General features: G+C 45.6%; 3 protein-coding genes and 1 pseudogene across 10 annotated transcripts; 1 reads left to right on the top strand and 3 right to left on the bottom strand.

The window, feature by feature from the left end:
- Positions 1-73341: 73341 nt before the first annotated feature.
- Positions 73342-105338, bottom strand: AOC1 (amine oxidase, copper containing 1). 2 transcript variants are annotated; one of them, XM_025378153.1, is made up of 7 exons: positions 105186-105338; positions 102753-102896; positions 82497-82572; positions 76594-78179; positions 75585-75870; positions 73993-74125; positions 73342-73683 (listed from the first exon to the last, which is right to left on the bottom strand). In XM_025378153.1, exons 4-7 carry the CDS (start codon positions 78173-78175, stop codon positions 73417-73419), a joined length of 2268 nt encoding a protein of 755 aa, XP_025233938.1. In that variant the 5' UTR covers positions 78176-78179; positions 82497-82572; positions 102753-102896; positions 105186-105338; the 3' UTR covers positions 73342-73416. The 2 variants fall into 2 exon arrangements, with proteins under 2 accessions (XP_025233938.1, XP_025233937.1); XM_025378152.1 differs by lacking the exons at positions 82497-82572; positions 102753-102896; positions 105186-105338 and adding an exon at positions 82140-82221.
- Positions 105339-113461: 8123 nt separating this feature from the next.
- On the bottom strand, positions 113462-113992 carry LOC112620847 (annotated as a pseudogene). Its single transcript, XR_003118605.1, has one exon. The product of XR_003118605.1 is annotated as a U6 snRNA-associated Sm-like protein LSm3 pseudogene (transcript).
- Positions 113993-123441: 9449 nt separating this feature from the next.
- Positions 123442-126968, bottom strand: TMEM176A (transmembrane protein 176A). The gene is made up of 6 exons (XM_025380157.1): positions 126758-126968; positions 126214-126324; positions 125098-125154; positions 124725-124934; positions 124085-124195; positions 123442-123731 (listed from the first exon to the last, which is right to left on the bottom strand). The coding sequence occupies exons 1-6, from the start codon at positions 126929-126931 to the stop codon at positions 123696-123698; spliced, it is 699 nt and encodes a 232-aa protein (XP_025235942.1). The 5' UTR covers positions 126932-126968; the 3' UTR covers positions 123442-123695.
- A 781-nt stretch (positions 126969-127749) lies between these two features.
- Positions 127750-137401, top strand: TMEM176B (transmembrane protein 176B). Of its 6 annotated transcripts, XM_025380154.1 has the most exons (9): positions 127939-128174; positions 128857-128864; positions 129296-129350; positions 131925-132133; positions 134617-134727; positions 135087-135143; positions 135375-135596; positions 136508-136627; positions 137064-137401. In XM_025380154.1, the coding sequence occupies exons 4-9, from the start codon at positions 131930-131932 to the stop codon at positions 137154-137156; spliced, it is 807 nt and encodes a 268-aa protein (XP_025235939.1). In that variant the 5' UTR covers positions 127939-128174; positions 128857-128864; positions 129296-129350; positions 131925-131929; the 3' UTR covers positions 137157-137401. The 6 variants fall into 6 exon arrangements, with proteins under 6 accessions (XP_025235937.1, XP_025235939.1, XP_025235940.1 ...); XM_025380155.1 differs by lacking the exon at positions 128857-128864; XM_025380153.1 differs by lacking the exon at positions 129296-129350 and having other exon boundaries at positions 127945-128174.
- The last annotated feature ends 4516 nt before the right edge of the window (positions 137402-141917 follow it).

Genomic DNA, 141917 nt, shown 5'->3' with positions numbered 1-141917 from the left:
TTTTGTAGAATGAATGTTGGTGCCTGTCCGTGGCTGCCCCAGTCTGGAGGCTTGTGGGCCCCCTCCTGTTCTCATGCTCTGGGATACCTCCGAGGTGGAGCTGGGGATACTTTTTTTGCAGGGGGGTTTACTCTCAGTTTCCAGTTTCCAGGTGGCCTCTGAGTGGAGGGCTCCAGCTCACCGTCTTCTGGGTGGCTGTTCATTTGTCCTTCGATGGTCAAGGCTGAGGGAGGTTACACTGAGGGCTTTACAGTTCCAGATTCAGGTCTGTGGGATCTACCTTTTCCCCTGGTGGTGGACAGTCTTCTGGAAACTGAAACCTGGTTGAACTTGCTTTTCAGTGAGAGCTTATACTGCTGTAGGAAGAGGTATTTCCTTGTAGGAGTCCTGGCAGCTTGACAACACAAGGACCATAAGAGGACACATGTGGTGTGTTAGTTTCTCTCAAGTGCTCAATGATGTCGAAATAAATGGAAAATGCAGGGCCTTCCAAAGTGACTGTTTTGAGATATTTTAAGATAATTGTATATCATTAAAGAGTGGTTAGTGTGAAAATTGATTTAGTAAAAGATTAAATAGTAACCATTTTCTTAAAGCTGCATATATACATGGTATTAAGCAATAAAAACTCAATTTAAGGCTGGATGCGGTGGCTAACGCCTGTAATCCCAGCACTTTTGGGGGCCCGAGGCAGGTGCACTGCTTGAGATTAGGAGTTGGAGACCAACCTGGGCAACATGGCAAAACCCTGTCTCTACAAAAACATACAAAATTTAGCCAGCATGATGGCACGCACCTGTAGTCCCAGCTACTCGGAGGCTGAAGTGGGAGCCTGGGAGGCGGAGGCAGAGGTTTCAGTGAGCTGAGATCGCACCACTGCACTCTAGACTGGGCAACAGAGCCAGAACCTGTCTCAAAAACACCCAACCCTCCCACCCCCAAAATTCGGTTTATCTTGATCTTCTTATTACAGTAGCATTTTAAAGAAGGTGCTTCTTAATCACTTTGAATTACTAAACATCCAAGTACAATTCAAGTTTTTTTTCGGTGGTTGTTAACTTTTGTCTTCCAAAAAAAAAAAAAAAAAAAAAGAGAATGCATTCTGAGGCATTTGTTTAAATAATCAGCTTCATTATTTTATATTAATAATCACACCTTATAAGTGAGTTGGAAGTCTGCAAGAGACATTGCTAAGAAACCAGAGTAGAAGAATTTAGCATGATCCTCTTACCATTATTTTAAAATTAGCAATAGCATAAGGTCTGGCTGCAAAAGACTTAGATGCTAACTGGCAAGAAAATCAGTCATTAGGGAAACAGTCTGGAGAGGGCTCTCACAGCAACACAACCATATGTGACAGCTCCGCTTCCCCTTTCTGCTCTACCAGGTGATGGCAGCCAGATAATCAGTTGGAACTTGCTGATTAGGGACACCAGGAAGGTCAAATCAGGGTGGTCTCCTGGTCTTAAGCAGCCCAGGTGGAATGGTAGTCTTAGCAGAGGGGCTTTAGTTAATGTCAAGTTGCCTTGGGTGCCCTGGGATTATGACTCTTCCGCTGGGAAGTTTGGCTTTCTGTGGGGCTCTAAGTGACCTTAGGGAAGACTTATTCTCGGGCTGGAGAAAGGAGCTTGGAGGAATGAGGATTAGGTAACATGGCAATGAGTGAAGGGACTCAGCTGTCCTCCATCCTCTGGCCCTGGGGGAGCTTTTTCTTTCAGATACTGAGAAATGGGTTGAGCCCATGTGCCTAGTGCCACCCCATGCCTCTGGGGATGCCTGAGGGGCAGGGGCGAGGCTTATGTTCTGAGTTAAGGCACCTGAGACATTGGAGTCAGCAGGCACTGGCTCCTAAGCATGCAGCTGGTTCCTGTGCCTGGGAGGATTGCTTTAGCTCAGGAGTTCAAGACTAGCCTGGGAAACAGGTTCTTAAAAAAATTTTAAAAATTAGCTGGGCATTGTGGCATGTGCCTGTAATCCCAGCTACTTGGGAGGCGAAGGCAGGAGGATTCCTTGAGCTTAGAAAGTTGAGGCTGCAGTGAGCCATGATTGCCCCACTGCACTCCAGCCTGGGCAACAGAGCAAAATACTCTGTCTCCAACAAGAAAAAAAAAGTGGAGGGCCGTTGTGAGCACTGGGAAAGTTACCTCACGATACAGGCTAGAAAACAACTTAAAAGATGATCCCAGACCTTCAAGCCCTAAGTTCTTGGCCACCCTGTCAGTGCCATCCTCACTGGTGACCTTTTTCCTAGTCCTCCCACAGCCATTGGGATGCTATTCAGATGCATCTGATGAACCCCAGGGAGGAATTAAAACATGGCCCTGGAAGGGAGGAGTGGCTGCAGTATGACTTCTGTTTTGGTTAGCAAGCAGTTTTTCCATAATAATCATTAGCGATCATAATGAGGCATCACGTTGCAGAGATGGGGAGCTGGCGAGGAGGAGAGGAAGCTGCAAAGGAACCGCGCTGAACGGGAGGCACAGAACCTCCTGGGAGAGCAGAGCATGGTGCAGATCTGAGGGTTGGGCTGGGCTCGACTCAGCGGCTCCTGTCATGGTGCCCTCAAAGGCAGTCCCGAGGGGCACAGGAAGTGGTGCGTGATCATAGGCTGAGCTGTTCGGCTCAGGGCTCACAAAGCCGAGGTCTTAGGAATATCCCTTCCTGAGCCAATTAGCTTCCCACTTGCCGAGGCAGCTGCTGCAGCTCTAGCCCAGCCTATCCTCTTGTAACCTCAGGCATCAGGTGAAGGATCAGTGTTTGGAGGGGACAGCAAGTGCCATTGCTGATTAGAGACTCAAGTCACACTGGACATGACTGAGGAGGTGTTGGGGCACAGCGTTGCTTGCTGAGGACAAACTCCTCGAAGTTTCCTGCTAACTTTTCACCAACTGGTAAACGTTGAATGTTCTGGGTAACTGCCAAATTTGTGGTTCAGAAATGGAAAAAGTGCAGAAAAGCTGAAAGTGACTTTAGCGAAGAGGCAGCTCCTTTGGCTGAAGTGCTTGGTGGGTTGGATGTAACTGAGGCAGCAGGACAGACACGCCTCTCTCCTCAGCATCCCTGGTGAGTGGCATCTCCTTGGCCCTTGGCCTTGGGTTAGCCCCGCAGCTGTATCCCGTGCTGGTGAGACTCCTGTCCAGGTGGCCTCACTCTAGCAGAGCAAACTGGGCCTTTGGGTGCTCACCATGCCCGGGATCCCCTGTGGAGACTTTATACCCCAACCCAGGGCAGGAGAGCTTTCACTTAACATGTTTTCCTTGAGCCCCACCTAGAGTCACAGAAAGTCACCAAAAGTCCTGAGAGAGCACAGTCCACCTCGTTGTTTTTCAGTGGAGGAGAATGAGGCTCAAAGTTGCTCAAAGCAGGAGTGTCCAGAGCAGCACGGCCCCTCACTTCCTGTCCTGCTGCAGGCTGCGTGGGATGCAACCGCACCCTTCAGCAGCTCATAATTTAGCTGGGACCACATAAGAGAAATAAAAGAAAATGACTATGGCTTCACTTTTATGAAGTGCCCAACAGAGCTGCTTTTATTCCTATTCAAGTCCTCCTCATTCTCTAAGACCTGGCTCCCTGCAGCCCTCTCCATAAAGCCTCTCCAGGAACCCTTGTCAGTCTACAGCAACCCTCTGTGGCATTGCATGACATGCAATGCCACTGTCCTGTAACTTTTTTTTTTTTGATGGAGTTTTGCTCTTTTTACCCAGACTGGAGTGCAATGGCACGATCTCATTGCAACCTCTGCCTCCTGGGTTCAAGCGATTCTCCTGCCTCAGCCTCCTGAGTAGCTGGGATTACAGGCATGCGGGACTATGCCCAGATAATTTTGTATTTTTATAGAGAGGCGGGGTTTCACCATGTTGGCCAGGCTAGTCACGAACTCCCGACCTCGGGTGATCCACCCCCGCCTTGGCCTCCCAAAGTGCTGGGACTACAGGTGTAAGCCACCACGCCTGGCCCTGTAACAATTTTTTAAAATTAATTTATTTTTTTTAAGAGACAAGGTCTCCCTCTGTTGCCCAGGCTGGAGTGTAGTGGTGCGACTATGGCTCACTGCAGCCTCAACCTCCTGAGCTCAAGTGATCCTCCTGCTGTAGCTTCCTGAGCAGCTGAGACCATAGGCGTGTGCCACCACACCTGGATAGCTGAAAAACAAAAATTGGTAGAGATGCAGGTTTTGCTCTCTTGCCCAGGCTGGTCTCGAACTCGACCTCAAGCAAACTTCCGCCTCCGCCTTCCAAAGTGCTGGGATTACAGGCAAGGGCCACCGCGCCTGGTTCTGGTAATGATTCTTAGTTGTAAGAACCATGTGTTGTCAATAGAGCTGGATTTGGGAACACCTCTTTAGTAGGACTGATACTGAATATGGATAATGGTGCTGAGAAGACGCTCTTCTCAATAATAACATGTGCCCACTGCCTGACTTCTTGTCTGAGCAGAGGCATGTTTTTGCAGCCCTATCCACAGAGGGGTTCCCAATGGGGCTTCCATGGAGGTGGCTAGGAGGCCAGCTGTCTAAAAGGTGGGGGAAAGAGCTGACTGCCTGTGTTTTCCCTTATTCAGCTTCCCCAGTTTTCTTTCTTTTTCTTTTTTTTCTTTTTTGAGACAGGGCCTTACTCTGTCATCTAGGCTGGAGTGCAGTGGCGTGATCATAGCTCACTGCAGCCTCGAACTCCTGGGCTCAGGTGATTCTCCCGCCTCGCCCAAGTAGCTGGGATGACAGAAGCAAATCACTGTCCCTGGCTTGTTTTCTGAATTACTGCTTTCCTTCCTGGCTGTGGGGTGCCACCTGACTTGTGGAGAGGAGACTCAGTGTCCTGCTCCTCACTCCACCCTGTGTTAGTCAAGGAGAGCTCGTTATTTGGGGGTGCTCGCTTTCTTGGAGGGCTCACCTCTCTGTGATGGTGCCACTTCTTGGACTCCTTTCTTCTCATAAGGAAGTTGGAAGCTGCCACATGTAAGACCAGGGCCACGTGTGAACTATAGCTTGGGAGTTAGGTAAATTCAATTCAGAAGCAGTTTCCCCTTAGAGCTACCTATGTGTGGCTACCTGGTTACCTGAGATTCTGACCTCACCTATGTCCCATGGCCAGATGGTGGGCTCCAGGATGACTCTCAAAGGACTGAACTTTCAGGCTGGGCGCAGTAGGTCACGCCTTTAATCCTAGCACTTTGGGAGGCTGAGGCGGGTAGATCACCCGAGGTCAGGAGTTCGAGACCAACCTGGCGAACATGGTGAAACCCCATCTCTACTAAAAATCCAAAAGTTAGCCAGGCATGTTGGCGGGCGCTGGTAGTCCCAGCTCCTCAGGAGGCTAAGGCAGGAGAATTGCTTGAACCTGGGAGGTGGAGGTTGCAGTGGGCTGAGATCATACCACTGCACTCTAGACTGGGTGACAGAGGGAGACTCCATCTCAAAACAACAACAACAACAACAACAAAAACCCAAAGGACTGAACTTTCAGTTCTTACTGCAAAGCCTGCAGGGGCAGAGTTTTCCGGACTGGAAGGATGTCCACTCTTTGCTCACAGCCTGACTTTGATATTGTATTCTCTGTGGTCTAAGGAACTTACCAGTGTAGTCTCATATCATAGTAAACCTGTTATTGAGTTGTTTTCATTTTCAGAAATCATGAAGGGACACATTTGACCCACATAGAGGAGAAATCCACAAACGAGACTCTGAGACTGGCAGGGTCCCAGTTGCCTGCTAAGTTCTCAGGGCCAGGCTGATGAAAATTCAACTTCATTCATTCATTGATGCATGATAGCAATGGTGCAGTTGTGAATGGAGGTCGCTCCTTATAAACTGGCTCTGGAGGATGGGGAAGAGACTTGGTTCTTGGAGATGCAGCCGTGAGAGCTTCTGGGAATGATATGGAGGGAATAACAGTTTCTTGACACCAGCACCTGGAGGAGTGTGAGGGGCCAGGATGGACTCTGGATAGACCAGTCACCATACCCAGCACAACCAGCACAACCAGATAGCCATGTGCTCCTGGGCCAGAGGGAGACAGAGGGACACTGTGCTGTGGCCCAGATGTAAATGATGGATTTGCTCTTTTTATATTTATTTTATTTTATTTTTTGAGACAGAGTCTCACTCTGTTGCCCAGCCTGGAGTGCAGTGGGGCGATCTCAGCTCATTGTAACCTCCGTCTCCTGGGTTAAAGTGATTCTCTGCTTCAGCCCTCCTGAGTAGCTGGGATTATAGGCATCCACCTCCATGCCCGGCTAATTTTTGTATTTTTTAGTAGAAATGGGGTTTCACCATGTTGGCCAGGCTGCTCTAGAACTCCTGACCTCAAGCAATCCTCCTGCCTCTGCCTCCCAAAGTGTTGGGATTATAGGCGTGAGCCACCATGCCCTGCCAGATCTTTTTGTATTTTAAAGTGAAATTTAAAAGCACAGGTTAAGGGTTAAAATTATGAAACAGACCTGCTATAAACCAAGTTATTTTGGGGATAAATTTTCCTGGTTGCTGTTGTGGAGAAGGTGGAATGTTTCACCTTTGGTGAAATAAACTAGAAATGTGCTGTTAGTCTTGTCTACCTAACACGACTATAAATTCTTTGCAGCCAGGGCTGAGATTGCGGTGATGAAGTGAGGGTCTGTTTGAGGAAGTCTGTCTCTAGAGGTGTGCACGAAGGACCAGCAGCAGAGTGGCACTGCCCAAAGGTGTCTTCATGAACATCCCCCTCCCTGAGGATTGGAAATAGAAACCTGGGGTTTTAATTCTGTCCATTTTTGTCATTGTCACAGAGCTCAGTGAAAGCTGACTGGCTAATTGAAAATATCTTGAGAAAACTTACCAAGCGATAGATCACTGGAAGCTGGGAGGGGCACAGGATCAGGTGCTGGGGAGCTGAGAACGGCAGACTGGGAGGCTCTTGAGAGCACAGGGCTCCATCTGTTTACCACACAGAGCAGGAGATGGAGCTCCGGAGGGAGTAAGTGGCTTGCCCAAGGCCGTAGAAATAGAGGCAGGGCCAGGTTTATGACACAGTTGTGGCCCCTCAATTCCACAAATGCGGAACTATGATGCTCCCAACCCTTGGAACATAGCTTTGTAAAACTCATATTTTTCTTTTCTTTTTCTTTTTTTTTTTGAGCTAGGGTCTCCCTCTGACAGCCAGGCTGGAGTGCAGTGACATGATCATAGCTCACTGCAGCCTCAATCTTCCTTGGCTCAAGTGATCCTCGCAACTCAGCCTCCTGAGTTGCTGGAACTACAGGTGAGCACCACTATACCTGGTTAATTTTTTTTTTTTTTGTATTTTGTAGAGTCAGGGATTCACCATATTGCCTAGGCTGGTCTTGAACTCCTGGGCTCAAGTAATCCACCTGCCTCAGCCTCCCAAAGTACTGGGATTACAGGTGTGAGCCACTGTGCCTGGCCTGGCCTGTTCTTGGGTGCAAAGGTATCTGATGCGCTGGGCGGCCTGTGCGTGGGGTTCTTTCTCCAGGGTTGGAGGGGGATGGTGTGGAGCCCTTCAGCTGCTCCCATCCATTTCCCCAGAAGGTGTTATGCCTTTGAGAAGAGGGAAACAGTGGAATCTGCTTCAATCAATATTTATTTGGATAATCAGCATCTGGCTGGAGCTCCCAGGCCCTCGCCCTACCCATCTCTCCACTTCTCTGGCTCCCAGTCATAGGCCGGAACCTCAAGGGAGGGCGAGGACAGTCTCAGATCAGAAGGAACAGGGCCAGGCTGTCTTGTCCTGCTCTTATGTCCAGGTGGGCATGTCTTTCTTCCAGTCCACGGTTTTCAGTCAGGGGTGATGTTGGCCAGTCTGGTCTTGAACTCTTAGCCTTACGTGATCCACTCTCCTCGGCCTCCCAAAGTGCTAGGATTACAGGCATGAGCCACCCCACCTGGCACACTTTTGAGTCTTTAAGGGTATCCTGGGAGAGATGAGGCCCAGTGGTGAGAGGGAGAAGGATCCAGAGACGTCCATGGCCTATGAAGACATGCAGACAGCAAGGAATTATTTTTTGGTGGGAAATGGCCAGTGAATATTTAGGAAAATTGATGTTCGATATTTAGTGTTAGGTTGCCTCCCCCCAGTGGTTCTGTTACCCTCCTAGTCCTCAGTAAACGCTTGTCACACACACTGTTGTATGTTAGTGGTGCTTGGGGCAGTAGAGGAGGGGACATTTCCTGGAGGACACAGCTACACACTGAGCAGAGGCAGGATAGAGGGAGGTGGGCAGGAGCTGGCCGCACCCCCACATGGCTGCAGTCTGCTCCCAGCATGGGTGATGCTAGGACATTCCCTTGGCCTCCAAATATGCTAGTGAAGGTGACTTTAAAAATTTTTTATTTAATTATTTATTTATTTAATTATTTATTTCTGAGACGGAGTCTTGCTCTGTTACCCAGGCTGGAGTGCAGTGGCGTGATCTTTACTCATTGCAACCTCTGCCTCCTGGGTTCAAGCGATTCTCCTGCCTCAGCCTCCCGAGTAGCCAGGATTATAAGTGTGTGCCACCACGCCCAGCTAATTTTTGTGTTTTTAGTAGAGATGGGGTTTCACCATGTTGGCCAAGCTGGTCCCGAACGTCTGACCTCAAGTAATCCACCTGCCTTGGCTTCCCAAAGTGCTGGGATTATAGATGTGAGCCACTGTGCCCAGTCCCACTCCAAAAATTTTTAAATTTTAATTTTTTAAAACTTACTTTAGGTTCAAGGGTACATGTACAGGTTGGTTATGCGGGTAAATTGCATGTCACGGGGGTTTGCTGTACAGGTTATTTTGTTACCCAGGTAATAAGCATAATGCCTGAGAGGTAGTTTTTGGTTTGCACCCTCCTCCCATGGAAGGTGACTTTTTTTTTTTTTTTTTCGAGACAGAGTTTTGCTGTGTCACCCAGCTGGAGTGCAATGGCATGATCTCGGCTCACTGCAACCTCCGCCTCTCGGGTTCAAGCGATTCTCCTGCCTCAGCCTGCTGAGTAGCTGGGATTACAGGTGCCCGCCACCATGCCCGGGCAACTTTTGTATTTTTAGTAGAGATGGGGTTTCACCATTTTGGTTAGGCTGGTCTCGAACTGCTGACCTCAGGTGATCCACCTGCCTCAGTCTCTGAAGGTGCTGGGATTACAAACGTGAGCCACGGTGCCTGGCCAGAAGGTGACTTTTTAAGGGGTTTGCTGCGAGGAGTGGGGCAGACAGGCCAATCTCCATATCATATGTCTGGGCCCTCCCCACAGTAGACACATGGGTTACGTATATCATCACAACTTTTGTGACCACAGCTGCTCATTGCCTGCCCCAATATCCATTATTCTTTTCCTCTTCAGTAGTGGAACCTCCAATGTTGAGCTCATCCCATGGCTTCCCAGAATAAAGAACATTCACCAGCCCCCTTTGCAGCTTGGTGTTGCCCTGTGATTAAGCCTGGGCCAGCAGGATGGGAGTGAAAGTGCCATATGTAACTTTCGGGAAGTGCTCTTTAAGGGAGGAGAGTTTCTCCTTCACCTCTCCTCCTCCTCCCTGCTGACTGAAGCGTGAGGTGTCACTCTCAAGACGGATGAGCCACATGGAGAAAAGCTCCCAGGTCTTTAACAATGGAAGAGCTTCCATACTGTGCTGACCGCCCAGCTGCTGCCCGCCGGCCTGAGGCAGTCAAGAGAGGTAGGAAGAGGGGTGTATGGGACCAGCCACACTGCCTCCCTTCTCCAGCACTCTTTTCTCTGCCCTGAGCAGAGGAAGGCAAAAGGGACTCTTTCTGGGTCTGTGGATTAATCACAAGCCACTGGCATTCATAGGATGCTTGGGACTAATTCCAGAGCTTATTCATGGCTGTTCTGCCCTGAATTCATGGCCATTAGCCCCTCTTCCCTCAGCTTCTGGCAATCCCATACCAATCTTTCTTTGCATAAGCTTCTTATCAGCTCTACACCTGTTACAGCTGCTGGTCATCTGGTGTCATGATGTATCAGCCAGTGTGCAGTCATAAAAGCAGACATTACTCCAGATATTTCAAAGAGAATTTAGTGCAGGGACTATTGGAAACATGGGCTACACATGTGGAAGAAGAGCTGTCACAGTGAACAGGAGGAAAAGGTGATGCCAATAGGTCAGGAAGCTGCCACTGCCCCTCGGAGAGAGCCCACGACACACACTCACTGCTGCTGCTGGAGAGCTGCCGAATGCGACCGCTCTTGTGGTCCCCACGAAACCACCAGCGCTGCTAAAAGCCACAGTAGCCTGCTGCAGTTGTGGCAGAAGCTTAGTGGCTCCTCTCCTCTCCTCTTCTCTCCTCTCCTCTCCTCCTCCCTCCCTCTCTCTCTCTCTCTCCCTCTGTCTCTCTCTGTTTCTCTCCTCTCCTCTCCTTTCCTCTCGTCTCCTTTCCTCTCCTCTCCTTTCCTCTCCTCTCCTCTTCTCTCCTCTCCTCCCTCCCCCTCTCTCTCTTTCTGTCTCTCTCTCCATCTCTCTGTCTCTCTCCTCTCCTCTCCTCTTCTCTCCTCTCCTCCCTCCCTCCCTTTCTCTCTCTCTCTCTGTCTCTCTCCTCTCCTCTCCTCTTCTCTCCTCTCCTCCCTCCCTCCCTCCTTCCCTCTCTCTCTCTCTCTCTCTCTCCCCCCCCTCTTTCCTCTCCTCTCCTGTCATTGATTCTCATTGGTGAAACTCAGCCAGAGCCAGTTGGTGAGGGAGTCTGAAATGTAATTTTTACAATTCAGAGGGAAGTATGGAAAGGAGTGCAGGTGTCAGGGCTAAAGGCCAATAATTGGCTCATGGAGGAAAGTGCTCAGCTTTCCAGGTGAGCCTCACCCCTTGCATTTTTTCATTTTTGAATTAAAATGTGTTTTTACTGAGGAAAATTTAAAATATATGCAAAAGCACTAAGAACAGTCTAATAATCCTTTAGGTATCTATCACATAACTTTAACAATGATCAATTCATATCCAATCTTGTTTCCTCACACCCTCCACTCGCCAACACCAGATTATTTTGATGCAAATCCCAAGCACCATATAATTTCATCTGTAAATATTTCAGTTTTTCTAAAAGATGAGGACTCAAAAAATATATAGCCACAATAGTTTACCACATCTAAGGTAGAGTAATTCCCTGATATCATCAAATATCCCGTTAGCAATCAAACTTCAGTTGTTTCATGTATCTATATCTCTGTATACGTATATATACACATATACATATATTTTATAGAGACAGGGCCTTGCTATGTTGCCCAGGTTGGACTTGAACTTGTGGGCTCAAGTGATCCTCCTGCCTCATCCTCCCAAGTAGCTGAGAATACAGGCATGCACCACTGCATCCAGTTTCATATATTTTTGAAATAGTTTTCTTTATTTGAACCAGAAACCAAATAAGATCCATACATTGTAACGAGTAGATATGACTCTTAAGTACCTTTAATCTATGGGGTCCTTCCTGCATATTTTTCTTTGTGTTTTGTTTTGATTGAAGAATCTAGGTTGTTCATGCCTCAGAGTTTTCTACAATCTGAATTTTGCTGATTGTATCCTCATGATGTGGCTCAACGTTACAGGGGACCAACAGGTCTTGGTTTTACCCGCTGCTAAAACCAAGCAAGTCCTGAGCAAACCGGAATGGTTGGTCACTCTGCATTTTTCTCTGTCACCTGTATTTCTCGTAAGTTGGTACTTAAACCTAGAGCCTTTATCACACCCAGGCTTCAATTTTTGGCAAGATAACCCTAGTTAGTGGTGTGTTATTCCAACAAGGGACACAGAAATAGCTGGCTGCCTCTCTTTTTGTGATTTTAGCAGCTATAAACGATGGTTGCTTAAAATCTATTAATTCATTACAGGTTGCAAAATAGTGATGTTCTAATTCTATCTTCCTTTTTCATTTATTAGCTGGAATTCTCTTATAGTGAGAAATGAACTCTCAGCAATTCTTTGGTTACCCAGAAGTAAAGTTCATAGAGTAAAGGCAACATAAACAAGCAGTTCATTCCCTTTATTTGCTGCCTTTCAAGATATGGTTCCCTGACATCTCCCCAAAGTGAAGAATGAGTTTCCTCTAGCGGCATTATAAACTCATAGGCTGGAAAAAGAACACAATGTATTTCAATCCTTCGTAGTTATTATCCTTATTGATCTCACATGTTTCCATCTTTGGCCAGAGGGAACTTATATTCAGGTTGCTTCCTGAGTTATTTTGACATGACCCTAGTAGGTTTTTCTTTTTCTCCAAACACAGCTTTATTGAGGTGTAATTGACAATCAAAGGATTGCACATATTTAATGTGTATAATCTAATGAGTTCGGACATATGCAAATGCCCCTGATACCATGTCCACAATCAGGGTGAAAGATCCAAAACCTCCCAGAGTTTCCTTGTGGGCCCTTGGGTGTGTTAAGAATACTTAGCATGCAATCTTGATAGCTTCCTTGTTTTATGATATTACAAGATGTTCCAAACCAAATCATTTTGTACATTTCCTGTCCTGATCTTGGGAATAGCCATTTCTCCTATGAGTCTTGGTTCTTTTTAATAGGAACTATATTTATAGCTAGGAGTTCTCATTACTACTAGACTGGTCTAGGTGCTTTCAATGGCTGTAGCTAGGAAATAAGCATTCCTTTTAAGACATTATATATGTGTTCATGCTGTTATCACTAATTCTAATTCACAATGACAGAGTTTTAATTTAACCTAATTGATCTTACATCTTTATCCCCTTTTTCCCACACTGAAAATCCTGACTCTTAATGGCACCAATATCATTACTCATTGGCTTTATCTCACAACAAACACACTTGCAATAGTCTCAGAACAGTAATACCAACCACCACAACTAAGACCATGGTGACTGGAAATCTCTCTGTGATGTTTTTGAAGTTCTTTTTGTCCTTAATATATCCCACTAGGGATGTATAGTGAAATTACTGTGTTTAAGTTGGTTGGAATAATTCCTTCTTGCATGGTTATGTTCTGTAATTATGGTTCATTTGTGTAATTTCCCTTTTCATTTTTAGGACTTGCTTTTTAAGCTTAATTCTAAAGTTGAATCTACAAAGCAAAGTATATTCAAAGAAGTCTCGTTTCTATGCCTGTCTACTCCACTCCTCTCCCATAGATAACCGTTAAGGTATTTTTGTTTGTCCTTTCAGCATTTTTTTTTTTTTTTTTTTTTTTGAGGCGGAGTCTCGCTCTGTCACCCAGGCTAGACTGCAGTGGCCGGATGTCGGCTCACTGCAAGCTCCGCCTCCCGGGTTTACGCCATTCTCCTGCCTCAGCCTCCCGAGTAGCTGGGACTACAGGAGCCCGCCACCTCGCCCGGCTAGTTTTTTGTATATTTTTTAGTAGAGACGGGGTTTCACTGTGTTAGCCAGGATGGTCTCGATCTCCTGACCTCATGATCCGCCCGTCTCGGCCTCCCAAAGTGCTGGGATTACAGGCTTGAGCCACCGCGCCCGGCCTTCAGCATTTTTAAAAATAAGCAAGTGTATGTATGTATGCCTCTAGTTTCCCTACTTGTGTTTTTTAGATGAATGAAAGTGTCCATACGTACTTTTTTCTTTCTTGCTTGATCCACTTAGTATCTGGAGAGGAGTCCACATCAGTAAGAAGAGATGCGTCTCATTCCCTCACAGCTGTGTAGTATGTCATCATTTGGATATTGCTGACGCAAACGGTCCCCTGGTGGTTGCCATTTGTTTCCAGTTCTTTGTTGTTATTACAAAATTCGCTACAATACATAGCCTTGTGCATACATCTTTTCATATTTTTGCTAGTATATCTTTGGGAGGAATTCCAAAATTTGCTGAGTCAAAGGTTAATGCATATGTAATTTTGTAAGATATTGCTAACGTTCCCACCAGCAATGTGGGACTACTTCTTTCTTTAACCTCGCCAACAGACTATGCTGTCACACTTTTGGATCTTTGCCCAGTTTGATAGATGAGAAATGGTATCTGTGTCTTTTTAATTTGTATGTTTCCATCACAGGTTGAATTCCCTGGGAGCAGACTCTGAGACAGAGACTGGAAGGAGGGAGAAGAGGGAGGACTGGGTAGAGGGACAAGTCGGTCTGTGACTCAACCTCAGCAGAGAGCCCAGCTGAGCCCACAGTGACCTCTAGGACTGGCAGGACCCTTCAGAGATGCTGTGTAGGAATGACGGGCCTGGCTGTTCTATCCCTGTGTTAATCCATCACTGAGTGTGGGCTGCTCTGGAAGGAGGTGTGACCTTTGGTGAGGCAGTTTTTTTCCTGCCAAGGCAAATCCATGGGAGGGCTGACAGCAGAGGGCCATCCTCTGGTGGCACTTTCCATAGACAGGGATTATGACATTCATTTCAGAAGGACAATCTGGGGGGCACATCACAGCATCCACCCTCATTGCTTAGTTTGTCTGTAATATCTTCTTTAATGATTTTGTTTTCTACAGGCTATCTATCTATCTATTTATTTATCATCTATCTATTTAATCTATCTATGTATCTATGTATCTATCATCTATCAATTATCTACCTATCATCTATCAATCACCTATCTATCTCTATTATCTATCTATGTATCTATGTATCTATCTATCTATCATCTAGCAATCATCCATCTATCATCTATCAATTATCTTTGTATCTATCAATCAATCAATCATCCATCTATCTCTGTCATCTCTCTCATCTATGTCATCTCATCTATCTATCTATCTATCTATCTATCTATCTATCTATCTATCTATCTATATCTATCTAGTTGATTTGTCTTGGATTGAGACAGGTGTGTTAAATATTCTTGTTTTTTTTTAAAAACAACATGTTTCTGTATATTTCTCCTGTCATCTCTTATATTTTCTGCTTCATGACAGTTGTTGCTAAGCCACTGCCATGAGACACTAAGTGGTACTTACTGTCAGATCTCCAGCATGATTGCAGACTTGGGGATTCTGTAGCCTCCTTCTGTGTCTCGTTTAATGCTGTCTCGTCTGAATCCTACCTTGTTGAATATCAAGATGGTGACTCATAATTTCTTTTAATTTTTATTTGCCTATTATATCTTTTGATTATATTGAACATTTTGAGACCTTTTCATTTTTAAACTTTTGCAATCTCTTTGTATTAGTATTGCCTCTGATACATAGTATAATATTGGATTTTTCTTTTTAGCCAATATGGATACCTTTTTCTTCTAACAGCTGAGTTAAGCCCCATTATATTGATTGATCTGATCTGTGTGTTTGACCTCAGTTGTCACATTGTTTTATTATATATATCATTGTATACACATATCTGTATCTATATTGATATATCAATGTGATCAATTTTATTAGCTTTCTTTTGGTGTTTAGAAGGTTTGAATTTTTGTTCTAAAGAATACCTTTATTCTAATACCTTTATATGACACTTTTAGCTTCCTAGTTTTTGTTATTTTCAATTAGTTCCCTACTTTGAGCAACATTAAAATTGGTTAGTAACATCTTCTCCCTCCCTTGTCTCCTCCAGCATATATTCTGAAGCAATACTCTTTGACTTTCTGTTTCTACCTATAAGGCAACCAGCAAGCTTGTTTTACTTTTTATCTACTTTCCCCACTCTCTCCCCTGTTTTCTTTTTCTCAAGGGATGAGGTCTCTCTCTGTCATCCAGGCTGGAGTGCAGTTGTGTGATCAGAACTCACTGTGGCCTCGAACTCTTGGGTTTATGTGATCCTCCTGCCTCAGCCTCCTGAGTAGCTGGGGCCACAGGTGCCACCACCATGCTGGACTCCCCCCCAGATTTTTGACTGCTGTAATCTATCTACAATGTCAGAACACAGCTATCACCTTCTACATGACTGCCCTTATAATTATCGTTTCATCTTGGCACTGAACTTGCAGCCAGTCTTTGTATGAATGGCTTTCCAGTCATTTGTGTTGTCTGAAGCTTGTTCTTCAGTGGATTTTTCAGTAAAAGTGCATGAGAGTGACACTCCCTGAGTTCTCGAACATTTGCAGACATAACTAAGATCTGTCTATAGCCTTTCCACTTAAAGGTTGTCTTGGCTCACATTGTCTTTCCTTGAGTACCTAAAATATTTTACTCCACTGTCTTCTGATATAAAGCATGGCCATTGAAAAATCTAAATGCAATCTATTCTTTCCTCCACTTCCTTCCATAAGTAACTTGGTCTGTTAAACTGGACATCCAAAGATTTTTCTCTTTTCAAAGTGTGATAGTCCCACTAGCATATGTCTCAGTTGGCAGTCCTGTGACGACTTTCCTAATTGTACAGTATGCTTCCATATCCAATACAGTATGCAGTTTTAAGTATCTTTATTTCAGGAAAATTCTAAGTTTAGTTTTCCATATTATTCTGTTCTGTGGCTTTTGTTTTCTTCTTGGGGATTTTTATTATATGAATACTTCATCTTCTTAGTCCACCTCCTGTTACTTTCTCTTGTATTCTTTTCATTGCCTTATTCATACGCTTTAACTAAAACGTTTTTCTTTTTCATCCTTTATTTCATTTAAGACATTATCCACTATGTCTATTTGCACCGACAGTTCTTCTAATTTAGACTTCATTTCTAAAATAATTTTTATTTCACATCTGAGTTTCTTTTCTCTTTTCATACTATTGTTTTATTTCCTTATTTTGGAGCTTTTCTACTTCTGACTCATGATGGTCTTCATAGCATCCATCACTTTGTGTATTTTTGTTCATTTTGAAATATGAAGGGCCAGTCTTTCTTTGTGCTTTGGCTGAGTCATTCTGGTTGGTGAGCCTTCATTGTCTGTAGGACATTATTTGGCTCCTCATCCCTTTTTTCTCAAATTAGCTTAGAATGATATTTATGTGAAATTATTTCCCACTGCTCATGCTTAAGAAAATGAATTTTCTGTACTTTTAGGGAAGAAGGTTGGGCTAGGATAACTGTTTTTGGACTTTATGACTCTAGAGTCTGGCTTCTGTTCTTTCACTCGGGGTTAGAAGATACAAACCCCACATTCTGAGCACTCTCTCTCCTCTGATCTCCTCCTTCACTTTAAACTGGACGTTGTCTTCTCTTTGTCCCCACTGGCCCCAACCCAATCAATTCACATTCTTTTCTGGGCAGTTTTTCCCCAGTGCGGGATTTGGACTCAGAAGGGAGTTGTGGTGTGTCCGTGTGCCGGTTTCCCAGGGTCCAGGTCACTCCAGCACCGTTCCATCTTACTGAGTCCCCTTGTTCTCACCTCTGACTCGGCACCTACACACCCCCCGCCCGGTGTTGGCGGGGCCTGCAGGGAGTCCCTGGACACGCACCAGATGGGCTGTGCTGTGATGATCCCCGGGCCCAGCAGAGGCCCAGCTGTTTTTCCTGCTCTTCCTCCTTCCTGCACAACTGTTTACGTCACGCTGCTCTTGAAGCTCTCAGCAGTTTGCCTGGACACATTCATATTTTGGGTTTGTGAGTTTGTGGGGACACCTTGTCACCCAGATTTGTTGTGGATATTCTCCGCAGATCTACAACAGGGAAAGTTTTCAGGAAGGGTTCTGGTTTTGCTATTCTGGCTCTGTTCTCTTTTATGTGGCGATGTGGGGATATATATATATATACACACTTTTTTTTCTTTTTCTTTTTAGAGACAGGGTCTCACTCTGTTGCCCAGGCTGGAGTGCAGTGGTGCCATCGTAGCTCACTGCAGCCTCAAACTCCTGGGCTCAGACAATCTTCCTGCTTCAGCCTCCAAAGTAGCTGGGACTATAGGTGTGAGCCACCATGCCCAGCATTGATTTGAGGATATTAAACAAATAAGCAGCTGTGGGCCATTAATATCCATATCTGTTCCTGTTTATTAATTGAAATTATTAAGACATTTTACGTGTAATATATACATGGTGATGTTAATGAAATGCTCGTTAACTACTGTATCTTATGTGCTGGAAATGTTGTATTTAGGGCAATGTGTCCAAAGGGCACCGACTGAGCAAACATAATAAGGATTTCAGGGTTGCATTAAGTTTTCTAGGGCTGCTATAACAAACCGCCGCAAACCTGGTAGTTTTAATTGGCAGAAATGGACCTTCTGGCAGCTCTGGAAGACAGGAGTTGGAAGTGTTGGCAGGCTGTGCTCCCTCTGAAGGGTCCAGGGAGGAGTCTTCTCGCCTCTCCCAGCTTCTGGTGGTTGCCAGCAATTCTTGGCATCTTGATGACATCTGCAAAGGCCTTATTTCTAGAGAAAGCCACGTCCACAGGGACCAGGTGGACATGGATTTTGGGAGACACGATTTAACTCAGCACAGGGGTCTTAGGTTAGGTAATTATACAGTAGGGGGACTTCCTAGATAAAGAGAAACAAATATGTTCCAGAAAAAGACTCAGGAGACCTAGACCCAGCTCTTCCAACCTCTGGCATCAGCAAGATGACCACTGAATCACTATTAATGAGTTTCTTTTTAGAAGCCTGAAACCCTCCTGTAGGCTGAGAAGGAAACGAGTCAGAATAGGTGCCAAGAGCTATAAATTTTCTCTGTCTGGGGTCATTATTCCATTGCCTACAGGCACATACTTGGCAGCTCAAAGCAAATCAGTCACATTCACCAGTCCAGGTGGATGCATCGGTTATTTAATTAATTGGATGTACATGGTTCAGGGTCCTAGCTCTTGATGGGCGCCTGCCAAATTCTTGGCAGTCTAGAAATATCCCAAGGGAACTTTTCTGACTTATAAATAGAATTGTAATAATTACACATGCCACCCTTGTTCTACCTCCAAGCCTACATCTCATCAGTGTATTTTAACAACAACAACAACAACGACGGCAATGACAATGAACAACAGCAGCAACCCTGTTCCAACTCACCATATCTGGACAGTGTTTAACGTCTTTAGAACATTACTAGCTGCTTCACAGTGAATATGGAACAGTCTCTTAGCTAGTTGGCATGGTCCTATGCATGATTAATATGCTCTTTGTCTTTTTGTATCATTTTTAAAAGATTTGAGGAGCTTCTCCAGGAACTTGAATTCTACTGGACACACACTGAGGTAGTGATATTGACACCCAAGGTAGGATAGAGTTGGCTGTTTATTCCCCAAAGATCACAGTTATCCAGTCTGTTGCACACTGTCCTCCACCATTCTCAACAACTTTCTATTCATTCTCCACTAATGTCATACCAACTTCTCACTAGCCTAGCGAGTCAGCCTCCCAATTTCGTATTACCAACTGGTCATGTCTCAACCGAGGGCCATTGTCCTCAGCAAGGCCTTTTACCTTTATGTGGAGCATCCTCTTGGGACTTAATGAATAGCGATTTGAATCATTTTTGCACTTGCATCTATCCCTGCATGCATCTTTCTATTTCTGCATATCTTTTCATACGTCCTTCTCTCCTGCTGGCCTTCTCTTTAATTCTCCTTTTCCTCTGGTAATGAGATCTGTCTAGTCTACTATCCTTCTATTCCTTTCTCTAACAGGGGTATCAAGCAGACTTGACTTGCAGACAATAGAACCAACTCTAGCTGTTTAAGTCAGAAAAGGATTTAATACAGAGAATTAAGTGCCTATAAAATTGTTGCCAAATTGGAAGACTGTTTCTAGACCCACTCTCAGAACACCACCAAGGAACTGGCAAGGGAACTGCTCCCTTTCCCATCAACCAGGAAGTGGGCACCAGAATCACCCACTAGCTGCAATCCAGGATCAGGAAGCCATGGCTATGCTTGTTCCTCCCCAAACACAATACCATTCATTGCAATCTGCAGGCAAAAATGTTGTCACAATTGTCGGTGGAAAATGGACGCCTACCATACTGCTGCCTCTTTTCCTACTTAACTCGGTTTTTGAGATCTAGTCTATGGGCATGCACAATTTACCTGGAAGAATGGATGGGCTGGAGTGAAGCTCAACAGTAATTCATGGGCAATGGAAAATATTTGGCCAGAGACTCAGAGGCTTGGCAGGGACACAGATGGATGACTGGTGATAGAACAACCTGAGGACGAGGGAGGTGGGTGGACCCTGAACACGTGAGGATATTTGTGTCCCATGTGAATACTCACTTCAGAAGAGGCTCTCAGTAAACGCAACCCACTCTGGACATTGGTCAGTCTCCTCTGCTTCCCCCTCCCCTCCGCTTCCCCCAGCCATCCCAGTGATCTCTCAATGGGCCCATGTACAAAATGCCTGTGGCAGCAGAGACAGAGGCCCAGATTTGGGCTCAATGCTGTGGATTTTCCCTCACCATGTCGAATCTGCATCCTGCTAGCACTAAGTGCTCAGCTTCTTCTTTTTTTTTTTTTTTTTGAGATGGAGTGTCCCTCTGTTGCCCAGGCGGGAGTGCAATGGCATGATCTTGGCTCACTGCAACCTCAGCCTCCTGGGTTCTAAGCAATTCTCCTGCCTCAGCCTCCCGAGTAGCTGGGACTACAAGCGTGCACCATTATGCCCGGCTAATTTTGTATTTTTAGTAGAGACAGATTTTCACCATGTTGGCCAGGCTGGTCTCGAACTCCTGACCTCAGGTGATCTGCCCACCTTGGCCTCCCAAAGTGCTGGGATTACAGGCGTGAGCCACTGCACCTGGCCTCAGCTTCTTAATAAGTGTCTTCTTGACCATGAGAGAGACACTGGAGGGACATTTGCAGGATTCCACTGTCTGGCAATGTCCTCAGATCACCTGAAGTGCTGGCCTGATGGAGGGAATGGACTGTTGGAGATGCATTCCGGGCATGGGCCTGCTCATGTCACAAGGCCCAGGCTGTCGCTCTCCTCTGTTGTTTTCCCAGCTCCCTAAAATTTTCACTCTCCAGTGTGTCCTATGAACCATTGTTCTTCTGGTGATAAAGTTCAAGGTCAACTCATTTCTTCCCCTCACTCTACCTCCGTATTAACTGAAGCCTTGCTCTCTGTCTTCTGAACACATTTTTATTAGACAACACACGTTATGTTGGAAGTTGCAGAAACCCAACTCCAACTAGCTTATGCTAAAAGGGAATCTGTTGGCTGCTATAACAGAAAAGGGCAGGACCTTACTAGTTTTAGGTTTGGCTGGATTTACATGCTCAACTGATGCCCTTAGAGCTCAGTTTGTCTCCAACTTTGGCTCTGCTTTACTCTTGTTGGGTTCATTCTCTGGCAGTATCTTTCTGTGGCTTTAAGAAAGTGACTGGCAGCTCCAGGTTGTGATCTTTACAAATGCAGCTCTCATGAGGAAAGCCCTGTCTCTCTTAAATAGAAATAACCAGACTGGATGCTGAGGCTCACACCTTTAATCCCAACATTTTGGGAGGCCGAGGTGGGAGCATTGCTTGAGCCTAGGCATTTGAGACCAGCCTAGGCAACATAAAGAGACCCCATCTTTACCCCCACTCCACCCAAAAGAAGAATTAGCTGGGTGTGGTGGCATATGCCTATAGTCCCAGCTACTCAGGAGGCTGAGTTTAGAGGATCACTTGAGCCCAGGAGTTTTTGAGGCTGCAGTGAGCTATGATAGTGCCACTGTACTCTAGCCTGGGTGACAGACTGAGACCCTGTCTCTAAAGAAAAAGAAATAAAATTAATCAGCATCATCAAATGGAAAATTGGCCCTGATTGGGTCATGTGCCCATCCTTCTTGAATTAATCTAGGATGTGCCATGTGATTCTTCCTTTGTGGGGTAGTTGAACCATGCGAAGCTGTGTGAGGGGCAATTTCCAAAAGGAAGGAGAGCTGGGCCGCTGGAGCATAGCAGAGCCCACTGTGATTCTGCGTTTCCTGCCCCTGCCATTTATGCCACAAGTGCGTTTCCTCTTCTTCCTTTAGCCTGAACCTGCACTTCTAGCTGCTCATGTCCTATTTCTTGCTGGTGAGTGTACCCATATTTTCATACTTGATTCACTCAGACAACCACCATCTAGGTTGAGAAATCGAACTCACCTGCCCTCTAGAAGCTCCTGTGTGATGCTTCCTGATCATAATCTGTCTGTGAAAGACAAAACAAAAATACCTTTAGAAAGTAATAGCAGGAAACTAGAAGCACTAAATCTAAAGGAAAACATTAGTTCATATGACTACACTAAAATGAAGAATTACTGTTTATCAAGAGACATCTTTAGGGAGTACCCAAACGAATTACCACAGTGACGAGGACATGTCACAAGGATACAGGAGCCAGCCCGAACGAGCTTCCAGTGGCCAAAGCTGGAACAATTTGAGCAGCAAAGTAAATAACAACAGTACTGAATTACAAACTAAAGAATAAAATAAATGAGTACAAACCGATATAAATGCATGATTGAGTATGTAAATAAAATGGGAAGAAGGGATAAGTCTTCCATACAGAAGAATTCTGAAGTAGGTAGACACTCCTCCCTCCAGAAATATGAGTTTCAGCATGAGCTAGACTTAGGGACTTGCTTCCAAAGAATGGAATGTGGAAAGGCGAGAAGAGTCACATTACAGTGGGAAAGCCTTAACCAAATGCTCAAAGCTAATATTCCTCATGATGAGCCATGCTGAGATCACGTGCCCTAGATATGAAGTGAGGAGAAGGGTGCCTCTCCTCTGTGGTTCACCTCTAAACACATATGCCCAGTCTAATCGTCCAAAGACACCAGACAAGCCCAAAATGAGGGACATTCTACAAAATACTTAATCTTCAAGTGTCAAGATCCTAAAAAAGGACTAAGAAACTGTCACACTTGGGAGGAGGAAATTGAAGGAGACATGACAATGAAGTGAAATGTGGTGTCCGGGATTGGATTCCGAAACAGAAAAAGGACGTGAATGGAAAGAGTCGTGTAGAGTGAAGGGTGTTTCGTTTAATTAACAGTATTGCACCACTGTTAATTCCTCAATGTTGACAAAGGTACTGTGGTAACTTAAGATGTTAACATTAGGAGAAGTTGGGTGAAGGCTATATGGAACTCTCTGCATTATCTTTGCAAATTTTCTGTAAATCTAAAATTATTCCAAAATAGAAGTTTATTAAAAGCACATCTGTCTGACCAGGCGCGGTGGCTCATGTCTGTAATCCCAGCACTTTGCAGGCTGAGACAGGCAGATCACTTGAGATCAGGAGTTTGAGACCAGCCTGGCCAACATGGGGAAACCCTATCTCTACTAAAAATACAAAAATTAGCTGGGTGAGGTGGCGCATGCCTGTAATCCCAGCTGCTCCGGAGGCTGAGACAGGAGAATCACTTGAACCCGGGAGGCGGAGGTCGCAGTGAGCCGAGATCACACGGCTGCACTCTAGCCTGGGCGACAAAGTGAGACTCTGCCTAAAACAAAACAAAACAAAACAAAACAAAACAAAACAAAGCAAAACAAAACATCTGTAAGAGAAAAAAAGCTGAGTCACAGAGGGGAAGAAGATATGTGCAGTGCACATAACCTACAAAAGACTCCTATTCAGAATGTACAGAGTCCTTACAAATCAATATGAAAAAGGCACTGGAATCAATAGAAAAATGAGTAAAAGAACAGAACAAGCAGAATAGGAAAGCCAAATGGCCAAGAAACATGACAAAGTGCCTTGTCTCATTAGGGAACTGTGCGTGAGTTATTTTTAAAAATATTTGTTTTGTGGCTGCATTTCTTCTTCGCGCATTCCAATTTTGTGGGAGTTGGAGCTCCTCTGCCTTCCTTCATAGCTGTCACTTTCTCTCTGTTTGCCTTTCGTTTCTCTTGCCCGTCTAATCCGTTTCCCCCTTCTGGGTTCCGAAGTACTTTCTCGTGCTGCTTCCAGTTTTGTCTTCATTTTTGTGATGATTTAAATTTTGATTCTACTCTTTCCTGGGTTTTGCCAGCTTTCTTTTCATATCCTTCTGTTTTCTCACCATCTCTTTCTCGAGCTGTTGCTTCATTAAGTTTAAAAAATTCATGGCAAAATATTTGGATATGCTTTTCATCTGTTCATTGCAACACATTTTTGACAAGTGTTTTTTATCTGCCATTTTTCTCTCATTTTTAGGCTATAATATTTTTGTATAGATTGTGTATAGATCTAAATATTATCCTTCTTTGAGGCAGACAAGTTTTTCTTGGACCAGATATTTGCAGGAGGTTCGTAAGAGGTAGGGGCCGGAGCCATTCTAGGCTGGCACAAATGAACCTGTGAATTATATATTTATTTTAAAAAACAGAATTTAACTTACTCTTTTCTCCACTCGGCAGGGCTAGGAAGGCGAGGAGCTGTCTGTAATGCAAAGTCTTTCCTCTGCTGTTGCCATAAGGTGTGTGTTACTTTCATATTTGTAGTAACAAACACTGCAAACTTAAAACAATGCACATTTGGCTTAAAATAACACAATTTTATATCTTACAGTTCTATAGATCCAAAAGGGGTTATAGTGGGCAAAATGGGTTATGACCCCTTTTGGAGTTCCAGAACTGTAAGATATAAAATGGTGTCAGGATGTTTACAGGGCTCTGTTCCTTCTGGTGGCTCTAGGGGAGAATCCACTTCCTTGTCTTTTTCAGTGTCTGGAGGTCACCTGCATCCCTTAGCTTATGGCCTGGCCCTCCATCTTCAAAGGCATAAACACAGCATCTCCAGGTCTCTCTGTCTTGGACATTCCTGCCTCTCATAAGAACCCCTGTGATTACACTGGGCCCACCTGGAAAATCCAGGCTAATCTCAGCATCTCAAGATCCTTCATTTAATCATACCTGCGAAGTCCCTTTTGGCAAGTAAAGTCGTGTGTTCACAGGTTTTGGGGGTTATAATGAGGACATCTTGGCAGGGGCACTCTTCTGCTACCTCAGGGGTCACAGTCTGGATTAGGATGCTTATTATATGTGTCCTTGGGTCAATGCCTGAGGAAGGGAGGAGGGGAAGCAGGAATGGGCAGAGGCAGTTGTTAGGCTGGGATGCAGCCTGACAGCCTCTGCTCACCCATGAGGAGGTCCGGGACCGAAAGGAACAAGAGAGTTGTCCTGGGTTGGGCAGATGTGGTGGACTTTGATACTTCTGCTTCCATCAGTCTTTGGATATGGGTTGAACACAGGCTGGTGTGACCTGGATGAACAGTGGTCCTCATCTGAAGAAGCCCTGGCAAGGCTGACAGCTCAAGGCTGTCCCTGACGGCACTTGCAGAAGGTGGGACAGGTCCTTTCTCAAAGCGGGGTTTGAGTGGCGCATCTCCGTGGGTCCCCTTCCCTGGGACAGACTGCTTCCTACAAAGAGGGCTCATCAGTGTGACTGCACCTTCACCTGCCTCTGCTTCTCAGAATCCGATTTGGTTTCAGGAGGCCCCCTGGGGTCTGCCTCCACTGTTGGAAGTGAGGAGTCCCAGGTTTTCTCTGCAGGTTGTACCCTCATTCTCTTGAGCCGCCACTGCCAAGACCTCTCTCCTCTCATCTTGCATGCGCAGTCTTCACTCCATTTAGAGAGGATATTGTTCAGAGACTTATCTGTCTCCTAGCTTCGTCAAGTATGGCCACTGTGTTTTGGTTTTCCTTTCTGCTCCATGGTCCAGGGCAATTTCCAAGAAGGTAAGGGTCCAGGGCAATTTCCAAAAGCCATCTCACACCATAGGATCCAAACTGCTCTCTCCCCTTCTTGGAGAATCACCTTCTCTCCTCTCTAGGAGGACAGGAGGCACTGTGACCTGTGCTCTCTCCTGCACCCCACCCTCTGCCACTCCACTTCAAAGGCACACCATCCTTGCAATGCACAGTCCCAAAAATCCATGTGGCTGGTGCCCTCTGGGACTTGCCCCCTCTCCTGGATGATCCTGACTTCTCGTCACTCCATTCTTGGGGCACACACATCATGGTGAGCATAACTTGTAGGCTCCCTCCATCTCCACCTCGCTGTAGACATACCTGAACTCCATCCTGTCTTGGCCTTAGCTGCATGAGGCTTCTGAGACCCCAGACTTCGCATTTCCCCACTGGTCAGCACTTCCTGCATCTTGATCCTGTCCCTCACCTCCCTGATCAGCGTTCTCAGGTTCAGGTGTCCTTCCCTCCCTGATTGACCCAGTTCATCCCCCTGGTGTTGCTACACTTGAGCCCTCATAACTTTTCAGCTACTTCATGAAATTCTAGCACTTGGACTTTAAAATGGGACTTACATGTCCTCTAGGTCAACTTGTGTTTGTGGGAAACAGCCTCCAGCTTTCTGTGTGGTGAGCAAGGGGCCCGGGCGTGCATGGCCTGGGCCTGGGTGCGAGGTCATGTTTTCTCTGGCTGGAGGATGCTCCTTCAGCTCTCTCTTGGCTGATGGGATTGCAGAGTGGACAGGAGTGAGGTATAGAGGAGAGCTTTGAACATATAAAGAAGTTCTTTTGAGTTGAGTTCTCTAGACAGGGTTTAGGGGAGGAAAAAGAATCCTCAGCCAACAGAATCAATTTGGGACTGTCCTCTTTGAAGAAAGGGAGTTAGCATAGAGAGGGGGAAACATTTGCCTTGGAGTTGGACTGACCTGGGTTCAAATGTGAGTTCCAACATGTGCTGGTTGTGTGACTTCAGAGCCATTGCTTAAAGGACCTCATTTATTGCACCTGTAAAGTGGTAATCACAGGATCTCCCCATGTGTGGTTATGCAATATAAAGGATATGTGAAAAGCTTGGCAAGTGTTTAGTTAGGTTAAGCCATGCTCATTGCTGTAGTAAGCCAACTCCAAAACCTCAGAGGCTTAACCATGGTTTATTTCGCATTAGGGCAAGGTCCCAGGCAGCGCTCCTCCATGCTGTGACAGGGGTCGAGTGGCTTACATCCTGTGGCTCTGTCCTCTCAGCAGGCCGCCTCTGTAGTGGCTGCCACGTGGAGAATGGCTGCCATGTGGAGACAGAAGAGACACACCAGCTTGGAGCTTTGCTTGGAGCCAGTTTCATGGCCCCACTGAAATGCACGGGAGGCCAGGAAACACGAGGGCGACTGATGGGCTGACTCACGTATCTTAGTTCTTTACTACATAAACATGACAGCATTTTGCCATTTTCCTTTGAATGAGAACCCCATAACAATTCCTTTATCTAATCCCACGGTGGCTTCAGATGTCCCATTAGAAAAAGGGGTTCACACTTTCACACTCAGGCCCAGACTGGGACCAGGAATGTGATGGTGAGGCCGGCAGTAAGGACATTTTTAAAAAAGATGTCTAAATTTGTCAGAAGGAGAAAGGAAACCAAAAAAAGATGGGAGAAATTTAAAACTCTGGGGGAATAAACCTGGACCGGTGGTGAATGCACTTACCTTCCTGCTGGAATGTTCCTTTGAATCCATGCAAAATGAAAATCCCCTGTACCACAGCCCAGATGGATGGACCCCAGTCCAGGAACAGAGCATGCTTGACTTCATTGGACAGTGCCTGTTGTAGGCAAAATCTGTCTTCTAGTGCCTTCCATCTGTTGGTCCTGCTTCTCCTTCCAGCTGCTCCATAAGCCCAGCCCCTGACAATGACTCAGATATGTTAGGCAAATGCTGGGGTCCCCTCAACCTTTTCTTATCTGGGCAAAACAACCCTTAACACTGCAGCCACTCCTGGGAGGGTAGAATTTTGAGATGCTGGCAAGACACAGGAAGACAGCCCTCACTGGCCCAACATCGCTGGCTTCATGAGTCTGCAGAGCTTAACCCTTGGCTGCCCCTGTAGGGACAAAAGAAAGGCCCCCAGGAGAGCTTGGTTACTAGCATTAAAGCAAATGGCAGGAGACAGAGTGCCTTCTAAGGCAAAGGTAAATCAGAGGTGTCTTTAATAAAGCTAAATAAATAAGGCTAGCAGAGGAAGGGTGACTTGGGGATAGACACCCCACAAAATGGGGAGTTCGAGAGATGAGTGTTGACAGTGTCTGCCCAGCACTGTCTGGGGGATGTGGAATTTGAGTGTCATGAGCATCCAGGCTGCTGGAGCGCTGACCTCTCGGGCAGGGAATGTTGTCAGGCTGCGTCATAGCATGGGGGAGATGCCCTCCAATGTTAGCACCTGCCATGAACCTGATTTCATGTTCACAGGCAATGTTTAGTTTAACAATTTTACATCCTAGTTCCCTGATCCTGAGAAGGAGAGTGTTCTGGTGGGAAGGTCATTCCGGTGGTTGGAGTGGGAACAAATCCACTGGGCCCTGCTTCATCTATCAGTCTATATTGCAGGCAGGAACCATTCTCTGCTAGAATGATTCCCCGCGGGGGCTTTGCACCACTGACAGTTACCACTGTTATCTATTTTCCATTCTTCCCTGTTAGTAGAATCCATGTGCCAGCTAAAATACTCACCCTGCAGACCCTCCTGAAGCTCAGGGGAGAGCTGTCTGCCGTAGTTCTGGCCAATGCCACGTAGGCGGAAGTTTATAGAGAGTGTGTCCTTTTTCAGGATAACAAAGGTAGAGCCTTACTGGAAAAAACATTTTTGCCCTTCCCATTTCTTTCTACCTAGAACATGATTGTGAGGCCTGGAAGTGCAGCAGCGATTTTGTGACAGTGAAGACAAAAGCCACACTCAAGGATGTCAGAGAAAGAAGAGAGAGAGGGGCTCTGGCTCCTTGGTGACATCCATGAGAAGCTGCCCCAGCCCTGACTTGCCTTGCTGTGGACATTGTAGAAAATAAGCCCCTGTCTGTTTAAGCCAGAGTTGGTGGTGGTCTTCACTGATGCAGGTACCAAGCAGAGTTTCTGGGCTAGCAAAGCTGAGACAAGATCCTATAATGTAGTTAGTGCACAAGGTGACGTGTCTGCGAGGTCCTTGGGGGTCTTCCCCTCGGATACTTCTCAGTGTTTTTCTGATCATAAATATAATTCACATACTTAGTGAAAATTCAAATGAAACAGTGAATTTTAAAGAATAAAGAAACAAATTTCCTTAAGCCTACCACACAGGGATAACCATTGTTTACACAGTAGTGAATGTCCTCAGAGATATCTGTAGGTCTAGTCTATATAGATAATGCATTTTAAAAAACATAAATAGGATTGCATTTTGAAACTTGCTATTCACTCAACAGTGTATTGTGAACCTCTTTCTCGTGATTTTGATAAGAAAATCCATTCTGAATGTTGTCTGATTGAAAAAATATCTCTATTATTAATGTTAGCTCTTTTCATACTTAAATACTATTATTTAATCTATTATACTATAATTTAGCTGATCGATTCTCAGTGGGTACTGAATTTCTGGTATTACGTGTAGAGCTGCTGTGCAGGGTCTTGAGAGAATGTCCTTGAGAACTTCCTGATCGCCTCTCGGGGAGCATCTCCGGGAGTGGGTTTGCTGGCTCAGAGGGCTGCAGGCATGAGGGTCTCTCACTCCCTGGCCTGCGCTGCTTCCCGCTGTGAGGTCCCTGCTTCTGCATTGTGGGATGTTTCTGGAGATGGTCCCGGCTTTGCTGACTTCTTCTATATGTCTGCACTCTCTGGTTCAAAAGGACCCTGAGACAGCTCAGCAGTAGTTTAATCACTGCCATTGCCCTGACACATGCCCCGTGACAGCTATTCCAATTCCCATCCCACTTCTTAAGCCCCCAGTCCTACCTTTCTGGAACCAATCTCAGGAAGATTTCCTTCTTTGAAGATCCAAATTAGGCTAAATTTGAGCTCAGTGTAAAAGGCACTCTGCAAAAGGTTTAGCTTTCTAAGAAAAGCACTAGTCAGAATGCATTTTCTTTACAAAATCCTTTTATTTTCCAATAGAAAGGGTACTGAGTGGGTGCCGAGACACCACCTCCAGTGCATTCAGCCTCTCTTTTTGCAGGGTGCTCTCTGTACAGTGAGCTCGTCTGTATCCAGCTCTCCACATCCTCCTCCTCCCAACTCAGGGGAAAGTTGGTCATCCACAGGGACTCTGTGGCTGTAACCCAGTCCCGCTTTCCTCCTCCAAGGTGAGCTGCACCCCTTCTTTTTGCCCAAGTTGATTGACAGTGATCACAATGGATCTCAGTGTCCTTGTCCTCATTAGGGGAATTGCAAGCTGGCTCCCTCTGTCTTGTAACAGAAATATTGTACAGTAGCCAGCACGCAACCTTTTCTAATGAAACAATGTAAGACATGAGGCTGAAGAACATTCTGTGCCCATTGTATTCACTTGTTATATTAATAAAATGCACTAAGTATATCATGCCATCAGGCTATCCTAGGCCTTGGAGTACCAGTCTATTTAGCAGCGATGGTTTTCAAAATCAGCACATGCACAGGTGGAGGAAGTGTTGTAATTAGCAAATAGGCAGGGGCCATCCCCCAGCCTGCCACTTCTGCAGGGTGCTTCAAGTGTCCCTGGCAGGTCAACCCTTTCTTCCTTTCCTCCTGGATAAGAGGAAAGGGAGATTAGATTCTAAATCTCTGGTTCCTGGCACTTTGTCCCTTCAAATATGTTAATTATTCAGTTTCTCTGAGTAATGAAGAAGCTCCCTCCATGAGTGTCCCCTTTACCGTGAGAAGCTTGCCCTGGGCTCCCTCCCGATTCTCACCAGATTTCCTGACAGTAATTTCCTGACACACAACCCTCTCTGCTTCTCACATGTGTGCTCTTTCATGAGCAGCCTGGCTCAGCTCCTGCACTGTCTTGAAAACACACCATTGACCGCCCCCCTCGACCTGGAATCTGTGTTCTCTCCAGCCTTCGACATCTTCCATTGCCCCCTCCTCCAGCTCCCTGAGTGCAGTCAGTGCCCGCCTGACTTGCAAGACGACTTCCATTCCCTTCCTCTTCTCTGCTCCGACCATTCTTCCCGGTCGCCTTTGTTGGCTTCTTTTTTTTTTTTTTTTTTTTTGAGACGGAGTCTTGCTCTGCCGCCCAGGCTGGAGTACAGTGGCCGGATCTCAGCTCACTGCAAGCTCCGCCTCCCGGGTTTACGCCATTCTCCTGCCTCAGCCTCCCGAGTAGCTGGGACTACAGGCGCCTGCCACCTCGCCCGGCTAGTTTTTTGTATTTTTAGTAGAGACGGGGTTTCACCGTGTTAGCCAGGATGGTCTCGATCTCCTGACCTCGTGATCCGCCCATCTCGGCCTCCCAAAGTGCTGGAATTACAGACTTGAGCCACCGTTTCTCCTCCTGTAAAGGGCTGATGGCCCCCAAGGTTTCCTCTGTGCCTTGAGCTCATTCCTGTCTACATCTAGTTTGAAGAGCTCAGGCACGTGCACAACTTCCTAAGACATCTGTGGGAGGATAGCTCCCAGGCCCGTGTGTGTGGCAGGCTGTGCATGTCTCTGTGTGTGCATGTGCATATGTGTGTGCACATAGCAGGATGTGTGTGTGCATGTGTGTGTGTGTGTTGAATTTTCCGATGAGTGGGAGTGATGTAACTTTCTCTCTGTTCCAGCTATACTGGCCTCCTCACGGGTCCAAAAACAAGGCGAGCCTTCTCTCACCTCTGCCCCTTTTTCTGCAGAAATGCTCTTTCTCCAGGCGTCCTCATGACTCTCTCCTCATCCCTTCTGGTCTCTGCTCCAAGGGCACCTTGTGGAAGACTTCCTGACCCACTCATATAAAATAGCGACCTCATCTGCTGACCTTTAAAATGTTTCTCCATAGCCCGTACCACCACTTGACGTCTCCTTCAAACACACACACACACACACACACACACACACAAAAAAAAAAAATTTATTTCTTTATTGTCTGTCTCCACAAACTTAGAAGCTCCTACTGAAAAAAGATTTGTCTCCCCAGAAGGCATACAGCAAATATTTGTGAATAAGTGAATTCTCATTAACGCCTGGTAGGAGCAGATCTGTTGAGAAGGTTATTAGCTGCAGAATTCCCTCTTCTCAGTTTAGGAAGAAAAGGATTGATTCGGGGTTTGTGGTAGATCATAGGATCTTGGAGCTTGTGGAAGAAACAGACTCAAGAATGAGCTTCCAAGAATGACTTCCCGGATGATACCGCAGACCAGCCCCTTGCCTCTGCCTCAGTGAGGAATTTCTAGAGCAGGAAGCCCCATCAGCCACCAGCTTCAACAGTGCACAGCTTCTGCTACTGTCTACAATGGGACCTCTGCACTTTCCCTCTTCCCCACATAACTCAGGTCTAAATCTAAGTGTTGTGGTGCCATATGTGGTTAGTGGAATCTAAATCCCATGTCCATCATGTCTGTTCCCTAACAATAAGTGAGGCTTGACAATGTGGGCTCCTCCCCACCCTCCAGTGTTAGGAAGGCAATGTTCACATGGGGAAGAGGTGTTCAAAACATTTTGGGGACTGGGCGTGATAGCTCACGCCCATAATCCCAGCACTTTGGGAGGCTGAGGCAGGTGGATCACTTGAGGCCAGGAGTTTGAGACCAGCCTGGTCAACATGGCAAAACCCCATCTCTACGGAAAAACACAAAAATTAGCCGGGTATGGTGGTGCATACTCATAGTCCCAGCTACTCGGGAGGCTGAGGTGGGGGATCACTTGAGCCCAGGAGGCAGAGGTTGTAGTGAGCCAAGATGGTACTACTACACTCCAGCCTGAGTGACAGAGTGAGACCCTGTCTCCAAAAAAAAAAAAAAAAAAGATTTTGGGAAGGCTGGGGCATAGTGACTCATGCCTGTAATCCCAGCACTTTGGGAGGCCGATGCTGGAGGATCACTTGAGCCCAGGAGTTCAAGACCAGTCTGGGAAACACAGTGAAACCCTGTCTCTACAAAAAATAAATTAGCTGGGTGTGGTGGCACCTGCCTCTACTCCCAGCTACTTGGGAGGCAGAGGTGGGAGGATCGCTTGAGCCCAGGAGGTCGAGACTGCAGTGAGCTATGACTGCACCACTGCGTTCCAACCTGAGCGACAGAGAGAGATCCTGTCTCAAAAAAAAGACAAAAGATTTTGGGAGCCATGAATGACAGATGCCAATTATATATACTTTCCTAGGTTTTCCATTCTGATGGGATTAAATGTCTCTGTCACTAATTTTAATTTTCTATTAGCTTTCCTTTCTTTTATGTTCTGTTAATGCTTAGGCAGTTTTTTAAAAAACAGAGACGAGGTCTCACTATGTTGCCCAGGTTGGTCTTGAACTCCTGAGCTCAAGTGATTCTCTTTCTTTGACCTCCCAAAGTGCTAGGATTACAGGCATGAGCCACAGTGCCTGGCCATTAATGTTTAGTCAGTTTTGGACATTGCAAATTCCTTTTTCTAATCAGGCTTCCATATGTTAGTTTTGTCTATGGTATTCTTTATTGATTGATTGATTGAGACAGGATCCTGCTCCGTCGCCCAGGCTGGAGCACAGTGGCACGAACATGGCTCGCTGCAGCCTCAACTTCCTGGGCTCCAGTGATCCTCCCAGACTCTCTCCAGTAGTTGGGACCACAGGCATGCGCCACCATGCCAGGCTAATTTTTGTATTTTTGGTAGAGACAGGGTTTTGCAATGTTGCCCAGGTCATCTCAAACTCCTGAGCTCAAACAATCTAACCACCTTGGCCCCACAAAGTGCTGGAGTTACAGGTGTGAACCACTGACCTGGCCTTGTCTACAGTATCCCTTAAATAGAAATTCTTTTTGCCCCTGAATGGCCATAATAAGTTAATTTTTTACCTACGGTAGGTCCTTTGGAGTGCTGAGTTGTATTAATTAGATTTTTTTAAAAAATAAATTTTATTGTGTATATTTAAGGCATACAACAAGATGTTATGAGAGCTATGTAGATGGTAAAATAATTACTGTAGTGAAGCAGAGTAACATATCCATCATCTTATATCAGCACTCATTTTTTTCTGGCAAGAGTAGTTACAATATACTCATTTAGCAAAAATTCTCAATATGATACACTATTAGTAACCAAAGTCTTCAGGTCTGGATCTTTAGATTTTTCCATCCTACATATCTGCTATTTTGTGTCCTTTGACTCACATCTCCCCATTTCTTCCTCCCACCTTCCCCCTGGTAACCACTGTTTTATTCTCTATCTCTGTATATTTGCCTTTCTTTCTTTTTTTCTTTTTTAAGATTCCACATATAAGTGAGATCATATGATATTTGTCTTTCTGTATCTGGCTTATTTCAGTTAGCATAATGTCCTCCAGCTCTGTCTACGTTGTGCCAAATGGCAGGATCTCCTTTATAAAGCCTAATTAATATTCCACTGTGTATACATACCACAGTTTCTTTATCCATTTGTCCATTGACAGACATCTAGGCTGTTTCTGTATCTTGGCTATTGTGAATGATGCTGCAATGAACTTGGGAGTGCAGATATCTTTATGAGGTGATGATTTCATTTTCTTTGGGTATATGGCCAGTAATGGGATTGCTGGATTATAGGGTAATTTTATTTTAAATTTTTTGAGGAACTTCTATATTGTTTATTATAATGGCTAAATGAGCTTATATTCTCACCAATAGTGTACAAGGAAGGTTCCCCTTTCTCCACACCAACACCAACACTTGTAATCTCTTGTCTTTTTGGTAATGGTCACCTTAACAGATGTGAGGTGGTATCTCATAGTGGTTTTGATTTGCATTTCCCTGATCATTAGTGATGTTGGGCATCTTTTCATACATCTGTTGACCATTTTTATGTCTTCTTTGGAGAAAGGTCTATTCAGGTTCTTTGCCCATTTTTAAATTGGATTGTTTGTTGTTTTTGCTATTGAGTTGTATGTGTTTTTAAAAGGTATTTTGGATATTAACTCCTTATTAGATATGTGGCTTACGAATATTTTTCCCTGATTTGTTGGTTGCCTTTTTTTGTTGTTGTTGTTGTTGATTGTTTGCTTTGCTGCGCAGAAGCTTTTTAGTTTGATGTAGTCCCATTGATTTATTTTTGCTTTTGTGGCCTGAGTTTTTGGTGTGGTATCCAAAAAGTCATCGCCAGGGCCAATGTCAAAAACTTTTTCCCGTTTGTTTTCTTCTGGGAGTTTTATGGTTTCAGATCTTACGCTTAAGATCTTTTATCCATTTTGAGTTGAATTTTGTGTATGGTGTAAGATAAGGGTCCAGTTTCATTCATTTGCATTTGGAAATCCAGTTTTGAATATAAATTCTTAATTTTTATATAGTGAAAACATCAAGTTTTGCCTTATAGTTTGTGCCTTTTAGGTCTTTCTTATGAAAGCTTCCCTGAATCTAACCCCAGGTATTAAATATATGATTGTAATTTTTTCTATAGGCTTTACAATTATATCTTTCGGAGTAAGATCTTTAATTCAACAGGAACCCACCTCTGCATATGGGTGTGGTGGGAATCCAACACCGTCCACCCCCTTTTAAGAAGTTAGTTTTCTCAACAATCATTTGCTACACATGTTCTTCTTTCTACACTGACTTGTGGTGACTTCTCTGCCATAAACCAAGTTTTTGCACACATGTGGGTCTGTATCCAAGTTCTCTATTTTGGTTTATGATGCCAGCACTTTACCTTCTTATTACTATGATTTTTGGGTTATCTTCCTTCTGGTGAGATACATTCTTCTTGGCTCATCTGGGATCTGTGGAAGGGTGAGTAAAAGCAAATCTTTCTGTCCTTTTCTTTGGAGTCCCCAAGCTCCACAGTAGTCAAAATGAAAGAAAAATACTGGGCCTCTGACAGCCAGTTAAAAGAGACTAACGCGGCTGCTGGACTTAAGACACAGAGGATGGCCAGAAGATGAAGAGGGCAGAGACATGATGGGACAGGACGACCAGCTGCAGAGAGGAGTACCCTCTCTGCTGAGAGCTGCAGAGATGACCAGTGTGCAGACAGGAGCTACCCTGTCTGCTAAGAGCTTCAGAGACCTGCAGAGACCTCTGAATGACTTGCCTGCAGACAGGGGCCATCCTCTCCAGGCCTCCTCTGCTGACAGCTGAACACTCAACGGAGGACCTGCCTATAGAAAGGAGCTACCCACTCCTCTGAACTGTTCTAACACTAAATAAAACTCTTCTTCTTTACCCACCACTTGTCTGTGTACCTCAGTCTTCCTGGACACAGGACAAGAACTCGGGCAAAGGTGCCGTGGCCACAGAGGTTTTCAGTCAGAAAAATCGACACCCCAGATATCCTGTAACATCTTTTAAAAAATTACAATAGTAATTTCAGAACTTTTATTCTTCCTTTTAAATTTATTGCATTCCTAAAAAAGGACAGTTGGAATTTGATTAGGACAACAATTGTGGTAATAGTTGGGTAGAATTGATACTTTTATATTAAGTTGTCCAATCCAACAACATAGATTATTCTATTTATTTTGATCCTCTTTTATCTCCTTTATTAGAGGGTAAAAATTTCCTTTACAGAGGACTAGTGTATTTTTTTTTCAGGCATTTTATAGCTTGTGTTGCTATTATGAAAGGTATCCTGTTTTCTTATATGTATATATGTCTTATTTTCTCCTATATATTATAGGTGGTTATTGTGGTGCAGAGAAAGTGTTATTGATCTTTGTAAGTTGACCTTACATCCATCTAGCAGCCCTGTTATTAGTTTTAATAATTAGTTGAAATTTCTATGTAAATTTTCATGTAGTCCACAAATAACATTTTAATCTTTTTCCTCCTTCCAACTTCTACACCTCCCATTTCTTTTTCTTGTTTTATAACATTGGCCCTGACTCTGGCTCTTCGTTACATAGTAGCAATGCTAACAGGCACCTTATCTTCTTGACAATCTAAATGGGGATGTTTCTAAGGTTTCTCCATTGGATGTGATATTTGCTGGGGGTTTTGGTATGTGGTCTTTAAAAGTTGAGGTGATTCTATTCAAATTCCAGTTTTCTGAATTACTCTTTGGCTGTTTGCCATGAAGGGCTGCCTGTCGCCCATACTCTTGGCCCACAGAGCACAGTCAGGCTTCTGCCAGGCCAGCACATGCACCTCCATGACTTACAGGCTGGTGGCTTACGAACAGGATGTCACTCCTCCCGGGAAGCGTCCTTCACCACTGTCCTGGAGGGAGATAGCTCTGCCCAGGTGGAGGAGAGTGGTGACGCCCTCCTGTGACACTCAGACACCCCATGTCCACCTGTGACCTGTGGTACACAGGCGGGAGGGGTCACTGAGAGAAACGACATTGGCTGTGAAACAAGGTGACTTGGCCTCAAAGTTGGGACCTGCCACGTACTAGCTGTGTGACTGTGAACAATTTATTCAACCACTCTAAACCTCAGCTTCCACATTTGTAAAATGGGGAATCTAACTGTCCTTGGGGAAGCCACGTGGTAGTTTGTTAAATAAAATAGCCAGCGAAAAGTATTTAGCAGAGTAGTAACTGTCCACTATCGTATTAGTAATCCATAAACGAATATCATTAACACATTACAAGCAGGGTAAATGCTCTTGATAAGAAGTTAAGCAAAAGCTTCTTGATAAGAAGTTAAGCAAAAGTTAAGTCGACATTTGTTTTAAAATTTGCATAAGTAAAAGACTGAGGAGAAATAGATTGAAATGGGGGATGGTAGGTGATTTTTAACAGTCTCCTTTATATTTTTATGTGTTTTCAAATTTTTCTATAGTGAGCACATGATTACCTCATAAATCTCTGAAACATGTTTTATGGAAACAGAAAGTCCATTGTGACTCAGCAGTGCCAAGGCTGCCAAGAGAGCTGGCTGCAGCCCAGCCGCTTCAATGGAAACAGCGCCCGCACCTGGAGGTCCTGGGCCTGCCGCCCTGGGCCCTGGCTGGAGCCTAGCTACACCAGCAGTTTGTTTAGCTCTGGGCATAGGTAGCCATGGAGACCCTGAGTGCCACGGTGGAACAAGAATGTGGCGAGTGTGCGAAGGCCACAAAATCTACAGGACAAGAGGGCTGAGAAAGCCAGGAGGGGTGACGTGGGATGGGAAGAAGCAGGGAGCCCCCTGCCTGGTAGGGGAAGGGGGGTGGCAGAGAGAGGCTAGAAGAAAGAGGGACAGAGACAGAGAAAGAAAGAGAGAGAGAGATGGAGAGAGAGATGGAGAGAGAGATGGAGAGAGAGGAGGAGGTGAAGGAGAAGGAGGAGGAGGAGGAGGGAGTCCCAGTGTGAGGAGGGGCTTCTGCTGTGGCCCTCTGACCTCAGGGCCCATCTATTGCTTTCCCTGTGCCTGGCCCCAGCATGTTCTGGGCACTGCCCTCTCTGCTCCACCACAGTGTTCCTACAGGTCCGTCCATTGCCCCATGGTCCATGGTCCTGGGCCCTGAGATAGCTTTCTGGGGAGTCTGCAGACTGGCCTGGGAATAGAGACTCTCTCTCAGGCTGCAGGGCCTGCAGTGTCCTCAAAGGCCATGGCCCTCCAAGTGGAAAAAGGTGAGAATGAAATCAACCAGTTCAGGCGTGAGCGCCCGGCCAGCTCCTCCCAGAGGCAGGTGTCTGCCCTTCTCCAGGGTCTGGTTGTTGAACATTCCTTCACTGGGCTCGACTCCCAGGCATCTTGGCAAAATCATCTCCTTTTTCTTTTTTTTTTTTTTTTTTGAGGCGGAGTCTCGCTCTGTCACCCAGGCTGGAGTGCAGTGGCCGGATCTCAGCTCACTGCAAGCTCCGCCTCCCGGGTTCACGCCATTCTCTGGCCTCAGCCTCCCGAGTAGCTGGGACTACAGGCGCCCGCCACCTCGCCCGGCTAGTTTTTTTTTTGTATTTCTTAATAGAGACGGGGTTTCACCGTGTTAGCCAGGATGGTCTCGATCTGCTGACCTCGTGATCCGCCCGTCTCGGCCTCCCTCTCCTTTTTCTTGATCTTGTTCAAGTTGAAGTTTTATCACTCGCAACCAAAAAGGTCCTGAGTAACACAAAATCACTGGTATCAGTGGGAAAGGGGGGCCTGAAGGAGAGGCTCCATGAGAGGGTGGCCTGGGAAAGATATTGTAAAGGTGTGGCTCCTGGGGGTGGGGGTGGGTGGTGGGGCCCCAGCTGCTGGTGCTGGGTGCGCACATGCTCTGTCTCTCTGTCTCTCTCTGAGTCTCTGTGTCTCTCGCTCTGAGTTTTTGTCTCTGTCTCATTTTCTCAGCTGAGTGGAGACGTTGGCCCCCTTTCCCAAGCTCCCTATTTTGCCCTGTCTCCTTCACTGTCTGTTGCTGACCCGCTGCTAATATGCTCTGCCCCGGCAGCCTCCCCACCCTGCAGCCCACCTGTTCCTGTCCATCCACGACCACTCCTACAGGCTCAGGAACAAGCTGGGCTTTGACACATGCCCTCGACTCCTACTCCCTCGGTAACGTTTCCCAGCCGCACCCCGCAGTCCAGCTGTCCCACCTGGGTCCCAGTTTGGAGGGTGGCAGTGTATCTGTGCCCAAGCTTGAAGCCCCCTCCTTCCTTAGGTGTGCCCTGGATTCTCTGAGCTCTGGTGCTTTAACCTCTGGGGTCCTTCCTGGATGTGCCTCTTCTTTCAAAGCCTCCTACCTTGGCCCTGATTTAGACTCCTATCATCTCTTGTATGAAGATTTTCTGTCTCCTGCATGATTTCTCTGTTCTTATTCCTCCCTAATCCATCCCCCCCACCCTGCTGTCATCATGGCAAGCTCACGGATCTCTTCGTGCCATTGCCATGCAGGGAGCCCTGCCAAGGCCCCACCAGCTGTGCAGTAAACCCCAAGGTTGGGCCCTCTCCAGGCTCAGCCGGGCAGCTGCCCACCTGCCACATTTTACTCTAGGCACCCTGGACTATTACAGCTCCCGGCACAGAATGCAGTGATGCTTCTCAACTGTGTGCCTTGATCAAGCTGTCACCCTTGGTCGGAACGCCCCCTCCACAGCTCCCCAAGCCTGGCTCACTCTGATGCATTGGACCTCTGCCAGACCCTCCCCTCGCCATACCCCAGAGAGGTAACCTCTGCATTGACACCACGATTTCTAGTTACTTTCTCACGAATCAGTGCTTCCCACTAAGCAGCAGGGGCCTTGAGGGCATGGGGCCTCTGATTTCACCTCTTTGTAGTGTAGTCCAGACATTCAATACACAGGGACTCAGGCCTCACGAAGCAAGAAGGGGATGGGCCGAGGCTGCCTGGGCCGGGCGCCGGGGGCTGTAAGGGTGTATGCAGTGCATGTGCAGTGTGGCTAGGGAAGGCGCTCAAGTTTGCTCTGCAGAGGCTTGGCTGCAGCAGCAGCCCTTTGATCCCCGAGTTACAGACCTTGTCCTGGGCCAGTTCTTCCTGCTCTGAAGCTGGGGGCAGGGACAATATCACAGAGTAAGGCCAGAGTGGACTCTAGAAACGTGTCTCTAAACTAGGAGACTCCTCCATCCCACCCAGAGTCCAGGAGCAGGCTAGGGTCCCCTCCATCCAGAAAGAAGGTGCCCTCCCCCCAGCAACTGGAAACATCAGAGTCAACTGGAAAACCAGGTTTACCAAGGGCCTGCTCTGTTCCAGATCCCAGAGGTGCAGGTTCTGGAGGTGTAAAAATGAGCCAGGGGGTTTCAACCCAGCAAAGCAGAGAGGCAAGTGAGGCCAGGGGTGAGAGCAGCTGGGTAAGCACAAGGAAGAGGCCCCAGGTACCCGCAAGTGCTCCATGGCACAGAGCCTGGGTTCTGACCGGAGAGAGAGACAGAGTAAGTGCAAGTGCATAAGGGCATGAGGTGATTCCCGACTGTGACAGTGAGGGCAGAAGACAGGGCTGTGGGGGCTGGGTCCCCGTGGAGAAAGTCTCTTTGGGAAGTGACATTTGAACTGGATGCACTGGGTAAAAGGCCAGGAGAGGCAGACACAGAGGAATCAGAAGATGCAAGGCCCTGAGGTGGAAATAAGTTTTGGTGTGGCTGGAAACGGGGATGTCATAATTTTGTAATGTTGCCCAGGCCAGGTGCAGTGGCTCACACCTGTCACTCCAGTGCCTTGGGAGGCCGAGGCAGGAGGATCACTGAGCCCAGGAGTTTGAGACCAGCCTGGGCAAGATAGTGAGACCCATACTCTAAAAAAAAAATTAGCCAGGCATAGTGGTGCACATCTGTAGTCCCAGCTATTTAGGAGGCTGAGGTGGGAGGATTGCTTGAGCCCAGGAGTTCAAGGCTGCAGGAGTGAACTGTGATTGCACCACTGCACTCCATCCTGGAAGACAGAGAGAGACTCTGTCTCTAAAATAATAATCATAATAACAAACAGCTCTCAAACTCAGTGCATCATGACAACCAGTGTTAATTACTTTCATACTCACAGGTCTCAGATGACTGTAATTTGGCTGATCCAGGATAGGTGTGGCTGGATGGCCCTGCCCTAGGCTGTAGGTAGCCTGGGTTTGACGCGAGTTCAGGTGGTTGCACCGAGTTCATCCTGGGGCATAGCTGAGGCTCTCTGGAGGAAGCTCTTCTTACCCTGGACTTCAGGAGTGCAAACAAGGAGCCAAGCCATGAGAGCGCATGGAGTACTTCTGCTAGTTCCACCCTCCAACATCTCCAGGGCCAAAACATGTCAGGTGGTCAAGTCCAACATCAATGAGCAAGGAAGTCTGTACGGGAGAAGGTGAGTATTAGCTGAATAGTAATAACCCAGACTCTCATCCGCCACCTCAGAGAGGAGCTGTGAGGACGGAGGGAGTCACTGCCTGGTTTGTGCACACGGTGAACGCTTACCCCATGCTGACTGATATGTGGAGGATGTAGCTTACCCCATGCTAATTGAAACGTGGAGGATGTAGCTTACCCCACGCTAACTGATACGTGGAGGATGTAGGGATGGGTCAGATTCTCAAGGTCTTGATAAATCACGTTGAAAATTTTGGGAGCCATGGAGGCTTAAATCAGAAGGGTTACAGGGTTTGATTTGGTTTTTAGAGCAACCCCTCTGGAAGCCACGTTGAGGTTGGTCTGATGGAGGCGAGACTGGGGTCTCAGGGTGATGAGCAGTAAGTCATCATGGGGAAGGAAAGAAGGAATGAATTCAGGAAACGCTGGGAAGGTGGAACCCAGGGGTAGATGGCAGAGAGGTTGTGTGGAGGGAAGCGGTGCCTAGGCTCTCGGTTCTTGGCTTGGGTCAAAGGATACGATGATAGACCTTGGGCTGGGGAGCACAGGAGGAAGGGCTGACCTGTGTGGGGTAGAGGAGGTGATGAACCGGCTTAGAGATGTGGAGTATGAGGTTCTTACAGGACAATTAGGTAGAGGCACAGGTCTTGGAGTGTAAGAGAAGAATCTGGACATGGGACATATATTTGGGAGTCAAATCAGTTAAGGGGCAGGCAGGAAGCAGACCCCAGTTATTGAGGTTTCCAGGAATGAAAAATATGCCGGGTTGGCACAGAGAAACTCCAGTGGCACATATTAACATGTGGCCGATGTCGCCGTGAGACAGCCATCCTCACATTCTTCTTCCAAACTAAAGCCTGAAATTGCGTGGGGGTAGCAAAGCCCAGCAAAAGAGCCTGGCCTCCAGCCTCCACGGCTAAGGCTTGGCCAATGAGTTGTAAGAAGAAGTGATGTCTGTGAATTCCGGCAAAGCACAGTGAAGGTGGCCATACCCTTCTCTGTCCCCTACTCCATCCTACTGCCTGACTTGGATGAGATGGCTGGAGCTCTGGCAGTCACCGTGGACTAGGAGGCTGGGGGCCACATCCCAGGTGGAGGCCGTGAGGAGGAAGGAGGCTGCATGCCCTGGGCCTTCGTGGGGCCCCTATGCCACTCAGGACCGTGTTTACAGAGAAACACGACTGTCTCTTGTTGAAGCCGCTGTGAACACACTTTTCTGTTCCATTCAGCTGAACTAGGTTCACAGGAAACCACTGTGAGTTTGCAGTTCTTGGTCAAGCCTCACCCCGGGGCCATTCCAGCCTCTGTTTTCTCCGCGGGATTGATAAGAGGCAGCCATGCCCGGTCCAGTCGCCGCGAGGTGTTGTGCGCCACCTGGTGGTCGCGTGGCAGACAGCAGTCCTCCAAGCGAGACAGCACCAGCAGCTAAAATGCAGCAGTCTGCACCTCAACCCCAGCCCATCTTTTAGCCAATGACAAGCCAAGTGCCCCAGAGTCCTGCATGGCAGTGGACGCTGACAAGAACTCCAGGAATTTCAGATTGCATGGAGCTTCTCGGCTCAGGCGTGTTTTCGGAATCAACTGGGGGCAGTTTCCAAGTAGCCGGCTGGTGGTCCCTGCTCCTCCTCGCCCAGGTAGCGAACTTCTGTACTAAATAAAGGATTCTAAGTGACCCCTCTTCTGCAGCCTCTGGTCTCAGAGCAATAGAGAGAGCTGAAGAGAAGGGAGGGAGATGACTCACTGCTTTACTGAGCAGGAAATTAACACCAAGGGAGCCTAACCTGGCTGCAACCTGGAAAAATTGATTTGCGGTGGTTTGAGCAGTGGGCAAAATGGGTTTATATGGGCGAACTTATTAATATTTCCTTCTGCTGACCGCGGATACGAGCTTGAAATGGCCAACAGTGAAGAAAATAGAGACCAAACTGCACAAATGAGTCTTCATCTCATTGAAGTTTGAGAAATTGCACAGGCTCGTGGAGAGACTCCTGGTGCCAGGATATGCAAGTCTCCATCCAGTTTGGCCACTCTGTGTGTGACCCGGGGCCGTCCTCTCTCTCCGGCTCCCTTTGCTACATGAGGTGGCCGGAACACTGCCTGGGTTTTGAGGCCAAGGGTTAGTAGGTGTTGGTGAAGAGAAAGGGCCCCCAGACTAGGTGAGGGAACCTCAGTAACCTCCCCCTTTCCCAATCATCCTTTTCTGAGGCCACCTTCATTTGCTACCCTATCCTAAAAGGCCTCGAAAAGCAACAGGCTCTGCAGACATCTTCTGGTTTCCTCTTCTTTCTGTGAAACAATTGAGTCTCTCTCAGCTTTTCTCATTTGCATCCCCACCTGGCAGCTGAAGAGCCGCAAACAAAATAGCACCTGCTTTACATGAAGAGGAAGTGATTGGGGCTGGAGTGAGAGGTGGGCCCAGGTCATAAGTCCTTGTTTGTTTTCTTCTTTCCTCACTCTGCTTGGTGGGTTCTTCGTGGTCCTCTGCAAAGAGGGTTTGGGAATGGCGGGTATCTCTCTCACTCAGAGCCAGCCCCTGCCTCTCCTCTGCACTGCTCCTGAGCCGAGGGTGGGTGTGGGAGTGCCCCCAGCACTTCTGTGCTGGAGCGAATGGACTGGATCCCTCCCCAGCCCCAGGGTCTCTGTCTCTCGTGAGGGGCAGGTGGCCGTGTGTTTAACAAACCTCTCCCTCCTCGGTGTACCCTCTGGTCCACAACCAAACACACACAGGGATGTCCCAGGTAACTCTGGAAGTGTCCCGTCTCTGGCCCTGCCTTCTGGGGTCTGTGAACTGCAAATTGCTAGGTGGAGGGATCTGCCCATCCCAAAGGGCAATTTCCAGGGAGAGCGATCTGTCCACCCCAAGAGGTGTGACCAGAGATCCTCCTTCAGGAGATGAACCCCACAGACATGACTTTGGGTCCAAGCACCATCAGTGCCATTTCCTGGGGCTGCATGGCTGGGAACCAGTTTGCCAACCAATTGGAGCTAGAAAGGGAGGGGGCGGGGCCGAAGTGGAGTCTCCCCCTTTCCTTTCACTGCCTTTCCACATGCTGTGTTGGTCCTGGGTCTGTTTGTCCCAAGACCCTATGCTCGTCCTCTCCCTCCTCTGCCCTGTCTTGTGGGACAGACCCCACCAAGTGGTGTCTTCCACACTGCCAGACTCACACCCATGGGAGGCCTGAGCGTGAGACAGAGTGGGCAGGACCTTCTCTCCCTTTCTCTCCAGCTGCGACAGACAGGCCCCCAGGGCTCCCAGCTTCCACTGGTGACCTGGCTGCAGGGTCTGGGAACACCACACCCTCCCTCTGCCCCTGCCTCTCTGGGCATTGCTGTCTCTGGAGTACCCACCCTGTTTATCTCTTAGTTCACCCATATTCCCAGATTCCAGTTCCCTGAAGTCTAGTGTTTCTGTGCTAAGTCTCCCAGCAGTCTCTGATTCCCAACACCTATATCTTGCTAGATCTTCCTTAATCACACTGGCGCAGATCCCACCATAGTTTTTCAATTGTGTTTGTGTGTGAAACAGGGTCAAGTTCAACCAACATCCGACATCCAGTTCAGTTTTTCCTCTCCTCCCAGGTCTGCTGGACCCCAGGTCCAAGGCTCCTACCCTGGGGAGGGGCAGGTCTGGCCGTCCCCTCCTCTCTTCCTCTTCCACACCTGCTGATGCTCCTGGGGCCAGGCTGGAGGGGAGGGGGCTTGGAGGAAAAGTGGCCCCGCTGGCGTGGCCATTTTTGCTTACGTGGGCCCTTGGGCTCTGGGTGGCAGATATGCAAACTCTGGCTAAGCAATCACGAACCCACAGAAAGTAGTAAAAAGGTGGTACCATTTTACATTCTCACCAGCAGTGTATGAAGGTTTCAATTTCTCCACATTCTTTTTTTTTTTTTTTGAAATGGAGTTTCACTCTTATTGCTCAGGCTGGAGTGCAAGGGCATGCTCTCGGCTCACTGTAACCTCCGCTTCTCAGGTTCAAGTGATTCTCCTGCCTCAGCCTCCTGAGTAGCTGGGATTACAGGCATGCACCACCACGCCTAGCTAATTTTGTATTTTTAGTAGAGACGGGGTTTCACCATGTTGGTCATGGCTGGTCTTGAACTCCTGACCTCAGATGATCTGCCCTCCTCGGCCTCCCAAAGTGCTAGGATTACAGGCATGAGCCACTGCACCTGGCCTAATTTCTCTACATTCTTAACAACACTTGTTATTGTCTTATCGTTTTCATTTATAGCCTTCCTAGTAATGGGAAATGGCATTGCTCTGTGGTTTTGGTTTGCATTTCTCTAATGACTGGTCATGTTGAGCATCTTTTCATGTGCTTATTGGCAATTTGTTTATCTTCTTTGGAGACATGTCTATTCAAATGCTTTGCCCATCTTTAATTGGGTTGTCTTTTTATTATTGAGGGGTGTGTGTGTGTGTGTGTGTGTGTATGTATGGTGGACACTAGACTCTTACTAGGTATATAAATTTATAAATATTTGCTGCCATTCTTGTTGTTGTCCTTTCACTTTCTTGATAATGTCCTTTGAAGCACAAACGTTTTTAATGTTGATGAAGTCAAATTTATCTATTTTTTCTTTAGTTGCTTGTGTTTTTGGTGTAATAGTGAAGAAATCATACCCTAATTCTAGGTGTTTCAATCTTTTTATTTTTATTTTTATCTTTTAATAGACAGGGGCTCACTCTGCCACCCAAGCTGGAGTGCAGTGGCATAATTATAGCCCGCTGCAGCCTCAAACTCCTGAATTAAGTTATTTTCCCGGCCGGGTGCGGTGGCTCAAGCCTGTAATCCCAGCACTTTGGGAGGCCGAGATGGGCAGATCACGAGGTCAGGAGATCGAGACCATCCTGGCTAACACGGTGAAACCCCGTCTCTACTCAAAAAATACAAAAAACTAACCGGGCGAGGTGGCGGGCGCCTGTAGTCCCAGCTACTCGGGAGGCTGAGGCAGGAGAATGGCGTGAACCCGGGAAGTGGAGCTTCCAGTGAGCTGAGATCTGGTCACTGCACTCCAGCCTGGGTGACAGAGCGAGACTCCATCTCAAAAAAAAAAAAAAAAAAGTTATTTTCCCATCTCAGCTTCCTGAATAGCTGGAACTACAGACATGTACCTCTATTCCTGGATTAAAAAAAATTTTTTTTTAGAGAGGGGGCCTCACTATGTTTCCCAGGCTCGTCTCAAACTCCTGGGCTCAAGTGATCATCCTGCTTTGGCCTCCCACAGTGCTGGGATTACAGGCGTGAGCCATCATGCCCAGCCTATAGTTTGTATCTTGATCTTGCATTCTGCAAATAGAGATAGTTTACTTCTTCCTTTCCAATCTGAAAGACTTTATTTGATTTTCTTGCCTAATTTCCCTGAATAGAACCTCTGGGACAATGTTAAATAGAAGTGGTAAAAGTAGAAATTTTTATCTTGTTTCTGATCTTAGCAGGAAAGCATTCAGTCTTTCATCATTAAGTATGATCTCAGCTGTGTGTGTGTTTTTTGTTTTTGTTTTTTTTTTTTTTGGTTGATGAAGTTTCCTTCCATTTCTAGTTTGTTCAGTGTTTTCACCATGAAAGGGTATTGAATTTAGTTAATGTTTTACTGCATCCATTGAAACGATCATGTGGGTTTTGTCCTTTATTCTACTGATATGATGTATTAAATTAGTTGAACTTTGGATGTTAAACCAACCTTATATTCCTAGGATAAATCCCAGCTGGTCAGGGTGTATAATCCTTTTTATATACTGCTGAATTTTGTTTGCTGGTATTTTGCTGAGGATTTTTGTGCCTATATTAATAAGATCTCTCTCTATATATAATATTTATATCTATTATAAAATATAATACATATATTTTATAGAGGCAGGATCTCACTCTGTCACCCGGGGTGGAGTGCAGTGGTGCAATCATAGCTCACTGTAGCTTCAAACTCCTGGCCTCAAGTGATCTTCCTCAAGTGATCCTACTTGGTCTCCTTTCAAAGTGCTGGGATATAGGCATGAGCCATTGCGACTAGCCTTGTAAGAGATATTGATGTGTAGTTTTCATTTCTTGTGATATCTTTGTCTGGTTTTGGTGTAGGGTAATACTGGCCCCATAGAATAAGTTGGAAAATACTCTGTTCTCTTTTATTTTTTGGAAGTGTTTGTAAAGGATTGATCTTAATTCTACTTTAGAGTTTGGTAGAATTCACCAGTTGAAGCCATCTGGACCCGGGTCTTTCTTTGTAGGAAATTTAACACGACTGATTCATTCTCTTTACTCGTTATAGGTCAATTCAGATTTTCTGTTTCTTCTTGAGTCATCTTCGGTAGTTGTGTCTTTCTAGAAATTTGTTCATTTCTTCTAAGTTGTCTAATTAGCTGGCATACAGTATTGTTTTATAATCATTTTTATTTCTGAAAAGTTGGTGCATTAGTTGCTAGGACCTCCATAACAAAGTATCACAGATTGAGTGGCTTAAACAACAGAAATTTATTTTCTGGCCGGGTGCAGTGGTTCATGCCTGTAATCACAGCACTTTGGGAGGCTGAGGTGGGCAGATTACTTGAGGTCAGGAGTTTGAGACCAGCCTGGCCAACATGGTGAAACCCCATCTCTACTAAAAAAAATACAAAAATTAGCTGGGTGTGGTGGCACGTGCCTGTAATCCCAGCTACTTGGGAGGCTGAGGCAGGAGAATCGCATGAACCTGGGAGGCGGAGGTTGCAGTGAGCTGAGATCAAGCCACTGTACTCCAACCTGGGTGACAGAGCAAGACTCTGTCTCAATTAAAAAATTAAAAAAAAGAGAAAGAAATGTATTTTCTCATGATTCTGGAGGCTAGAAGTCTAAGATTAAGACCTTGGCAATTAATTTCTTCTCAGGCCTCTCTCCTTGGCTTATAGATGACCATCTCCTCTCTGTGAACTTCATATGGTCTTTTCTCTGTGCATTGTCTTAATCTTTTTTTTTTTTTAATAAGGACACCAATTATTTTGGATTAGGTCCTCCCAAATGATCTCGCTTACCTTAATTACCTCTTCCAAGGCCCTGTGTCCAATACAGTAATATTCTGAAGAACTAGGGGTTAGGACTTCAATATATAAGTTTTGTTTTTATCGGGGGAGACACATTTCATCACATAACAGTAGTAATGTAATAATGCCCCCTTTTTCATTTCTGATTTTGACAGTTTGAGTCTCTGTCTCTCGCTTTTATCAATCTAGCTAAAAGTTTGTCCATTTTGTTGATTTTTTTCCAAAGAACTAACTTTTGGTATTATTGATGCTCTTTATTTTTTTCTGTTCTCTTTATCTCTGTTTTAATCTTTATTATTTCTTTTCTTCTGCTTGCTTTACCCTTAGTTGGCTCTCTAGTGTTTTAAGGTGGAAGGTTAGTTTACTGATAGAAAATCTTTCTTCTTTTTTAATATAGTTATTTATAGATAAAATTTTCTTCTAAGCACTGCTTTAGTTGCATCCTGTACTGTGTCTTACATATTGTGTCTTCATTTTCATTCATCTCAAAGATTTTCTAATTTCTCTTGGGATTTCTTCTTTGACCCATTGTTATTTAGGAAGTATGTTGTTTAATTTCAATTTATTGTGAATTTCTCAGATTTTTTCTGTATTGAATTCTTTTATTTCATGTGGTGAGAGAACATATGTTATATGGTTTTAATCCTCAGCAATTTATTGAGGCTTCTTTTGTGGCCTAGAAAATGGTTTATCCAACCAGGTGCAGTGGCTCATGCCTGTAATCCCAGCACTTTAGGAGGCCGAGGTGGGTGGATCATGAGGTCAGGAGATTGAGACCATCCTGGCCAACATGGTGAAACCCCGTCTCTACTAAAATACAAAAAATTAGCTGGGCATGGTGGTGCTTGCCTGTAGTCCCAGCTACTCGGGAGGCTGAGGCAGGGGAATCGCTTGAACTCAGGAAGCAGAGATTGCAGTGAGCTGAGATCATACCACTGCACTCCAGCCTGGTGACAGAGTGAGACTCCATCTAAACAAACAAACAAACAACAAACAAACAAACACACACCAACAAAACTGAAAATGGTTTATCCAGAGAATGTTCCATGTGCACTTGAGAAAAATTTGCTTTCATTGGGTGGGGTATTCTGTAGACATTTGTTAGGTCTAGTTGGCTTATAAACAGTCTTCTATATTCTTGTTGATCTTCCTAGTTGTTCTATTCTTTACCGAAAATAGGGAATTGAAGTCTCTAACTATTATTGTTACATTGTCTATTTCTCTTTTCAATTTATTTTAGTTTAGTTTTATGTATTTTAGAGCTCTGTTAGTAGGTGCATTTATGTTTATGATTATCATATTTCCCTGATGGATTAACTCCTTTTGTTATTGTAAAATGTTCTTTATCTCAAGTAACATTTTTATTTTAATGTCTATTTTGTCTAATATTAGGATAGCTACTCCAGCTTTCTTATGGTAACTGTTGTATGATATATCTTTTCCCATCCTTTACTTTTTGGCCTATTTATAATTTTGAATCTAAGATTCATCTTGTATAGACAAAAAATAGTTAGATCTTGCTTTTGTATCCAGTCTGATAATCTCTGCCTTTTGATTAAATTGTTCCATGCCTTAACATTGAACATTGTTATTAATATAGTTGGATTTACATCTGCCATTTTGCTATTTGTTTTCTGTATGTCTTTTGCTTCCTGTATTTCTCCTTTATTGCTTTCTTTTGGATAAAGTGAACATTTTCTAATGTAACACTTTAATTCCATTAATTTTTTTTGTCTGTATATTTTTCTTTCTCTTATTTTTTAATTTCAGTGGTTTTGGGGGGTACAGGTGGTTTTTGGTTACATGAATAAGTTTGGCAGTGATTTCTGAGATTTTAGTGTGCCCATCACTCGAGCAGTGTACAGATAGTCTTTTATCCCTCATCTTCCTCCCAACCTTCTCTCCCAAGTCCCCAAAGTCCATTATATCATTCTTATTCCTTTGAATCCTCATAGCTTAGCTACCACTTATAGGTGAGAACAAATGGCATTTGGTTTTCCATTCCTGAGTTATTTCACTTAGAGTAATGGCCTCCAGTTCCTTCCAAGTTGCTGCAAAAGACATTGTTTCATTCATTTTTATGGCTGAGTAGTATTCCATGGTGTAGATATACCACATTTTCTTTATCCACTTGTTGGTCGATGGGCACTTAGGATGGTTCCACTTCTTTGCAATTGCAAATTGTGTTGCTATAATCATGCGTGTGCATATGTCTTTTTCATATAGTGACTTTTTTTTTTCCTTTGAGTAGATAACCGGGAGTGGGATTGCTGAATCAAATGATAGTTCTACTTTTAGTTCTTTAAGGAATCTCCTTACTGTTTTCCATAGTGATTGTACTAATTTACATTCTCACCAGCAGTGTAAAAGTGTTCCTTTATCACCACATCCATGTGAACATCTATTGTGTTTTGACTTTTTAATTATGGCCATTCTTGCAGGAGTAAGGTGGTAACTCATTGAGGCTTTAATTTGCATTTCTCTGATGATTAGTGATGTTGAACATATTTTCATGATTGTTGGCTGTTTGTATATCTTATTTTGAGAAATGTCTATTCATGTCCTTTGCCCACTTTTTGATGGGATTATTTAATTTTTCTTGCTAATTTGTTTGAGTTCCTCGTAGATTCTGAATAGTAGTCCTTTGTCAGATGCATAGTTTGCAAATATTTTCTCCCACTCTGTGGGTTGTCTGTTTACTCTGCTGCTGACTATTATTATTATTTTTGCTGTACAGAAGCTTTTTAGTTTAATTAAGTCTCATTTATTTATTTTTGTTTTTGTTGCATTTGCTTTTGGGGTCTTAGTCATGAATTCTTTTCTTAAGCCAATGTCTAGAAGAGTTTTCCTAATGCTGTCTTCTAGAATTTTTATTGTTTTAGGTCTTAGATTTAAGTCTTTGATCCGTCTTGAGTTGATTTTTGAATAAGGTGAGAGATGGGGATCCAGTTTTATTCTTCTACACGTAGCTTGCCAGTTTTCCTAGCACCATTTATTGAATAGGGTGTTTTTTTCCCAATTTATGTTTTTGTATGCTTTGCCGAAGATCAGTTGGCTCTAAGTATTTGGCTTTATTTCTGGGTTCTCTATTCTGCTCCATTGGTATACATGGGTACACCTGCCAATTTTTATACAAGTATCATGCTATTTTGGTAACTATAGCCTTGTAGTATAATTTGATGTTGGGTAATGTAATGCCTCCTGATTTTTTTTTTTTGTTGTTGCTTACTATTGCTTTGGCAATGTGGGCTCTTTTTTGGTTCCATATAAATTTTAGAATTGTTTTTTCTAGTTCCATGAAGAATGATGATGGAATTTTGATGGGCATTGCATTGAACCTGTAGATTGCTTTATGCAGTATGGGCATTTTCACAACATTGATTCCTTCCATCCATGAGCATGGGATGTGTCTCCATTTGTTTGTGTCATCTATGATTTCTATAAGCAGTGTTTTGTAGTTTTCCTTGTAGAAATCTTTCACTTCCTTGGGTAAGTACATTCCTAAGTATTTCATTTTTGTAGCTGTTGTAAAAGGGATTGAGTTCTTGATTTGATTTTCAGCTTGGTTGTTGCTGGTGCATAGCAGTGCTACTGATTTGTGTACATTGATTTTGTAATTTGAGACTTCGCTGAATTTGTTTATCAGATCTAGGAGGTTTTTGGATGAGTCTTTAGGGTTTTCCAGGTACATGATCATATCATTGGTGAACAGCGACAGTTTGGCTTCCTATTTTCCAATTTGGATCCCCTTTATTTCTTTTTCATGTCTGATTGCTCTGGCAAGGACTTTCAGTACTATGTTAAATAGAAGTGGTGAAAGTGGGCATCCTTGTCTTATTGCACTTATCAGGGGGAATGCTTTCAACTTTTCCCCATTCCATTCAGTATGGTGTTGACTGTGGGTTTGTCATATATTGCTTTTAATACTTTGAGGTAAGTCCCTTTTATGCCTATTTTGTTAACGGTTTTTTATCATAAAGCAATGCTGGATTTTATAAAATTATTTTTCTGCATCTATTGAGATGATCATACGGTTTTTGTTTTTAATTCTGTTTACGTGATAGGTCACATTTGTTGACTTGAGTATGCTAAACATTCCCTGCATCCTTGGGATGAAACCTATTTGATCATGGTGGATTATCTTTTTGATATGCTGTTGGAGTTGGTTAGCTAGTATTTTTGTTGAGGATTTTTGCATCTATGTTCATCAGGGATATTGGTCTGTAGTGTTCTTTTTTTGCTATGTCCTTTCCTGGTTTTGGTATTTGGGTGATACTGGCTTCATAGAATGATTTAGGGAGGATTCCCTCTTTCTCTATCTTTTGAAATAGTTTCTGTAGGATTGGTACCAATTCTTCTTTGAACGTCTGATAGAATTCAGCTGTGAATCCAAGTAGTCCTGAACTTTTGTTGTTGTTGGCAATTTTTTTTTTTATTACTGCTGAAATCTCACTACTTGTTGTTGGTCCGTTCAGGGTTTCTATTTCTTCCTGATTTATTCTAGGAGGGTTGTATATTCCCAGGAATTTATCTATTTCCTCTAGATTCTCTAGTTTGTATGTGTAAAGCTATTCATAGTAGCCTTGAATGATTTTTGTATTTCTGTGGTATTGGTTGTAGTATCTCCAGTTTCATTTCTAATTGAGCTTATTTGGATATTCTCTTCTCTTTTCTTGGTTAATCTCATTTAGCTGTATTTTTTTAAAGTTTTTTCTTAGTGGTTGCTCTAGGCCTTACCATACACATTTTAACTTATCAGAATCTGCTTCAGATTATACTAACTTAATTCCAATGAGTTATAGAAATGCTACTCTTATATATCTCTATATTCTGTTTTCATTTTGTGTTATTATTGTTATACATATTATATCTATATATGTTACAAACCCAAAAGAACATAGTTATAATTTTTACTTTATGGAATTCTATACCTTTTAAAGAAGCTGAGAGAAGAAAGGAAAGCAAGTATGTATTTATAGATTTTGTTATATTAACCTTCTTATTTATCATTTTTGACTGTTTTTATTGTATCTATGGATTCAAGTTACCATCAGCTGATACTTCCTTATTCCAATGCAGCTTTGCTCCCACCTACTGGTTTTGTGTTATTATTGTAAAATAAATACATTTCTATATGTATAGCACCACCAATACAATTTAAACACACACACACACACACAGACACACACACACCACAATTGCTTTTAAAATTAGTTAAGAAAAGAAAGAAGAAGAAATATGCGTTTACACTGTTGTTTTTATAATTACAAAATTATCTACACTGGTGCTCTTTATGTTTTGTTTGTGGGTTTGAGTTACTGTCTAGGCCATTTGCTTTCAGCCTAAAGAATGTCTTTTGCTATTTTTTGTGAGGTAGCATGCCAGCAAGGAACCCTCTTAGTTTTTGTTTATCTAGGAATGGTTTTATTTTACCTTCATTTTTAAAAAAACAATATTGCTGGATATAAGATTCTTGCTGACAGTTTTTTTTTTTCTTTCAGAACTTTAAATATGTTATCTCACTGCCTCTGCCTTCATTATTTCTGATGAAAAGTCAGTTGTTAATCTCACTGGGGTTCCCTATATGTGACTAGTATTTTTCTCTTGGTGATTTCAATATTTTCTTTATGTCTTTGGCCTTCAACATTTTTAAGACGATGTGTCTGGGTTGAATCTGTTTTTGTTTCTCCTAATTGAAGTTTGTTGAGGGTCTTGAACATGTGGATTAATGTTTTCCATCAAATTTGGGAAGTTTTCAGGCATTATTTCTTAGATTTTTTTTTCTGTTTTCTTCTCTCTCTTTCTTCTCCTTCAGTTACTCCTATTATGCATATTTGGTATGCTTAATAATGTCACACATTTCTCTGAGGCTCTGTTCATTTTTCTTTCTGCTTTTTTTCTCTCTGCTTTTCAAATTGCATAATCTTTATCGCTCTATCTTCAAGTTTGCTGATTCTTTCTTTTGCCCGTTCAAATCTACTACTGAGCTCTTCTAGTAAATTCTTCATTTTAGTTATTATATTTCTCAACTCCAGAATTTCCATTTGGTTCTTTTACAAAATAATTTCTGTCTCTATATTAATATTCTCTATTTGAGTGGACATTGTCATAACCTCATTCACTTCTTTAAGCATAGTTTCCTTTAGTACTTTGACCATATTTATAACAGCTGCTTTGATGTCTCTGTTAATTTCCCTATCTGGGCCCTCTCACAGAGTTTTTGTTGCCTGTTTTTTTTTTATTCTGTGGGTTATACTTTTCTGTTTCTTTGCATGTCTCATAACGCTTTGCTGTTAAAATCTGATCATTTTAGATAATATATTTTAGATAATATATTGGAGCAACTTGGGATACTGATCCTGCCTTCCTCTCCCTCTACTCCTTACTACTGGCCAAGGCTTCTTGTTGTTTTTGGCTTGTTTAGTGATGTTGCTGGACTATTTTGTGAAGTGTATTTCCCCATAGTGTGAAGCCTCTGATTTCACTCCTCGGAGGGCACAGCCTTAGGTACATGTACAGTCAGTCACCTGGGGTGACAGAAGTTTTAACAGGCCTCTCTTTAATTTTCACATTTCCTGATCTTTTTGCTGAGCCATCAGTCTCTGGTGGTATCTCACCCAGCTGTCAGGGTACACTAATTACTGGCTGCTTTTCTATTGTTTTTCTATAATACCTGGAGTATATAATGCTTCACAGTATGATACAGATAAATTTGGGTCCCTTTGTGGGATTGTTTTGAGTCCAGTCTTTGGGGTTTGTTCTGACAGTGGAAGGACTCTTCTTAGCTACTTGTTTTGTTTTGTTTTGCTTTCTTTGGTAAACTAGCTGGCCTGCAGTTTAGCTTATTGTTCTCATGGAAATACCAGCATTATCACATTATCTTTATTGTTTACCACCAAAATCTCATTGTTTTTGAGAGTTCCCTTATGCTTGAACTTCCCCACATCCTGTTTTAAATCAAGTTAGTTTTTTGGGGGTCGGGGGAGAGCTTCAGTACTCTCTGTTCTTCTGTACCTCTTCCTTTGGGCAAAATCTTTGAGTCACTGCTCCAGACCTGGGGGTAGGGGCTGTGGCTGGCTTCTCTCAGAGCCCTCCTGCTTTACACACCAGGGCTCTGGGTGGTGGCAGTAGCCTCTTGTCTTCTCAGGTTGCTGCTCTAGCATGGAACTTCTGATCCAAAGGCAATTGGGGCCTCAGTAATTTCAACCTGCATCGCCTGGGGTAGTCTCCACCTATGAGTGGGGACTGGGTGGAGGAGAGAAGCTTCCATTCTCTCTGCTGCACTCATCTACAATTTAGCCTGTGCGAAATGGGGGCTCAGGAATGCTGGTGGCCTGCCCCTTCTGGGGAGCCATTGTATTCCTTGACTGGAAGCTGGGTGGACAGGGAGCCATGTTTTCCTGGCTACATCCATCCAGAGTGGAGCTTCTGTTAAGTGAGTTGGGGGGATGGAGGAGGGAGGAAGTGAGTCATGGCTCAAGCGTCATAGATTCTCATTGTTCTTATTGGGAACAATTTCCAGAGACTTTAAATGCTTAAAAAATCATTTAACTAGATATGAGTGTTTTGCTGGGGAGCTGGTCTGCAGAGCTCCTCATACTATCATTCTGGAAGTGGTCTCTGCTTTTTTCCTTTCTTCTTTTTTCTTTCTTCCCTTTCTTTTTCTTTCTTTCTGTGTGTAGTTTTTGTTTTGTTTTGCTAACCTATGAATCAACAGCAGAAGATGTCAGATGTAAGGAATGATGGTAGGATGTGGGATGCTGTTAGTAGGTATACCAGCTGATGTTGAAGACACTACTCTTACCAAGGAAAATATGATCAGAATAATAAATTTTTAAAGTATAGTGAACAAATTCTTCAGTAAGACTGAAGGTTAAAAGTAAAAAGTTTCAAAGCAATACTTTTCTTGGCTCTTCTTTATAAGAATTTATTGTCTAGTGAGCTACTAACCCTTTTTCTTTATGACTTGATTGCCCCCCCCATGCTAAAATACTTGCTATTTTACTTTTCCTTTCACTGACATTTATATTCCTTTGTCTTTTAGTAGTTTTACAAGCTTTGAAACAATGTTTGGACAATTTTAAAAAGTAAAAATAAAACAATGCTAAGGATAAAATGATTGATGTTTTAAATATATCAGCTGCTATAAGGCACTTTGTCCAATTTTCATAATAATTTTGTCTTCATTGTGTTAAGAGCAAAGATTTAAGATTTACTTTCTTAGTGCCATAAAAATAAGAGCTATTCAGCTGGGTTTCCGAAATATTAAGTGCAATGCAAAAGTTTGTTTGCCTAATATCCCAGGATATTTTGCCAAAATATCTTTCCCCAGACCACAGCCACATCTTCCTACTAGATTCCTGGGCAACTAGAAACAATGGTAAAGGAAAACAAGGTCACACTAATTTTTTTTTTTTTTTTGAGACAGAGTCTTGCTCTGTCGCCCAGGCTAGAGAGCAGTGGCACAATCTCGGCTCACTGCAAGCTCCACCTCCCGGATTCATGCCATTATTCTGCCTCAGCCTCCTGAGTAGCTGGGATTACAGGTACCCACCACCACGTGTGGCTAATTTTTTTTTTGTATTTTTAGTGGAGATGGGGTTTCACTGTGTTAGCCAGGATGGTCTCAATCTCCAACCTCGTGATCCACCCGCCTCAGCATCCCAAAGTGCTGGGATAACAGGCGTGAGCCACCGCGCCCGGCTAAGGTCATACTAACTGTTAGCTGGGAGTGGATCCCAAACCTGTTGAAAGAACCCACCAGCTTTCCTTTAAGGAGGTAATGCCACAGACCACAGCAGATTGAGGGTTATTCTGCGAGCTTCCACTAAAGTTAAAACATGTGTGGAAGGGACAGAAGAGAGGATAACAGGTTTGCTGGCCTGTTTACCACTTGGGGAGATGTGGAAGCATGATGAAGAAGAAAAAGAATCAAAAGGACTGGGGCTCATCACAGGTGGGAATAGTATAACATTAGCTCTTCATTCAGAGCCACGGTAGAAAAAAGAGAGAAAACTGCATCTGTGGACTGAATTATTCCTCTCAGTCCTCTACCCCAGTGTCTCTTCTTTTTGGGAATAGAGTAGAAAGCCAGGGAAATGGTGGGGATCTAGGAGGAAGCAGGCGTCTCCTCTGACTTGCACGTCCCCATATTTCACTGTCCTTTGGTAACTCACTGTGTTTGACAGCCACCTCTGTGGTCAGCCAGGGGTGCAGCTGCTCCTCTTGGTAGCTAATGGCCATAGAACACCAGGGGCGTCTTAAAGCCCCTTCTGTGATCCCTACCACTGCTCCTGGGTATACTCCCAGGGTCTGTTACATGGGTAACATGCACTTCACAGCAAGATCTCCTGGAATGGGTTAGGACAGGAATATTAGGCAATTGCAAACCCATACTTCCCAGCATTCCTGTCTTCAATTGTGGCCAATTACATAGTTATGGCAGCCTTGTATTGTTACAATACAATCTTCCTCTGTGCTTAGGAACCTCTATGGAGATGGTTGTGTTACTTTAACCAAAGACAAGAGAAGACTGATCTGCAGAATTAAAACAATTCCCTAGTTCAACAAATCGGTGCTACTTTTCTTGCCAATAGGAGACGTGTTTGTATTTCTCCGTGGAAATCCTTGGGGTAGACATGTTGCTTGTTCTTCCAATAAAGAATTGAACCACCAGAGGGCCTCAGGCGACTCAGGAGGTTTGGGAAGAGACAAAGACACATGCTTAGAGGGGCTGGAGAAGGCGAGGGAGAAGGAAGGGAGCCAAGTTAAGCATGTGACTGACCAGGGGCTTTGGAAAAGACAAGCCCTGCAGGAAGGCAGGCATGTGGCCATTCTGTCTGTAGCCTCCTATTCCTCCCTGCTTTCCCCAGCTGCATCTACCTGGATCCTGAATTTGAACCAAGTGGTCCAAACGGCCTGGTCACCTGAGCATCCACTCTGCAGGAACCGCAGGTGAGGGCGGGGTGGCGGGGTAGGGGGAGCTCAGCGGCGCCATCTAGCGTCCAGCCAGCGGTGGCTCTGGGAAAGCTCATTGTTTTCTTCTCCAGAGGAGGAAGGGAAGGTTGGTCCTCAGCGCCTGGACGCCTAGTAGACGAGAGGGGATGACATGATGAGTAAAATAAGGAGAGGAACACGCCAAATCCCCTTTCATAATGATAGGACCACGCCAAATCCCCTTTCTTTTTAAAATTTGACATATACTCTTGAATATATATGTATTCTTATAAAATATGGGTATCTGGCATGTATTTATGTATATTGATATAAAGCTGCATATTTAAAAATAGTACTTCTTTCATCTCTCTCCATCCCTATGGTCTTCGTTGTTTTCAGTAAAATGATAATTTCCGGATTACTTAGATGTTGCTATTATGATCCAACCCTTGAGTAAGGGAAGTTGAGAGCTGGTGAAACATCCCTGTCAATATTTGTTCATGCCATATTTCCTTTGAAAGAGTTTGCAGATAAAGGCATCAAATAACTGAAAAAGTAACAAATTTACCATCTTTTACTTGAGAATTTGTATATGTATTTTTAAGAAAGCTTTTTAGTTTTAGCATGATTATAAACTCACAAGAGGTAGCAAAAAGAGTACAGAATTCTGTGAACCTTCAACTGGATTTGTCCAATGGTGACATCTTGCAATGGACTGAGTGTGTCTCCCCCAAATTCATGTGTTGAAATCTTAATCTCCATGGTGATAGCATTAGGAGATGGGGCCTTTGGAAGGTGATTAGGTCATGAGGGCAGTGCCCTCATGGATGAGATTAGTGCCCTTATTAAAAAAAAGACTCCAGAAAGCTCTCTTGTCCCTTTTACCATGTGAGGACACAGCGGGAAGATGGCCAGTCCTCGCACCAGGAAGCAGGCCCTACCCAGACACTGAAGCTGCCAGGGCCTTGGTCTTGGACTTCCAGCCTCCAGAACTGTGAGAAATTAACTTATGTTGTTTATAGGCCACTTAGCTACGTGTTTGGTTATAACACCCTGAATGGACTAAGATACAGATAACTGGAGTACAGTGTCAAAACCAGAATATCGACATAAGTACACACTACTGTTAACTAGACTACAGAAGTTATTTGGTGTTCACTGCTTTTAAACCTGCACTCATCTCTCTTTCTCTCTGTGTGTGTGTGTGTTTGTGTGTGCATACAGTTCTATGCAAGTTTATGTCAGGTGTTTTTGTCAGGTGTGGATTTGTGTAAGCAGCACTTCGGTCAAGATGCAGAACTGCTCCAACACCACAAAAGAACTCCCTCTTGCTACCTCTTTTTATTAACATTCATGCCACCACCCCACTCCATCCCCATCCCCTGGAAATCCCTAACGTTTTCTCCATCTCTGTTGTTTTCTTATTTTGGGAATGCTGTCTGAGTGAAATCATATTGCACGTGACATTTGGAGTTTGGCTTTCTCCCCCACTAAGCATACGCTTAGCGACGTCTGTGCTGGTTGTTGCATGTATCAGTTGTTTATTCCTTTTCATGACTGAATAGTATTTTATTGTGTCAGAGTTTGTTAAACTATTTATACACTGAGGGACATCTGGGCTGTTTCATATGCTGTTATGACTAAAGCTACTATGAACATTAGCATACAAGCTTTTGTTTGAATGTAAGTTTTCATCTCTCTGGGATAAATGCCCAGAAATATCATTGCAGGGTGATATGGTGAGTGTTTAGTTTTATAGGAAGCTACCAAAGTATATTTTCATTTACATCAGTAATGTGTAAGTGAATCAGTTTCTCTGCAACCTCACCAGCATTTTTAAATTTAACTTTTCTAATTGGTGTATAGAGACATCTCAACGTGGCTTTAATTTGGATTTCCCCAATGACTGTGTGTGTGTGCATGTGTGTGCATGAGTGTGTGTGTGCATCTGCACGTGTGTGTGCGTGTGTGTTTGTGCACGCGTGTGCGTGTGTGCATGTGTGTCGTGTGCGTGTGTGCGTGCTTTTGTGTGTGTGTGTGTGTGTGCGCGCGTGCTTGTGTGCGTGTGTGTGTGTGTGTGTGTGTATGCTCAGCTGATGGCTCAAGCTGTTAGATTCTTCAGGGTCTATCTCAGCTTTTGAGTGAGGCTCTGCTTTTCTCTGGGTGGTCCCGAGTCAGTGACTGAGCCGAGTGACAGTTCAAGGGCGGGACCATCTCTGCCCCCTACAGGAGTCCTTCCTCATGCCATCTTGGTTCTGGCCCCTTTTCCTTTTCTTTCCCAGGTGTTAGCTCCACAATAAATCTAACTCCATTTCAGCATCTCAGTGTCGGCTTCCTGGAGAACCCAACAAGTACAGCATGTTTCTTGGTGCTTCATGGTGTACATTCAGTCCATTTGACTCATCCATTCCTCCAAGGATGGATACTGAATTTCCTTCCAACTCCCACCGCCATGACAAATGCTATGACGAACATCCTTGTTCTCATCCCTTCATAGTCCTGGGGGAGAATTTCTTTCAATTAGGTATAATTTGTAGTGTGCTTTCTGAGTCATAGAATGTATGTATGTTCAATTTCACCAAGTACATGTAGGCTATGTTACAGAAAGGCTTCATCAGTCCACATTTCCAAAGGCATGAAACCCACCTTAGACCCATGTTTGTGTTCCTGAAAGTCCTGCTTATATTTGGTACTAGATAATTTTCTAATTTTGATCATATCTTGATATATTTGTTATTAATTTGTTTTTTTCTATGAATTACTACTTGCTTATATACTTTGCCATTTATAGAATGGGTTTCTGACTTTTACTTACAGATTTGCAGAAGTTCCCTATATATTCTAATTATGAATCCTTTGTCAGTTTGAGATGTTGAAAGTATCTTCTCCCTCTCAACTTTGACTATGGTTTCCTTTGTTGAATAGAAACCTGTAATCTTAATGAAATCAAATCTGTATTTTTTTTTTTACCTTGTGGTTTATGATTTTTAGGTCTTGTTTAAGAAAATTTCCACCTTTAGGTCACAGATATTTTCCTACATTTTTAGTTTCACTGTTTATGTATAGATTCTTACTCTAGCTGAAGTTCATTATGTATTATATCAGGTAAGGATGCAGTTTTATTTTTCTCCACATTATGGGAGCTTTCCCCACTATAACCTACTAAACAGTCAGTTTTTTCCTGTTTATTTGTAATTTCCTTATATTCATGGGTCTCTGAGCTCTTTTTAGTTCCATTGGTCTATTGGTCTACTCTTGAGCCAATACCATGATTAAAAAAAATTTCCATGGCTTTATAGTGTAATTTAATATTTGATGGGACCAATCTCACTTCTTTGTCCTTCTTTCGGAAAAATGATTTCACCATTTGTGAACCCATTTTTCGTATGTTTTAGAATAAATTGATTAACCCCTAAAAAATTCTAGTTAGGATATTGATTGGGATTGGAATTATAAAAAACATTTGAGGAGGATGGATATTTTTACAATGTTAAGCCATACTATCAAAGAGCATGGGTTATCTTTTTATTTATTCATATATTTCATTACATTATGATCTCAGAACATGGTCTGTATGCTTTCAATTCTTTAGAATTTGAGACTTCTTTTAAAATCATTATTTGGTCAGTTTATATGAATGTTATATGTACACAATATACACATGCATTCTTTGGTTTGTGGAGGGTTATATATAAACATGAGTTTATTAAATGTCTTATTTAGATAATCTATGTCTCTGCTTGTGTTTTTGTCTACTTGATCTATCAGTTCTGAGATTTATGTACTAAAATCAGCACTATTGTTGGTTTTCTTCTTCTTGCTTGAGATTATGTTGTTAGATGCATATGTGTTATGTATGTTGTATCTTCTTGGTCTATTATTTCTTTCATCAAGATATACTATACCTCTTTCAAGCAGATACAGAAGTAGAGAGAAGGATATAATGAACCCTTTCAAATTCATCATCCAGCTTCAACTATTCATGGCTACTCTTATTTTATCCATACTACACAAACTCTTCCACACCCCTTCTACTGGATTATTTTGAGGTAATGACAAATATAATATCATTTAAAAAGTAAATACACTAGCATCTATCTATAAAAGATAAGGAATTCTTTTTAAACATAATCACAATATCACCATCATACCTAAAATTAACAATGATTTCTTAATACCATCAAATATCAGTGTTCTAATTTTCCAATTGTCTTATAAATATTTCTATGATCTTTACTTAAATTAGGATCCTAATAAGATTCATACCTTAAAATTAGCTGATATGCTTCTTGAGTTTCTTTTCATCTGTAGGTATAACATATCTCTATCTCTTTTGATATTTCCTGGCTATGAATTCTATTTAGTTATATATTAGGATGGCTACCATTTTGTAATTAAACTTTTTAAAGATTTCAAAAACAATATATGAGTAAATGTTCATAAAACATTAAAACACCTGTGAAAGTATGTTTTTTGTTTATATAAATAGAATTCTACAATGTTTATTATTCTGTGACTTGCGTTTATCACTTAACAACAAATATTGAAACATATACTTTTTAAAAAATCACAGCTTTATTGATATACAATTCACACACTATACAATTTATTCTCTTGAAGTGTACATGCAGTAGTTATTAATATATTTACAGAGTTGTGTGTCTATTGCCACAACCAATTTTAGAATGTTTTCATTACCCCTAAAAGAAACCCTATATCCAATTCTCCCCAATCCTCCCAGACCGTGGCAACCACTAATCTACTTTCTGCCTCTATGGATTTGTATATTATGAACACTTCAAATAAATAGAGTCATATTCTATGTGGTCTTTTCGTTTGTCTTCTTTCATTTAGCTAATGTTTTCAAGGTACATCCATGTTGTAGCATGTATCAGTATTTCATTTCTCCTTATTGCAAAATAATGTTCCATTGTTTGGATATATGACATTTTGTTAATTTAATTATCAGTTGTTGGATATTTGTTTTGTTTCAACTTTTTGACTGTTATAAATAATGCTGCTATGAACATTCATGTACAACTTTTTGTATGGACACGTGTTTTCATTTTTCTTGGACACATACCTAGGGGTGAAATGTCTGTATTCTATGGTAGTCTGTAGTAGTCTGTCTAACCTTTTGAAGAACCGCCAGACTGTTTTCCAAAGTAGCTGCACCATTTTATATTCCCACCAGCAATGTATGAAGTTTATGATTTCATCACATCCCCACCAACACTTGTTGTTATCTGTTTTTCTGATTATAGTCACCCTGGTGGGGATGAGGTGGTATCCCATTGTGGTTTTGATTTGCATTTCCCTTATAGACTAATGATGTTGAGCAGCTTTTCATGTGATATTGGTTACTATGTATCTTCCTTGGAGAAATGTCTGTTCAGATCCTCTGCCCATTTTTAAATTGGGTTACCCATATCAGATATATGATTTGCAAGTATTTTCTCCCATTCTGTGGGTTGTCTTTTCATTTTCTTAATGATATCCTTTGAAGCACAAAGGTTTCTACATTTTGATGAAGTTCATTTTATCAACTGTTTTCTTTTGTTGCTTGTGCGTTTGATGTTATATCTCAGAAATCACTGCCTAATTATGGCAAGGTCATGAAGATTTATGCTTACATTTTATTCTAAGAGTTTTAGCTGTTACAGTTAGGTCTTTGATTCATTTTGAGATAATTTTTATATATGATAAATACTAGGGTTCCAGTTTCATTCTTTTACATGTGTATATCCAATTGTCCCAGCACTGTTTGCTGAAAGTCTATTTTGCTATTGAATTGTTTTGGTAATCTCATCAAAAGTCAACTCTAAATGTGAGGGTTTATTTAATTAATTAATTAATTCTGAGACAGGGTCTCACTCTGTCACCCAGGCTGCAGTGCAGTGGTGCGATCATGGCTCCACTGCAGCCTTGAACTTCTGGGCTCAAGCCATTCTCTGCCTTAGCCTCCCAAGCAGTTGGAAAAACAAGCATGAACAACCATGCCTGGCTAATTAAAAAAAACTTTTTTTTTTTGAAGAGACAGGGTCTCTCTATTTTGATCAGGTTGATCTCGAACACCTGGGCTGAGCAATCCTCCTGCTTCAGCTTCCCAAAGTGTTGGGAGACCAAGTTGGGAGGCCAGGTTCCCAGGAGAATGGGCCCTGCAGCATCACACACAAGTGCATGGTGATCATTCTGCCAGTCCTTGCCTTTCTAGGCCTGGGAAGCTGGGGACTGGAATGCTGTTGCCACTTGTTGACCTCACCTGCAAAACACAGCATCAGCAAGGGCAGAAAGGCAGTTTCAGCATCCCTTTCATCTTCCAAATCTTGCTCAAATGCTCCTGATTGGTGGGAACTAATTCTATACAGAGCTCTAGATATAAAGCATTCTGGGAAATGGAGAGTTTAACTTTCTAGTTGCTGCAGACAGGAAGAAACATTAGGAGGGAAATAGAATAGAGGTTAAGGAATCATCCATCATATTTGCCATGAGTCCAGTGACTTGGGAAATGGCTGTTCTCAGTCCTGGTGAGACTGTCCAGAATTCTGTCTCCATTTCTTTCGCTGAAATGTAGAGATATAGAAAAGATTTGCATTGTGAGCTAAATTGTGACCCCCTCAAAAGATGTATTTGAGTCCTAATCCCTAGTTCCCATGAATGTAACCTTATTTGGAATTAGAGTCTTGCAGATGTAGTTGAGTTAAGATGAGGTCCTACTGGAGTAGGGTGGGCCCTAACCCCAATGACTAGTGTCCTTATAAAAGGAGAAATGCAGAGACACAGAGACAGCCAGGCAAGCCATCCACGTGAAGAGGAAGACAGAGATCTGAGTGATTCATGAGCCATCCTTTAAATCATCACCTGTATCTGTATTGCCTCTCAATGTACAGCCAGGCCAGTAGCTACAGGGAACTCAGAATATTCAGGCTGTGCTCTCAGTTCCCTGCTACCTCCTACTTATGTCCATACTTCCTCTCTTGGGGACAAGTTTCCATCTCAGTAGGGGCTCAGTGAAGGCTGTGGTGATATTGGGATGCTGGGTTAGGATCATGGCTGGGGCAAAGACTTTTTTTTGATATAGGGTCTCACTCTGTTGCCCAGGCTGAGTGCAGTAGTACAATCACGGCTCACCGTAACCTCTGCCTCCAGGGCTCAAGCAATCCTCCCACCTCAGCCTCCCAGGTAGCTGGGACTACATGCATGTACCACCACACGCAGCTAATTTTTGTATTTTTTGTAGAGACTAGGTCTTGTCATGTTGCCCAGGCTGGTCTCAAACTCCTGGGCTCCAGCTATCTGCATGCCTGAGCCTCCTGAAATTCTGGGATTACAGGCATGAGCCACTGCACCTGGCCTCGGGGCAAATACTTTGAAACCCATTCAGAAAACCTAGCCCAGATCCTGCATGGGCAGCAGCAAGTCAATAGAACACAGGTCATTCACAGTAACATAGAGAGAGGGGACAAATTCCAGACTTTTCTGGATCTTCAAGATGTCCCTCACTCTCTGTAACTTTTCTGGGCTCAAGTGACAAGCTCTATGATTGGTCTTAGAGCTTAAATACCTGTTACAATGCAACTGTTAAATGTCACCATCAAACTCAGTTATTGACATCCTAAACTATTGCTGTGGGCTCGGAGAAGGGACAAGAACCAAGTTTTTTTTGAACATGTTAAGAGTATAGCTGGGCATGATAGCAAGCACCTGTAATCCCAGCTATTCGGGAGGCTGAGGCAGGAGAATCGCTTGAGCCCGGCAGGCGGAGGGTGCAGTGAGCCAAGATCGCATCATTGCACTCCAGCCTGGGCAACGAGAGTGAGACTCCATCTCAAAAAAAAAAAAAAAAAAAAAAAAAAAAAAGACTACTGTTTTCAAACCTGGCTTCTCTCTCAGAAAGCTCTGTAGAGCTTCCTGAAAACACAGTATTCAGGACCACCCTTGGATATTCTGATATGACTGGTGTGGCATTGGTGTGGCATGAATCAGCACAACACTAGGATCCTTAAGAAGGCTGTATAGGTGACTCTGGTGCGCAGCCAGGGGTGACACTGCTGGTTTAGAGAAGGGCAGCAAAGGAAACATAGAAATGGATACTCAAGAATAAGCATCACAAATCAACAGAGGGCAACGGGGTGAGAACTAGGGGCAGTAGGAACACAGGAACCAGAGTGGACAAGTGCTGTTGGGGATGGATGGGGAAGGCTCAGTCCACCAGAAGCTGGTCGGAAGCACAGGGGCTTTTGAGCATTGTGGCCTGGGATTTTTCCTCCTAGTTGTGAAGGGGCCCTGTTGCAGTGTGGCTGGAAGGTTGTTGGTTTTTGACAATTTCCCCCTTCCCAACAGGGGTAGGCCACAGGGAGAGGAGCGAGACCTTGGTGTCACAGATCTGCTTCGAGGCTCAGTCTTTGGATGTGCACTGCTGCCAGTTCTTGATTATTAAATCCCATTGTGGTAGAAGCATCGTCTGGTAATATCCAGAAACTCCTCTTTCATCAGAACTGGGAATAAGTAAGGCAGCCGTGGGTGAATTTCAGCCTCTGATTTGTGGGTGGGAGCTGAGGGGCCACTGAATGGCTGAGCAAATCTTCGTTGTGCATGGTCGCTATCACTAGAAAGCCACAAGGTCGATGACCAGGGTGACTGGAAAGGAGGTAGATTAAATAATCCCCTGAGATTTTGGAGGAGTGTGCAGAGGAAGACATTGGATTTAGGGTAACTTCCAGTCTCTTTTTTTGGGATCCTGTTTCTTGGATTGTCACCTGCAAGTGGCCTTATCCAGCCGGACCACAGTGCATGCAGTTCTTCTAGGACAGCAGACGCTTCAGGAACCACAGAATGTGGGGCACTTGATGTCCCTGGGATAGCTTGGTGCCTCTGTGCAGACCATTGTCCAGAATGTCCTTCTCCCTTCAGTTGATGTTAAAGCTCAAACTCTACCTCCTTTTAAAAGTTTTCTGTGACTTTCCTTGAATGAATTAGGAGGGACTTTCTTCACTATTCTTGAGTTATTCTTTACATGACTTTTTCTTACAGAAAAACAAGCTTCTAGAAACCAGAGACTATTTCTTTCATCTTCGTATCCCCAAAACCTAGAGCAGGCTCTATTCCATAGCCATGTAGTGTTTGTTGAATGAATGAAAGAGCCGAGTCATCACTGACATGTAAGTTGTGAATGTGTGTTCACACGTTCTAATGAGTGAGGCTGTGACACTGTGAAAGAAAGAAGACTCTGCTGCGGGGCCGAGTAGTCCTGATGCGTCGCTGGAGGTTGTATTTGATCATAAGGCTGGTGCCTTTCAGAAATGACAAGAACAGGACATACATATGCCACTTTCTCCTCCCACACCCACAGCAGAGTTTTCGAACTCACTATAGTATTGTTATTTACTGAGCCTTGTTGTGAATTCGGAATCTTTTGTGACACAGCCACTATAGGCAGCTTAATGATGAAAACTGGGATGAGAGAGGAAAGCTGTTTTCCATGAAGAGCATGTTCTCTTTTGCTGGCAAGTATGGATATTGTGGTGAAAGGAGAACATTTTTACCTTGAGAGCAGAATATAAGGAGTTTCTAAAGTGGCAGGTAAACTGGAGACACTGCTCCAAGGTGTAGAAAATTTAGGAGACTGGAACCAAAGACAACTTTTCAAACATGATTGCAGCTCCAGCAGGGGTAGAGCTGCCTTTACTATAAAGGAAATGAGTCATGCAGTGGTGGTTCTGAACCATGGCCCCTCTCACTCTTTCACTGGTCCTCCCATTGAGATGTGGGGTCTATGTCTTCTTCCTTTCCATTTAGGTACAATGGTGACCACTGACCAATAGAGTATGGCAGAAGTAGTCATGGGATTTCTGAAGTTAGGTCATAAAAGGTGTGCTGCTTCCTTCTTGTGTGTGAGAACGCCCATCTTGAAGCCCTGAGCCTCCATGCAAGAGTTTGATTACTTGAGACCGCTATGCTGTGAGGAAGCCCCAGCCCCGTGGGGAGGCCACACATAGGTGCTCGGTCTATAGTTCTAGTTGAGCACAGACCAGTCCAGATGCCAGACATGTAAGGGAAAAAGCTGCCAGACAATTGCTGCCTCCAGTATTAGTATCCAAGATCCTATCAGCTTCCGAGTCCTCCCAGCTGAAGCCCCAGACATCATGGATCAGAGAGAAGCCATCTCCAGGGTGTCCTGTCTGAATCCTTGTCCCATTGAGTTCATGAGCATAATAAAATAGTTGTTATTTTATGCCACTAAGTTGAGGTGGTTTGTTATGTAGCAATGGATAACTATAACATGGAATCAGCTCTTAGGCAGTGACGGGGGATCTTGTGAGTTTTGCAAACCAATGCTTGGATGCCCTAGCAAATAAGCATGAGGGTTTAGTAGGCAACCTTTTAACATCTGGGCTAAGTTCTTGGATCAGACATCTGAACCTAATATATATATATATATATATATATATATATATATATATTTTTTTTTTTTTTTTTTTTTTTTTTGAGACGGAGTCTCGCTCTGTCTCCCAGGCTGGAATGCAGTGGCTGGATCTCAGCTCACTGCAAGCTCCGCCTCCCGGGTCCATGCCATTCTCCTGCCTCAGCCTCCCGAGTAGCTGGGACTACAGGCGCCCGCCACCGCGCCCGGCTAGTTTTTTTTTTGTGTGTGTGTGTATTTTTTAGTAGAGACGGGGTTTCACCGTGTTAGCCAGGATGGTCTCGATCTCCTGACCTCGTGATCCACCCGTCTCGGCCTCCCAAAGTGCTGGGATTACAGGCTTGAGCCACCGCGCCCGGCCATATATTTTTAACTTTTAAGTTCACAGTGCATGTGCAGGTTTGTTACATAGGTAAATTGCGTCATGGGGTTTGTTATACAGATTATTTCATCACCCAGGTATTAAGCTTAGTACCCATTAGTTATTTTTCACTGTCCTCTCCCTCCTCCCACCCTCCACTCTCTAACAGGCCCCAGTGTGTGTTGTTCTCCTCTATGTGTTCTCATCATTTAGCTCCCACTTATAAGTGAGAACATAAGGTATTTTGGTTTCCTGTGTTAGTTTGCTAAGGATAATGGCCTCCAGCTCCATCCATAACCCTGCAAAGGACAAGATCTCTTTCTTTTTTATGGCAGAATAGTATTCCATGGTGTATATACATCACATTTTCTTTATCCAGTCTATGATTGATGGGCATTTAGGTTGATTCTATATCTGTCGCCCAGGCTGGAGTGCAGTAGCGCAATCTTGGCTCACTGCAACCTCCGCCTCCCGGGTTCAAGCGATTCTCCTGCCTCAGCCTCCCAGGTAGCTGGGACTACAGGCGCCCACCACCACGCCTGGATAATTTTTATATTTTTAGTAGAGATGGGGTTTTACCATATTGGCCAGGCTGGTCTCGAATTCCTGACCTTGTGATCTGCCCGCCTTGGCTCCCCAAAGTGCTGGGATTGTAGGTGTGAGCCACTGCACCTGGCCGATTCCGTGTCTTTTCTATTGTGAATAGTGCTGCAGTGAACATATGTGTGCATGTGTCTTTATAATAGTATGATTTATATTCCTTTGGGTATACACCCGGTAATGAGATTGCTGGGTCAAATGGTATTTTGTCTGTATACACCTGATATGTTTTCATGAGATATCAGATTCGTCCTGGCCTCAGCCATTAGAAATTCCAGGTTATGGGATGTAACCTCCTTGAAGTGGCCCCAGACAGGGAATCCATGCAGTTCAAAGTAGCAGGTCCATTACCAAATGTATGACCAAAAATTATGAATGTCTCCCCCTAACTGGGAGAGGCACAGCAGTTCTCCCTGCTGAGGAGGGTCCGACAACAGGGACCTGAGTGTACGTGGTGCTCAGGGAGAATTCACTGCCCAGGCAGAGCTGACCTTCCAGGCCTGGGGAGGCTGTGTGCTTGGGAATGGCAGAGTCGCACATGGACAATCATTGAGTGAGTCCACAGAGGCCAAGCTCTGCCTACTTGAGGGTTAGACCAGGCTTCCAGTTTTTTGTTTAAGAAGTGGCATCTTGCTATGTTGCCCAGGCTGTGGGCTTGGACTCCTAGGCTCAAGAAATCCTCCTGCTTCGCCCGCTGAGTACTTCCAGTTTTTATTAAGAAACAGAAGATGAACATCTGAGAATATCCCCGCCTCGGCACAGGAGCCCGCAGGCCTCCCTGTCTGTCCCTCTGGGCTGTCACCCCTGTGACTGTGGATATCTTGAGGTCAGGGACTTCGTGTTCCTCGTCTTTGTGTCCCAGGCCAATTACATTCTACTTAAGGGAAGGAGGAACAGTGAGAAATGCTGAGAAGTAGAAGCTGGGGTGTCAGGGAGGGAGGGGGAAAGTAGTACCCGTGAGGACCATTCGGGATGGGGCCTGGGAGGAAGCGGAGGGGCCCTAGGATTCTTGGGGCTGCTTTCTCAGGGGTGAGGTCAGGTCCTTCTGCCATCTTGTTAGGGGTGGATGGTGTTGGGAGATGGCACTGTGGTGGCCGCAGGAATGGCCAAAATAATTATTTGGGGCGAGATGCAAAGACTCAACAGGGCAGGGAAGTAAGAATGTGATTTGAGGCTTGTATTTCTGAGGCTCTCAGCTGCTAGTCACTCAACAAGCACTGCTGAGTGCCCGCTGAATGCACAACACCAACAAACAACTGTGAAAAGTCACCCAGGTAAAGTAAGCGATACCTTTGGTCTTCCAGCTTTCCTCGGTATGGTGGGTGATGACAGTCACACACCCACAACTCAGTGTGTAAAGGAGCCCCTGAGCCTCTGGTGTCCTCCACCCCCTTGAAATGTTTATCAAAACCACACACACTCTTCCTTTCTGTCTTCTTGGAGGAAGAGAAAGGCTGGAATCAGTTCTGTTGAATTGTCCGGTTTGAAAAGATCCAGGACCCTGCCCCACATGACCTGACTCACCTGCTCCTGCCTCCCCGTCACTGGGTCCTGGTTCTGCGGCTGGCCGTGGGTGACTGAGCTCTGAGCAGGGCTGGGAGGGACAGTGTCAGATCCCCCATCTGTTTGCTTGTCTGCTTTCCTCTCTCAGTGGTCCCCCATGATAGAAAACTCCACATCCATTGTATTGGCTCCTATGGCTGCTATAAACACCGTACCACAAACTTACTGGCCTCAAACAACACCAATGTATTCTTTTACCATCTGAGGTCTTCAGGGCCTTGTTCCTAATGGAGGCTCTGGGGGAAAATCTGTTTCCTTGTCTTTTCCAGTTTCTAGAGGTCGCTTGCATTCCTTGGTTTGTGGCCCCTTCTGTCATCTTCAGAGCCGGCAGTGTGGCATCTTCTCTCTGCTCTTCTCTCCTGTCTCCCTCTCACAAGGGCCTTGTGATTACTCAAGCCCACCTGGATGATCCAGGATAATTTCCCATCTCAAGATCCTTACCTTAATCATGCCCACAGAATTCCTTCCTTGAGCATGTAAGGTAACAGATCCCCAGGTCCCAGGGATCATGATGTGGACATCATTGGTGGGGGGTGGAGGGCATTATTCTAGCTACCCCGTCCATCCTGGCCAGCTACTAAAGTACCACACATCAGCAATTAGAGTTTCGTTTTTCTTTCTTTCCTTCCCTCCGTCCTTTCCTCCCTTCCTCCCTCTTGGAAAATTTAGATTTCAGTTTTTTGAGTAGGTAATACATTCTGACGATTCAAAAATAAAAATAACATAGCACTGGGGCAAGAGACTGTGTCACCCGGGTTTCTGCAGTCAGTGCTTTCCTGGGCCACGTGCCATGGCCAGGACACTTGGGGCTCCCTCAGCTCCACAGGGAGGGAGGAGATGCTCCTTGCCTCGTCCCCATAGCATCTGGCCAGGCCACTCTGCTTTCTCCCCAGCCTCTATCTCCCTACCTGGCCAGCCCGTGGCCCGGCGCTCTCCATCATTCCCCTTCTGTCCCCAAAAGCAAGCAAACAAAGCAACAACAAAACCCCTAACAACTCAATGGAAAGGTTTCCATGGAGAAAGCCTGCCCCATCCCTGTTCTCATCTACCACGCTTCTCTGTAGTCTACACGGAGACCAGTCTAGGGAAACTCCTGTCCTTTCTCACACAAAGTTAGCATGCTGTCTGTATTATTCTATGCCTCTTCTCTTTTGCTATGGCCTGAAGTTTTGCTCTATCAGCACACAGAGTATCCTCATTTGTGTGTTTCTTTTATAATCACCTAGAATTGCACTGTGTGATTGTGCCACAGTTTATTCAACTGGGGTTTTCTACAGATGAGCAGTTGGTTGTTTCCAGACTTTTGCTGTTACAAACAATGCTGCAATGAATCACTTTGTACATATGTCTTTCCTGTATTTATAGATGGATCTTGGGGATAAACCCCCCGAAGTTAGGCCAGTGTGCCAATGGATAAAGGCATGGTGATCTTGCTAGATCTCCCTGTAGCATCTTCTCTATGATTGTGCCATTTTGCAAGCCTTTCACTGACACTGGAAAATTCCCTTGCAGCCTCCCCAAGAGAAAGTTGTCAGTCTCAGATTTTTTTTTTTTTTTCTTTTTTTGAGACAGGGTCTCACTGTGTCTGTATTGCCCAGGCTGGAGTGTAGTGGTGTGATCTCGGCTCCTCGGCTCAAGAGATCTTCCCACCCAACCCCCTCTGTCCCGGGACTGCAGGCGTATGCCACCCTGCCTGGCTAGTTTTTTGTATTTTTTAGGAGAGATGGGGTTTAACCACGTTGCTCAGACTGGTCTTGAACTCCTGGGCTCAAGTGATCCTCCCATCCTTCCGCCTCAGGCTCCCAAAGTGCTGGGATTACAAGCGTGAGCCACCATGCCTGGCCAGTCTCAGATTTTAGAAAAACCAAACTGACAGGTACAGGATTTCAGCGAGCTTCCTTTTTATTAGTAACGCTGGCTTTTCTGGGCTGCAGTAGACCAGTGTGAATAAAGTGCATGCCATGTGTGCACGTCTATGTGAGTGTGTGCATGTCTGTGTGTGTGCATAAGCGAGTGTGCATGTCTGTGTGTGTGCACATCTGTGCGAGTGTGTGCATGTCTGTGCGAGTGTGCACGTGTGTGTGCACATCTGTGCGAGTGTGTGCACGTCTGTGCGAGTGTGCACGTGTGTGTGCACATCTGTGCGAGTGTGTGCACGTCTGTGTGAGTGTGCACGTCTGTGTGTGCACATCTATGGGAGTGTGTGCACGTCTGTGTGAGTGCGTGCACGTCTGTGTGTGTGTGTCCTACACACATGGCCCTGTGCCTCCCTACAAGAAGCAGCACACAGAGTGAAGCTCTGAGGGTTTATTGTCTGCCCCATTGAGGCTCCTGGGCTTCTTGGGAGGAACTGGGGGCAGGGGCTGGTCACACGGGTCTGTAGGTCCCATTGTAGCTAAAAGGGGGAGGCATCGAGCAGTCCCTGTCCTCAGGGATCCAGCGCTGGACGTAGTTGGGGCCGTTGTCCCGAGGCCACACGATCACAGTGTCTCTGGATGCCAGGGAGGGGTCCTCTGGGAAGAAGTTGAATGGCCGGAGCAGGAAGCCCACGGAGTTCCCAGGTGTGGCTGTGTTGGGAATGTCCTCTGAGTGGGGGATGTGCAGGAAGCCCACCGTCACCCAGGCCACCAGGTCCTGCAGAAGACAGGGTGGGCTTCAGTGGGCAGGGCTGAGTACTGACCACTGGAGGCCACTCTAGCCTTTGATCATTTGCAGTTCTGCCTGCAAACTTGCTGAATTCCTCTCCAGCCCCTTTTTAAAGAGATGGACAGCTCAGTTGTGACCTCTGAACTTGCCGTCCACACAGCAAGGCACAGCTCCTGCAACTGGGGACAGATCTGGGCAGAGGGTGGTTGGGACTCCCTGATGGTGATGAAGATGGTCCTGGGCTGAGCTGGAAGGAGGCACGGCCAGCACTGGGCAGGGCTGGGGACAGGGCAGTACCTCATTTTCAATGTTCTCATTGTTGTGAAGAAACTTCTCAAAGACCACGGGCGGGTCCCAGGGGTCGTTCTGGTGGTAGATGCCGCTGCTGCACAGCTCTGACTCCCGGTACTTGGTTACTGCCAGGGGGTACCTGCCAGGCAGAGGCGAAGCAGCTTGGCTCAGGGGCCTGGGCTGGCCCCCCTTAGCCCCACCCAGGGAACAGCTTCAGGGTCAAAACAGAGGAAGATGATTGCCTTCCCCAAGATGAGAGATCATCTCTCCTGGGTGTCGGCAGGACGGGCTGCTGTTAACCGAGGTTCAGGTGATTGTCAGGAGTTCTCCCTGCCCTCCTCCCCAAATACACAAACTCAGGCCCAGAAGAGCAGGCAACCCTTGCACAACACAGGTGTGAGCTGCACGGGTCCACCTTCTTTCTTTCTTCCATTTTTTTTTTTTTTTTTTTTTGAGATGGAGTTTTGCTCTGTCGCCCAGGCTGGAGTGCAGTAACGCGATCTTGGCTCACTGCAACCTCCACCTCCCGGGTTCAAGTGATTCTCCTGCCTCAGCCTCCCGACTAGCTGAGAATACAGGTGCCCGCCACCACATCCAGCTAATTTTTGTATCTTTAGTAGAGACAGTGTTTCGCCGTGTTGGCCAGGCTGGTCTGGAACTCCTGACTTCAGGTGATTTGCCCGCCTCCGCCTCCCAAAGTGCTGGGATTACAGGCGTGAGCCACCACGCCCAGCCACAGGTCCACTTTCACTTGGAGTTTCTTCCACCTCTGCCACCGTGAGACAGCAAATCCAGCCCCTCCTCCTCCTCCTCAGCCCACTCAAAGTGAAGGTGACGAGGATAAAGACCTTTGGGATGAGCCACTCCCACTTAATGGATCGTAGATGTATTTTCTTTTCCTTAGGATTTTTTTTTTTTTTTTTTTGAGATGGAGTCTCGCTTTGTCGCCCAGGCTGGAGTGCAGTGGCGCGATCTCGGCTCACTGCAAGCTCCGCCTCCTGGGTTCCCACCATTCTCCTGCCTCAGCCTCCCGAGTAGCTGGGACCACAGGCGCCCGCCACCATGCCCAGCTAATTTTTTGTATTTTTAGTAGAGACGAGGATTCACCGTGTTAGCCAGGATGGTTTTGATCTCCTGATCTTGTGATCCGTCCGTCTCGGCCTCCCAAAGTGCTGGGATTACAGGCGTGAGCCACTACGCCTGGCCAGGATTTTATTAATAACATTTTCTTTTCTCTAGCTTACTTTATTGTAAGAACACAGTATCTAACACATAGAACATATAAAATATGTGTTCATGGAATGTTTATGTAAGTGGTAAGGCTTCTGGTCAACAGTAGGCTATTCGTAGTTATGTTGTGGTGAAGTCATAGTTATGCTTGGCTTTTTTACTGCATTTGGGGGTTGGCACCCCTAACCCCCACATTGTTCAGGGTCAGTTGCACACACAGATATACACATACATACACAACACACATGTGTGCCCAGATACAAAACCACATAGACTCAGAACCCCATAGACACAAACACAGACAGACACAGACACACACACTGAGGGGAGCCCCTGACCCTCCCCCAGGCCCCCTGGGTCTTCCTCACCTTGCCCAGGTGATGGCCTGCTCCTCCTGCCAGCCTGGGGGCAGCACCTGGTCAGCCATGGAGTGGATCTGCAGGCGGTAGCTGCGCTTGTGGCCCCAGGGGTTCTCCTGGGGGCTGGTAAAGAGCAGGTACTGGGGCAGCTTCCTTTTGAAGCGGAAGGCCGCCTGGCGCTCCCGGGAGTACCGCGTCTGCTCCAGGGTCGGCTGGACAACGCGGTGTCTCGGGCTCCAGGGGTTGGTGATATTTTCTAGCTTCATCTGCAGTGTCTGGAAGCTGTTCTTGGTGCCTGGAGGTATGCAGGGAGAAGGAGAATGAGAATCAAGCTGCCGGAACTAAAACCTCCTCATTCTGCCCCAGGATCTCCATCCTCCACCACATCCAACAGCCAACTGTCTAGAATAACCCGGATGTTGGGGGATGCCCTGGGCAGCTGTGGTGATTCCATTACCACTCTGGGAAGTTCCTCTCAAGAGCTGTGCTCACGCCCATCTGCTGTGGCTGCAATCCCAGAGAAGGGGCACCCATTTTTCTCCAGGCATGTGAGGCTCTGTCCAGAGAGGTGGCTGGGGCTGAGGGGTAGGAGCTGCCTGTCTGGTCCTGGTGGCCTTGTTGGGTCTGGTGGCATCAGTCATTCTACCCATGCCATTCTTTTATGGTGACATCATCCGGGAGACACCCTGAGTATTCCCAGATGACACTACATTCCATCTCAGAGCACTAGACAGTGACATTTCTTACCCTCCTAGGCACTGTCACCTCCCTTGCCCCACTCACAGTCCCTAGGGTCAGAACAGGGTCCACACTGTTGCATCTAGGGCAACCCTCGGCAGTGTTTGCTTTCACCATTTTTCAGGGACACACACATTTCTAGCTTTAGGTTTTACAGAAGCAGGCTTGGCAAATGCTCCTAACTTTCCACCACCAGGGAGTTATAGTGTCATCTCCTGGGAGTTTAAGTTATTGGTTGGATGCAGACGCTTGAACGGGAGAGTCTTGCTTTGAGTCCTACCTGCTACATCCAGGTCAACGCGGTAGTGCACCAAGTGAGTGTGTATGTTGCCAATCAGGTGGGTGTGCAGGCGAGTGCCGTGGCGCAGCCCCTCAGGAGTGTAGAAGGTGGCGTGGACGTAGCCAGTGGCATGCATCTTGGCCTCCATCACCCCGTTGGGGTAGAAGATGAAGTCCCAAATGTAATCATAATTGTAGACAGTTGAAGTTGTCCGCAGCACCAGCACCTGGCCCTTCAGCCCAGCATAGAAGTTGAAGCCACCTTTAAAGTTGGAATTAAAGTGCCGCCGAAGGGGCACCCCTGTGGGCATTTCAAAGAGGCAGAGGGCTCGGGGATAATGGACCGGGTCATCGGTGTCGTAGTAGTGGAAGGTGTCCAGGTAGGTGGCAGTCTCCGGGCAGTCGATGCCAGGGGCTAACTCATGAGTGACGCTGCCCAGGCCATAGCCCACATCGAGGTACTTGGTCTGCATGCCTGCAGGTGTGTGTCCTCCATACAGGGCCACTGCCTCTTGCACGCTGACCTCATAGGCAATGCGCTCTCCACCAAAGTGCACGTTCAGGACCTGCAGCCCGGAGGAGGAGCGCAGCCGGAAGGCAAAGCTCCAACCCCCATAGAGCACAGCATTGCCCTCCAGCCTGAAGCGAGGGCCGTGGGGCTGGACAAAGCGGGGGCCGCTCACATGGATGGGGCTGGGGAAGTCCCCGCGGGGCTTGTAGGAGGAGAAGAGGGGCGGCTCCTCTGTGCTCTCATGCCCCTTGCCCTTAGGCAGTGGGTCCTCCAGGACCACCACGTCCACCTCTCCATCTGCATACTTCCGAGCCAGTTCCTCTGGGCTCCCATAGAACTTCCCGTTGTACCACACCTGCTCCACGGCCCAGTGCCGGGCATCTGTGCTCCCATGATCCACGAGGAGTTCCAGCCCAGTGGGGTGCAGAAAGTAGCCTTCTACATAGCGCTGTATGATGAGCCAACTGCGGCGCTGGCCAGAAGCCATGCCCCGGGGGGCCACGTCGGTGAAGGCCAGGCATCTGTCATGGCAGTCTTGGAATGAGAAGCCTGTGGTATTGAGGAAGAACTGATGCAGGGGCTTGGTGGCTTCCTGCAGGGTGTGGCTGAGGAGGGCATACTCTGCTGTGGAGACGGGCCTCGATGCCCAGGAGGACTGGTGCCCAGGCCTGGGGGACAGTGCTCGCAGGTAGCGGGGCCCTGGCAGGGGCCCCACAGCAAACTCAGTGATATTTGGGTGCTCCTGGTCACCAAAGAAGATGATGGCACGGGCTTCCCGCACAGGCTGCCTTTCGCCTTTATCCAGAAACCTCAGCACATGGTGCTTCTTGGGCAGCAGCATCTCGATGAGAAACACAGTGTTCTTGGTCATGGTGGGGGCCCTAGAGGGCTGCAGCCTCAGCTCCTTCTTGGACCAGAGGAAGCTGTGCACTGCTTTCAGCTCTTGGTTGCTCAGGTCTGAAAACACCCCTGCCTTCCTGTGCAGAGTTCCCAGGGAGGGCTCCGCCATGGCCATCTGCAGCATCAGGATGGCAGCCACGGCCCAGCCCAGGGCGGGCGCCTCTCGCTCCATTGCTCTGGAATGCAGTAGGGGAGATGAACTTAGTTGTCTTATGGGCAGAAATGGGCTTCCCTCAGGTTAGGGCCATGGAATTTTCCTATGGACTGAGCTTCCTCCCCTTGCCCTGCCCCAAGCTGGAGGCTGTCCTGGGGCAGCTGGGGTCCCATGCATAGTCCCCAGTGCTGTCGGGCATCTGTCTGCATTCAGCCATTTTATTTCTACCCTCTCCTCACTCTGTAAACGTCCTCCAGTCCTGCGGCCTTCCTTACTCAGGGGAATGCTCTTGTTTTTGTGCATTATCTCAGCCAGGGGCGCCGTGAGTCACAGAGGGCAGGCTGGGCCCCTGCCCATGCCCCCAGGTGCTTCTTGTGTCCTGGAGAAGCAGATGCCTGTATTAACAGCAAAACTACATTTCTGACACAACAAATTCCTTTTAGGTAGATAGATTTTGAAATTTAGTGTAGAAATTCAAAGGTAGGCTCTGGAGTCAGGCTGCCTGAGTCGAGTCCCAGTAACCCGTGCCACTAGGACTTGCTGTGTGGCCTTGGGCACGCTGCTTAAACTCTCTGGGCCTTCATGTTCTTAGTTATAAAATGAAAATAACAACAACAGTGCTTAGCTCCTAGGGTTGTGGATATAAATCAATTAAACAGTACATATAAAGTGTTTGTAACAATGTCTGCCACATAGGAAATGCATGAGAAATGTTAGCTGCTCTTCTTGTTAAATGAAAGACAGGCTATCGACACCAGCACATTTAAAGTTTTATGCAATGTAGAGTGATTCAGGTGTGACTAGGCTGCAGACTGATGGCTTTGGGGGTGAGGTGGAGGTGCCCAGTCCTGCCTGGCCTTCTTTGTGCCCCATTCAGCTCTCTTGTTCACCCAAGGCTACGCAGAGGGGACCTCAGGGAGGGGTTCCTCTTAGGGAGATGCCTTTTCCTTTCTCAAGGAGGGTGGGTCAGGGTCTTCACCTCATAACCTCATAACCCCATTCCCTAAGCAGCTGTGAAATCCTGTGCTTGTAGCTGCGAGCCTCCTGCAGGGCTGGGAGACATGGTGGCCACAACTCCGTCTTCCCGTGTGCTGTGTGCGAAGTCTCTGGGAGACTGTAGCTCTCACCTGTTGCGCTGCTGCCGCAGAGGCTGGCTGGAATTAGCTCCCAGTCTCAGTTTCTCCAGACCCTAACTTGTCCTCCTGGGTACTGTGGGCCCTTCCTGGAAGGCTGCCGTCACCGTGAAATTTCCCTACAGAAACACTGCCCTCGCGGCCTTGCACCCCTTCCTCTAGGCTCTGGGTTGACCTAGGAGCCCCACTTCAGGATTCCTCCCTGTCTCAGCTGTGCTTTTCACTTCCTGCAAGCAGCACCCGAGGCACAGACACTTGACTTACAAGGTGGATGCACGAGTGGGTTGGACTCTGAGAGATCCTTGTTTTCATAGGTAGTGGCCTTTTTCTCCCTAAATCAGAAGCCCTGAGGGTAAACCTGGAGAAAACGTGTTCTCCTGTGCAGACAGACAGGTAGCAGAGAGTGTTAATCCACTCCTGTCTCAGACCTCTGCCTGGCCCAGCCTCCTCCCAGGGGGTCCAGGCTGTCTGCAAGGCAGGCCCCGAGGATTTCACCTGGAAAGTCGGCGGCACAGGGTATGAGGTGGAACAGGTGCAGCAGCTCCACTTTGGGTGTATCGTGGAGTGTCCCACTGAGGAAACCTGACCATCATGAGCGTTTTTCATTTCTTGCTTTTGTTTTTGGAAAATGCGTTTACACATCACATTTCCGAAGCACAAATGTTGGGAACACAATCCATGTGTTAACTAGAGGCCCTGTTTTCCTCGTGGCTTTTTTCCTCCAGAGAAGCTCAGCTGCACATCGTCCCTCCCCACCTGACTCTGGGCCAGTGTCACATCCGTCGCCACCTTTTGAGGTCAGCTGAAACCCTGCACTGCTGAGGAGCGCTCTGTTTTTGGCCCCAACTAACATACTCATTTCTCCACTAGTCCCCTTAGCACTTTGTATTTAATTTGTACATGGTGGGCAGTTCTTGATTCATAGATAAATGAAAGGTGTTGGCTGGGCCTGTTTTATCACCCAATGGCTCTCTAGCCCTAGAGGCCATGGTCAAGGCTGATCTGAGATGTCCTTCTTCCCCTTTCCCATGCCCCCCTCCCCAAGGGCTCTCAACTTGCCCTCATTTTGCTCCATGGTCATGGCCTCTCATGGGGACGTCTCTCTGGTTGCCTTGTCTTGCCCTCTGGTGCTGGCAGAAGACCCTGGAACCCACATGATCTTGGGCTCTCAGAGGCCCTGCTCACCTGGATGGAGCAGGTGAGGCAGGGGCTGCAGGTGGAACTCAGAGCCAGCAGGAAGAATATGAGGTGAGTTCTTGTGTTCTTCTATTAAATATTGGCCAGGCCTCTTTTTTTTTTCTTTCAATAGACTATTTTTTTTTTTTTTTTTTCCTGAGACAGAGTCTTGCTCTGTAGCCCAGGCTGGAGTGTAGTGATGCGATCTTGGCTCACTGCAACCTCTGCCTCCCGGGTTCAAGCAATTCTCCTGCCTCAGCCTCCTGAGTAGTTGGGATTATAGGTGTACACCACCATGCCTGGCTAATTTTTTGTTTTTAGTAGAGATGGGGTTTCACCATGTTGGTCAGGATGATCTTGAACTCCTGACCTCAAGTGATCCAACTGCCTCAGCTTCCAAAAGTGCTGGGATTACAGGCATGGGCCACCGGGCCTGGCCCCAAATGGACTTCTTATTAGACTTAAAATATATATATAGAGAGAGTCAGGATCTCACTATGTTGCCCAGGCTGGTCTCAAACTCCTGGGCTCAAGCGATCCTCCCACCTTGGCCTCCCAAAGTGCTGGGATTACAGTAGACTTTTTTTTTAGTAGACTTTTAAAAATAGACTTTAATAGATTTCTTAATAGACTTTATAAAGTCTGTTAAAAGTCTTTAAAAAGTCTATTAAAAGTCTTTTAACAAATTTTATAAAGTCTAGTAAAGTCTTTTAATAGACTTTTTAAACAGGAGTTTTAGGTTCATGGCAAAACTGAGCAAAAGGTATTGAGTTTCTGTATACTCACAGCCCCTATACACTCAGCCTCCCCATTGTCAATATCCACACCAGAGCCGTGCATTTATTACAGCTGAGGGACCTGCACATCACTCTCATCCGGAGCCCACACTTGACATCAGGGCTCACTCCTGCTGCTGCATATTCCGTGGGCTGGACAAATGGACAATGACATGGATTCAGCATTAGAGTAGCACACAGAGTAGTGCCACCTCCTCTGTGCTCCACCTCTTTCTCCTGAACCCTGGCATTCACTGCTCTTTGTGTTGTCTCCATAGTTTTGCCTTTTCCAGAACGTCCTGTATTTGGAATCTTACAGTCTGCAGCCTTTTCAGGTTGACTTCTTTTGCTTGGCAGTGTGCATTTAGGGTACCTCCATGTCCTTTCATGGCTGGGTCTCCTTTTTTACAACCTCTTATCCCCATGTTTCATTTTGCTTTTCCAGGAAGGAGAAAGATGTAGAAGAGACCTTTGCTTTCCCCAGGAAAAACCTCTGTCCCCATGTGCGGTGGCAGTGGGGGCGGTGGCTGGCGGTGGCAGTGGGGGCGGTGGCTGGCAGTGGCAGTGGGGGCGGTGGCTGGCAGTGGCAGTGGGGGCGGTGGCTGGCGGTGGCAGTGGGGGTGGTGGCTGGTGAGACCTCCAGGCAAGAACAGGAAGCAAGCCCTCTCCCCGCTTACCCTCCTCTCTGAGCTTTCCTTGCTCCACCCTGGCCAGCTGTTGCCTGCCACCAAGCACCCGGGCACCTTCTGTGATGTGCTGGGCTCCTGCCCTCACTTCCTGGCCCTCCTCCCTCTGTGTCCCGTTCTTCTGCCCCTCACTCCGTGCCCTCCTTCCACTGCTTTTCTTCCCACCAGGTCAGCCCCTTCTTGACTCTCCCGAATACCCATCAGAACGCACCTGTGTGCTCTGCTCCCAGTTCGCTCTGCTTCCAGCCTTTGCCCTTAAGCTGATCTCTGACTCCTTCTTGAAGTCAATCAGACCCCGCCCTGCAGGGAGGGACCAGGTGAGGCCTGGGCTGGCCTATGGCTTGGGAGATGCCTCTGTGGGCAGCTACAGTGGCGTGAGGGGGTGTGAGGAAGCTGACTGTGCAGCACGCATGTCCTGAGTCCGTTTCTGGACAAGTGCCGCCTTCCGCAATAATTTGCTTTGGCTTCTCTGTGACGAGCCATGCAATGCCACAATCTGTTAATTTAGGTGGCAGGTTTTGGAGGCAGAGATAAGGACAAGGGGCCATTTCCTAGCTGGTAGTCTTACCTGAAGCTGACAGATGGACCAGGGCAGGGGCTGATAGAGGCTGGCACCTACAGCAAAACAGAGAATTCAATCACACCTAGAACAAGACACCAGAGGCAGAACCGTTTGGGAGGAGCAGCCACTCAAGACCAGTTGCAAACCTTGGTGGCTTTTTAACCATCTTTGGGACCCTGACCAGATTCAGAAAGGAGAAAGGACTTGGCGGGGAGAAAGCTGGCCAGGGGTTAATGATTGCTGACAGTTAGAGATAGCACTCGGGCAAAGACCGTATCCTGTCAGTTGTTGGCTGCTTGCCTTTCTTAAGGAGGTCCAGGCCTGGAGAGGGGCAGTGCTATATACAAAGTTAGAGCTAGGAGGCCAGAGGTCACAGCTCACAGATGTCCTGTGGCTAAATCTTGATATTTTGCTTTCAGAAAGTCACAACCCGTCAAAGCTAATTTGAGAGGATCTAGAGACTGAGATTGTTTCCATGAAACCGCAGAGAAGAAACAGAGCCACCCGCGCCTGCACCAGGACCTGCTGGGGCTGTGCCAGGGAAGCTCACTCGATTAGATCTTCATGGGAATGAAGCCAACATCATAGCTTTTGTCCCTGATTAGGGAAGGTGGGTTTGCAAAAAAGAAAATTCTACTATTTTCTGAGGGAGAGCCATTGGTCATAAGGGGCCCTGGTGAGGTCCTGATGGCTTGGGCAACCCCAACCAGATAGGGGAGAACGTTCATCTCCAAGTGCTGGCCCTGCTTCTGCCACTTGCTGGTGGTCTTATACTTGACAGTCATTAATTCATTCAACAAATGTTTATGGAGCAACCATTCTGCATCAGGGAGACACAGCAATGAACAAACAAAACCAAACCCTCTATGGAACTCACATTTCAGTGAGGAGGTATCCAGCAGTGAAGCTTGTAAGCCACCAGAGCAGACCTCCTCACTGGGACAGCCGATGACAGGGGCTGGCCCTGGCTTGGCATCTCAGAACTGAACTTTCGGGATCCTGCTCCGCTGTGCCGGCCTGCTGACTGTTTTTACAGACAATGTGATTTGTGAACACCTGCTTTCCTATTGGGAGTCTGGAATCTTGTTAGTTGTGGTAGGCAGAAGGTGTGCCTACGTGACCAGCCCCAACCTCTGCCCTAGCTCTGAGCTTCTACTTCCCTGGGGAGACGCAGGGTGCAGGGTATGCTCCGTGCAGCCTTCACGGGAGGGAGAGCTCAGCGAGTCTGTGCCCCGACCCCTCCAGACCCTGCTGTGTCCTTGCTGTGTCTTGGCCGTGGGTATAACTGTCTGTTTAGTCTGGTGACTCCTAGTGAAGCTCTGACAGCAGAGGTGCCATGAGGTGTCACGGGTGTTCACAGAGGTGTCCTGCAGGTGTTGGCAGCAAGTGGTGACACAGTGTGTTCCAGAGGGGCACATGCTCAGGGGAAAAGAGAGCGGGGGCGGGGTTAGACATGCGGCGGGGCGGGTCGGGGGAGGTGCAGGGCCTAACCTTTCAGAAAGGGGACTCCTCTTCTCCTCAATGTGGTGAAGGAGTGGGCCACAAGGATGCCTGGGGGGGTTGCATTTCAGGCTGAAGGAGCAAGGAGTGCAAAGTCCCCGATGCAGAGTGAGGGGACTGCTGTTGCCAGGGGCAAGTGGTGGGAGATGGGTTCAGAGAGTGACCAAACACCCTGGGCCTCCAAGGCTGTCACTGGGATTTTACTCTGAGCCACCTGGGAAGCCTCTGTCAGGTTTGTGCAGAGGCCAGAACTAACCTGCCTCTAGCAGGTGCCATCTGGAGGTGCTGGGGGAGACAGAATGCAAGAACGAAGGCTGCAATGATGGCAGGAGCAGGGAGCAGGCCAGGAGGTGGTTGCAACAGTCTTGGTGGACGAGGCTGGTTGCCCGGTCAGGGTTGCAGGGGTGGAAGTGATGAGAAGTGGCCAGATTCTGGATATAGCTGGAAGCGAAGCTGGGCGGGGATTTGCTGAGGGCTGGGATATGAGACTCGAGGGAGAGGAGTCAGGTGTCCCCAAGTTCGGGCAGAGGTTCTGCTCTGCTGGGGCAGACAGGAGCTGAGTCAGGATGCTTCAGTGCGTGAGCATGGCCGGCTGCTGGCTGAGCCCAATTCTGGACTTCGATGCTGGATCCCAAGGCACATGAGGGGCAAGGGTGGAGGGAGCCCCAAGGAGACCTTTCTGAGGAGTCAGAGACCAGGGCTGGGTCCTCCAGGCGCTCTTTGTGTTTTCGCTGACCATGCCTGGCCGTGCTGGCCAGCTGACAGCTTCCCCGTCAAATCCTACATTCCTCCCTCCCTGCAGCTGTGTCTGGCAGCTGGAGTGGGGCAGTAGACACAGCAGAAGTCCTCCTTCCCCATGGCTCTCTTTAGTAGCTACCTCACGTTCTTAAAGAAGAAAAAAATCAAGAGGCCAGAAAATCAGGAAGCAGAAGTTAAAATCTGTTGCTGATCTTTGAAATAAAGAATTTGTGTTGGTAGACATGTGACCTTGTGTGGTGCAGGGATGTGTTTGTGTTAAACCATTTTGGTGACTATGACATTCCAGGTGCATACTGGAGGTAACACATAGGATTTCAGAAATCCCCAGAACACTCATAGCCTCTGTGCAGCCCTTTGCTGAGCAAAATTTTGGAACGAAATACAACAGCATGCTCACAGGCAGAGGATATAGAGCCAGAAGACCTGGGTTTGAATCCAGGTTCTACTTCTTTTAGTTGGATGTTATGTGGGAAAAGCAGTTAACTTTTCCTTTTAGAGAAGGTGATTTTCTCTGGTGTTATGATTTGATTTCTTGGTTTTTAATTTTTGTGTATCTGTTGTATGTTTTTTGATTTGAGATTACCACAGGGCTTGCAAATACTCTTATAATCTATTATTTTAAGTTGATAACAACTTAACACTACTTGCATAAACAAACAAACTAAAAAGCAAAAAGAAAACTAATAAAGACTTACTCTTTATCTTTGTTCCCCTACTTTTTTTTTTTTGAGACAGCATCTCACTCTGTATCCAGGCTGAAGCGAGGTGCATGGTGTGATCTCGGCTCACTGTCACCTCTGCCTCGGGGCTCAAGCGATTGTCCCACTTCAGCCCCCAGAGTAGCTGGGACCACAGGCGTGAGTCCCCATGCCAGCTAATTGTATATTTTGTAGAGATGGGGTTTCGCCATGCCACCCAGGCTGGTCTTGAATTCCTGAGCTCAAGCAATCTGCCCACCTCCGGCCTCCCAAAGTGCTTGGATTACAGGGGTGTCCTCTGGGATTACAGGCATGAGCCACCATGTGAGGCCTTCCCCCACTTTTTAACTCTTGATGTTTCCATTTATATCTTACTGTACTGTCTATGTTTTGAAAAGTTGTTACTATTTTTGACTGGTTCATGTTTTGGTCTTTCTACCTAAGAGTAGTTTCCACACCACAGTTACGGTGTTATATTCTGTGTTTTTCTGTGCACTTACTAATACCAGTGAGTTTTGTATCTTTAAATAATTTCTTATTGCTCATTAACATCCTTTTCTTTCTGATTGAAGTACTCCCTTTAGCATTTTTTTGTAGGACAGGTCTGGTGTTGATGAAATTCCTCAGCTTTTGTTTGTCTGGGAAAGTATTTCTCCTTCCTGTTTGAAGGATCTTTTCACCAGATATAGGATTCTAGAGTAAAAGTTTTTCCTTCAGCACCTTAAATGTGTCATGCCACTATCTCCTGGCCTGTAAGATTTCCACTAAAAAGTCTGCTGCCAAATGTATTGGAGCTCCATTGTATGTTACTTGTTTTTTTTTTTTTTCTCTTGCTGCTTTTAGGATCATTTTTTTTTTAAATCCTTGACCTTTGGGAGTATGATTATTAAACGCTCTGAGGGAGTCTTCTTTGAGTTCAGTCTGCTTGGTGTTCTATAACCTTCTTGTACTCAGATCTTGGTATTTTTCTCTAGTTTTGGGAAGTTCTCTATTACTATCCCTTTGAATAAACTGTCTACCCCATCTCTTTTTCAACCTCCTCTTTAAGGCCAATAACTCTTAGATCTGCCCTTTTGAGGCTATTTTGTAGATCCTGTAGGTGTGCTTCATTTTTATAATTTTTTTGTCTCTTCTGGTGATATAATTTCAAATAGCCTGTCCATTCTCACTAACTCTTTTTTCTGCTTGAGCAGTTCTGCTATTAAGAGACTCTGATGCATTCTTCAGTATGTCAGTTGAAATTTTCAACTCCAGAATTTCTGTTTGATTCTTTTACATTATTTCAATCTCTGTTAAATTTATCTGACAGGATTCTGAATTCCTTCTTGGTGTTATCCTGAATTTCTTTGAGTGTCTTCAAAACAGCTATTTTGAATTCTCTGTCTGAAAGGTCACATATCTCTGTTTCTCCAGGTTGGTGTCTTATTTAGTTCATTTGGTGAGGTCTTGTTTTCCTGGATGGTTTTGATGCTTGTGGATGTTAGTCAGTGTTTGAGCATTAAAAAGTTAGGTATTTATTGTAGTGTTTGCAGTCTGCGTTTGTTTGTGCCTGTCCTCCTTGGAAACACTTTCCAGGTATTCAAAAGGACTTGGGTGGTATGATCTAAGCTGTATCTGCTTTAGTGGGCACCCCTAGCCCAGTAACACTGTGGTTCTTGCACACCTGTAGAGGTGGTCTTTGATAAGGTCCGGAAGATTTCTCTGGATTACCAAGCAGAGACTCTTTTTTCTTCCCTTACCTTCTCCCAAACAAATGGAGTCTCTGTCTCTGTGTTGAGCTGTCTGGAGCCAGGGGTAGAGTAACACAAGCACCCCTATGACCAACACCACTGGGACTGCACTGGGTCAGATATGGAGTATCAGCACAACCCTGGGTCTTGCCCAAGCCCTGCTGTAACCACTACTTGGCTACTGCCTATTTGCTCAAGGCCCTAGGGCTCTACAATCAGCAGGTGGTGATGCAGCCAGGCTTATATCCTTCCCTTCAGGCCGGTGAGTTCCCCTAGGTCCTGAATGGGTCCAGAGATGCCATCTGGAGCCATGGATGGGAGTCTAAAACCTTAGAATCTACCTGTTGTTCTATTCTACTGCAGTTGAGCTGGAACTCAAACCACAAGATGCAGTCCTTCTCATTCTTACATCCCATTTCCACAGGCAGAGGAGCCTCACTAGGCCCATGGGGAGTACTGCCAGACTACCACTGATGCTCAGTTAAGGACCAAAGGAGCTTCAGTCAGCTTGTGGTGAATGTTGCCAGGCATAGGAACTCATCCTTCAAGACAGTGGGCTCCCTTGGCCCATGGAGTGTACAGAAATGTCCGGGAACTAGGGCCCGGAATGGGGGCCTCACAGCCTTTATCAGTGCCCTAGCATACTGTGGCTGAGCTGGTATCCAAAATGCAAGACGAAGTCCTCTTTACTCTTCCGTCTCCTCTCCTCAAGCAGAAGGAAGGGGTCTCTTTTGGAGCTGTGTGCTGTGCTGCCTGGGGTTGGGGAAGGAGTGGCGCAAGCACTTTCTTAGATACCACAGCTGGTGTCTCATGTGCCCCACCAGTTCACTAACTCCAAGCCCAGTTCAGCGCTAGGTCTTGCCTAGGAATTGCAGTCCTTGTCACATAGACTGCTCCTCAAGTTCACTCACGGTCCCAAAGCACTCCAGCCAGTGGGGGCGAGGCTTGCTGGAACTCATGCTGTGACCGCTGGACTGGGTGAGTACCCTCTGGGCAGGGCTGGTTCAAATGTTCTCTCCATGGGTGGGTGTCAGCTGAGTACAGCTCAGTTTTGCTTTCTGCTGTAACATAGCAGCACTGAGATCAATGCAAAGCCTCACAGTCGTGGCATTCTCCCTCTCTCAAGTATACATACAGATTCTCTGTGCTACATAGCCACTGCCAGGGGATGGGGAAAGGGTGGCATCAGCAACTCAAGACTGTCCTTCTCACCCTCTTCAGTGCCTCTTTCAGCAATATGAAGTCAAAACCAGGCACTGTGAGTGCTCACCTGATTTTTGGTTCCTATGAAAGTGCTCCTGTTGAGTAGATAGTTGTCAGATTTGGTGTTCTTGAGTAGAGGTAGAGATATTTGGTGGAGTCCTTTATTCTGCCATCTTGCCCTGCCTCTAGGGTAAAGAAGTTAATTTTTTAAACCTCAGTTTTCTCATTTGTGAAATGGGCACAATAACAGATATGAAGGTGTGACAAAATTGTTGGCATCAGATGAGGTAAAAGGTATGTAAAGCACCTAACTAATGTTTTTGACACATAGAAATCACTCAGTAAAGGTTAGCTATGATGATAATGATGGATACAGTTGGGGAGGTATGAATGTGGGTAATACAGAGGACTCCAGGGGCCCTGAGATGTGCTGAGTGTGTGTGAGGGCTCCTTGACTTTTCTCCTTCCCTTGCTCCATAAGATCAGAGAGTTGGTTTGGTTCACATCTGTCTTGTTTAGTTCACATCTGTCTTGTTTAGTTCACATCTGTCTTAGTAACAAGCCAGCTCCCCTAAAGGCTTTTCATTCACCCCCCTCTCCTTTCAAAACTCTTATTTTTCTTTCTAAGTGTTCTTTTCCTTCTGCATGTAAGTTGTTGGTCATCTCAGGATCAAAACTTCCAGAACCAGCTGGCTTTGTAGCCAGCCCTGGGCTTGGACCTGCTCACTCACTAAGGTGGTACCTTCCAGCCCCCTTTACTGATGAGATGGCCCTGTCAATCTGTAATTTGTCAGAGATACCACTGGGAAGAAATTAACCCAAAAGCATAATGAACCCGGGAAGTCGAAGCCGGAGCCGAAGTGAGCTGTGATTGAGCCACTGCACTCCAACTTGGGCAACAAAAGGAGACCCTGTCTCAAAACAACAACAACAGCAACGACAACAAAGACTGCAATTTCCTTCAAGATACAGCAGTTGGCTCCTTGTCAGTATCTAACTGGCTTTGAAGTTCTTCCTGTTCTAATTCCTAAATAGCTCTGGATTTCTCTCCAGTCTCACAATCTTTACCATCATTGTCTACATCAAGGATTTTCAACCTTGGCACCATTGATAGTTTGAGCCTGATCATGCTTATGGGCCTGTCCTGTGTGCAGTAGGACATCTAGCAGCAACTCTGGTCTCAACCCACTAGAGGCCAAAAGCAGCCACTGCCCTATCAGGACAACCAAAAATGTCTTCAAACATTGCCAGTCATTTCCTGGGAGGCAAAACTGCTGTCCTGCTGAGAACTTCTGGTCTACATTTAAGCCCCTGTGATTTGACCTGGAAACTGCAATTACCTCCAGACGCCCTGGCTCTCCTCCTGAGCACCTCCAATCTGCTCTTCATGCTTTTGCTGGAAGATAGAGCTGACCATGTCCCCTTCCTCCCTCTGGTGGGTTCTAGTTGCCTATTGGATAAAATATAAACTATTTAATTTGGCATTAAAAACCTTTTACAGCCTAGCCCCAGTCTTCCTTTTGTTCTTGGTACACACTGCCTCACCCTGTGCTTGAACTATTTCAAATCATGCCAGGTTCACCGGGGCCACCTGGCCTTTGCCGGCTTTGTTCCCTTTTTGCAAGGCTCTCTGTCTTCTTATTTTGGGAGCAAGCTCTTGCTTCAAGGCTCAGCACCAACTACCCGCTACCCCTGCTGTCCCAACCCACTTTACATCTTCCACATAGCTGTCTTGTCCTCTCTGGTTCCAGGGCACTTGCCCGTCTCTCTTATTGCACATGTCATATGGCTTTGTAACTATTTGTTCACAAGTTTGTCTCTTATACTGCTTCCTTGAGGTCAGGGATTCTATCTTTTTTTTTTTTTTTTTTTTTAATTATACTTTAAGTTCTAGGGTACATGTGGATGACGTGCAGGTTTGTTACATATGTATACTTGTGTAGATTCTATCTTAATTTATTCAGAACCACAGAGACCAACACAGCGCACGGGATACAGTGGATGCTCATTTTTGGTTTTTGGAGTGAGTTAATAAACAGATGACGTGGACAAGGAAGATGGAAGAGGTGTTAGGTACCTAGACGTCAGAAAAGTTTTAATTTCCATGTGGCATTTTAAGAAAAAAACATGCTAGGTAACCTGGTTTCAAAGGATGCTATTAACTCTCAACTCAAGGGAAGAGTATACAACAGGGCAGGCTCCTTAGGCCGAGGCCAAGGACAACTGGGAGTGGTCTGAGTCAGCACCAGCTCCTGGCCATGCGGCTGTGTAGTCTCCCAGGGTCTCACACTCAGAAAGGCTCTCTACTTGGCTTAACGCTCCACTGCTGTCTTTAGATTCTTAACTTTTGAACAAGGGGCCCCGCATTTTCACTTTATACTGGGCTTTGCAATTTATGTAGCTGGTATTGGCTTGGGTTGAGAAGGTCGGGGAGAGGGGACAGGGCAGTGGGCAGTGAACTAGCCCTTGCAGGGAATGAAGTTAGATGAATAGGTTGATAGGATGAGAGCTGCCAGGCCAGGTATCAGCAGGCATCAGGAAGAGAGGCCCCAAGCAGACTGGCGGCAGCAGCAAAAATGTAACAGGTAACTGAGGACAAAGTCTCAGATGCCTATTTCTGAGCTTAACCCTTGCTGGCTCCAATTCCTTTCTGTTATGATTTTCTCTTTTAATCCCCTTCCTCTTCTACAACTCCCCATTGGCAGAAGGAATGAGTGCTAGACGGGGTAATTTCTTTAAAATCAAATGCCCCTTTGCAGTGACACCGCACCTGGGTCTGGAGGGAGGTTGAGAACTGAAGAAACAAAAGGGGCTGGTTGACATTTGCACCTGTGTGAGCACCAGAGGAAGCCCTCAGGCTATTTGAAAATCCACCTCCAGGCTGCAACCAGCACCATGAAAAATCAGGAGAGCCTGGCAGCTTCTTACCACTGGAACTTCACCAGGGGCTCTTTCTGCAGCTTAGGGACTTATTTTTTCATTAAAGGCTGTAGGATTTTATAAATAGCAAGAAAAAAAACCATGGTATTAGCATATATTATTTACCAGAGTAGAGGGATGGATGAGGCCCAGGCAAATAGTTAGGTCAGTAGCCAGCCCCAGAATTGGGGTCTAGGGCTGGGAGGGGCTGGGCTTGGAGAACATCATGAGATGAAGCTTTGAGAGCTGCAAGCCAGGTTCCAGCCTTGCTCTCCATTTGATTTGTGCCCAAGTTTGGCTTTACAAGTTTCAGTCTGTGTGAACTGTGCTAAGGAGAAGTGAAGCTGTGCCCTGCATCCATGTTAATGGAAGGCAGGCCTTGCAGGCAGGTGACACTCAGGGGGACACATGGAGGCCATGGTCAGTTATTCTCCGCAGTTAGCAGGGTCCCTTTTACATTAACTTGAGAAATTCTGGGTCTGGTTAAGGAACGAATAACAAGGAGCATGCCTGCCATCCACTGATGGCCCTGGCACTCCTGTGCTGGGGACTTGTGCACATGATCTTGTTCACTCCTGGAGATGACTCTGCACAGTAGGCATCGTTCCTACTACACTAAAGTTGCACAGCTAATAAATGGCACAGCCAGGATTTGAACTTGGGTCTCTCTGGCCCCCAAACCTACAGCAATCACGGCATTGCTTCCCTGTGGTAGGTAGTGTTAAGACCTACAAGAGGCATTTCTTTCAAAGAGTTGTGGGGGCAAATGAGAACTTTTCTCTGCCAATGAATTATGTCCCGAGCCCTTAACTTTCTCTGCACCCTTCACTGCCATAGGCAGCCCTCCTAAATCTGCTCCTGGAAAAGGGCTTTTGTGTCTACGCTAGGATGTGTGTTTGAGAAAAAAGACTCGCTGTGTCAGGGAGCATGCTATGCTTACGCGTGTGTTCGTGTAAAATTTTTTTTTTTTTTTTTTGAGATGGAGTCTGTTACCCAGGCTGGAGTACAGTGGCGCCATCTCAGCTTACTGCAACCTCTGCCTCCTGGGTTCAAACTATTCTCCTGCTTCAGCTTCCTGAGTATCCTGAGTAACTGGGATTACAGGCACGCGCCGCCACACCCAGCTGATTTTTGTATTTTTAGTAGAGATGGGGTTTCGCCATGTTGGCCAGGCTGGTCTCAAACTCCTGGCCTCAAGCCATCCTTTCACCTCAGCCTCCCAAAGTGTTGGGATTACAGTTGTGAGCCACTGCGCCTGGCCCATGTACATATTTTTACATAACTTTAAAAATCTTCTAACAACTGTTAGACCCTGAGTATATCTTTTACCATCTCAGTGGCGTTGTAACTTATTCTAGAAGGCAGGGCTCAAGCATGATAAATTAGCTTTTTGTGGGGCTTAAAAAGTTTTTGCACCCCAATAGTTGTGCTGTGTCTGATTTGAAGCCATTGGAACCTGTCCTGTATAAATCCCAATTCTATGCACTGGAAGTCTCTTCTTAAAGCTTATACCCTACTTTCTACTCAGTGGCCCCAGCAGGTGGTGGGTTTGATGAGCCCTCAAGCCATGGAGAAGTTTATTTGATGAAGGGGCACCCCAGGCCCACTCTGAGCAGGCTCACAGCCACAGAGACAGGAAAACTGAGATAGTGTCTCTGATTGTACCTACGGAGCTCACATGGGTGGGGGGGTGACTGTGACCACCATGCCAACATAGACTGCACTGCTCATGGTACACACCCCGTTTTAAATGCTTTATGAGTGTTATCTCATTTCACCTTCCCAACAATCCTCTGAGAAAGGTGTTTTTCAAACAAGAAGCCCATCCCTGAAACATCCTGAAAAATTACATCCCTGTAATTGTTCTTTGTCTGCACCACGTTCTGGGCCAGCCGCACCCAGAGTCTCTGGAGAAGAACCCCGTTTTCTACAGCATAGGTGTCTTGACTAAGCCCTTGCTCCAGCTCGTTAGTAAATGATTTCTAGCACCCTCAGGATACAAAGCCAATGAGGGTTTGAGCTACCTAAGAACAGTGAGCCTTATGCCCAATTTGAGAAGGAAGAGGTTTTATTCTCTCATGGGTAGGGTCCGGGGGTAGTGGAGCAGCTTGTGCTGTGTCTGATCCCCATTTTGGATGTGAGTCTCCAGCAGGAGAGCTTCTTGCCACTGGGGATTTAATGGTGCACTGGAAGGAGCTCCTGGTGGTTTTGGATACTGAGGAGGTTCCTCACTCAAGCTGGTCTGCTGGACTTCCACCAGGTCCCCTGAGGGACGACGTTGACTGCACAGTGCAGGAGAAGAATGGACATTGCCTAGCATGAGCATCCAAGTGCCTTAGCAGGTTGTCATTGCTATGGACGTGATTCAAGGTTTCTCTCGAGTGATAGAAGGAGCTGATGAGCTGGTTTGGGCTTAGGAGATTTGTGGGCACTCAGGGTAGAAAGACCTCTGCCATGGGGCTCCAAAACTTTCCACAGAAGCAGGGTCTTGGCTAGGCTGTGCCTCTGGGTTATTAGGTCAGCTCATCCCACTTAGGTTCCTATGCCACCAATGTCTCCAAGTTTCACTAATCCCTGGGCTTTTCTGTTGCTCTGGGAATGGGCCATATGCTGCTTCTCCTGTTTTTTCCTGTCTGTGACTGATGTGGGCACAGGATGCCCAGAGGCTTGAGCTCCACAACATTCCTGGGTCTCACAAGCATCCACCTCCCTGCTTTGTCCTGAGCCCTTCACTGTGTCCCTGTTCTATAAAGGTTTTTGTTTCTAAGGGAGGCAACCACAGCCTGGAAGCCCGTCTCTGGATTTCACTGCCTGGGAGGTGCTGACTGAAGGGAGTCATGCAGATCCTAAGGAACCTCAGTGGAGGCCCTGTGGAGCCCCTGCAAAGCCCCCAAAGCCCCATGCCCTGGACCAGAGCCATCGTGGGCTGTTCTCCCCACTGGCTGCACGTTGGAATCACCCAGGCAGTGTTCCTAACTATTGGTGCCCCGGGGTCCCACCTTCGGATTCTGATTTAGACAGGGAGACCTGGGCTTGTAGGGTGTTTTTAAAAGCTCCCCAGTAGATTCCGAGGTGCAGGCAAGACTCAGAGCCATTCATGGAGCAGCTCCATTGATAAAAAGGAACTCAGCGCAGGCACTGATGGTACTTGGAGAAATCTGCTTTGCTTTTTTTTTTTTTTACTTGACATAACTTGTATGTTTTTATTGTGTGAAACATGTTTTGATATACATATACATTGTAGAATGGCTAAATTCAGCTAATTAACAAATGCATTACTTCATATAGTTATCACTCTTGTGGTAAGAGCACATAATGTCCATTTTCTACATTTTTCAAGAACAGAATATATCGTCATTAACTATAATCACCTTGCTATACAACAGATCTCTTGAAATTTATTCCTCCTAACTAGCTGTAATGATGTATCCTTTGACCAGCATCTCCCCATCTCCCCACTCCTTTCTAACCAGCCTAGCTTCTACTTCTATGAATTCCGGTTTTTTTTAGATTCCACATGCATCTTGATGAGTGAGATCATGTGGTATTTGTCTTTCTGTGCCTGGCTTGTTTCACTTACAGAATGTCCTCCAAGCTCATCCTGTTATCACCAATGGCAGGATTTCATTCTTTTTTTTTTTATGGCTGAGTAGTACTTCATGTGTATACATACAACACATTTTCTTTATCCATTTGTCGTTCGATGGACATTTAGGTTGATACCATATTTTGGTTATTGTGCATACTGCTGTAATAAACATGGGAATGCAAATATATCTTCAACATACTGATTTCAATTCATTTGAATATATACCTAGTAGTGGGGTTGCTAGATCATATTGTAGTTCTATTTTTAATTTTTGGAGGAACCTCCATACTGTTTTCCATAACGGCTGTACTAATTTACATTCCCACCAACAATATATAAGTGTCCCTTTTCTCCACAGCTTTGATGGCATGTGTTAGCTTTTGTCTTTTTGATAATAGCCATAATAGTGAGGTGGTATCTCCTTGTGGTTTATTTGCATTTTCTTGATGATTAGTGATGTTGAGCCTTTCTTCATACACCTGTTGGCCATTTGTGTGTCTTCTTTTGCAAAATGTCTACTCAAGTCTTTTGCCAATTTTTCACTGGGTTATTATTATTATTATTATTTTGCTATTGAGTTGTTTGGGTTCCTTATGTATTTTGGATATTAACTGCTTGTCGATGTATACTTTGCAAATATTTTCTCCCAGTCTTTAGGTTGTCTTTTTTTGCTCTGTTGGTTGTTTCCTTTATTGTGCAGAAGCTTTTTAGTTTGATGTAATTTCATTTCGCTCTTTTTGCTTTTGTTATCCATGCTTTTAAGATTTTATAAAAAAAAATTATTTCCAAGACCAATGTTGTGGAGTTTTCCCCCTAGGTCTTCTTCTAGTCATTTAATAGTTTTGGGTCTTGGATTTAAGTCTTTAATCTATTTTGAGTTGAATATGGTGAGATATAAGGGGGAATTTCATTTTTCTGCTTGTGGATATCCAGTTTTTCTAACATCATTCTATTGAAGAAATTGTCCTTTTTCCATTGGCTATCTTGGCACTACTGTTGAAAATCAGGTGGCTGTGAAGGTGTAGATTTATTTCTGGGCTCTCTATCCTGTTCCATTGGTTTACGTGTCTGTTTTTATGCCAGTACCATACTGTTTTGGTTACTATTGCTTTGTATTATACTTTGAGGTCAGGAAGTGTGATGCCTTTAGCTTTGTTCTTTTTGCTTATTTTAGCTTTTTGGGTTTGTGTGTGTGTGTGTGTGTGTGTTTCCATACAAATTCCAGGATTACTTTTGTTATTTCTGTGAAGAATGTCATTGGTGTTGTGATATGCCTTGCTTCTAAAAGTTAAACAGCAAATTCTCATTAAGTTCAAATTTTTCATCTTTAAAATACTTGATTCTAAGGAGCTGAAATTTCCACTTGTTACTCTTGTTGATGGAGCAGCCTGGTCAGGATCAAGTATCACCAGCACCTAGTGAGGCACTGTCATGGGCTGAACTGTGTCCCCCAAAATTCATATGTTGAAGTCATACCCCTAGTACCTCAGAATGTGACTATATTTGGAAATAGGGTCTATAAAGAAGTAATTAAGATGAGGTCATTAGGTGAGTCTTAATCCAATATGTCTGGGGTCTTTATGAGAAGAGGTAATTGGAACACGAACATGCACAGAGGGATGACCATGCGATGAGGAGAACACAGGGAGAACACAGACATCCGCAAGCCTAGGAGAGGTCTCAGAGGGAACCAACCTCGCAGATGCCTTGGGCTGAGGCTTCCAGCGTCTAGAACTGTGATAAATAAATGTATGCTGTTTTAGCCTCCCAGTTGTGATACTTTGCTCTGGCAGCTCTAGCAAACAAATATGGGCACCAACCAACCAACCATCATAGTCACATGGAATCAAGGCTCAGATGAAAGGACCTGACAGGGATGTAGGAGGAAGAGGAAAGGGGAGCAGGTAGGTCTTAACTTGAATCTCTGTACCTCCTACCACATTGGCCAGAACAATGCCTGGGCTTTGGGTTGTAATTCACTGTCTCTGGAGTTACGTTTGCTGTCTTTGCTGCCTCTGAGGGTTGAGCTAAGCAAACACTTATTTAGGCAGGATGAGCAGGTGAAGGATGAGGGTCCACATGACCACCCAGTCTGGACTCTTGGGACCTTCCCAGTTGGCAGGTTCAGGAGTTTTCTTCAGTATAGCTTTTCCTTTAGTCCACCTTGGTCACGTTGTAGCCTGTAAAAAATGAGGCTTGTGGCCGGGCACAGTGGCTCATGCCTGTAATCCTAGCACTTTGGGAGACCAAGGCGGGTGGATCACGAGGTCAGGAGTTCGAGACCAGACTGCCAAAATGATGAAACTCTGTCTCTACTAAAAATACAAAAATTAGCCGGGAGTGGTGGTGCGTGCCTATAATCCCAGCTACTCAGGAGGCTGAGGCAGGAGAATTGCTTGAATCCGGGAGGAGGAGGTTGCAGTGAGCTGAGATTGAGGCACTGCACTCTGGCCTGGGTGACAGAGCGAGACTGTGTTTCAAAAACAAAACAAAACGAACAAACAAACAACTAGGCTTGTGAGACCAAGAAATCTGATTATTGGTGTTTTTCCACTTGTGGGAAAAATGTGCCTAATGCATTTGTATGTCAGTCTACTTATTTGTTTATCTATCTATCTATCTATCTATCTATCTATCTATCACTAATGAAAAGATCATACAAAAATATTAACAATGGTTATCTCTGGGGTGTGAAATTATGGGTAATTTTTGTCTTTTTGTTATACTTTTCCATTTTCCCCAGCTTTCTCCAATGGGCATGTATTTATTTTTATAATCATAAAAAAGCAATAAAAAAGTCTATAACCAAAATACGGTGTTCGAGAAGCCCAAGTTCTTGATGAATAGTGTACTCTGAAAAAAGGCATATAGTATATGGCAAAGACAGGGAGAAATTCCATCAAAATATTCTTCTTAGTTGTTGCTGGATTGTTAACCTCTTTAGGCTCTAGATTAGCTCAGAATGAGAACATTTAGCAATCTCAAGGCCTATGTTGGAGCCAGTTTCACAGTGAAGCAAAACCCGTACCCCAGGGCACAGCAAAGTCTTTGTGCTGAGAGGGAAACAATGGCACATATGTCCCAGAGAAAGAGGCAGCTCATAATTCTTTTCCCTGGCAGCCTATTAAAGCTTCTCAGATATTGGACTAAATTTCATCCTTCCTCCAAGAAGAAGTGGACTTCCGTGTCCTTGAACAAAACCCAAAATAAGTTATGGATATAAGCCAGCAGCTCTTCTCATGGATTGGAGAGCCAAGAGTCACTACTTGTCTGTCCTCCACACTCAGGTCAGTTTTCAGAACAAAGCAGATTTCTCACTCCAACTGGAATGCAAAGAAACCAAGGCTTTGCTGGCCAAGGGCCATTGTGTCATTATTTAACAAGTTCTTTCATCCTTTTATGCCCCAGTTGAATCAGATGCAAATTCTGTGCCCAGCACTGTGCTAAGTGCTTCATGTGTATATTTTATTCACTCCTCACAATGACCCTGTGAGGGTCATCAGATGACAGATGAAGAAGTGAGAATCAGCTGGGCGTGGTGGCTCACGCCTGTAATCCCAGCACTTTGGGAGGCTGAGGCGGGCAGATCATGAGGTCTGGAGATCGAGACCATCCTGGCTAATATGGTGAAACCCCGTCTCTACTAAAATACAAAAAAATTTAGCCAAGCCTGGTGGTGGGCGCCTGTAGTCTCAGCTACTCGGGAGGCTGAGGCAGGAGAATGGCGTGAACCCAGGGGTGGACCCTGCAGTGAGCCAAGATCGTGCCACTGCACTCCATCCTGGGCAACAGAGTGAGACTCCGTCTCAAAAAGAAAAAAAAAAAAAAAGAAATGAGAACCAAGATCTCATTGGAAGGGAGAGTGGCAGTGCTTCCAGAGCTGCACAGCCACACTATACTGACCTTGCTGTGGAGATACAGACATGAAAAGCCCTGGCTGTGCTCTGGGGAGCATGAACTGGAGTGTGTAGAGTCAGACGTCCTCAAGTAACGGTCAAGTAAACAAGTAAGGGTCATAAAAGGGTCAGGTGCAGAGAGCAAAGTATGTAAGTAACGGTCAAGTAAACAAGTAAGGGTCATAAAAGGGTCAGGTGCAGAGAGCGAGGTATGTACAGGGCATGGAGGCGGGAGTGCACCAGTTACCCAGGGAGGGGCAGTGGTTTGTGAAATGTTTCCCAAAACAAATGACCTTTGTACTGGGTCTAATGAGGCTGACAAGGGTGACTGATTTCTGTGTGAGGGGAATAGATGCTAGCAGTGAGATTATTACAGAACAAAGGAGCAACCTCAGCAGCAGGTTCGGAAGCACAAAGATTGACACCCACTCTCAGCATTGGACATATATCATCTAGGCAGAAAGTCAACAAAGAGACATTAGATTTAAACTACACTGTAGACAAAGGGACCTAACAATTTCCTGAACATTCTAACCAACAACTACAGAATATACAGTCTTCTCATCAGCACGTGGAACATTCTCCAGGACGGACCATATGTTAGGCTTCAAAGGAAGCCTCAACAATTTTTCCAAAATCATATCAATTATCTTCTTAGAGCACAATGGAATAAAATCAGAAATCAATACAAAAAGGGAACATTGGAAACTATACAAATATATGGAAATTAGACAACATGCTCCTGAATGACCACTGGGTCAATAAGAAATTAAGATGGAAATAAAAAATATTCTGTGAAAGAAATGAAAATGGAAACGCAACATACCAAAACCTGTGAGAAAACTAAAAGCAGTGCTAAGAGGGAAATTTATAGCAATAAATGCTTCCATCAAAAAGTAGAAACATTAAAATTAACAATATAACAATGCAAGGTGAAGGGGCAAATGAGCAAGAAGCAAGATAAGAAGTAGAGGTTGAGCAGCCAAAACAAAAAGGGAGATTAGCCGGGCATCGTGGCAGGTGCCTGTAGTCCCAGCTACTCTGGAGTCTGAGGCAGGGGAATTGCTTGAACCAGGGAGGTGGAAGTTGCAGTGAGCCAAGGTCGTGCCACTGCACTCCAGCCTGGGTGATAGAGCAAGACTCTGTCTCAAAACAAAAAACAAAAAACAACAAAAAAAAACCCGATAATACACCATGATCAAGTGAGATTTACGCCAGGGATGCAAAGATGGTTCGACATATACAAATCAATAAATATGATACATCACACCAACAGAATGAAGGACAAAACCATATGATCATCTCAATAAATGCAGAAACAGTATTTGATAAAATTTCTGATAAAAATTTTTGATAAAAATTGGTAAAATTTATAATAAAAACTCTCAACAAACTAGGTATAAAAGGATCACACTTACAATAAAAAAGACCATATATGACACGTCTATATGAATGAAACGTGTCATTTGCAGCAACATGGATGGAACTGGAGGCCATTATCTTAAGTGAAATAAGTCAGGCACAAAAATACAAATATCACACGTTCTCACTTATATGTGGAAGCTAAAAGATTTGATCATATGGAGGTAGAGAGTGGAAATATAGAGAACAGAGATGGAGGTAGAGAGTGGAAAGATAAAGAACAGAGACTGGGAAGTGTGAGTCTGGCGAAAGGGGGAGGATGAAGATGAGGCAGGATAGGTACTCAAGGAAGTTACCATGTCCTTGGGATTTGGCAACCTTGATGACCACACAGTCAACACAATAAGCCCCAGCGTTCACACTGCAGCCAGGCTCATTCAAGCAAAGCTGTCTCCAGTAGAGAGTTTCCCCTGTAGAGAGCATGAACATTCCGATTTTACCTGTCCTCAGACTGACCCTTTGCTCATTATAATAACAAAAAACACTCCTGGTTGGAGATGTAGGGTGCTAATGAGACATGCAATGGACGAACAAGCATGTACAGGTACTGCACATGTGCACCCAGAAGACCACCCAGAATATGCTTCCTAACAACACCATTTCCCATCCCCTCATGAATAATCAGGTAAGCCTTCCATAAAGGGAGTCTCCCTCAAGTAGGTCTTTGCTATCTCATCCTCACGGGCAGCCCACCTTGACTCCCCTCTCTGGACATCCTGTCTATTCTGCACCTAACTTTCAGGGTATTCTTCCTCCTTTGCAATAAATTGCTCTATGCTGCCTCTCCTTTGCTGTGTGTCTCTTGTTTGAATTCCTTGAAACTAGGAAGATAAGAACTGAGGTTTCACAGCAGCCATCAACAAAGAGAAGTGGGTTAAAGCGTATAAATATACAGTTAGATAGAAGGAATAAATTCACTGTGTGATAGCAGAGGAGGATGACTATACTTAACAAAATGTATTGTACTTGGGTGACGGACACCCGGGATACCCTGGCTTGATCACTGTACATTGTACATAAGTAACAAGTTTTCTCATGTACCCCATAGATTTGTACAAAAACAAAAAAACACAAAAACTGGAAGCAGCCTGGAGTCTGTCAACAGGAGAATGGATGAATAAGGGAACTACCTGATTGTGGCCTATTTGATGGAATATTACTCTGCAATAAAAAGGAACAGACTGAGACTGATACATGCAGCGTAGATGAGTCTTCACGACATTGTGTCAAGTAGGAGAAGTCAGATTCAAAAGATGAAGTTCTTTCCTGAGCACTTACTACATGCCAGACACTATACCAGGTATTTGCAGGATGATGCCATCTATAGGAAGTTCTGAAGAGGTAAAAAGAACAGTGGCTGCCTCTAGGCGTTGAGGGTGAGAGCGGGACAGACTGGGAAGGGGCATGAGAATGTTCTGGGGGTGATGGTAATGCTCTCTTGCTGGGAGTTTGGGTCGCACAAATGTATGCATTTGTAAAAACTCATTAAATGTGCATGTGGTAGGCTGAATAATGGCTCTCCAAGAGGGTCACATCCTGATTCCTGGAAGATGTGAATATATTGCTTCACGTGGCACAAAGGACTCTGAAGACGAGATTAAACTAAAGATCTTGAGATGGGAGATTATCCTGCATTATCCGTGTGGAACTGATGTAATCACAGTCTTTATAAGAAGAAGGAAGGGGATCAGAGTGAGTAGGAGATGTAACTATGAAAGCAAGAGGTTGGTGATGTGAGGAAGGGGTCATGAGCCAAGGAGTGCTTTAGGAGGTGAAAAAAGCAAGGAAACAGATTGTGCCTTCAGAGATACCAGAAGCAGCCCGCCCTGATTACACCTTGACTTTGGCCTGGCCAGACTGATTTTGGACTTCCAAGATAATAAATTTATGTCAGTTAAAGACACTAAGTATGTGGTGATTTGTTACCATAGCAAGAATACTAATACACTGCCTCTAATATTTGTGCATTTCATTGTATGTTAATTTTACATACAATTGGAAAAATTTCATGTATGTTAATTTTACATACAAAAGGAAAAGAGAACTGGAAACAAATTTGGAACTCTAGTTAATAATATGCATGCTGAAGCATTTAGGGGTAAGTATGCAGATGTCTACTATTTACTCTGAAATGCATAAAAATGGGATGGATAAATGAATTGATACATGATAAAGCAAATACAGGAAAATATTAATTTTATGTCTAGATAGGTATTCCCTTATACATTTTTAAAATTTTATTTTTGAAAATTTTCATAGTAAATGTTGAGGGGCAAAAGGCAGAGGCTTGGCCCTCGATGGTGTTTAGGAATTGTGAGTAGTTCTGCACAGTTAGGTTGTCTGTACTGGGGTAAGAGTAGTTGGCTCAGCTAATCAGAATGCTGGAAGAGTAGGGAAGGAGATGTGGAGGGAATTTAGACTTTATCCTGAAGGCAATGAGGAGCCAGTGCAATGCTTTAAACAGGGAGGTACAGATCAGGATTTGCATTTTCAGCTGTCACTGCACAAGTCACACCTCTGACTGAATTCTTTGAACAGCTGCTTACTTGATTTGAATGCAGGTCATTCAAAGAGAAGTTAGGGGTTAATTCAGCTTTAGTCAAAGGGGTTCCTCCCTCTGTGTTTGCCTCATGATTGGTAGTGGGGGACAAATCTGGAGGTTCTCTCATCAACAGGTACAGATCTGAAAGCTGAGAGTTTATAAGAAAAGGGCAGTTAATTCTAGTCTCATCTTTAAGGCTTACCTGTTCTTGGGGGTAAACTACATGAAGGAAAAAAATATAAAACCTTTTTATAGAACAAGTAACCGAGGTGAACCAGGAGTCATAAAGTCTGGCTTCAAATCTCAGTTATGACATTTTCTAGCTGTGTGGCCCTGGACAAATTCTGAACTTCTCTGAGCCTTAGTTTCCTAGTTCAAAAATGGAGAAAACACTAGTCAGGGCCTCATAGGGTTGCTGTGAGGATTCTAATAAATGAGGTCAAAGTAGTCACCACGGAATACCTGGTATATTGCCTGCCATGTAGTCGGTACTCAAGAAATGTTCAGCATTTTCATTATTGTTCAATAGAAAGCATGGAAGCAGAAGCTTAGCATACTCCTGGCTTACACCATTCCTCCCCTATCATGAAAATGATGATCAACTGCATACCTTTAGTCTAGACAATTCTGAGCTTCAGACTCATATCCCCATTTTCCTTATGGGCATTTTTCTTTGCCTAGCCCACGGGTACCTCAAACTCAACAAACTACAAGCAGAACATATTGCCCCCACAGGTTTCTGTGCCTTCCTTATCATGGGGAATGCCATCATAAGCCCCCAAATGCTCCAGCCAGGCATCTGAGAGTCCTGCCAGACTCATATTTCTTCCCCTCCCGGTCGCACCCAATGCCCCAGCAAGTTCTATTTCCTGAGAATTCCTTCACCTATCTCCTGCACTCCATTTCCACCCGTATTGTTTTGGATTGTGCTTTTGCTATGTTTTACCTAAATTCCTGCAGTAGATTCCTACCGGCTTTCCTGCTCCCAAACTTGTCTCCTCCAAATATAGTCTTTCTGCCTCTGCTAGAATGACCTTTCCACAGTGGGAATCTGGCCATTTGCTACCCTGCCCAAGTCCTCCAGAGGCCGCCCACTGGGATATGTTGGCTTCTGTGTACTTCTAGGGTCTGACCTCTCATCAGTCTCAGCAATGTCAGCCTACCTAAGCTCCTATTTCAGCACACACCCCTTGCCTGGAACACTCTGCCCCTTCCAACCTTTGCCTGGTTGCTGCTGACTGATGCCTCCCTTGATCATCTTCCTCTCTCCACTGTGCCCCTACCTGGAGCTGACCTCCATCATAGCCCTGGCCTCCTAAGATATCCATGGACTGTAACCTTTGCCTGTTATCTCTGCATGGCCAATGCTTAGTGCAGTAGCTGGCAATTGTAGGTACTCCATTGTGAATGGAGTTGATTCCAGGATCAAAGGAGAGTAGAGTTGAAGAAAAAGAAAAGTCAGAAAAGTCAGTTAGGGTCCTGCTAGGAAACGGCATTCTCAGAAGGAAGAATATCGAGTTTCATGAAGGGACTATTTACAAAAATGAGGCAGGGGCAAGGACATCACCAGGGGAGGTGAAGCACCTTGAGGCCAAGCGCAGTTGGAAGCCATTTTCACCCCTAGGTAGGCGAGAAGAGGCAAGGAGAGGGCATGGCTAATACATCGGGGGAGACTTGCAGGACACAGTCACCCGACCAAGTCGGTGGCTTTTGGCAGAACAGTGCCAAGCCAGGCTGTGCTCCGACACAGAGGAAGCCAGGGGAACAGATACTTTGATCTCATTCCTTTCTTTTGTTTTTGTCTTCAGGGCTGGCCACATACTCTGTTGGGAAGAAGGCTCAAAATGGAATCCTCTCAAGCAGACCCGCTTTGGTTTCCACCCCTCTATTCTGAGAACCCAATCTCAACCCATGTGTTCTGCCTTCAGGCAGAAAATGTCAGAATCATAGGGAAGACTAAGCTGAAAAAAGAATTTGGAGTTCCAAAGGAATTCTGTGCCACCTGCCATCTGGCAATTCCTTTGCCCAGGTAATGGCATGACAGTAAAGACACACTCTGTTCTGAATAGGCAGAGAACCGGCTTGGCCCAGGACTTAGGTTGAGGTGGGTAATGTTCGAAAAGACCCATTCACTAGGGCACCTCAGGTAAGGCACAGAAGCCTTTGCAGGTGAGGCTGCAGGGAAAAGAAAACGCACGGGAGACAGTCCTGATTCCAAGAGGTTACAATTGGTTGGGGAGGCAAGGCAGCCACAAAGAAACCCAACATGTTGGGCCAGGTGGGTGCTTCCTTAGGACAGCACTACCTATTTGGGAAACAGCTGTAGAAACAGATGGGACAATCCTTGTCCACTGAGATGGGGTCAGAATGACTGCACAAAAACATGGCTACCCCGAGTTAACACAGCAGCCAACACTTGCCCTCCTTCCATGTCCACCAGGCAGGGTGGAGGAGCTTGTTCTTTCTGCAACCTGACCCTTCAGAGGAGGTGAAGCACAGGGCTCCCAGAGGCCGCCCTTGTAGGTCCTAGCGCAGCGGGGTGACGCTGGGGCAGGAGGGCCCTGGGATTGGGGTGGAGGAGGGCCACAGGGTGGCGCCAGCTCCAGTTCCACTTCGGCTCCCAACCCTCAATTTCTGTCTGTGGCCCGGGGACCTCAGCCTTCTCCCCAGCCACCTTGCTGGCTGGCCCTATCTTCCCAAGGTCAAGTCAAAGAACTAAAGTGTGTAGGGTCATGTCCTCCCAGTCAGGGAGCCGCCATATCTTGGTATCCAATGGACAACCTGCCTGCCCGCTCACTCTCTAACAGCCAATGATGAGGGAGCCTTGTACTAAGCCCCGCCTCCCCGCCCCGGGAATGCGCACAGTGCCACCTCGTGTCCCAGTAGCGCAGCTTTGGTGAGTTCGGAAACACTCCTGGTTTGGAATTCACTCAGCAAATATTTAATGCGTGTGTGCTGTGGCCAGGTAAAATGCCAGGTGCTATCTTCCTCTACATGGCAGGGACAGACATATGTTCCTCAAGCTCACTGGGGATAGCACCGCCTTTCTAAAGTTCCTGTCATCTATTACCCGGCCTCCAAACCCGGTGGTCCTTTATGAATTCAGCTGTGGCATGGGAGTTCATACTCTCGGCTTCCTTTACTGCGTCTCCCACTCTTTCTGTCTTCAAATTATTGAAGTCAAAATAAAAACGTAGAGACTGAGCTCTAAATTTAACAGTTTATTTGGGAAGAAAGGATTGCCACTTGGGACACACAGGCACACCATAAGAACAAAGAGAAGGCTGGAGATTTTGCCAAATGTTACCCATTGCTCTTTGAGAAAGTTCATTGGCACTAATAAGGCTCTGGGGAGCTGGCAAGTTCCAACTGGTGGGCAATGGCATTGGGCAAAATCAGTCCTAGAGCTGCAGCAAGTTATCTCAGCAGCAGTAGATAAAACTGGTCTCAGGTTACAATAGTTGGTTTCAGCAGTTAGACATGAGGAGAATTACATTCTTGGAGCAATGCTATCTTTCCTGAGTGCTTTTCCCCCTGGCTTTTTGACTTTGCTTTAGTTGGGTATGACAAAAATAACCCAATTCATTTGATCGACTTTCGCAAACATTTCTGGAACTAGCGGCATCCCTGATGTTGGTTTTATTTTGTTCTCCTTGAAAGTGTTACCGTGCAGCTCCAGGCTCTTGGTGTCCCGAACAAAGAATTGGACAAGATACACACAGATAGCAAAGCAGCAAAAGTGTATGACACATAGTATTACACTTTCAGAGAGTGGAGAGTGGACTGACTGCTGAGAAATGAGATCAACGTCAATTTGGTGTACTTTGAATTCATGTATATATTTTTTCTCTTCTCTGGCCAAGACTGCCTAATCTCCAGCCAGTGTCTGCCTTCTGATGGACAGGTGGGTTGCTTAGTTATTTAATACTTTGGCCCTTGTGCGCTTGCAACTTTTTGTGAGTCACCTCCATCCCATAATTTTAAGTACATGCATAATATGCAGTCCATATGCATGAACTTTAAGTAGCTAATTACCATACGGGAACATTTTAAGTATACTTTTTCTGTCTAACGTGCATACCCATCTCTGAGGTGCTGCCCATGACAAGTTTGGTCTGGATCTAGCTGGTCATGTGGGCTCCTTACTCAGTCTTTAAAAATCTCATTTTTGTTTTGGCTGCTCAGCCTGTGCTTCTTATCTCATTTCTTGCTCATTCGCCCCTTCACCCTGCTTCTGCTCTCATGTTCTCACTCATTCTTCCTGTATCCAGTCTCTGGTTCCCTCTCTACCATCTCCTGCCTCAAAAAGTGCTGCTCAGCATATAATTTCTCTTTGTAAATTGTGGTTCTTGATTTTGGGAAATGAGTTTCCACCTTGCTGAACTTCTTAACTAGAGAATACTGTTGGGGTGTGTCTACATCTATGGGACACTACTGGGATCCCTTGAATCCTCTCTCGAGTCTAAAAGAGGGACATTGTTACTTAAAGGCGGTGGCCGTTTAGCTGTCTCTCCTAGATTTGGTTCATATAATTTCTGATTTTCACGTCAGATTATAATCTGTAAATTCCTACTCAGGTCACTGCACCACTTTGATGGAATTTTCATTCCCTTTGTCTTTAAGATTTGTCTAAAGATATTTGACTTTGACAGAATTTTTGGGTTCTTTAGTTTTCTTTTTAATTATAAAGTATACATACAAATGAACATTAAGCATATAGAGTTGTGTGAATACTTATAAAACAAACTTAATGTATCACCAAATCAAGGAATAGTTCATTGCCCCAGAAGCACCCCCAACCCCCTAATAACAACCCCTCCCTTTCTCCCTGTCTCCAGAAACGAGCCATATAATAACTCTGGTGCAAATTACTTTTTTGCTTTTCTCTAGATTTTTTCCTTTTATGTAGGCATTCCTAAAGGATGTAAGTTGGTTTTGTGTATTTTGAACTTTCTATAAACAGGGTCTTACTGAAGAGAATTTTTTTGTCTTGTATATTTTTCTCAATTTTATGTAGTTGTAGGTTGTTCATTAACATGTAATTTTCTGCTCTGGGAATTTGCAACAATGGGTGTATGCATTCTAATGATGGTGGATATTAGTCTTGTTTCTAGTTTGGGGATATTATGAACAATGTATTTCCTTTTTGTACACATGACCTTGGTAATTTGTGTATCTGGGTATATACCTTGAAATGCACTGGTGGAGTCATAAGTCATATATTTCAACTTTGCTAATGCATGCCTGTTTTTCAAAGTGGTTGTGCCAGTTTACATTTCTGCCAGCAGTGTACAAGAGTTCCTATTGCTCCACATCCTAACCAGCAGTTGGTATTGCCAGACTTTAATTTTTGTGGAATATTGTGGATTTAGTTCATGTTATCTTACTGAGGTTTTAATTTGACTACCTGGTTTATTGATGAGGTTTATTGATGAGGTTATTACTCTTTCAGGCTAAAGATGGTATGAATTTCCGGTATTCCAGAGGAAGCCATTTGGGCTTCCTCTTATGTGCTGTGTCAGATCTTTGGCATTTTTTTCTGTTGGGTTGTCTGCCTTAATGATTTATAAGAATTCTTCATGTGAAATTGCTGGCATTTGACCATTTTTGACTTACAAAAAATGGCAGTTTCATAGGGTTCAATTTAACACCTTCTGGATATTGGTCCTTTGTTAATTATGTGTTGACTAAATCAGATTATGTGGCTTATCTTTTCATTTCCTTCCTTCATTTTTTGAGAATCAGAAAATTTTAACATTAGTGGATTTGGACTTATCAGTCCTTTTCTTTATGGCTGGTGCTTTTTATATCTCGTTTAAGAAATCCTTGTCTTTGGGGCTAAAGGTGACCAGATTGTGCTGGGGAACTGGAGCTGTGTTCTCAGGGCATTCTGCTTTGGGCCCTGGGTCACATTGCCTCTGCTCGGGAGGAGGCAGATTTCTCTGTGCCCCTAGCCTTGACTGGGTGGGGGAGGGAGGAGAGGCCACTCCTGGGCTCCTTGTAGGGTAGCACTTATGTTTCCACGAAGATCCTTTTCTGCAGATTGTTTCCAAACCATTCTTTCAAGTGCAGAGGGCCTTCCCAGTGAATTGGCAGCCCTGCATCTCACTGGGCCAGGGTTGGGACAAGACTAGGCCAGCATCATGGTGGATGTTTAGCTAGGGTGGACTGTGACAGGGTTGGCTCCAGTTCAGAACTGGAAAACCTGTTTCCTGAGTTTTGTGTCCTAGAGCCGATGAGATGGGACAAGGAGAAACTGACCGAAGACAGTGAAGCAGTAGGAAAAACCCCGCCTGCCCTGTAATTCTGGGGCCTGGGGGATGGAATGGTGTGATTGTGACCAGTGGGCTGGAGCAGAGCAGGTAGCCTGGGGCGTGCCAGACTGAAGAGTGGAAAATGTCGTGGCTTCTTGGCCCTCACTCCTCAAAGTCACTGTGGGTTGGGGGAGGCAGGGGACTATCCAACCTTTTCACAGTTCCCTTTCCAGTGCTGACAGTGCCTGCCACATGAGAGGTATTAATACATATTTGTTCAATCAATGAATTAATATTTTTTGAAGAATTGCATGAAAGAGTTAATGTTTTCTTTTCTAATTTTTTCCCTGGGGAAAACTTTTTGTAGCCCCTAGGTGGCAGAGTTAATCACATCTAGCTGCCTTGTAAGAGATAATTCAGATATGGAACCAGGCTTTTGCATTTAAAATTCATCTTGTTCTAATTCTGTTTTTGAACTTATTAATCATTAAGGTCCTAAGAAACATTGGCAGAGTAAAACTGAAATAAAAACCTGGTAAATTACTTTCTCAGGCTAAAGATGGTATGAATTTTTCTTCTAAGTGCTTCTAAATCAGTCCTTTAATGGTTAGGTTGGATGTAAATTCTTACCACTCTTCTCTCAGATAAATGAATGTCAACCGGTTTTTAACTTCTGCTGAAAAATGGTCTTTTACTCTTCGAATCTGGCAACCTCCTTTGTGTCTTGTGTCTGGAGGATCAGAGTCTGGGAAAGCAGCTCCCCTCCACCCCACTTCTCAGGCCTTCTCCCAGCTTCCCTGCTTCTCTCCCCGCAGCCACCCAGCTTCTCTCCCTGCAGCCACCCTGCCCCCTCCCAAACTGCCTCGGAAAGTCCCGTGTCTCTGGTTTTCTTTTCTGTAGGAAATCAAATGTCGTGCCACTGCAACCTTTCATTCAAAATAAAAATTCAAAAGCAATTTGTGTATTTGAAAACACATCTAAAGCCACAGGCTTGAAGTTCCTGTTTTGATGGGGAAAATGAATATTCACATCTGGAGATAACTTTGGGATGTTGAGATAGAGACAGGCAAATGCATCTCAGACTCATTATTAGTTTAGATTCTTATAATTATCAATTATCATTACAGCAAAACTGATCTTTTCTTCTGTGTACAATTTGTGATTTTTAACATATGTACAGATTCATGTAACCAACACCATGATGAGGATAAAGAACAGTATTGTCACCATCCAAATCTTCCTTGGGCTGTCCCTTTTTCAGTCATATGCTCTTCCCAGCCCTAACCACGGGGAACCATTGAGTTGTTTTCCATCAATATAGTTTTTCATTTTTGAGAGTATCATATCAGTGGAATCATGTAGTACACAACCTTTGGGGACTGGCCTCCTTACTTCAGTGTAGTGACGTTAAGATTCATTCATGTGATTGTGTGTGTCCATAGTTAATTCCTTTTATTGCTAGTAGTATTCCAGTGTATGGATGGTCCTACAGTTTATCCATTCACCCAATGCGAGGACATTTGTGTTGCTTCCAGTTTTTTGGTAATTATAAATGGAGCTGCTATAAACACTCACATACAGATTTTTGTGTAAACATGAGCTTTAATTTTTTAGGGTAAATATCCTGGAGCGTGATCACTGAGTCATATGATGTAGGGTTAAATTTGGAAGAAGCTGCCAAAGCATTTTCTAGAGTGACTGTACCGTTTTGCATTCTGGCCAACATCCGGTATTGTCTGTGTTTTCTATTTGACCTGCTCTAATTTGTGTGTAGTGGCATCTGATCATGGTTTTAATTTGTATTTACTTAATGCCTAGTGGTGTTGATCATTTTTTCATGTAGTTATTTGTCATCCGTGCATCTTCTTCAGTGAAGTGTCTAAGTCTTTTGCTCATTTCTAAAACTTGGGTTGCTTGCTTTCTGTTGAATTTTGAGAGTTATTTATATATTCTGGAGAAGTTCTTAACCAGATATATGGTTTGCAAATTTTTTTTTCTTGCATATAGTTTGTCTTTTAATAAAGTATTTTGTAGATCAAGAGTTATTAATTTTGATGAAGTCAAATGTATCACTTTTTTTATTTTGTGAACTGTATATTAGTGTCATGTCTGAGAACTTTTCGCCTAACCTCAGATTAAGAAGATATTTTTCCTGTGTTTTCTTCTACAAGTTTTATGGATTCATGCTCTACATTTAGGTCTATTATGCCTTCTGTATTAATTTTTCTGTAAGCTGTGAGATTGATGTCAAGGTTAATTTTTGCATGTAGATGTCCAGTTGTTCCAACACCATTAGTATTGTTGTCTTTCCTTATCAACTCCAGGACACAGAATTTGGGAAACAGGTTTTCCAGCTTGGAGCTGGAGTCAACCCCTGTTCACATTAGTTGAAAAGACTATCCTTTTTCCATTGAATTGCTTTGGTACCTTTATCAAAAATCACTTGGCCATGTTTGTGTGACTATTTCAGGACTTTCTTTCTATCCTGTTCTACTGATGGATGTGTGTCTCTCTCCACCAGTACCACAATGTGTTGATTGCTGTAGCTTTATAGCAACTCCTAAAACATGCAAGAGTGTTTCCACCAATTTTATTCTTTGTCTTCAAAATTGTTTCGGCTGTTGTGGTTTAGTTGCTTTTTTATATTCATTTCAAAATCAGCTCCCCTCTCTCTCTTTCTCTCTCTTTCTATATATGTTTATATGTATATTAATATATACATAAAATTTCTGCTGGGATTTTGGTTTGAATTGTGCTAAATTTATACAAAACTTTGGGGAGAATTGACATCTTTACTATGCTTAATCTTCCAACCCATGAACACAGTATGTATCTCATTTAGTAAGGTCTTATTTGATACCTTTCCTTAGTATTTGTTTTCATCATACAGATCCTGTAATATTTTGTTAGACTTACATTTAAGTATTTAATTTTTTGTAGCTGTGGTAAATATATTTTAATGTTGCTTATCAATTGTGCATTGTGAATATTCAAGTACAGTTGTTTATTGTGTGTTGACTTGTATCCTGTGACCTTGATAAAGTCACTTATTAGCTGTAGGGCTTTGTGTGTGTGCAAATTCCTTGGGATTTTTTATATAGGCAATTATTGTCACCTAAAATAGGGACAGTTTTTCTTTTTCCTATTTTATCCAGATGCCTTCTTCATTTCTTGCCTTACTGTGCTGGCTAGGACTTCCAGTATGATATTGATTGAAGTGCTGGGAGGACTCATTTTTTTCTTTTCCTCTATCTTAGGACAAAGCATTCTGTCTTTCGCCATTAAGTACAATGTCGACTGCAGGGTTTTCATAGATGCTCTTTATCAACTTGAGGAAGTTTCTCTCTATGTCTAGTTTACTGAGACTTTTTTTAAAAAAATCATATTTTGATGTTGAATTTTGTCAAATGATTTTTCTGCATCAACTGATATGATCATGTGGTCTTTCTTCTTTATACTTTTCGTGGGGGATGGTCTGTAGCTTTTCCTTATTTGTACTGTCTGATTTTGGTCTCAGGGTGATGTTGAGCCCATAAAATAAGTTTGGAAGTTTTCCTCTTCTATTTTCTGGAAGAGATTATGTAGAACTAGTGGTATTTCTTCTTTAACTATTTGGTAGAATTATCCAGTAAAACCATCCAGGCCAGGAGATTTCTTTTTCAGAAGATTTTTGCTATAAATTCAGTTTCTTTAATAGATGTAGCACCATTCATGTCAGCTAATTCATATTGGATAAGTTGGTATTTCATGGGTTTTGAGGAATGAGTTTATTTCATCTAAGTGGTTGACTTTCCATGTATAGAGTTGTTCATAATATTTCCTTATTATCCTTTTAGTGTATGTGGGGCTTGTAGTGATATCCCCCCATTTCATTCTGGATATTGGTAATTTCTGTAGTTTTTCTTATTTTCTTTTTCTTTTTCTTTCTCTTTTTGGACAGGTTCTCACTCTGTTGCCCAGGCTGGAGTGCAGTGGTGCGATTGTGGGACTCACTGCAGCCTCAATTTCCTGGGCTCAGGTGATCCTCCCACCTCAGCCTCCAGAGTAATTGGGACTATAGGTGTGCACCACCATGCCTGGCTAATTTTTGTGTTTTTTGTATAGGTGGGGTTTCACCACATTACCCAGACTGGTCTCAAACTCCTAGGCTCAAGCGATCTACCCACCTTGGCCTCCCAAAGTCCTCGGATTACAGGCACGAGCCCCCATGCCTGACCAGTTTCTCTTATTGTAATTTTTTGACATTCTTACTAGAGATGTATCAATCTTTTCAACAAACCCGCAGTTGTTTCATTGATTTCCCTAATTTTTTCTGTTTAATCATTTATCTTCTTTATAATTTTCTTTCTTCTATTTTGCTTTGAGTCAATTTTGAGTTTATTTTGCTCTTTTATTTTAGTTTCTTATAAAATTTTAGATTATTGATCTAAGAACTTTCTTATTCTTTTTTTTCTGCATCTTGGTGATCATATTTATTGGAAGAGCTTGAGAAAAATGAAAATAACATTTTGCTTAAGAATTTGTGAGTTATCTGCAAATCAACTCATTCCAGGCGTGGAAGAATCCCGGAATTATTTCTTAATATCAGAATGTATGCAGGTTTCTCTTTTGAATGTCTTGCACATTTAGAGAGGCCACTGTACAAAGTCTCCTGTTTTCCATACAGGACAAATTCTTAGTTTCAGCCAACTCTCAGTGTAGGGGCAACCAGGACAACGCCATCTCCCCGGACAAAGAGCATTGGAATATTCCGTTTCGTTGATTTATGTATCTCTTCATATGTTTCTTCATCAATTTCTATAGTAGTTACAGTTTCTTCCACATCTCCCAAGATCATATTTAAATGTTGATCATAAGCATGTAGTCTGCCTCGAAGCTCTTGGTCATTTCTCATTTTCACATCGATTCACTCATCTAGGCTGAGCCTGATAAGATCCAGGGGCTCCTCTACAGTGTTGGTAGTTTGTTGCTGGTCTGCATCGTCTGCCATGTTTCAAACCCTGCCCTTATTCTTTTCTCATACAAATACTTAATGCTATGAATTTTCCTCTAAGCACTTCTTTAGCTGTATTCTACAAATTTTGTTAGGAAAAATTTTCATTTTTTTTCTGTTCAAAATATTTTCTAATTCCCTTGAAACTCCTTTGATCCATGAGTGATTTAGAAATATGTTGTTTAATTTTCAAGTGTTTGGAGATTTTCCCATTCCTTTTCATTTGTTGATTTATAGTTCATTATGGTTAAGGGAATATAACCTGGGTGATTTTAATTCTTTTAAATTTGTTGAGGTTTTTTTTTTTTATGACTGAAGACGTGGTCTGTCTTGGTGAATGTTCCATGAGCACTTGAAAAGAATGTGTATTCTGATATTGTTGTGGATTGTATTACAAATGCAATGAGATCCAGCTGTTGATGGTGTGGTTCAACTCTTCTGTATCCTTGCTAATTTCTGTCCACTCATTCTATCTATTACTGAGCGAGGAATGTTGTGTCTCCAGCTATAATTGTGGATTTGACAACTTCTCCTTTCAGTTCTATCCACAGTTGTTCCATGTACTTGGAAGTTCTGTTGTTAACTGCTTGCACCTTTAGGATGATCTTTTTGAGGTGAAAATTTATTAATTAGACTTCTGTCTGGCAGTGAGTGCCAGAATATGTAAACGAACCCAAGTTTTTTTCACACATCAACATCTAGGCAGGCAGCCCAGGATTAGTATGTATGTTGTGCGTAGGTCACACTCTGTCCTGTTGCTCTTCAGTGAATGGATACTATTCCTAAATCACCTCATGGCCCAAGATAGCTTGCTCTAGATCCATGTTTTTTTTTTTTTTAGACGGAGTTTCACTCTTGTGACTCTTGTTGCCCAGGCTGGAGTGCAATGGTATGATCTCGGCTCACTGCAACCTCCGCCTCCAGGGTTCAAGCGATTCTCCTGCCTCAACCTCCCGAGTAGCTGGGATTACAGGCATGCGCCACCACGCCTGGCTAATTTTGTATGTTTTTTTTTTTTTTTTCTTTTTTCTGTTTTGAGATGGAGTCTCTCTCTGTCGCCCAGGCAGGAGTGCAGTGGTGCAGTCTTGGCTCACTGCAAGCTCCGCCTCCTAGGTTCACACCATTCTCTTGCCTCAGCCTCCAGAGTAGCTGGGACTACAGGCACCCGCCACCACGCCCAGCTAATATTTTTGTAATTTTTAGTAGAGACAGGGTTTCACCATGTTAGCCAGGATGGTCTCGATCACCTGACTTCGTGATCCACCTGCCTCGGCCTCCCAAAGTGCTGGGATTACAAGTGTGAGCCACTGTGCCAGTCCGGTCCATGTTTTAAATGAATCGCTTCATTCAAAACAGTTTTTTCTATCAATTTGGCTTGTAGCTACTGTCCGCAGCAGCTAACAGAGGTCTGGACAGAAGAACAGCAGGACATCCACTTGCGTGGGTCCCTTTGGGGTAGCCTTGCCATTGGGGTCAGATTTAAGGCATGGCTTCAATGACACAACCACAATGTGAAAGTTTAAGAGATTTTAGTAGTTGCAGACCCTGGGAGCTACATAGCATGCCTGGAGGTCAGGGAGCACAGGCAGGGACAGAGAGAAAGGGATCCCTTTATTGGGTCCAGGGCATTATTTAAATAGGTTTCCCACAGGGAGTTTTAGTTGGTGGATTTAGAGCAAGCAGGCATGAGTTCCAGGAGCATGCAGAGGTGGTCACTGAAGCGTGTCTGCACAGTCGATACAGGGTGTGGGGGTCAGCAGGGCTAGTGGAGCAGGGTATATGCAGTTGACCCATAGTGAGCTGGTCACCAGGAGGCAGTTGTATAAGGCAGCTATCTGGATTGGCCACACAGGAGAACTGGGATAAAGTATAGAACTGGAAACTGTATTGAGGGTAACTGAGCCCTGCTGCTGGTATGGGAAAGTCCAGTTAATATTCAAAATTAATGCTGAGACAAATAAAATTATAAGCATTCACTATAGTGCTGCTATCACACCTGCACTCCAAGCATCAAAAGAGATCATGGGGACAAAGGACACCTCTCTCTTAAAGGATGTTCCCAGGACTTGCACATACTGTTTCCTCTTAAATCTTATTGCTTAAAATTAAGTCACCAAAGGAGGCTGGGAAATCTAGTCTCCATTCCAAGAAGCTATGTGCCCAGTTTTTTTTCCGGGGGACCTACTACAAGAAATAAAGGAAGAAAGAATGAAAATTGGGAGAACAACACCAGTCTCTGCCAAAGGCCGCTTCATGGCCTTCTATGGTGTCTGCATAGTCAGTCCCACTGATGATGTATATAGCTCTGGTTTTCCTCATGCCCATTCTAGAAGTTTGAACAAAGGAGATTATATTCCCATTTGGGGACTCTGTTATATTTCCTCTGAGGTAGGGAGGAGGAATTGTTATATTGCTTAGGATTGTCTTGGCAATGTGGGCTCTTTGTTGGTTCCATATGAACTTCAGTTTTTTCCAATTCTGTGAAGAAAGTCATTGGTAGCTTGATGGGGATGGCATTGAATCTATAAATTACCTTGGGCAGTATGGCCATTTTCATGATATTGATTCTTCCTATCTATGAGCATGGAATGTTCTTGCATTTGTTTGTGACCTCCTTTATTTCATTGAGCAGTGGTTTGCAGTTCTCCTTGAAGAGCTCCTTCACATCCCTTGTAAGTTGGATTCCTAGGTATTTTATTCTCTTTGTAGCAATTGTGAATGGGAGTTCACTCATGATTTGGCTCTCTGTTTTTCTGTTATTGATGTATAGGAATGCTTGTGATTTTTGCACATTGATTTTGTATCTCGAGACTTTGCTGAAGTTGCTTATCAGCTTAAGGAGACTTTGGGCTGAGACGATGGGGTTTTCTAAATATACAATCATGTCATCTGCAAACAGGGACAATCTGACTTCGTCTTTTCCTAATTGAATACCCTTTATTTCGTTCCCTTGCCTGATTGCCCTGGCCAGAATTTCCAACACTATGTTGAATAGGAGTGGCGAGAGAGGGCATCCCTGTCTTGTGCCAGTTTTCAAAGGGAATTCTTCCAGTTTTTGCCCATTCAGTATGATATTAGCAGTGGGTTTGTCATAAATAGCTCTTATTATTTTGAGATACATTCCATCAATACCTAGTTTATTGAGATTTTTTAGCATGAAGGCTGTTGAAATTTGTCAAAGGCCTTTTCTGAATCTATTGAGATAATCATGTGGTTTTTGTCTTTGGTTCTGTTTATGTGATGGATTATATTTATTGATTTGCATATGTTGAACCAGCCTTGCATCCCAGGGATGAAGCTGACTTGATCATGGTGGATAAGCTTTTTGATGTGCTACTGGGTTCAGTTTGCCAGTATTTTATTCAGGATGTTTGCATCGATGTTCATCAGGGATATTGGTCTCAAATTCTCTTTTTTGGTTGTGTCTCTGTCAGGCTTTGGTATCAGGATGATGCTGGCCTCATAAAATGAGTTAGGGAGGATTCTCTCTTTTTCTATTGATTGGAATAGTTTCAGAAGGAATGGTACCAGCTCCTCTTTGTACCTCTGGTAGAATTTGGCTGTGAATCCATCTGGTTGTGGAAATTTTTTGGTTGGTAGGCTATTAATTATTGCCTCAATTTCAGAGCCTGTTATTGGTCTATTCAGAGATTCAACTTCTTCCTGGTTTAATCTTTGGAGGGTGTATGTGTCCAGGAATTAATCCATTTCTTCTAGATGTTCTAGTTTATTTGCATAGAGGTATTTATAGTATTCTCTGATGGTAGTTTGTATTTCTGTGGGGTCGGTGGTGATATCCCCTTTATCATTTTTTAGTGCGTCTATTTGATTTTTCTCTTTTCTTCTTTTTTAGTCTTGCTAGCAGTCTATTTTGTTGATCTTTTCAAAAAACCAGCTCCTGGATTCATTGATTTTTTGAAGGGTTTTTAGTGTCTCTATCTCCTTCAGTTCTGCTCTGATCTTAGTTATTTCTTACCTTCTGCTAGCTTTTGAATGTGTTTGTTCTTGCTTTTCTAGTTCTTTTACTTGTAATGCTAGGGTATTTATTTTAGATCTTTCCTCCTTTCTCTTGTGGGCATTTAGTGTTATAAATTTCCCTCTATATGCTACTTTAAATGTGTCCCAGAGATTCTGGTACGTTGTGTCTTTGTTCTCATTGGTTTCAAAGAACATCTTTATTTCTGCCTTCATTTTGTTAAGTACCCAGTAGTCATTTAGGAGCAGGTTGTTCAGTTTCCATGTACCCGTGTGGTTTTCAGTGAGTTTCTTTATCCTGAGTTCTAATTTGATTGCACTGTGGTCTGAGAGACAGTTTGTTGTGATTTCTGTTCTTTTATGTTTGCTGAGGAGTGCCTTACTTCCAATTATGTGGTCAATTTTGGAATTAGTGTGATGTGGTGCTGAGAAGAATGTATATTCTGTTGATTTGAGGTGGAGAGTTCTGTAGATGTCTATTAGGTCTGCTTGGTGCAGAGCTGAGTTCAAGTCCTGGATATCCTTGTTAACCCTCTGTCTTGTTGATCTGTCTAATATGGACAGTAGGGTGTTAAAGTCTCCCATTATTATTGTGTAGGAGTCTATGTCTCTTTGGAGGTCTCTAAGGACTTGCTTTATGAATCTGGGTACTCCTGTATTGGGTGCATATATATTTAGGATAGTTACCTCTTCTTATTGAGTTGTTCCCTTTACCATTATGTAATGGCCTTCTTTGTCTCTTTTGATCTTTGTTGGTTTAAAGTTTGTTTTATCAGAGACTAGGATTGGAACCCCTGCTTTTTTTTGCTTTCCCTTTGCTTGGTAGATCTTCCTCCGTCCCTTTATTTTGAGCCTATGTGTGTCTCTGCACGTGAGATGGGTCTCCTGAATACAGCACACTGATGGGTCTTGACTCTTTATCCTATTTGCCAGTCTGTGTCTCTTAATTGGGGCATTAAGCCCATTTACATTTAAGGTTAATATTGTTATGTGTGAATTTGATCCTGACATGATGTTATCTGGTTATTTTGCTGGTTAGTTGATGCAGTTTCTTCCTAGCATCGATGGTCTTTACAATTTGGCATGTTTTTGCAGTGGCTGGTACTGGTTGTTCCTTTCCACATTTAGTGCTTCCTTCAGGAGTTCTTGTAAGGCAGGCCTGGTGGTGACAAAATCTCTCAGCATTTGTGTGTTTGTAAACTATTTTATTTCTCCTTCACTGATAAAGCTTAGTTTGGCAAGATACGAAATTCTGGGTTGAAAATTCTTTTCTTTAAGAATGTTAAATATTGGCCCTCACTCTCTTCTGGCCTGTAGAGCTTCTGCCAGAGAGATCCACTGTTAGTCTGATGGGCTTCCCTTTGTGGGTAACCTGACCTTTCTCTTTGGCTGCCCTCAACATTTTTTCCTTCATTTTAGCCTTGGTGAATCTGACAATTAGGTGTCTTGGGGTTGCTCTTCCCAAGGAGTATCTTTGTGGCATTCTCTGTATTTCCTGAATTTGAATGTTGGCCTGCTTTGCTAGGTTGTGGAAGTCCTCCTGGATAGTATCCTGAAGAGTATTTTCCAACTTGGTTCCATTCTCCCTGTCACTTTCAGGTACACCAATCAAATGTAGATTGGTCTTTTCACATAGCCCCATATTTCTTGGAGGCTTTGTTTGTTTCTTTTTACTCTTTTTTCTTTAAAGTTTTCTTGTTGCTTTATTTCATTAATTTGATCTTCAATCACTGGTACCCTTTCTTCCAGTTGATTGAGTCAGTTACTGAAGCTTGTGCATTCGTCATGTAGTTCTTTTGCCATGGTTTTCAGCTCCATCAGGTCATTTAAGGTCTTCTCTGCACTCTTGATTCTAGTTAGCCATTCATCTAATCTTTTTTCAAGGTTTTAAGCTTCCTTGCGATGGGTTCAAACATCCTCCTTTAGCTCAAAGAAGTTTGTTATTACCGACCTTCTGAAGCCTGTCAACTTGTCAAAGTCATTCTCCATCCAGCTTTGTTCCATTGCTGGTGAGGAGCTGCGATCCTTTGGAGGAGAAGAGGCGTTCCGGTTTTTAGCATTTTCAGCTTTTCTGCTCTGATTTCTCCCCATCTTTGTGGTTTTATCTACCTTTGGTCTTTGATGTTGGTGACCTACAGATGGGATTGTGGAGTCAGGTCTCTCAGCTGCAGGTCTGTTGGAGTTTGCTGGAGGTCCATTCCAGACCCTGTTTGCCTGATCAGAACAGCAAATATTGCTGCCTGATCCTTCCTCTGGTAGCTTCATCCCAGAGGGGCACCTGCCTGTATGAGGTGTCAGTCGGCCCCTATTGGGAAGTGTCTCCCAGTTAGGCTACACAGGGGTCAGGGACCCACTTGAGGAAGCAGTCTGTCAGTTCTCAGAGCTCAAACGGTGTGCTGGGAGAACCACTGCTCTTTTTGCAGCTGTCAGACAGGGAGGTTTAAGTCTGCAGAAGTTTCTGCTGCCTTTTGTTCAGCTATGCCCTGCCCCCTGACCCCTGGAGGTGGAGTCAACAGAAGTAGCAGGCCTTGCTGAGCTGTGGTGGGTTCCTCCCAGTTCAAGCTTCCCTGGCTGCTTTGTTTACCTACTCAAGCCTCAGCAATGGCGCATGTCCCTCCCCCTGCCAGGCTGCTGCCTTGCAGGTTGATCTCAGACTGCTGTGCTAGCAGTGAGCAAGGCTCTGTGGGTTTGGGACCCTCCTAGCCAGGCATGGGATATCATCTCCTGGTGTGCTGTTTGCTAAGACTGTTGGAAAAGCACAGTATTTAGGCGGGAATGTTCCATTTTTCCAGGCACAGTCTGTCATAGCTTCCCTTGGCTAGGAAAGGAAAATTCCCCGATCCCTCGTGCTTCTCCGGTGAGGCAATGCCCCACCCTGCTTTGGCTCACCCTCTGTCCAACCAGTGGGCTGCACCCACTGTCCAACCAGTCCCAATGAGATGAACCAGGTACCTCAGTTGGAAATGCAGAAATCACACATCTTCTGTGATGATCACACTGGCAATTGCAGACCGGAGCTGTTCCTATCTGGCCATCTTGGAACGCACCGACATTCTTGATTTTTTGATCTTCTGTGTCAAGTTGAGAATTGGCCAATCAAATACTAACAAAACTCTGGTGAGATTTTGATTTGGATTGCACTGAATTTATGCATAAATTTGGAGGGAGATGCCATCTTTACAAAATGGAGTCCTCCCATCTATGAACATGGTATGTGTCTTTTTATTTAATTTAGGTATTCATTAATGTTTTTCAATAAAGTTTTATGATTTTCTTTACCAGTCTTGAGTATCTAGATTTATTTCTAAGTATCTTACAGTGTTGTTGCTACTGTAAACTAAAAAAAATTTTTCCTTAAAAAAAGCCAGCAAGGCATTTACTTTCTGTCGCATAGAGCTGTTCAAAGGTAAGTATCCAGGATTGGTTGGGTGTATTCAATTATGTTGTTGAGGGTCCAGCCTCCTTTGTCTTTTGTATCATTTCCAACTTGTGGCTATTACCTGCTTAGCCACGAGATGGCTCCTCCAGTGCCAGGTATGGAGTCCTGATTCCTGGGAGAAGGCGAGGAAGCAGAAAGCAGAAATTAGGGAAACCAACCAATTCTTTCTGTTCCCAGTGAATTCTCTTGACTTCTCATTGGCTGAGAGTGTGGGTCGTTGCAATCCTCAGTTGCAAGGAAGGCTGGCAGTAGCGACTTAAAAACAAAACAAAACTGGATTTCTGTTAGTAAGGAAGAGAGAATGATGATTGGATTGACCACGAGTGGTCTCTTTGTTTCTAGCAATGCTCTTGAATAGAGCCATACTAATTTGTTTTTTTTCCCCCATCCTTTTGCTATCTTTCTGTACCTTTGCTTTAGTTGTATTTCATGTAAATAGCATATGGATGAGTTTTATAAAAATACAGTCTATGTTTCAAATGGACTATTTTATCCATTTATATTTATTGCACTTACTCATAAACTTAATTTATAATCATCATTTTTTTTTTTGCTTTCTATTTATTTGTGTCACTTTAAAAAATATAGTCATGCAGATCATTTAAGGGCTCAGTTGAAGGTAAATTTTTCCAGGCAGAATTTGCATTTGTTTCTGACAGGTGTCAGGGGTCACTACCATCTTGAGGACCTTTAAATTATTTTCTCAGGGTTTGGCGGCTTATTCAAGGAGTGGGAATTCTATCCCTAAGTCCATGTTAGGGCTGGCTTGTATTCATGAATCTTCATCTGACTCCTATCACCAAGAGTTTACTTGTCATCCCCCTCTATGGAGTGGATTTTTTCGCAATTCTTCTCTGAAAGTGAAGATGTATACTGGGTCCTCCACTGTAACTCTCCAGCTTAAGTGGCTCTAGGCTTCATTTATTGTCTTTCACATAGTTATTAAGTGCAGTTTTGGGTTGCAAGAGGTTGGCAGATGCCCTTAGGGCAGTGTGCAGGAAAGAGTTAACACAGAGAGTCACCCTTTACAAGGTTTTGCTACCCTTGGTTGTCTTCTAGGAATTGGGCTTCTGGAATGTTCCTATGCTGATAAGGTGGTTTTGTGTGCCTGTGTACTAAATTTCACTCTATCAGCTTGCCTAGACTGTACAATGTGATTTCAGGTGGACACCTGCTTTTCCTCTGGGAGTCTGGAATTGCAGTAGCTGTGCAGGTGGAGGGAGTGCCTATGTGGCCAGCTCTCAATAAAAACCCTGGTCTTTGAGTCTTAGGTGGGCTTCCCTGGGCAGAAACACTGCTGTATTACTGTGTAGCCTCTCACTGTGGGAGGATATAGGAAGCCTGTGCCCAGATTCTTCCAGAGTCCACCTAATGTGTTCTTTCCCCACCTTGTGTGTCCTTTTACTATAATATAACTTAGCCATGAACACAACTACATGCTGAGCCCTGTAGGTCCTTCAAGTGGAACACTGAGTATGTGGGTGGTTGTGGGACTAACACAGGCAGATACTGGCTTCCACTCTGAATTCTTGCCCCTACTTCTTCTATAGGCTTTGATGGCCTCCATCTTTTTCTTGGTTCATAGTCATGAATTTAAAAATACATGATTCATATTTTATACAGCAGTTTTAGGATTTTTTATGGATAATTTGTAAGGTTTCTATTTTGTCATATTGTTGGATGTCCTTTCTTTATTGTTGGATGTCCTATCAATGTTATGTTGTCTACTTAATCTTTTCAAACAGACAATAAAAAAAAAAATCTAATTCTTAAATTGCCAAGCATTCACCTTCTTAAATGTTAGTGGTAGGGAGTGGGCTCAGAGTCTCAGCCCCGTTCATCCTTTATTCCTAGGCCTTTGAACCTACAGCCACAGGACCAGCCTCAAAGAGGTTCTAGCTCCAGGGCCAGCAGCTCTAGCCTGAGGCAGGAGGTTGGGGAGCTGTGGGAGGGTGTCTGAGGTTTGCCGTTGGCTCCTTCTCCACTTCCTCCTCCAACCAAGAGAAATTCCCTGGAATAACTAAGCGAGAACCTGGGAACAATAACATGAGAGTTTATTATCACATGACTGCTCAGGAGGGGACATGAAGCGGAGCAGGATGGGGAAGGGATGTAAGGAATGGGCAAGTGCTGCTGGAGCAGGGTTGTGGCCATGGTCATGGCAGCAGGATAACTGGGGATGTTGAAGAGTCTCTTTTCCCCAGTCTGGTTCTTCCAGCAGTCAGATGCAGGGATGTGCAGTGCAGAAGCACCAGGCGCTAATAATCGGGAGAGGCATGGCTAGATTCAGCTCACTTCCAACATCTCCTTCTGGTGTCTTTTCTAAGGGAAAAGGAAAGGCAAGACAATCGTGAGTGGGAAAGAAAGGGCGGAGTCTTTCCTCCAGGGCAGCTTAGCTCTGCAACTACCAGAATCAGCTGCATGGTACCTGATGCAAAGGTATAGCATGGATATGGACTTCCCTGGATTCCTAGGCTCTTTGACTTGGGGGCCACTTGGTTGGGGATAGGGGCTTTCCGGGCTGGGCCACCACTGGGTAGAAAGACAGGCATGATAATAGTTGGGACTTGAGTCATGAGCCCCTTTTTCCTCCCCAAACTGTCCACTGTCCATTCCTGTCTCCTTTGAGCAGCTCCACTGCCCCAAACACACAGGCACACACTTTAGGGACTCACCCCTTTGGTTGGGAACTTTCTCCAGCAGTACAGCCACAGAGGGGCCAGAGATGCCAGAAACAGCAGAATCCAGACACCCAAGAGCATGGCATGAAGGGTACGGATTAAGGCCTGGGGACAGAGGGCCAAGGCCATAAGCACCAGGATGACAACTGCCTTCCTGCTCTGTCCTCATGCTCCTTGTTGACCTGGGAAAATCTCTACCCCTTTATCTTCAAGTTTGTGGCTTCTGGAGGGGAAGTCAATGCATTTAGTGTGCAGAATGCAGCTGGAAACCCCTCACATTGGGCCTGCGTCCTCATTCACACAGTGACAGGTTTGGGCTATGATATGATTCCCTGATAACCTCCAAGACTTCAGAGGATCAAGGGAAACCATGCATTTAACACCTTTGCAGCACTTTGCACACTTGCTATATTGGTTCACTTATTATTATTTTAATGCTTGTATTGCCCACTAGTCTGTAATACCCTACAGGAGCCATTTCTGTTTTGTCTGATGCTTTGTCCTTGGTGACAATACTCAAGCTTGGTGCAGAATAGGTAACAGCTATTTCTGGTGGAGAAGCTGACTCTTGCCCCTCGCCTGGCCTGGCTATCCCTGCCCCACCTGCTGCTGCACCTTCCCCTTGGCCACCTACCTTTAGCATGTACAGGAAGGAGGTACACAGGTGTAGCCTTCTGACTTCTTCTGGACTGTCAGTGGGGGCTGGGGTGATCCAGCCACTCGAGGTGGAGATGTGGCAGATACTGTCGTAATAATAGCCATATCGGAAATCTTCATTCCAAAGTTTGAGGGCAGCGATGGCTGTGAAGAAGGCTGCTAGCGCTAGCAGAGTCCTCAGCAGGGCCTGGGGAGGAAGGAGGCAGAGAGAAATCTTCATGTTTCAGTCTCTCCCAGAGTCCAATCGGGGGAAAATAGGGCAAGGCTCAGAGAAGCCTGCAACAGGGCAGGAGATTGGGGTGGCCTCCAGCCTGAACCTGGTCCCCTCCCATGCCCTTCCCTGAACTTACCCAGTAGGTACCACCCTGTTTCTCATAAATGAAGGCAGTAGCTCCAGCTAGCACAGCCTGGGGAGAGATTGAGCCAGGAGCAGGCTTAGCACAGGAAATGCAAGTCCCCTCCGACGAGACAGCCTCCATGCAGCAGGCCCTTCCCTAGCACACTCAGCTTGGGCGGGAGGTTTCATGCTAAGCTTTAGTACCCATGGTAAGATAACTGCTGAGAGGGTGGAGCCCGATCCAACTCCTGAGGCTACAGAAGGCCCTGCTTTAGTGACACCTAAGAGCTGTGGTCAAACCAGGTGTGAGCTCCTAAACCTTCCTTTTTAAACAACACCAAGTGCTTTATGAAAGTTCCAGGGATGGTGGGATCTTGTGGATAACAGTCATAGGGTGTTGCAGAAGCTCTCAATAAAGGATGAGTCTATACAGAGTGGGCACTATTAGGTTTAGAAGCCTGTCCTAACAGTGCCCAATGATCCACTCAGCTGAGCTTGAAGAACAGGAAATCTAGTATATCCCAGTGGACAGGTGGACCTGAATCCTGTTTGGCTAATTCTGTAACTAATCTGGGTATTTTGCCATGGGGTGGGTGAAGGTGATTACTCTTGGCTTCTCTCAGTAAATACAAGTGTTTTACTGCTATTCTGAGGGTGTAGGTACCATGACCAGCCTACCCAGCTCCTGTGCAAACTGCACACACCCATCTATGGACAATTCCTGGGTTCCCATTGTGTGCAGGGCCTGTGTAGGACAATGGGAATAACCAGGGGGTGATGCTTCCTGGGGGATCACATACTATCCGGCACGGTCTGCCTCCCCCATCTCAACGCAAGTATCCAGAGATGAGCAGGTCCTTAGATCCTTAGTTGACATTAACTGTTGAAGGCAGGAGAGGCGGCCAGCCTGGTAGGAGCAGCACTGGGCAGGGTATGGGAGAGCAGTGTGACTAGGACATGCCACTACTGCCCTCAGCTGTTTGCTCATCTGAACAGGCAGGGAATGGGCCTAGATAATCAGATCTTTCCGACTGCCAGCATTCTGTGGCCCCATGTTGGAGGAAGGCAATCAGGACAGCAAGGCTCCACACTTCTCACAGGCAGTCAAGCACTGTCCTGCTCTACTCACCACAGCCCCTGTCCAGATGGCAGCTCCCGAGGTGACCAGGAGGGTATAGTCGCGGATGTAGAAAAATCCTCCCAGGACTGCACTCAAGATCCCCAGCACAATCTGCATCACCTGAAAGACAAAGGACCCAAGATCCCAGCTCCGAGGTGGAGCCGCCACTGCAGGGATTAACCGCTAAAACCCCAAAAAGAGAGAGAGAGAGAGAGGAGAAGAGAAAGGAGAAGAGGAAGAGGAGGAGAAAGAAGAAGAGGAAGGAGGGGGAGAAAAAAGAGAAAGGGAGGAGAGCCGGCCCATCCTGAGTTTGGCCGAGAGGAAAGGGCTCCACTGATGGGGACTCCGCACAGTCGGTGGCTCCTCCACACCCGTTCAGCCCAGAGCCTCCCCTTCCCAGGCTCTTATTGAAAATGCCAGAGAATCACATTCCTAAGTAAGAAGACACAACTGGCTCGGTGTCCTGTTGAGAGGGAGGCTGGCAGAGAGTGCTGCTGCGGCAGGAGGTGGGGAGTCCCTCCTGCCACCCCACGAGGCAGGCCATCACACTCACCCACGAGGCCACCAGCAGCCGGCTGCTGCCCCTGGCCTGGGTGGTCCGGGGCTGCAGTGCAGAGCAGCAGGTCAGCAGGAGCTTGGCCAGGGCAGACTCCTGGTGGATGTGCACATCGACGTGGGTGGGTTGTGGGGCCTCCAGGGCCATCTCATTACTGTCGGCTGTCTCCATTGTCAGGGACACCGTGTGTGAAGAAGGCAGCACCAGGGAGGAAGGGCTGTCAGAAGATTTTCGCAGATTTCACTGGAGCTGGGGAAGTCAGGGACCAGTGGGTCACCGAATGAATGGCTGTCCTGGTCACAGAGCCGCACCCCTGCCCCCTCAGGAGGGGAGTGTGTGTAGCAGAGGGGGCTGCTGATCATGCTGGGGCTGCTGCGACCGCTGAGCCTGCGGGAACCTCACCTTTCGCCCCAGATCTGCTCTGTCCCCCGCATCCTCCTCCCAGGGCCCAGGCGTCTAGGTCAAGCAGCGCCCCACGCCCCCACCCCTCACCCCCTCCACCTGGGCTCTTCCTGAGGTCTCCCCTCCACGGTCTGCAGGCTCTGAGACAGGACCGAGCCCTTGGCTGCCTGTGGAGCTCCTGTGGCAGCAGCCGCGCCCTGGCTAGGCTCCGGATACCCCCCTGCCCCCGCCACCGCCGACCTCCAGCTCCACAGACCGTTGCTCACGCCCGACGGGTTCACGCAGGGGCCGCGGGGCAGTGCGGAGAGAGGTCAAAAGCGGGGGCCGCACCTGGCCTCCTCCGCAGTCCCCTCCCTGCAGTCTCATCCCTGGGTGGGGGTCCCTCCTACGCCCCTCCAGCTGTGCGGAGGCACCTTGGGGCGCGTGCGGAAGGAGTCCCGGGGGCAGCCAGGAGTGGGGCGCTGCCTCACCTGCGCTCCTCGGGACCTGCGGGCAGGCAGCGGGAGGGCTGGGGCGCCGGCTGGGGCGCCGCCTGGAGAAGTGGGTTGAAAATTGGAGGTGGAGGCGGGGGTGGAGGCGGGGGTGGGGTTGAACTTCAGCCCCTCGGGTTCACGGCAGGCTGCAGGGCCTGGGGTCCGTCTGGGGTTCTCCCGCTGCGCGAGGGTCACTGGGCTCTGGGGAGCTGGGAGCGTGCGCGGGCGGACGGCTCTGGGAAAGCCCGTGGGGTGGTCCTCGCCTCCAGCTCTGCCCAGCCAGGGCCGGCGTGCGAATGTGGGCGAGTGGGAGCGCAGGGGTCGCGCGGGGGCTCGGCCTTCTCCCGCCAGGTCCGCTCCTCCGGGCGGAACCCCCCTGCCGGACCCCGGGGCCCGCAGCTGGTTTCGGGAAACTGCGCAGCCTGGGCGGGGCCTCAGCCCCCACCCCTGCATCTGCCATCTCCGCCCTCCCGTCGCTCCCCTGCTCGGGGTCAGCTCCTGTCCGCTCTGCTACGCTGCCGGCTCCCGGAGGACGGCAGGTGAGGCAGGGACCCCGCGGGCCGGGAGACCCTCTTGCCGCAGGACCCTCTGTCACGAGGAGTCCCCAGGGCCATGCCCCCACCCCGTCCCGTCCACAAGACATCTTTCTTCCTCCATCCTGGTTTCCAGGAGAACTCGCGTAGGAGGGAGGGACAGCTGGGTGCAGGTGTTTCTCCCCAGGAAAACGGCTGGAGAGCAGGAGGAGAGGCTTGGGGCTGGCGCGTCCCCTGCACTTTCCGCCACCCGCACGCCTGGACCCTGGCTGGAGCCCTACGGTGGGGTGGCTCCTGGGACGGGGCCAGGGCGTGGCGGGGCTGCCGGACGCTTTCCCCAGTCCCGGGGCACGGGAGGAGCTGGACAGAGGAAAGCGTTCGGGGCAGCCGGGAAGAGCCCACCACCTACCAGGCGTCGGGCGGCCGACAGGGGGAATCTCTGTGGTGCCAGCCTGGTTCAGATCCGACTCCTCAGGAGGGGGCGAGGCAGATCTAGGGGTTGGCGTGGGGTGGGGGAAGCAGTGGTCCTGGGGGCCCGGAGATAGCTGGAACCTGAGGTGCACTCAGGGCGAGGCCTGGGCCCTCAAGGGAAGGTCTGGCTGGAATCTGGGGCTGGGCTTCGTTTTGTGGGAAGCAGTCTGATGTGCATGTGCGGAATTGTCTAACTCCTGTCGTTTCTAACCCCAAGGAGGCCAGGTGGGTGAAAGAGTGAAAGTGCTTTGAAAAGTAGGTAGAGGACGAATGGCAGGTGTTATTAGAATTGTTAATATTATTTGATGTAAACTGTGATACTTAGCCAGGATGTCCATTAGAATTACCTAGGCAGGATTTATTTTAGAGCCAGGCAAGCTGATTCTAAAGTGCATGTGGAAAAGTAATCTAGCAAAAGTAGCCATGACAATTCTGAAAGAAAAACCACACGAGGGGATTGTGAAACAGCCCAATTAGCATTAAGCTCCAGGTTAAAATTGTGGTAATGATGCCTAGCCCATGAGACATGCCAATGGGCAGAATATAAGGCCTAGAATAGGCCTACATTCCTAGGGGAACTTCGTTTCTGCTCAGGAGAGAATTTTAAATCACTGAGAAAAAGAGGATGTATTCCACAAATGGAACGTATCTTTCAGAAGTTAAACATCGAATGACAGCAACAGAACTTGGATCCGTGTCCCAACGGCCAAAGTTGGTCACGCAGCTCCCAAATTCCAGATGGTCAACATTTAAAAGTTACAACTGAAAGCATAAAGCCATTTAGAAGAAAATGTGGAAGATTATTTTATAATCTTGAAACGGGGAAGTCCTTTAAAAGTCTAAGAGCTAGACACCGTAAATAGAATGAAATAGAATATGGATTGTATGAAAATACAAGCAAGGTCAAAAAATAAACTACAAATTGTAAAGAAACATTTGAAACTTATATCACAAATGGTAATTTTGTGAATAGATAAAGAACTTCCATAGAAAAAAATCAAAACGAAACAAGGACATAGGATGTGAATAGAGAGCTCACAAAAGAAGAAACAAAAATGCCCCTTAACGTATGAAAAAACAATCAACCTCACTCATAATAAGAGAACTATGGGCCAGGCGTGGTCCTGGTGGCTCACACCTGTAATTGCAGCACTTTGGGAGGCTGAGGTGGGAGGATTGCTTGAGTCCAGGAATTTGAGACCACCCTGGGCAACAAAGCAACACCCCATCTCTCTCTCTAAAATATAAAAGAGAACTGGCCAGGCGCGGTGGCTCACACCTGTAATTGCAGCACTTTGGGAGGCCGAGGTGGGTGGATCAGGAGGTCAGGGGATCGAGATCATCCTGGCTAACACAGTGAAACCCCGCTTCTACTAAAAATACAAAAAATTAGCTGGGCTTGGTGGTGGGCGCCTGTAGTCCCACTTACTCGGGAGGCTGAGGCAGGAGAATGGCGTGAACACGGGAGGTGGAGCTGGCAGTAAGCCGAGATCGCTCTGCTGCACTCCAGCCTGGGCGACAGAGTGAGACTCCATCTCGAAAAAATAAAATAAAAAAAATAAAAATAAATAATAATAAAAGAGAACCATGGATTAAAAATATATGCAAATCGTTACAGAAAGCAAGTTAGTGGTTGCTCATGGCCAGTGGTTGGGGTTATTTCCTGAGAAGGGGCTTTAGGGAACGTGTTGCAGTGTAGGAATGTCCTATATCTTGATTGTAGCTGTAATTGCACAAACGTATAAATTTGTCAAAACTCATTGAGATATACATTTAAAATGAAACATTTTATCACATAAAATTGATTAAAATCAATGCATTTTTCACCATATAAAAGGAAAAGGATAAAAGAGTTTGCCTCCTGCGTGTGAATTGCTACCACCTCCATGGAGGGTAACTGACAATATCTTCTAAAATTGCAAATGCGCATTCCAGTTGCCCTGCCAATTCCACATTGTCTGTAATGGAAAAGGATTGGAAATAACCTAAATGTCTGCCAATAGGGAACTACTTAAATAAATTATAAGAAATTCATACTCTTGAAATATATGCAGTTACACAAGTGAGTGAAGAAGCTTTTGTGAAAGTTGTCAGAATCATAATCGAGTCACTTGTGTTAAAAAAAATCTGAAAATTAGAGCCTGAGAAAGCCCACAAGGCAGGGTTCTCTTGCGTAAACACCTGGTAACAAAAATCGTCACAAAGGACTCTGTAAAATGACAACCTTACACAAAAAAATACTTCTGTGAGGACATCCACCAGCAACTGCCTGTCTAACCCTGGACAGGTGTCACCCTTGTTATTGATCCTTGTAGCCAAGGATGATCATCTCAAAGTGATTATGTAAGTCTCCCCATTTTTCCTTTAAAAACCTTTGTCTTCTTTTACCTGCCTGAATGTGCACACGATTTACTATGGTAAGCATATTCTCGTTGTAATGCCCTATTCCAGAATAAATCTCATTTTCTTTTGGAGAACCTCTCTCTGTTATTTAGGTTGACGCTTTTTATGGACTCATGTAGGGTTATTCTAAAAACATATGATCATGTGAACACAGCGTCATGCAAATCAGTGTGTATAGTGTGCTGCTATTTGTGAGGAAAGGGGGGAGAAATACTTTTTCACACTTTGGTATGCAAAAATGTCATGGTAGGATTTATAAGAAACCGATCATATTACTTTCCATCTGCAAGGCAAATAGGTGGTTGAGGGAAAAAGATGAGAGATAAGGTTTTAAAGGTATATATAGCCTTTGGTATCTCTTAACATTTTTATGTGTAAAGTATTTTGTGTAAAGATATATATACAGATATACTAAGTCACTAATCACTGAGGTCACTGTGACATTGATATCTGCATTGGGAAGACCTTTTGGATCTTGACAAAGACACTGTTTTTTTTTTTTTTAGGATGGAGTCTCACTCTGTTACCCAGGCTGGAGTGCAGTGGCAAGATCTCAGCTCACTACAACCTCAGCCTCCCGGGTTCAAGTGATACTCCTGCCTCAGCTTCCTGAGTAGCTGGGACTACAGGTGCACACCACCATGCGAATTTTTGTATTTCTAGTAGAGAAGGGGTTTACCACATTGGCCAGGCTGGTCTTGAACTCCTGACCTCAGGTAATCCACCCACCTCAGCCTCCCAAAGTGCTGGGATTACAGGCGTGAGCCATTGTGCCCATCTGGGATCTTGACAAAGACACTATTTATCTCCTTTCACCTGTGCTGTGTATTTTTCCCTCACCTAGTTCCCAGACCTCACTTCTGTATGTCTTCTCCCTGACAGGCAGGATGACCCAAAACACGGTGATTGTGAATGGAGTTGCTGTGGCCTCTACGCCATCCCAGCCCTCCCACATCAACGTCCACATCCACCAGGAGTCAACTTTGACACAACTGCTGAAAGCTGGAAGTTCTCTGAAGAAATTTCTTTTTCACCCTGGCGACACTGTGCCTTCCACAGCCAGGATTGGTTATGAGCAGCTGGCTCTAGGGGTAAGACTGGGCTGGTGCAGGATAGGGGGGCACATTAACGAGGTGATGAGGTCAATTAAAATATGGAACCAAATCTTCAAAATTAAAACATTTTATTTGGGAGCAGATAATTGCAATTTGGGGCATACACACAGACCAGGTGGTCTCCAGTACTTCTTTGGAACAAAGAGAAGGTTAAAGGTTTATAAAAAGGAGAAATGTTACATATTGCCCTTCAAGAAAGATCATAGGTTTTGGGGAGCTGGCGAGCTCTGATGGGTGAGCGATGGTATGGGTAAAACGAATCGTAGAGTTGTAGCAAGGTCAGAAGCTGTAGATAAAGCTGGTTTCAGGTTGCAACAGGCAGCTTCAGCAGCCTGATTTGTAGAGAATTACATTTTGGGAGCAACATTTTGTGCCCCTAGTGCTTTTTGCCCCTGGCCACTCGACTCTGTTTTAGTTGAGTGTGACAAGAATGACCCCATTTATAGGCTCAGCTTTCACAATGGAAACTCTCCTTCTTCAATAGGATGCAAAAAAGGAAAGTGGGTTGAATTTCCATGAGAGGGACATGAGAAATCACTATTTGTATCTCATCCTGTATAGGAAAAAGTTGTAAGTATCCCCACAGAAATTTGGATGAAAAGAAATAATCGACCTCCTCTTTGGTGCAGAGGAGTTGGTCCCAGCCAGAGGTGGGGCAACAGGAAGAAGAATCTAGAGGCTGTTAATTCAGTTTCATTGACCCAACATGGACTGAGAGCCTACAGGTGCAAGGCAATGTGTTCAGCACTTCAGGCCAAACTACAGAGAGAATCCCTGGGCTATATCTAAAAGTGCTCAGTGACCATCAGAAGAAACAGCAGCTACACTAATGACTGGAACTAAAGGTAGATCAGGCGAGGGAGAAGCACATCTGACATCCTTGAGGGCAGGAGAACCCTGAATGGAGAAGGAATAGGTACAGACAGAGGTGGAAGATGGACAAAAAAGAATTCCAGGTTAAAGAATGACAGAAGCAAAGGCAAAGAAGCAGGAAGGCATAGGGCAAGTTCTATAATGGTTAAGAGTAAAGAAAATGGGCTTCCAGAATGGGTGATTTGGGGCCATGTTGCTGAGAACCTTGAAAGACCAGGGGTAGAGTCTGTCCTGGATCAGTTTGGCAGTGAGAAGACTGTGGATGGATTCTGAGCAGGAACCTGCCTCAGAGTCAGGAGGCATCCAGGTGAGAAGGATCGAGGGTCTGCACTTGCATAATCATAGCAGGAATGGTGAGGAGACAAAGGAGTCCCTGTCCTTCGCAGACCTCCATGGCATGGGAGTGAAGGGATGTGGGGGATAAGGGAAGAGAGGCATCCACAGCATACAGAGGGTTGAAGTGTGGGTGACCAGGAGATCAGAGCCCTGAAAGTCAGGAGGAGCAGACATTTGAGAGATGTGTGTGTGTGGTAGCAGGCGGGGTGTGGGATTTGGATGTGACAAATCTGAGATGCCGGTAGGATGCGCAGGTGGTTCGAGAGACGTGTGTGTGTGTGTGTGTGTGTGTGTGTGTGTGTGTGGTAGTTGGTGGGGGGTGTGGGATTTGGATGTGACAAATCTGAGATGCCGGTAGGATGTGCAGGTGGTTCGAGAGACGTGTGTGTGTGTGTGTGTGTGTGGTAGTTGGTGGGGGGTGTGGGATTTGGATGTGACAAATTCGAGATGCCAGTAGGATGTGCAGGTGGTGACAGTTGGGTTTTCCAGGAAGAAGAGGAATTCTCTTCTGAGTTGGAGTTGGGTGTGTGAATGGGTTTTTGGGGTATGACACCTATGGAATGAAAAGAGGGGGAGCAGGATTGGGTAGGAGGAACCATAAGGCTGCAATGCAGACTCTGCCAGGCCAGTGGGGAGTTTCCAGGCAAAGGCTGCCCACTGCAGGAGTTCCATACTGGGTGGAGATGGCCTTTGAGCCACTGTCTTGCTTAGTCATTGGCTGGGGGGGCCCTCCTCAGCATGTGTCTTCAGCTTGAAAAATTAGGGTGACCCTCAAGGAGCTGACAACTATAGGCTGTCAGCAATCAAACAAGCCCTTTCTTGAAGGGGGTCTTAGCAGCACATCTTTGTGTCTGCCACAGAGCCCTCAAGAGTGTGTGTTTGGATCTGAAGAGAAAGGATAGGCCAGAAGCTCAGGTCAGGCTGGGGATTTGGATGGGACAATGGGACCTCTGAAGGAGAATAGGGGGAAAAAGTGGGAATCTTCAGTGGGATGAGAAAGTGTTGAAGTTGGGGAAAAGTGATGAAGGATAAATAGCCAAGCCTATGAAAAAGGTGAGGGGAGACCCAGGCCAGTGCTGCTTCATGGATTTTTAAGGAGACAGAACCTTCCAGAATCAGAGCTGTAGAGAGGTTAAGGCAGAGGAAAAGGAGAGGAGAGCCACCTAGATAGGAGCCAGGCAGCTGCTCCCAGGGCAGCTGGGACACGTGGGCTCACAGGAAGGGGTCCGGTTTCTCATTCTGTCTTGCAGGTGACTCAGATATTGCTGGGGGTTGTGAGTTGTGCTCTTGGAGTGTGTTTCTGCTTGGGGCCCTGGACTGTGCTGTGTGCCTCAGGCTGTGCCTTCTGGGCGGGGTCTGTGGTGAGTAAGGAACAGGCTGTGAGCCCGGAGGGAGGCAAGTTGTGATGGGCAAGAAGGTGCTTATAGATCTGGGTTGGGGCTCTGGGGAAGCAACCAAAGCCTCTGGGGCCAAATGGCCTTTGGCCATGAGGAAGCTGCCCTAGGGTGTAGCTGAGACCCTGTCACTTCTCTTTTTCTCTTGAAGACAGGTGGGAGAGGTGGGGCAGGTGTAGGTGGAGTCCTGTCTCTGTGTCAGAGTTCTTTGTCTTTCCCTGGGATCCTGCTTCACATTGGCTGTTCTGGGAACTGCTGGTGGGAGGGTGATGATAGACCAATTCAGAAGAGTAAACTGGAGGCCTTTTTCTGGTGTCTCTTTTCAGGCGATCGCAGCAGGAGCTGGGGCCATTGTCCATGAGAAGCACCCGGGCAAACTTGCTGTGAGTCTTGGACACCCTTTCTCCTCCACCTTGTTCACTGACCCACTCCTGAGTTCTGCTCCATTACCTGTCTTCTACCCTTTGGTTGCCAATATCTTGGGGTCTTTCTTGGAGAGGAGGAGAGGGTTTCCTGGACAGGGGCTGGGGAAGAGGAGATGGCTTTGAGGCAGGGACCTCATGACTCTTCCACTGATTGAAGGAGCCTGTGTCTTGACCCTCTTTCTCTTCCAGGGCTATGTATCCATCCTGCTCACCCTGGCAGGCTTTGCTACAGCTGTGGCTGCTGTTGTCCTCTGCGTGAATAGCTTCATCTGGCAAACTGAACCCTTTTTATACATTGACACCGTGTGTGATCCCTCGGACGTCGTCATCCCTACCACTGGGTACAGATGGCAAAGTCAAGAGAACCAATGGCAGAAGGAGGAGTGTAGAGCTTACATGCAGATGCTGAGGGTGAGCAGGAGGAGTCCAGTCTTTGGGGACCCGTCACAGCTCTTTGTTCCCAGGGAGCTGGGGGCGCTGGAGGAGAGAGATGTAGGCTTTTTAAGCTTGGACCTCATGCTGAGTCTTTCATTCAGGAGGTTTTAATGTAAGCTGCAGACATTTCTCAGACCTCATGATATGAAGATCCTCTGAATCAAAGGGGATGAGGAACAAAGAGGAGACATTTCAGAGAGGAGATAGTGGGCCACTCTTCTGGCTTTTCTGGTGTGTCGGTATCCCAGTTTTCCATTACTGAATTAAAAACCACCCCAAAATGTAGTGGCTTAAAATTACAACTTATTATTTCTCACGGTGCTGTGAGTTGGCTGGATTCAGACGAGCCATCCTCACTCACGGGTTTTCTCATGCAGTTACAGTCAGATGGGGGGGAAGTTATCCAAGTGCTCGCCGAGGCTGGGGGTCTGAGATGATGCAGCTGCATGGTCCAGAGTTCAGTGGGGGCTGTCAGCAAGAGCCAGCGATCGCTTCTCCACGTGGCTTGGGCTTCTCATAGCACAGAAACTGGATTCCAATGGGGAGCACCCTAGTTGCAAGCATTTCAGGAGACAGAAAGTAGAAGCTGCCAGACCAGCTAAGGGCTACCCTGTCACTGGATAGTGTCACTTTCACTGTGGCCAAAGCAGTCCTAGGCCCTTCCAGATTCTAGGGATTGAAGGAATAGTTTCCACTTCTTGACAGGGAGTGATAAGGTCACTCTGCAGACAAGCCAGTGGGATGGAAGCTGTGGCTGGAAACACAGTCAGCTGTGGTGGGAGCAGCAAGCTGGATAGAGTCAGTGCCTGGGTGGGTGGAGAGGGTAGTGATGTGGCAGCATTGGAGTAGCTGATACCTGACTATCTTTGTTTTTCCCTTATCTCCAGAAGTTGTTCACAGCAATCTGTGCCCTGTTCCTGGCTGTCTGTGTCTTGAAAGTCATTGTGTCCTTGGCTTCCTTGGGAGTGAATCTTGGAAACTTGTGTGGCCAGAGCTCCCAGCCCCTGGTGAGTTGTCGGGCAGGGGCCGCTGGACAGTGTGAGTCTGGGTGGTGAGTAGGAGTGCAGGTAGGAGTGCAGGGTCAGGGGCACCCGAACCTGAGGCTTGGCTGGTCCCCCTCAGCTTCTTTCCATATGCAACTCTCCCCTTTGCTGTCGGGGAATGTGGCCATCACCATGGTCCTGGGCCAACCCTCGCTGCCCTGTGCCTCTCTGCGCCCTCCTCTGCTCTGATCTCCCCACTCTCCCCTCTGCCCTGTCCCACGTGTTCGTCCCACTCCCCTTCCTCTGTCACCTTGTTTTTTTTTTTTTGCCTAATCTGTGTTTCCTGTCACCTTTTCCTTTCCCTCCTCCTTTCCTCTTTCTGCTTTCTGAGTTCTATGATGCTAACTCTGCCTGCATCCTTTTCCCCGAAGGATTTCTTTTTTCTTTTTTTTTTTTCCAGAATGAGGAAGGATCAGAGAAGAGACTACTGGGGGAGAATTCGGTGCCCCCCTCACCCTCTAGGGAGCAGACCTCCACTGTCATTGTCCTGTGAGCCGCCAGAGACCCCACCGGGATGCCCGCATGTCTCTGTCTGGGGCAGCCCAGGGGCCCCACTCCTGGCTCCTCATACTCGCCTCCCCTATGGCCGCTGTCCAGATCCTCCTCCTTTCTTGTCCCCACATCAGCACCTGCTGTTCCTGCTCCGGGGTTCTCAAGTCCATGAACAGATATTGTTGCATTTTCCACAATGCTGATTAAACATAATAAACAATCCAGAAAAACAATTTTGCCCAGAAAGATATGGTTTCTCTTTGTTTATACACCTTGTGCGCCGTGAAAGGCCTTTCTTTGTGTCGCTATGTATGAGGTTAAATGGGAGCTGACTTATCCCATTTAGACTGTCCCAAGAAGACTAAATTTAATTATGTTCTGCTCTACATCCCAGGTGGCAAAACCCCTTTTTATGATTTTATTCAATTCAGTGTAAAGTGGAAGGAAGTCTAGTGGGCCTAGAATCTTCTTACCTGCTGAGATTGTCTGGGCTCCGACGACCTCAGCCTGTAGACTTGAGAGAACTGTGTGGAGCATGGAACGAGATTTTTGCCCCCTCCCTCCCCATCTTCCTTCCTTTCTCTTTTTTTGTTTAGCAGTAATTAGTGTTGGTTCTGTCTCTTTTCCTCTCTCCACACCCACATAAACACCATCCTTAGTCTTCTTTCCTTTCATTATAAATGATAGCGAATTGATTTTGACTTTTTCCATTTTCTTTATATGTGAAGACATAAATATATAGATGTAAGCATTTCTCTAGCTGGAAAGCTGGTAGGGGCTTATGAAATCTCCATGAGGTCAGTTTCATGACTTAGCAGCCCCACAGGGCTGGTCTTCAGATCCAAGCCAATGGGCTGCAGGGCCTGCACCTTCCCTTTTGGCACAGTGGTATCACAGAGGTGCAGAGCTGCTGCGCTGGGTGAGACCTGCTCCTGCACAGGACTTGGACTGGGGGCCTGTGCCGAGGGTGGTGCTGCGGTGCTGCTCTCCCTGGGGCCCTCACCAGCTTGTGCTTTACATAGAGGCTTATAAAGAAGCCTGTGAGACAGGAGTGTGTTCAGAATATGTGCGGGGTCAGCTGATTACATCCCGAGGGGCAAATCTAGCTCACTATCGAATTTTGTAAATAAAAATTTATCTAAACACAGCCACGACCATTTGTTTACACATGGTAGCTGTTTTTGTGCTACAAGGGCAGAGCTGAGGAGTCTTAACAGAGACTGAATGGCCCACAAAGCATAAATGGCCCCCAAAACATTTACTAGTAGGCTTTTTACACGCAAAGTTTGCTGGCCACTATGTAGGAGCTTGCAGTGTGGAACGTTATGTTCTGTTTCGTGGTTGAGGGGCGTGGAGTGCTCAAGAGCCCCTCCCCAGGAGACCCAGCCTTGGATGAGCAGCAGGTGTGAAGCAAGCTGGTTTCCTCATTTCCCAGGGTCCAGAGCCCACAAATCATCAGGCGGAAAAACTTGGGCTCAGAACCATTGCAGTCCCCATCCTTCTCTCAGTCCCCAGTAAAGAAGACATTAGAATCTCAGAGGAATTTGGAATCTCCTGAACCTCAACATTTATTTTACCCCCAGTGATGGAGTAATGGAAGTCCCCAATTCTTTGCTAAACAGGCAAATGTAAAGTAGCCGAGCCCAGAAGCCAAGCTGGGTTGAAGTGGATAATGTGGAAAGAGACCCATTAGCAGGGCAAGAACCTACGGGGCCTCACTTAGCCAGGCTTCAGGGAATACTCAACCCATCAAAAAATGTGGATGGCCGCCCTTCCCCAGGTCTCATGTTTCCGCACATCTTGTGAGCAGTGGCACTGGCTGCCTTGTCAAAGATGTTCTCACCTCCTAGTGGGCAGCCTTGGAAAATAGTGTCTTCTTCTGGACCAAAGGACAGGCATGATTGCCTGTTATAAAAGAATCAGATGCCTCAAGCTCAGGGTTCCTCTTCTAGAACCCAGCCCACTGGGTGTGCTGGTGTCACCTGCAATGCCTCTTTGCACTGTCTGTGGGATCTGGGGTCCTAGAACCCAAGCAAAAATGCTGCTACTGTGACCACTGCTATTGCCATGTGTAATAAATTGTTCTTTGTCACAGCTCGGGGTTTTGTGGCTTCTACCAGCATCCATGAAACTGTGGCAGACTGACTTGCTGACCTGCATGTACAGTTAGATCTCAGACCCTTCACTGTTCCTGACTACCGTGTCCTGCTATGTGCAGGGTTATGATACACACAGACTTAAGAGAGAGCTTCTAACACCAAGAAGTTTACAGTCTGCTTGAGAGGCGAGGCATAAACCCTTTACTATGAAGAACGAATGTTACTTGACTGCCGAGTTAGCGATGCATGAGGCAGGAAGGTGGTGTGCTTGCTGAAGAACTGTAGGAAGACAAGGAACATGAGAAAGGAGAATGCAAAGTAGCAGACACTCACTGGCAGAGCACCCTGAGTTTGCTGTTGCTCACGTCATGAACAGCCAGCAGAACGCAGAGTGGGCACAGCTGCTCATACCTCAGTGTCCATGGGCACATTTGATAGGACTGAGTTACTTGCCCACTCACCACCCTGACTCCAAGGAACTGTGGCCAAAGTTGGGCAGGGGGATTGTCTTTTAGTTGTCACAAATGTTGACATTCAGGACTCCATCTACAAAGATCTCAATCTACACTGCAGCGTGGACAGAGGGCTGGTCCTCAAACCTGGAGAGTACCAGAGTCCTTGAGGCAGGAGGGAGACCATTTCGTGCTTCTGGGGTAGGGTGGGAGGTGGTGGGCATGAGGGGTTCAATCTGTGTCCCCTCCAAATTCATATGTTGAGGCCTTAACCCCTAGTAGCTCAGGATGTGACTGTATTTGGAGATAGGGTCTTGAAAGAGGTAATTAAGTTAAAATGAGGTAATTGTGATGGGCCCTTGTCCAATATGTCTGATGTCTTTATGACAAGAGGCAATTAGAATGCTGACAGGCTCAGAGGGAAGGCCACGTGAGGACACAGGGAGAAGATGGCATTTACTAGCCAAGGAGAGCCTTGGAGGAACTCTGCTGCTGCCAAATCTTGGACTTCGGCCTTCCAGAACTGAGAGAAAAGAAATTTCTCCAGTTTAAGCTCCTCAGTCGGTGTTTTGTTATGAGAACCCTAGCAAACTCAGACACTGGGAGACAGGAGACAGCGTGGGACAGCCTGGGAGGGGGATCAGGTGTGCCCCAGCACTACGTTTTCAAAATCCCTTCCTTGTTTACCGTTGAGGAGCCCTTTGTGCAGCTCCCGGGTTCCCCACAAAGGGGTGCCTCTCATGGTGTGGGACCACACCTGCCTTTGCCACAGCTGAAAGCTGCAGTTCCCAGGAGCTGGTGTTCCTGGCACATCACCCTGAGGTCTCATCACATCCTCAGGCCACTGTCGCCCTGTGTTGCCTGATCCCACCAGCCTCTCCTCTCCCTCCACATCTGACTCCTCAGGGTCTCCAGGACACCTCCCCACCCTCTAAGTGCTGCCTGGGGGGCACCCCACCCCCTTTGTCTTCACAACATCTCTTCTAGCATAATCTCTATCATCACAGGCATTTCTAGCACAGTCTCTTCTGGTATAATTTCCAGTAAATCTCCCAGGCTTTTCTGGTATAATCTCTTCTGGGAGCTCAGACGCTAACAAGCCAGAAAGAGCAGCTTCTGCTTTCTGCTTTGGATTTTAGCCAAAACTGTCCGAGGCGGAGAGAGAGAGGCTTCTGAAATGCCGTTTCCATCAAGGGCCCAGCTATGTGGTCAAAAAGAGGAAGTAGAAATACTTGGAAATCTGGGGCCACTGAAGTCTGTTTGTCATCTTGTCTTGATGACCTTGGGGTGCTGACACTTGCAGCTCCTGCTGAATGTCCTCTCTGCCCCGAAGCAAGGCCCTGCCGCTCTGTTCTGGGAGCTTGTCTTTCTGTTTCCGCGTAGGGCAGATGACTCTGCTACCCCAGAGTGGGGCTTTGCAGGAGCTGCCCCGTCTCACACTGGGCATGTCTGTTCCTTGGGATGTGTCACTGGAGCAGATGAGGTGAAGGAGGGAGAGACTGGCCAGGGAGAATGAAGGAGCAGTAGAAACTCTACTCTGTTCTCTATAATCATGAGGGCTTTGGGGGCAGGGCACGGGATTCTCTGTGCAGGTCACACTCCCCACGGGATGGCTGACCTGTTGGCACTAGCAGAGCAGGTGGCATGGGGGACACACCTGGTCCAGACTGGAGGGGAGGGAAGATGTCACAGCTTCTGGGCTTATAATCTGGAGCGTCTCCATGGACTGGGGGAAGGCCTGAGCCATGTTTTTCTTGTATTCAGCCTCCTAGGGGTTATTAACAAATATTCAGTCAATAAGCAACAATGTTTTTTTTTTTTAGAGACTAGGGGGTGAAGGTTGATTTTTTTCACTTCTATATTCTGTAAAAGAAAAAATTTGGCAGTCAGTGGGTGGTCTCAATTCTTGCTGCTTAAGGTGTGATCCACTGGCCTGCATGAGCAACCCTGGGAACTGGCTAGAGATGCAAAATCTCCTCCACCGCAGACCAGCCAAGTCAGAACCTGCATTTTCACAAGATCGCAGGCACTATATGTGCTTCGTACATTTCGAGGGGCACTGGTATGAATATTACAGCTAGGTGGTTTCAGGAAAGAATTCAGATACAGAACAGGGCTCTTTGAATTTAATCTCTTTGTTTTCATTCTTTTCATGAACTTGTTAACCTTGGAGTTTTACAAAATAATTCTAGTGGTGGCTGGACACGGTGG

Source organism: Theropithecus gelada, chromosome 3 (genome assembly GCF_003255815.1).
Source record: "Theropithecus gelada isolate Dixy chromosome 3, Tgel_1.0, whole genome shotgun sequence".
Lineage (NCBI taxonomy): Eukaryota > Metazoa > Chordata > Mammalia > Primates > Cercopithecidae > Theropithecus > Theropithecus gelada.
This window is presented reverse-complemented; position numbering and strand designations above follow the sequence as displayed.

Excerpts from the sequence above, each read along its gene's own strand:
- AOC1 (XM_025378153.1), bottom strand. The coding sequence starts at position 78,175 with ATGGAGCGAGAGGCGCCCGCCCTGGGCTGGGCCGTGGCTGCCATCCTG. Across the intron at positions 75,871-76,593 it reads CGTTGACCTGGATGTAGCAG|GCACCAAGAACAGCTTCCAG; the intron begins GTAGGACTCAAA and ends GCATACCTCCAG. Across the intron at positions 73,684-73,992 it reads ATGAGAACATTGAAAATGAG|GACCTGGTGGCCTGGGTGAC; the intron begins GTACTGCCCTGT and ends TGTCTTCTGCAG.
- TMEM176A (XM_025380157.1), bottom strand. The coding sequence starts at position 126,931 with ATGGAGACAGCCGACAGTAATGAGATGGCCCTGGAGGCCCCACAACCC. Across the intron at positions 126,325-126,757 it reads GGCTGCTGGTGGCCTCGTGG|GTGATGCAGATTGTGCTGGG; the intron begins GTGAGTGTGATG and ends TTTGTCTTTCAG. Across the intron at positions 125,155-126,213 it reads CCATCTGGACAGGGGCTGTG|GCTGTGCTAGCTGGAGCTAC; the intron begins GTGAGTAGAGCA and ends ATCTCTCCCCAG.
- TMEM176B (XM_025380151.1), top strand. The coding sequence starts at position 129,310 with ATGACAGCAACAGAACTTGGATCCGTGTCCCAACGGCCAAA. Across the intron at positions 134,728-135,086 it reads CCTTCTGGGCGGGGTCTGTG|GCGATCGCAGCAGGAGCTGG; the intron begins GTGAGTAAGGAA and ends GTCTCTTTTCAG. Across the intron at positions 135,144-135,374 it reads AGCACCCGGGCAAACTTGCT|GGCTATGTATCCATCCTGCT; the intron begins GTGAGTCTTGGA and ends TTTCTCTTCCAG.